We start from the raw sequence: 126,271 nt of genomic DNA, 5'->3' as shown, positions 1-126,271 counted from the left end.
GGTGCCACAAGTCCTCCTGGTCTTTTTGCCAACGAAGAGTAGTAATTAGCCCAAATGGCAAGGCTGCGGCGAGATGGAACTGAGTAATTCAGAAGGGAGAAAGGTTCAGGAAAGTTGAGCTCCTCGTTCAAACGCTGACTCGGGCTTCTGTGTTAGCTCCTCCCAGGCTATTCTTGCGTTCCACGCTGTCTCCCGTAAAGGGACCCTTCGGTTTCCGTCAGGGAAGCTACCTACACGTTCTAGAAAATGAGTGGGTAAAGTGCACAGAACGTTTACACATCAGACCAGCTGAAGATGACGATTTATCTTGAGGTGAATGTAAACAGGGATCAGAGTTTGTAAGGTAACGCTCTTAGCAAAATCCAGTGCGGAAGGATTCTCCTTTGCCTGCTTTATTAACTGGGATCACGTGAAATCAAAAGATCTGAAGGGATGTTTAAATAAATTCATTTCAGTGCAACTCGCCGAGCCCTCTGCAGGAAAATGATTGATGTCTGCCAAAGAGTGAAAGGGGGTGGTCAGCGGTTTGTGGGACGCAAAGCACAAGGGAGAAATATTTTAGGACTCTATAGCTGATAGGAAAAAAAGATGCACCGAGACTAATAAATAAAAAATAAAAAGGCTTCCCTTAACTCTGTGTGATCTGCAGACGAATGCAACACTTAAAGACTTGTGCTTGGTATTTATACCATAATGTTTGCACATAGAGTCCACGTGAATATTTCCTGGGTGGGAGTAAAGATTGGTTGAATTCTTACAAGGGGATTTCCCGCCGACTTTAACAGAATGTTTCATTCGTGGGAGTTTAAGTAGCAAGGAGAAGGAGGTGTCTGGGGCGGGGGCTGTCTGTGCGGGGGGTACTTTGTGTACTGCAAAGTGAAGGCACCTTTCCTTCCGTATGTCCAGCCCAGATGCAGATTGCATTGAAGACATTCCATTGCTTACGTTACCTGCAACAAACACACAGGGAGTCACGTTTCTAAGTAAGCTAAATTCCCAGGAAACTGCTCTATTGATTTAACAGGGCATTTAGTGTTAAATCACAGTTCAGTTCAGAGTGGGTTCGTAACCCCTTCATAAAGAGAGCAAATGAGCTCAGAGGAGCTGTTCCTTAGGGCTGGAGCAGGATCGGGCCCTCGCTCTGCGGTGCGGTGCGGGGGTCGCCCTGGAGTTGTGATTCTCGTGCTGATCGCAGAACGACAGGCTCACAAACCAGGTGCACTGTGAGCTCCTCACATTCACGACACACCCCCGATCATTGCACGGGGCGCGGAATTCAGTATAGCGAACAATCAAATGAGCGCTCATAAAAAAGTTTCTTCTGGCTCTGGATATAGGACCACTTGCTTCTATTAAAATAATTCTGGTGTATAACTTATAAATAAAAGCTTAGCTGTAGGGATTTATTATTGTTATTATTCCTTTGCTGCTGACCCGGACTGAGACTGGTTCTCAGAGCATCTTCATACTTCTGCTGAAACCCCACTCCCCCACCCCAATCCGTTAGCTCAAATCCAAAATATTATTCCAGTGTTAAATAATTCGACAGTTATACCCAACATTGGGAGAGCCCCTGTACTGACTCTGGAAATTTTTCTCTTCCCATTGGGTTGTGTTTAAAACTTTTAGTACTTCAATATCGTTCAATAAAGGACCGAAGAACTCCGTCCCCACCCCCCAAAAAAGGAAATTCTGATGCAAACATTAAGTGTTTCCTCATTGAAACAGCAATGGGAAACCCACAATACTAGTATGCGATGCTCACGAAAAAGTAAAGTATTCATGCCTGATTCTCCCAACTTTTTAATGCCTGGGCCATAAATCTGAGAGATACAAACTCCTTATAATTTAATTTAATTTAATTGTTGTGGAGAAAAAGTTCCTCAACCCGCACAAGGGCTTTTCTGACATGACTGTGATCACAGACCCACACACCACATGCTGACTACTGCCACTTTAATGCTATAACCACAAGCTAATAGAAAGGAAAATCGTGGTGAAGGCTGGCACACACCCTTACCTAGTTGTGCCCAAAATGTGCAGGGGTCGTGGCATGTGCGCGGCTTGACACAAGAAGTGAGGGCGAGATTTCCTTTCCAAAGACATTGGTGTCTGTCAGTGCCCTGACCTTAATATTGCTTACACAGCGTTTCCTCCTGCTCCTTAAATATAATTGTGTTTAAACAAGAGCTTCTGTCCAACATACGCAGACAGTTCTCCTGGGAAGAGAGCTTTGCCTATTGGTTAGATGCGAGCACAGCGCAGGGAATTTATTTAGCTCTGCCCTGGCTCGGATGTGAGACTTTAGCCACGTCACCTAACCGCTCTGTGTCTCCTTCCCTTAGCTGTGACATGAACTTTGAATGTTCTGAATAAATACTCCTGCTTGGGCAGGGCGAGCCAATGAGCCAGTGATCACAGGAACCCAGCACGTCCTAGGAGCACAGCAAGGAGACCAGCCTTAGGCGCCATGCTCACCGTGTCGTTCCTTCACTCAGCTTTAGAGCCAGCCCTGTCCAGCGCAGAGCTGGGGTTCTCTCACTCTGGATGGTTGTGTATTATTTAGAGGCGAAGTACTGAACTACGACATAATGTTACAGAAAATAGATTGAGCTAATCGAGCCAATCAAGATTTGTACTCATTTTATATTTTCCCTGTCGCCCCTCCCCATATACTCGCTAAGCGCTGAACAGTGGGAACCGAAATACTTCTTTCCAGCCCCCCCCCCCCCCCCCCCCAGGTCTTGCCAGCCTCTCCGCCTCTTAATGAACTGGTCCATACTGACTAACCTCAAATCTCATCTTCAGAAATAAATTTTAAAAAAAGATGTTTCTCAAACCAGACAAATTAATTTGCCACTTACTTGATTCTTTGGTGGCATACAGCTAAAGCGATACCGTATAATGAATGAGGGACATGATGGTAATGCATATGATTAGTGGGATTTTGCATGCTAGTATCATTTATCATCTAATGGCTCTCAGAGGACTCGCAGCACTTTAAGATATATAGCGGCCAGACAGTACACGCTTCATCGCAAGCTGGCTGATCGACACGACAGCATTATGGCTTAATGGGACAACTGGTGTCAGTAAAATGAGCAGGATTTAGCAGGAGATACCATGGCCCAGATCCGCAGAGGCATTCAGGCTCCTAACGTCGATTGATGTCAATGGAAGCTAGGAGCCTAAATACCGTTATGGATCTGGACCGATCTGCCTTTTCTTTATCATTCAAAATGCAATTGCTATGGCATGAGCAGATGGAGAATTATAAGTACGTGTGAGGGTGTATGTATGGTGATAGTAGTTTGGAGAGTAGCTAGTATGTCCTGACGACTCTGACCTAGAATCTGGTTTCTAGCCCTACTAACCAGTAGGTGGGATTCACAAAGATATTTATGGGCCTAACTCCCATTGACTTTGTGATGAAACGCAAAACACATAATAAGTCAATCCTCCTGCCAAGGCAGGAGTGTTCCCATAGTATATGGTCTAGTGTTTTAAAGGGCCATTTTCCACTTGACAGCTAGTCAATTAAAAGAGAGAGAGAGAATTTCAAGTAGTTTCAGGTACTACAGTTGATTTCACAGTCACATTTATTTAAAATGCTTTGCTCTCCCTTGCTACAGTGTGAGAGGCGAGGCCCGCCACACACAGCAGGGAAAAGTTGCCAGACTGTGTAGGGCAAAGTCTGAGCTGTCTATACAAAAAGTGTAGTCAAATGCACAAGGTAAACAATCAACATTAGGGACAAACAAATCTCTGTTCTCTTTCAGCTCTACTCTTCTTCGGGGGTTACTTTTACCCACAGGAACTAAAAATATGTCCAGGCAGAACTGTGATCTGTAGGTCTTAGGCTACGGTGCTGCCCATCCCTAGCCTTGGAGGAATATTCCACAGCCTAATGTCTGTGAAGAAGAACAGTTGGGTTTAGGCCGGGAGCCTGTCTCCGTTGAAATGGATGTCAGAATCCCCAGTGACTTCAGCGGCCCAGGCTAGAGTTTTTTTAGGGCTGGATCCAACTCCTGTTGAACTCAATGTGATCATTGAAAGGATTTTTCTTTTACAGTCTAGGTTCTAAGGTAAAGCTTTTGGAAAGTATTATCATTGTATTACTCTGAAATGCAATCTCTTAGATTCAGAATATCGGATTTAAGAAACCTAGCATGAGAAATTGGTAAAAAGATCCAACGTTTTACAAAATCAAAATAGTAAAGATATGGATCCCATGCTGGCCTTCACATAGCACCTCAGCCTTGATCTTACTCCATGCTTTGGGCAGATGCACTTTTCTGAGGATGCAGTGTCGCCGTTTTTCTTCTCAGTTCCATGTCCCTTGAGCTGATCCATTGAGTAAGTTTCAAAGAGTGCTTCTAAGCTCCTTGTTCTCGTCTCCACTACATCCATTAAAAGCTAATCAGAGAAAATAATATGCCTATACCCACCCCGCTCTTTAATAAGTTACATCCATATCACACCAGTACACGTCGTCGCAATCAAATACCATAAATTCCAGCCCCAGAAATGTAATGAGACTAAAATATGATGCAAAATGGAGCGAGCCAATATGCTGGAATGAGCTCAGATTTTTATATTTTAGTCTTTTCCAGAAACTCTGATATTCCAGCCAACTCACAAGCCCTACAAAAGGGCGTTCTGGGAAAATCTCACATCAACCTTTTGAAAATAGGGTCTGCTACTCGCCTTCCATTATTGCCAAGCTAAAATACCTACAACGATCCATTCGAAAGGAAGGAAAGAAAAAAGCCCAGACTATGTTACAGATGCCTGATCCAGCAGCCAGGAACGTTTTCCCATGATCATGCCAGGGAACTAGAGAGTCAATATTAGGAGTTTGTGGTCCCAGTGCCCATAAACATCAGCATGCCACCTTATAACGTGGGGCTGCCAATCAGCTCTGAGAGCTGCTGCTCTGTGGCCGCAGCTCGGGGCTCAGGTGGGTTGCGGAGTCCCACTACGGTGCGTGTGTGTTTGCTCGGCTCGTTGCACAACGGCCACTCGTTGGCTTAGAAAGGTTTCCAGAATCCAGACTAGCCCAGAGTCCTGCCTCCTCCCCTCCTCTCTTTGTGCTACCTTCCCTTCCACTGAGTCCATTCTCATCAGCCGCTGCAAGGGATTCCTTCCGCGGCACGGGCCCAGTAAGCATTCCTTGTAGCATAGCACCCCTGGATACATAAGACGTGCTGAGCTCGTGTGTTGCTTAACGGGGACTAATAAAAGTATCATCATTCCGAGCCCGCCTAATGAATGTCCGTGCAATCTCCAGGAGGGGGCTCACTGTGCAGGGGAGCTGTGGGGCTCATGGCACGGAAACTGACTGAGCAAGACTTTTCCGGGCAGCAACCAGGGAGTTTTTAATGGCAGAAGCTCGGTGATTTGCTGCATTCGGGGGAAATACCATTTCCCACTGTGCAATATGAACGCGACTCTCACGACCAGGGAAAACTGTCATGGGAAGACGGCGATTTATGTTCTTCGAGTAAAACAGCAGCTTCAGCCTTTGCCTGTGTGGAGTTTTATGGGAGAAGCACATATGAGCTACAGGACCGGCTCCTTTAGTCTTTACACAACCAAAACCCATACGGCGTCTGAGTGTCGGCTGCAGGATCAGGCCTGTAATTTAATCCGGAATGTCTGCGATTTTTGCCTTGTCTTCCCTGTTGATCATCTAGCCTAAAGTGGAGAGGTCGCTGCTGGAAGACTCCAATGAGGAACCCCCTCTCCTCTCACAAGGGGTGAAGGAGCCGCTACTGTTGGCCATGGAGTCAGGTGTTGACGTAAAACCTGGAGACTCGAGTCCATGATTTATCTGTAGCCCAAGTGAAGTAAAAGAAAGGCTGAGGGGGTGATCGGAGGCGTAGGAAAATCACAAGCAAGACGCATGGATGTAAAGGGGGAGGGGACGCTTCTAGGGTCCTCCTGTATCAAAAAAAAGGGTACTAACCACCAGCCTAAGGCGTGGAATGGAAAGGGGAGAGCAAGTGGGCAGGGAAACAGTTAAAAGCTTCTGGGGAAAGCAATAAAGTGTGTTTCATAAAGACAGGCGTGTGGAGCCCCCCACCACAGAGAGACAGAACGGTTTGGTGCAAATTATAACTCAAAGTGAAAACAACCCCACTGCCTTCCATCATGAACCCTTCCTCATAAATTTCAATTGTTCCCTTCTGTGGCTCCTTGCCAGGGGCTGCTGATGCCAGGAATCTGGATGGGTTTATAATGAAGTGCTTGTGGCAGCTTTCCCCTATACCACAGGATGAAAACCAGCCAGTTTCTTTGTCTCTCTCAGGCTAGGGATGTTCATCATTTCTATAACACGTGGTGAGGAGGGGGAGGGAGCGGAGAGGAAGGGCCGGGGTGTCCTCGATGGTCACTCGCTGGCTCAGAAGGAGTCTGTAAAGTGGATAATCTCAGCAGAACGTTGCAACATCCCGGACAACTGAACCGATTTCTGCACCTACTCCAGCCAAGTCTTACCCGTGCAATTTCTAGCGTCCAGTCGATCGTTCTAAACCCTTGTGTCTTGGGCCTTCCTTTCTGCCATACAGTACCTGGACAGAAGCGATAGCCTGTGTACAATTAATAAACATCGGCACTAGAACCCAGGCGTCCGGCGGGAGAAAGACCCTTTTAGTTCTTTGCACCCCCAGAGAAAATAAACCCTGGTGCTGTCAGGTAGTTGATGATTTGTTTTATTTGAAAATAAAAGCCCTACAGATATCTCACTCAAATTCCGAAAGCAAATTGACCGTCTGTCTAATCTATCTATCCACCCCTTCAGTTTTACTTGGCAGGATCTCGAGTATAAACGAACGTGCTCTCCTTACTAGGAGAAGGTACATTTGTCAGTTGTACTAAAGACCTCCATAAAAACTATCAAACTCAAAATAAGCGAGTGGCCTGGACTTTAGGAAGGTTTTACAGAGTCCCCACCCGCTCTATGAAACTATTACCAAGACAGAAACTATGAATAAATTGTTGCTTATTATGCTAGTATTAATTTTCCCCCCAGGAGCTAATTAAATTCCTTCCTGGAACCCAGGGCTGAACAACAACAACAAAAGCCTAAGATTTTAACTGTGTAGCAGCCAACCCCATATTAGATTGTCCTGGAGAAAGATCTTTTTATATTCAGTGCGTAGCCTGAGTTAATATTATTATATCCAAGATCTGCACCCTCTCATCACAGAATCAAACTGACGTGGATAGTCCTCCAGTCAAAAAAAGGTCCATTTGTTTATTACACTGGTTTATTTCACATTAGGTTTAGATACAATCAAAATCCTTTACGTACCTTTTTAATAAAAGTAGTATTCTCTTTGAGGACTGCAAAATTATAACATTTACATCTTTCAAAGACTGTAAACAAAATAATACTAGCAAATAAATAATACTAGCATCGAAGTATACATTGTTAGATTTTTAGACGGCTGTATAAAATGAGATTTGATTTATAGAATATAATACAGACAATGGTATAAACAATACAGATCTAAGATTCTGTGGGCGACTTCTCAGCGATAGCTGAGTTTGGTTTTCATTTTTCATCTTTGGGGTACTTAATCACTCGGGCGATCTGAACCACAGAGTTTAAATTGCGTTTGGTTGATGATGATCTGCTGAAATTAACTCTTTTAATACAATTTAAAATAGCGCATAACACATCGAGGATACAGCGCTAGAGGCGGGAAAAAAGGGGAAATTTTAACAAGCTTTAAAATTACATTTTGCTTCACTTATTGTCCAGATCATCACCATTACAAGTGTTTGAGCCTGCAGCTTCTTAAACTTTTTCTAAGTCTGAGAAGGGGCTAATAATTCCATTGAGAGAACTTATTTTCTGTTTAAGAATAATAAAAGCCCATTTAAACTTTATTGAATTAAAGCAAAAATTAATTTTCGATATTCACACATATATTACAGAATAAAAGTAAAAGTTCAATATAATTCCTGGAGTTTAGTTGGGCCACATTTTACAAGAGCTAGACAAGCATCAAAACATTTAGCAGCCTTAAATTCCACAATCACTCAGAATTACATAGAAATATTGAAATACTCTGGTCAGCCTCCACTGTGAATAGTTCTTCATGTATAAATTTCTCTCTTTTTTTTTAAACTTTTGTCAGCCAGTATACAGCGAGATTTGCAATTTATCTTTCATCATGGCAACTATGTACTCAAAAATACTTTTTTAAATGTTAAACTCAGATAAAGAGTCAAGAATAACACGTTTTAAAAACAAAACTACCAAATATGAAGAACAGTGTAAATACTGAAGGTAAAATAGTGTGATATGGGAACCACTGGGGAAATTATGGCAAATTACACCAGTGATACACAAATTTTAACTAATTTGGGGTGGAAGGTGGGGAATATAAATGGAGATATGATCAATTACAGTGTCTCCTATCTGTTGGCTGCAACAACAAAAATAATTCTTCAAAGCAGATGTACACAAACCTAAGCAGGATTTAGCTTCTTTAATATTTGAATGTAAAAAGTTTGCTGTCCAAGGCTTTTCATACCCAGCTACAATTTGGGAATTTGTAAGAAATTCTCTGACTTGCTGCTTTCTCTCTGTTCAGATGATAAGTTATTTAAAGAGGGAACACTAGAAATCCAGAGAATGTTGAATACTTCCAGCCTCCCATCAAGTTTCCTCTCTCCAGTTTTAGATAAACTCTGTCTCCTTTCTCCATTTGAATCAGGACTCCATTGCTGGCAGCTTCTCGGGTCACATCTTGGTCCCCTGCAAAGGCGGAAATCACTGGCCACCCATTTAGCATCAAACTCACCTAAAGAGCAAGATAAAACAAAGCCCTCTGTAAATTAACATCAGACAGGGATAACAGCCAGGGCTTTATAACTGCTCCCAGGCTCACCTAGCAGGCAAAACAGTCGCTCTATTATTTTTGTCACATGAAACTCTGGATATTTTTTGAAAAGAAATATAAATCTAATATCAGCTAGGGTACACACTCTAAAGAAAGGGGATCTTTTACTGCTGCTTTGGATTGACAGCCTACATCAAAACACACCATCCATATGAAATAGGACATTGATTCTGATTTGAACAATTTCAATAGGATGCTTTTGCTTGAAGGGTATGAAGAGGTCTGTCCCTACTTAGTGAAAGATGGCTTTATGTGAAACCTCAAAAGGGGAGGAAGAGAAGTGCCGCTGCAGCTACAGCCAATGCCTCTGGAGTATATTCAGAAGGTAGTTTTCCTTTGTTAGGCAGCAAAAACAATGTACCACCACAGAGTCAATAAGCACGGTACACCTCACATGAATAATGTACTACATGCCGAATCTGCTCCTGCATAAAAAATTACATGGTGTGAATACATATACACACACAATAATTTGCTCTGTACATATATAAACTGTAATTTGCCATTTAGATTATATTCAGCAGGTATTGTATAACAGTATAAATGTATAAACCATATACAATACACACACATTCAGCAACAGATCTGCTGTATCAAGATTAGATGCTTTAGTCCCCAGCCTTCTACATCATCGGTTAAACCTTGTACAATTACCAAATGTTAAAAAATCCCTGTTCCATACACCTTGTCAAACCGGAGAGAGAGAGACTGATTTTAACCTAATAATTATATCATTTTTCCACGTCTTTTTTTTTAAGAGTTTAATAATTTGGGTCAAAGATAAATTGCATTTACTCGCACAATGTTTAGGTTTTCTTGGAGATTAGTCGTTCGCGGGTAGGCCTTGCGTTACACGGCCAGCAGGAATAGGAAACGCAGGAATTGCTTGGACTAGTAAACGCTCATTTTGGGTGTTTCATTTGTCTCCGGTATATGCTCAGCCATCCTAGGACAAACAATGCGCCAGAGGGGGTCACGGCAAGGCCCGAGACGGGTTAGAGCAGATTTCACAATACTCTCCTATTTGAAAATATTGCTAGGGAAAGTTCACACTTTCTGTTTAAAACGCCTCCTCCCAACCTCATGATATAAAGCATCAATATATTACCACACAACAGGAGAGCTCCTAAATAGCCACCCCTGATTAAAGAAACGCTGTCTAGCCCCTTGATTTCCCCCTTCCCTCTGAATTTTCTTGGGTTACTGACATGAAACGCTCCACACCTGACGCTGCCAAGTCCCACAAGATAAATTCACCAGCTCTAGCTCAACCACGCCGAAAGAAGTTTGGGGCCCTTTCTGGAGCCGGGGACCAGTGCTCCTAACCCAAACCGAACCGCCCAGCGAGCAAAGGCAGAAAGGAGCGGAGTCTGACCTGGATGGTTTGCCTGTTGTACACCTTCACCACGTGAAAATTAAAACTGTAAATCCCTTTCCTGGGCGATATAAAAGTGCTTCTTTCCGAGTCGAAGTTGCTTCCGATATTCACTAGCACCTGCAATGGAAACGGGGACATCAGCATCACAGGGGGGGAGCGGAGGGACCCGCAGGGGCGTGTGCTAGGGCACCGGGCTGGGCTTCCCCGGCTCAGCATCCGGAGCTGTCCTGCCCACCCCCCGCAGCTGTGCACTGGCTCCCCCGGGACAGGGCTCGCAAGCTCCCTGCCCGCGCCTCGCTGGGTCGCAGCCCCCGCCGCTGCTGCCTGCCCCCCCCCTCTGTGCTGCGCTGGAAAGTTTCCGCGCCGGGGTGTTAACGGGCTTTTCCGCGGAGCGGCTCCCCTCGTGGGGAACAGCTGGATGCGGCCACTCGCCCGCCCGCCCGCCCGCCGGTTAACTCGGCCGCCGGGCTCTGGCGCAGGGCTGCGGGACGCGGCCAGGGCAGGACCGTGCCTTTCTCCTCAAGCCACCACTCCGCCATCTATCCCCTCCCGCAACCCAGCCAACGACTGCCCCACAGACCCCCCCCCTCCACCCCGCTCCGGCCACCGCCTCTCCCCGCTGCCCGCCTCTCCGACCCCCGGGCAGCCTCCGCCCGGGCGCTCCCCGCGCTACCTGGTCGAAGTAAATGAGCATGGTCCGGTTGCTCATCTCCGAGGGCTCGTGGTTGGTGCTGCGGATGGCGGAGAACGCCACCTTGGCGCTGCCCGAGCGCACCGAGATGCCCAGCGCCGTGCCCGTGGGGTCCGAGGTGGGGTTGGAGTCGCACACCACCAGGCACTTGCCCTCCAGCACGATGGGCTCCGTCTCGTTCTGCCCGCACGCCAGCCGGGCCAGCCACGCCACGCCGAGGAAGAGCTCCAGCCGCAGCATCGCGCCGCGCGCTACCCCGCAAAAAGACACGGAGGCTCGGCTGCAAGCCCAGGCGCCGCTCGCGGCTGCCGCGCCCCCCTTCTACCGCGCCAGCGGCAAATCCAGCGTCCCGGGTGGTTTGCGAACCCGGCTCCCTCCCGCTCGCCGCTCGGCGCCCCCCTGCGCTCGGGCCAGCCCTGCCCCGGGCGGCTCCCCTCGCCCTCTACGCCAGAGCCGGGGGGGAAGCCCCGCGGCGCGTGGGAAGCGGCCCCTGAGCAGGCACCCGAGCAGCCCGAGACATAGCGCGGCGCTCCCCGCCAGCCCCGCCGCTCGCAAGGACGGATGTGGCCAATCGCCCCGCCGCGGCCGGGGAACACAAAGGCGCCGCGCGCCGCTCCCCGCGCCGCCCCGCCGGCCCCGGCGTCAGCGCGCCCCGGCCCCGCCCCCTGGCCAACCCGCGGCGGGCGCTCGCCCGGCCCGCCAATGGGCGGCCAGTCCGTCTCTTGCCACCTGACGCCCGGGCTTTTGTTATTAGGTGCGAGAGGCAGGTGCGGAGCCGCAGCCGGGACTCGCCCAAGTCTGGAAGGGGAGCGCGGACCCGCCGCCGGCCCCCGGGACAGGTAGGGGCGGGAGGAGCCCGAGCGGCCGGCGCAGGGGCAGGACTTTGGGTCGCTGTGAGCTGAAGGCAGCGGGCGGCGAGGCCCGGGCCAGCGCCCGGGGAGCGGCAGGTGCGGGCGGGCGGGCTCCGGGCCAGGGAGCGGCTCCGCAGTCAGGCTCGCTCCCTGCGGTGCCCCGCTGGCCGCGTCCAGATGCGCCCCTCCGCCCCGGCCCCTTGCGCCTCGTGGCACGTGCGCCCCCGCCTGGGGGGGAGCCTGCGGCGGCGGCTCGGCTGGAGGCTGCTTGCAAAGGAGAGGGGGTGGCTCGGCTGCGGCCCGTGAGCCCAGAGCGCTGGGGGGTAGAGCAAGGGGTTGGGTGGGCAGGGGGAGGCTGTGTGCGCAGGTCGGCGGAAGTCAGGTGTAGCCTGGTGGTGCGCTCACTTGCAGCGGTGTAAATCCGGACGAAGCCACCGAAATCGGTGACGCTATTCCGGATTGTGCAGGGGCAGTGTGCACGGAGGAGGAGGCGCAGCTCAGCTGCAGGTTGTGTGGCCCATGTTCATCCTTAGTGGCATTCCCGGGTTCTGAGCGGGTTGCACCGGGGAGGAACGGGGCTGTGCGCGCCAAGGGGGAGGGCGCGGTGCGTGTGCCTGGGGCGAAGGCAAGGTACAGTCCAGGTCGAGCCTGGCGGTGCAGGCATGTACAGGCGTCCCTCTCTTTCATTTCCTGGAAAGCTGGCGGGGAGTGTTTCTGGGGTCCCTTGTGGGGTTGGTTGGTTTGGCTCTTTGCTCTCTTCAGCTCCTCCTTTGCCGCCGCACGTTCTGCCCCAGAGGGCAGCAGCTAGAAGCTCGGAGGCACTGGAAAAGTTGCAGCTACTTCCCCAGTAGCAGCGTCCTCCTAGCTGAGATTCCATCTGTATCCCCGGGCAGATGGCCCCTCGGCTGAGTGGCTTCTGCACTGGTGCTGTGTGGGGTTCAAGACTAGGTGCTTCAGTGACACACAAGTAGGTCCACCGACTTCTTTGTTACTACGGGTAAGTAAGGAAAGCAGGCGTTGGCCCAGGACATTGCGCTGGGAGCGGTAGGTGTAGTAGGGGAAGCTCAGACACCTCCCATAGGCTATAAGAGGTGGTTATAGTTGTGTTTAAAGTAAAATCTTTCCAAACCCAGCTCTAAGGAGCTGACCTTTTAATGCTATTTTAAAGGTTAGCTGTTCAGGTGTCAAAAGTTTTAGTAGGGCCCAGGTTCCTTCACACTCTCCGAAAGGCAGTGCAAGGATCAGCGCTGCCCCATGAAATCAGCTAAATGGATTTAAAAAAAACAGAACAGAAATAGCATCAACTTCAGTTTCCTGAACTGTGGTTGAAATTTGGCCTTTTTAAAAGTTCCTCTCTGTAGCAATCAGAGCAAAGGGCTGGGATCCCAGGAGACCCAGTTCCTAGCTCCTTTGATTTCTTAGTGTCAGCCCTGTAAAAAGTATGGGGGAGGAACAGGATTTTACTAACAACAGATGCAGTATCTCTGTTGAGCCTTACTGAACAAGAAACTTTAAAAGCATATTAAGGCTTTCAGGGTTTTCAATCTATTGTACTGCTCAGGAAATGGATCTTAAGGAGGCTTGCAGTGGCATCTATGTTGTTGCCTTTGGATGCTTCAATTCCCTACCCCTTGGGGTAGCACTAATGTGGAGCATATATTTAGTACTAATCAGTAAGATCAAATGTTTGTCTCTCTAGCTGGGCATGTTACCACTATCCATTTTGGATGGGGTAGCATAACACTGCAATCTGAAGCTGCAAAAGAAAAGCATTTACTGATGAAGTGCTGGAAGTGAATAATCAGACCAAGAGATTTCGTTACCTGTCTGACCGTGCTATCAGATTGGTTTTCAAAACTGATTCGATATTCCCAGGTAATTCCTTGAGTGGAATTTCATAGCAAGACTCACCTGTGCTCTTGTAATATTTGATGCCATTGTCCAAAAAAAATAAAAAAATAAAGCCCCCATGCAGGTCATTATGAGTTTCTGTAACTACTGATTTTAAATCACTTCATTTTTGAAGCCATAATTGTGAAGTCTTATGTTATATATAAAGATCAGATCCTGTAAAAACACACACACAATTTTACTCACATGACTAGCTCTGTTGATGCTAATGTCAGTACTTATATATGAATAACTGCTTACAGTATTGAAGCCTAAGGTTGGAATAGGGCTTGGTTTAAGGGCAAAGGGACATAGATGGCAACCTATGGCATCATACTGCAGGGGGCACCAAAGTACCCCAAACTCTTTTACAGAAAGTGGGAAGAGGAACAGCATGGCATCCTCCAAAGTGTTGGCTCAGGGGTATAAAACGGAAAGAGAAAACACACAGAAAGGAGGGGGGGGAATAATAAAATGGAGTGGAGACAAAAAACAAAACAACCTCCCCTCCCCCCCCAAACATACCACCTTGAAGACAGAAAATAGAATAAAAGAGCTAGAACAATGTTAAGTTTTACATGCCAGCCTATGCTTTTGGGGAAGCCTTCAAGTAAGAGATTTATAGGTTTATTTCTTTAATTTAAATATATTGCCAGTGTTGTTGACCCTCTTGACTGGGATTGGAAGTTGGGAAGCCAACTTTTTTCTCTAACGTGCCAGCATGCTTGAAGCTGTGACTCACCTATTGGCATCAACAGAAACCGAGGCAAGCACCATGCATTTCATAGGACACTCATGCCTTGTCCCACCTTCCTAGACTGCTGGTGAAATTAAGACTTGATGGATAACCTTAAGTTCCCAACTTTGTAACAAGAAAAGGAGTACTTGTGGCACCTTAGAGACTAACCAATTTATTTGAGCATGAGCTTTCGTGAGCTACAGCTCACTTCATTGGATGCATACCGTGGAAACTGCAGCAGACTTTATATACACACAGAGAATATGAAACAATACCTCCTCCCACCCCACTGTCCTGCTGGTAATAGCTTATCTAAAGTGATCATCAAGTTGGGCCATTTCCAGCACAAATCCAGGTTTTCTCACCCTCCACCCCCCCACACAAATTCACTCTCCTGCTGGTGATAGCCCATCCAAAGTATAACTCTCTACACAATGTGCATGATAATCAAGTTGGGCCATTTCCTGCACAAATCCAGGTTTTCTCACCCTCCACCCCCCCACACAAATTCACTCTCCTGCTGGTGATAGCCCATCCAAAGTATAACTCTCTACACAATGTGCATGATAATCAAGTTGGGCCATTTCCTGCACAAATCCAGGTTCTCTCACCCCCCCACCCCCATACACACACAAACTCACTCTCCTGCTGGTAATAGCTCATCCAAACTGACCACTCTCCAAGTTTAAATCCAAGTTAAACCAGAACATCTGGGGGGGGGGTAGGAAAAAACAAGGGGAAATAGGCTACCTTGCATAATGACTTAGCCACTCCCAGTCTCTATTTAAGCCTAAATTAATAGTATCCAATTTGCAAATGAATTCCAATTCAGCAGTTTCTTGCTGGAGTCTGGATTTGAAGTTTTTTTGTTTTAAGATAGCGACCTTCATGTCTGTGATTGCGTGACCAGAGCGATTGAAGTGTTCTCCGACTGGGTTATGAATGTTATAATTCTTGACATCTGATTTGTGTCCATTTATTGTTTTACGTAGAGACTGTCCAGTTTGACCAATGTAAATGGCAGAGGGGCATTGCTGGCACATGATGGCATATATCACATTGGTGGATGTGCAGGTGAACGAGCCTCTGATAGTGTGGCTGATGTTATTAGGCCCTGTGATGGTGTCCCCTGAATAGATATGTGGGCACAGTTGGCAACGGGCTTTGTTGCAAGGATAAGTTCCTGGGTTAGTGGTTCTGTTGTGTGGTATGTGGTTGTTGCGGGGCTGTCTGTAGGCAAGGACTGGCCTGTCTCCCAAGATTTGTGAGAGTGTTGGGTCATCCTTTAGAATAGGTTGTAGATCCTTAATAATGCGTTGGAGGGGTTTTAGTTGGGGGCTGAAGGTGACGGCTAGTGGCGTTCTGTTATTTTCTTTTAATGTAACACCTATCTATAGATCTCCCTCTTAATTTAGCACTTAGTGGGGGACTGGATGCCTCATTTGTAGCTCACCAATTTGAGTGCAGCCCAGATCAGAAGGGATTACAAGTTGTTTCCATCTAAAGGATGTCTGGTGGCTCTTATGAGATGAGCTGGTGGATCTCCATTCCTGGTCCCACATCACAAATTCACCATCAAGCTTTGCACTAATTAGCAGACTCAGCAGAGGGCCAAGAACTGCACAGGGCATGGAAAGTAAATGACCCCGTTACTCTTAGCTGAAATCCTTCCCTCCAAGTCGAGGTGAGGCAAGTGTGCGTGGGAAATTTGCCTTGGTGCTGCATCATTCACAGGTCTTTTGGTCTGATACCTTTCACAAGCACTATAGCAACACACTTTCTTAAGATGAAGCTTTGCTTATATGCAAATCAAATATGCAAATTAGTTCATGGCATAATTTGCATAACATGTTACATGGAGTTGCCCAAAACTTGGTAGCTATATTGAAAATCTGTGTGTGGACATAGGATTCCGGCTCTTACTGAATATGAAAGAGGTCAGCTCAGCAGGAAGACAGTAAGCAATGAGATGTAAATACATGTATTAATTAGTGTTCCCAGTTTGTGAATCTTACTCAACACTTGCAAATGCAGAAGTTTACAGAGGTTCAGGAAATAGATTAATTCATCTGTCTGCAAAACACCAATGGCCATTGCCCTCTTATGTCATTTGCAGATCTAACGGCACCAAAAGCTGTATCTGCGGGGGATGGTGTCAAGGTAGTGGCAAACCATTACTGACCTGAAGCTGAGGTATCCTTCAGAGAAATCACGTCTTTTAAAAATCATGCTTTTGAGAACAAAGTAAAAGCGTGGTGTGTTGTATGGTATCTGCTCAGGAACAGGTTTTGGAGGAAGAGCTGCTGGTTGCAAGTTTATAGAACATCTACAATTCCTCCCCCCCCCTTCCCCCGCAATTTTAAAACACTTTGAAAATCATTTGGAAAAATATATTTTGAAACTGACTGATCCTCTTTGAGTTTCTGAAGAACCACTTCAAGAGCGATTACTGTACCACTCACGCTCTGAGTGACTTGTTTACTTTATTCAATAAGAATACAAAAGGCCCCAAAATACCATGTTTGACTCTTTAGTAGTGAGTTTAATGCTCATTGAAGGTACTAGACTGATATCTCTAGAAACAAAAATTTGGTCTAGCTGCAAAGCAGGTTAATCATGAATAGCAGCAATGCAAGCTTCCCTTCATCACAGAGCCTAAATCCTGACCTAGAAAGATCAACTTCAGTGGCTGAGAAGGTAGTTCACTCTCCATAGATATTCAACTTAAGCTTCACCACAGACATGGCCTACAAGAGGCCAAATTTGGGGGGGGTTGTTTTTTGTTCCCCCTCCCCAACAAGTACAAATGTCCACCATGAATCCTTATTTTTGCCTTCAAACTTGAGTAATTTATCAACAGTTTAGCTATGAATGAAGCTGTCTTTTCAAAGAACATACACTTCCCAATTTGGTCTGTCTTGAGTAAGAACTGCAAAATTTTGTCCATAACTGGATAACTTGTATGAAATTCAGTTTGTTTGCTGCTGTGTTACAAAGGATATATAACCAAAAGCAATTCTTCTGTAAGGTTTGAGAAATCTCAGTCTGATTTGGGATCTGTAACTGTCCATATAAATAGTTTTTCACCCAGAGCATCTGTTGGGGTTTTTGTACAAAATTTTAGAAATATAAGAATTAAATTTAGAGCAAAATGCTCTTGCTGATCCACATTGCGAGCTGTCTATAAGCTTCCCTCATTTTTTGTTATCAGAGACATTTGCATGAAGCTATGATAATTTTGACGTCATGCTCACTTCCACAGTGAGCAATTATGAAATCTCAATGAACAGATTGACTTCGGCAGGAGAGTACACAGCAGGAGCAGATGAACTGTTCGGGTCCTATCAAGCAGAAATTATCTTCAGCATTCCACGCCCTGTAGAATATGTAAGGCCACAGATGCTCACTGTACAGCAAGTCAGCCTATCCAGGCTGGTGCATAGAGACTGGCACAGACGCCAAAAGGGATTTGCCTTAGGCCAGGCTGATAATTTGGCACAAAGGTGCAATAACTGGGCTTAGCATATGGCCAATAATATGCATAGCTCATGCATAGTGCATCCTTTCTTAGGTATGCACCTAAGGATCATGGACAAAGTTACCATCTATGTATGTTCAAAACCTGACTTTCAACATGTGATTTGGTCAAATCAAAACCAAATTTCCTCCAGAACACAGTCTTGCGCTGCTTCATGTTGAGGGATATTTCCACACTTGTTTTCAGACCTCAGCCAGTTTGGTTGAAAAACACTTCAAATTAAGTTAACGCTTAAAAAAAAAAGGGTACTTGTGGCACCTTAGAGACTAACCAATTTATTTGAGCATGAGCTTTTGTGAGCTACAGCTCACTTCATCGGATGCATGCCGTGGAAACTGTAGCAGACTTTATATATACACAGAGAATATGAAAAAATACCTCCTCCCACCCCACTGTCCAGTTGGTAATAGCTTATCTAAAGTGATCATCAGGTGGGCCATTTCCAGCACAAATCCAGGTTTTCTCACCCTCCACCCCCCCCCCCCACAGATTCACTCTCCTGCTGGTGATAGCCCATCCAAAGTGACAACTCTTTACACAATGTGCATGATAATAAAGTTGGGCCATTTCCTGCACAAATCCAGGTTCTCTCACCCCCTCACCCCCCTCCCAAAAACCACACACACAAACTCACTATCCTGCTGGTAATAGCTCATCCAAAGTGACCATTCTCCCTACAATGTGCGTAATTAAGGTGGGCCATTTCCAGCACAAATCCAGGTTTTCTCACATCCCCCCCACCCCCATACACACACAAACTCACTCTCCTGCTGGTAAAACCCCTTCAAAACTGACCACTCTCCAAGTTTAAATCCAAGTTAAACCAGAACATCTGGGGGGGGGGGGTAGGAAAAAACAAGAGGAAATAGGCTACCTTGCAGAATGACTTAGCCACTCCCAGTCTCTATTTAAGCCTAAATTAATAGTATCCAATTTGCAAATGAATTCCAATTCAGCAGTTTCTTGCTGGAGTCTGGATTTGAAGTTTTTTTGTTTTAAGATAGCGACCTTCATGTCTGTGATTGCGTGACCAGAGCGATTGAAGTGTTCTCCGACTGGTTTATGAATGTTATAATTCTTGACATCTGATTTGTGTCCATTTATTGTTTTACGTAGAGACTGTCCAGTTTGACCAATGTACATGGCAGAGGGGCATTGCTGGCACATGATGGCATATATCACATTGGTGGATGTGCAGGTATACGAGCCTCTGATAGTGTGGCTGATGTTATTAGGCCCTGTGATGGTGTCCCCTGAATAGATATGTGGGCACAATTGGCAACGGGCTTTGTTGCAAGGATAAGTTCCTGGGTTAGTGGTTCTGTTGTGTGGTTGTTGGTGAGTATTTGCTTCAGGTTGCGGGGCTGTCTGTAGGCAAGGACTGGCCTGTCTCCCAAGATTTGTGAGAGTGTTGGGTCATCCTTTAGGATAGGTTGTAGATCCTTAATAATGCGTTGGAGGGGTTTTAGTTGGGGGCTGAAGGTGACGGCTAGTGGCGTTCTGTTATTTTCTTTGTTAGGCCTGTCCTGTAGTAGGTAACTTCTGGGAACTCTTCTGGCTCTATCAATCTGTTTCTTTACTTCTGCAGGTGGGTATTGTAGTTAAAAAAAAATCATTCTTTTCATGTTCAGAAATGTCTGAACAACTTTTTGGTAAGACTTTGGAAGAAGAGTTCACCTTTATGCAAAATTCCAGCATGGAAAATTTCATTTTTAGAGGTGAAAGTTGCAGAAAGTTATGAGCAATTGGAAACAGGAGATTAGAAGTAAAAGTTTTGATGCAGTCATGATGAAAGTGGTGGCCACTATTATAAAACTACAGCGATATTTCAGTATAAAACTATCCAAGTGTAAGTGACATTGGGCTCAACTTTGGCTGTTTTTTTGTTTGTAAAAGTAATGCAATCCAAAAAGAATTGGAAGTAATGGCTGCTGCTACTTTTTATTGGCTGTGTAAAATATACCATGTTTCACTTCTAATCCCTTACTTATCACATTTCAGGGTGGATGTTAAACACTTTCATTTACTTCAATGGGAACAAAGTAGGTCATCTCTGAATGCTTTGAAAACTCTTTCCTTAACAAATAAGCCACCAAGCATAGCTAGTTATGTGGACTGATTTTGCCACCTGTGACAATTGTCTAGCTCTTAAGATATTTTCCAATATTGGGATGAAAGCTCACTTATCAGCTGGTCTGTCTCATGACGGGGTCTCTGCTGCTGGGTTTACTGATGACTTGAGACTTAATGCATGACTTGGCTGCAATGTTAGCATGTCACCCTTTAAGTACAACAAACAAGCAACTTCATAAGTCAATGATGACATTGAACCCGGTTGTTTAAACACGTTCCCATTGTCATAGTGCCTCTGTCAAAAGAGAAGTGCATTGTTACAAAAACTAACTCAAACAGAAAATTAGTAATAAATCAAACTTGTAATGAAATGATTTAATGATATAAAGAAACCAAGTTGCCAACAAATTGTGAGCTAAGAGCAGTGTGTTTTGCAATTCTTATGGCTACAGCTATCCAGGACAGGGTGTCACTCAAAAAATATTTTAAAAAAATACTGCACAAATTGCATTGAAATGTCTAGTGATAGAGAGGAGAGAAGGTGTTAGCTATTATTGGTTGGGTTTTTCTCTACTCACAATATTTAAGTGTTGTGTTTACATGCTAAATTAATGGCTTTATTTGAACAGATTTACTATCACATAAGTTTTTGTTTGTTTTCCCCATGTAGCTTAGACAGAGTGGGTTCTCTCCCCCTATTTTTGGCTGTGTTTCAAGGTACATCTCACACAAAGTGGATGCAATAATAATATAGTAACTTAGTGTGTTTTGTCTTGAAGGATCCCAAATTGGTTTACAAATGATGGGTTAAACCTTATAGTCACCCTCCGTGCTGAGAAGCCTGTCACACTGTGCCAAAGGTGGTGAGTGACATTTCCCTGTGCATCTTCCCTCCCCCAGGGGCTGCTGTTCTTGCTGAGGAGTGTTGCCACTTTACTATTCTTCTGCCTCACTCAGTGCAGAGAGGTGGGAGCAGGACTGAGTAAGGCTAGGTGGGAAGGAGACATGTCGGGTATTATGCATTTTGCACTGAGGCACTCAAATACTACTTTGGTGTGGGGGCCATGTAAGTACCTAGATGGATGCACTCACAAGAGCATGGTACAGAAACAACTAAACCAACAAAAAAGTAAGTGTGATAGTAACTGTGAATATTCAGATGCAGAGCTGGCTCCTCTGACCCGAGTTATACTTCAATCTCCAGTCTCTGATACCATCTGGTCTTTTTTCCAGTCCCATATTGCCACTGCCCAGCTGGACCCAGCAGCCTCACATACATCTGCAGTAGCTGGTCCACAACCCACCTCAACCTTGCAAATCTCCTCCTAACCCTTCCTTTCCCTTTCTCCGGCTCACCCCTCCCCCAATCTCCCCTCATCTCCCCTCAGCAGTGACAGATGATTCCCTCATGTGTTGATGATTCCCTCATTGAGCCTGGTGACTGTTAACACAATACTACTCCCAAGGTGATGTGCCACTTCACCACCACTGTTAGCAACACTGAGGGTGATTAAGGTACATACACAGCACCACAGAAATGCAGCCACCTGAGGGTGTAAAGCAGTAGGTAGACGTACAACCTGAACACAGAACACTCCATCTGTGAAAGGAGGGAGATTCTAGTCTTATGGGAGCTTTTCTCTTTTCCATGTGGAGCTGTGAGTGCCTGCACGTGGGAAACTGTATGGAACTCAGTTTATCTACCTGAGTCAGCCTTTCTGGGATTTGAAACTATAGCTCCAAGGAATCTGAATGTTTCACACCCAGGGAGTGAATTTTGTGGTGGGGGGGAAGCAGTGGGGGGAAATGATGGAACTGTATGCATGTACCACTCTCAATACCTGCTCACCTGGTGGCTTCCCCCACAATGGGGAAATCATGAGGGGCTGGGTTGGATCTTCTCATTTTATGGGTGCTTTATGCTAGCACAGCTACACACAGAACAGACTTGACAATCTGATCTTAATGGAATTATTCCTGCATTACATGGACGTGAGAGGAGAATCAGGTGCTAATCAAGGATAAAATTAAAAAAAAGCCATTGTAATTCAGTCTTCAGCTGATATTGATCCCTACAATTTCTGTAAATTCAACTTTTATTTTTTTAACTGTAGAGCAACTCGGCAGCAATTAAAATATTACCAGTAAATGTTCACTACAGAGCCATTCCAATAAACATCCTATTGGTTATTCAACAGTTTAAAAGCATCCCCAAACTTTTAAGAAGAATTGAAATGAAACTGTAATTAAAGTGCAATTCTTCTAGGCACCTCTTTTTTCGTAGTCCTTTAGGTTCCTGTTTAGGACGGATCTCGCTATATTTATTCCTCTCTATATTGGAGTGTGAAAATTATTGGTAATCTTGTATATTTTTGAAAAAAAAAACACCATGTTCCATCAAACACTGACTACAGCAGCTTTTTATTAAAGGAAACATTCTACAAATTCCCCACCAGCGAGCTCATTAACATAAATGATGGAAATCTCACCTCACATTCCAAGTCAGCATATTTTTCTAACATGCCAAGCAGATTTTCTCTCTCTCTCTAACAACGATGGAGGAATTCATTCCATAGAGTAGTCAAAATGCTCCCCTCTGCTCCTGCCAATATAGTAGAACCTCAGAGTTACGAACTGACCAGTCAACCACACACCTCATTCAGAACCAGACGTACACAATCAGGTAGCATCAGAGACAAAAAAACGCAAATCCAGTATCGTACTGTGTTAAACATCTATTACTTAAAAAAGGGGAAAGTTTTTTTTAAAAAATATTTGACAAGGTAAGGAAACTTTCTGCACTGGTTTCATTTAAGTTAAGATGGTTAAAAGCAACATTTTTCTTCTTCCTAGTAAAGTTTCAAAGCTGTATTAAGTTAATGTTCAGTTGTAAGCTTTTGAAAGAACAACCATAAGGTTTTGTTCAGAGTTACGAACAACTTCCATTCCTGAGGTGTTCATAACTCTGAGGTTCTACTGTAGAGAGGAGCACAGGGCAGCAGACCTCGGGCTGGGAAGAGAAGGCTCTGACTCTGTGGCATGCTTCTCTTACCTGCTAACTTTGTGGAAGTCTTCCACGAACATCAGCATCTGTGAAGGGAGTGGACATGTGGAGTGTGATGCAGAGCGTGTTTGAAGGGGCAGCTGTAATTGATCTGGACATTGTCGGGGCGGGGGGGAGGTAGCTTTAAATAAAAGGATAGGCAACTACCGACCACTCCCCCCCACCCCCATGATATGGCAGCATTATCTATTGTATATATTTGAACTGGGTTATTTAATCCATTCAGATAAAGTGTTAATATTGCTCAGTACGCGACTATGCCTCACTATGCTGGGGCCATGCAAACTGTCAAGTCACATTACAGTCCCAGTGCTGACTAGTGAACAAAAGCCTCAGGAAATGTCACCCTCCCCAGCAGCAGCAGAGAGAACATTAAGGGCCTGATCCTGTTCCTACTGAAGACAATGGCAAAACTCCCATTGCGTTTATTGGTAGAGGAACAAGCCCTAAGGGTACGTGTACACTTTGAACTGGGTATGAGTCCCAGCTCAAGGAGGCATGTTTGAGCTAGCTCTGAGTTAGTGCACTAAAAATAGAGTGTAGCTACTGCTGCAGGCTGTCCCAAGTACATGCCTGGCATCACTGATTCCCACATGCTGCTGTACCTACCCTCTGTGTTTAGCATGCTCGCTTGATGAAAACTAGCATGTCTCCCCTTGATCTGGGAATTGCACCCCCAAGTCCAAATGTAGACATACCCTGAGGTAGTGGGAGCCTAGTGTACTAGTTCTAAAAGCCTGATGAGTTAAACTGCTAGGGAACGACTAGGCTAAGCCATTATATTTGTAAGCCATTTTGAGATAAATTGTGCACTAAGATATTGCATAAAATAAACTTCTATTTGAATCTGTTCTATTCTATTTACTTGTGCTCCATTCTTATATATTGTGATATCCTGCTCTTGTCACTGTATATTAAAATAACACTAATTAATAAGGACAAAAACTTAGATTGGAAGAACCGAGACCATGTGGCATTCACTTTGTGTTTAGCTTTATCAGCATCGCACTAGCTGTTACCAGCATGACACAACTTGGATTATTTTTCTTTTAGCATCATAGGGGATGGTATTTCTCACATTTGAAACAAAGACGACTCCTACAAATTATGTTTGGACTTGATTTGTACATGACAAACTTCTAAAGGTTAAGCACATTTAGTATTTTACAAAATGATCTACAGCCCTAAAATAGAGCCTGGTCCGTCAGTCCTTAGGCAAAATACCTTGATTCCAGAGGGGAAAGAAGGGGCCGCTCACATTGACACTCCTCCAGCACTCCTGTTGGCATTATGCAGAGTGCTTCCTCACTACGTCTGTAAGAGATGCCACCAGGGTGAGGTGACTCTGCACTGACCCCTAATGCTGGCAATGGCTTAAAGCTGCAAACCAGCTCATTGTAGTGATAGTGTAATAGTAAAGATTCTTGCTACAGACTAAAGATCCTTTCTAATGGAATTGTATGAGTACTCCCCATTATTAGAAACTGCTAATGAATGTGAACATTTAGACTCTGTACATCCGAGAAACAAACTCTCTTTGTGCCCTACTTGAACATTAAAACACAAAGATAGTGTTTTGAGGGAAATCTTCCGTTTGTTGTTTATCCTCACTTTCAAGTGCAACATGCCTCGGTAGAAACATTAAATGCAAGTAAAATATCCTAATCTTCTTTATGCCAGAAAGAGACCATAATATTTTAACCTCATGAGAGAAAAAGTTTAAATATCATCATTTTATATTAAAACATGAAACTTAATTGCTTTATTATGTGATTATTGCATCCAACTCAGGGTGAAGCAACACATTTTTTTCCTCCACACACAATTCAAATCTTACAATGAGCTAGATGGGCATAGGCAAAACTCCCACTCAGATATTTTGAGTTTTGGTGGCAAATTGTATCAGCGCCAAAGTTCATCAAAGTCAATGGCATTTTTTTTTTCTATCAACTTCAGCAGGCTTTGAATCTAACTTGTAGTCTGCCGAATTGGGCCCTTTGTCAAACTACCGCAGGCTTATCTCCAGATTATTTTGAAAAAGAACTGGTGTTGCCTCCTTTGGAACCTGAATTTATAGCTTTGTGTTTCTTAAGGCTCACTGTGTATAGGAAAACACCTATATGTAGTAATAAGAACACTAACCCTCATTTTGGAGCATGGGGGAAAGAATATTTAACAACATTATAAACCTCCCAGATATTACAGTTAATACCCCAACATTGAAAAGAAAAATAGGGGGACAAATCTATGCTACAGGGTAGCTGAGAGAAGATGACAGTCTGCAACTGCCCCAAGGACTAGGGCTAATTGTTTTAAAAATTGTGGCTGCATGTGAACTTAAGATACTGTATTTTCTTAGGTTTCAGAGTAACAGCCGTGTTAGTCTGTATTCGCAAAAAGAAAAGGAGTACTTGTGGCACCTTAGAGACTAACCAATTTATTTGAGCATGAGTGAGCTGTAGCTCACGAAAGCTCATGCTCAAATAAATTGGTTAGTCTCTAAGGTGCCACAAGTCCTCCTTTTCTTTTTGTATTTTCTTATGATTGTATGGCCTGGTTTTCACATGAAGGTGTCTTTGCACTATTCAGTGTCAAAGGGTCTTGAAGTGGGTATAAGTTATACTGATACCAGAGAAGTGTAAAGGGGCCTTTGTGTATATGGGAATCGAACCCTACATGTGCTGTACCTATGGTTTTGCCAATCCCGTGCTCTAAAGGAGGGTTGGGGGTGGGAAATGGCAGGTTGGGGCCTTCACAAAATATCACAGTTGTTTAGCTGTTCCTATAAATATATTCAACATTGGATTGTGCAGTTATTGCCTCCAGCAATTTGCGGCAGAATGCTGTTTCAAATACTTACTCAAGGAATGTAATACTTTTATCACGAAAGCTTATGCTCTAATAAATTGGTTAGTCTCTAAGGTGCCACAAGTCCTCCTTTTCTTTTTGCGAATACAGACTAACACGGCTGTTACTCTGAAACCTTTTATAACACTGTTCATCTGAGGATCTCTAAGATAGAAAACTGGGTATTGTCATTCCTGTTTTACAGATGGGGGCTGAGACTGAGTAGGTCAATGACTTGTCCAGTGAGTCAGTTGCAACACTAGAAACAGATCATACATTTCCTGACTCCCTCTCCATTATAACCACAAGAGAATACTGTTTTCTGTCATTAGTTTCCTCTAACTCCATAATCCACAAATTCATAATAAGGAATTAGAATTATGTTTGGTTCTGCTTCTACCCATAGGTCAAAGGGCTCACTTTCTACATATTGTCATTTATACGAAACTTTACTAAATATAGCGCCTGACCCAAAACAACAACAAAATCTGTAAATGATATATTGATATCTGTATAGCTTAAATTATCTATACCAGGGGGTTCTCAAACTTCATCACACCACGACCCCTTCTAACAATAAAAATTACTACACAACACCAGGAGGGGGACCAAAGCTTGAGCCTGCCCAAGCTTCACCACCCCTGGTGGGGGGACACAGGCCAAAGCCTGAGCTCCATCATCCCAGGCAGAGGGACCAAAGCTGAAGCCCAAGGGATTCAGCCCCAGAAGAGGCCTGTAACCTGAGCCCCACCACCCAGGGCTGAAGCCAATGGAATTCGGATTCGGGCTTGGGTGGTGGGGCTTGGACTTCAGCTTCACCCCCAGGCCTCAGCAAGTCTAACGCTAGCCCTGGCAACCCCATTAAAATAGGGTTGCGACCCATTTGGGGTCCTGACCCACAGTTTGAGAACTGCTGATCTATACACTGTGCATTATACTTCTCAGACTTGGGTTTTGTTGATATGATATCTCATGATCTAATTGTACCAGTGTTCAGTGTGTCTGGAAGTAACAGGGATGCTACATAATATGGCAGTAGGCCAAGAAATTACATAAAATAGATGCTGGTTCTGTGGGGTGGGATGGGTTAAGCCTTTGCACTGCTAACAGGTTCTTTTAAAAATTATAACGGTGGATTATGCATCACTTGTGAGGAGATTTGGGCTGGATATTTATAGCAAAGATCATTTGAGGATCAAAAAGAGTGGGTTAGGGAAATATTGCCCTGTTGTGAGGCACTCGGCAATCTCACCTATGTTTTAAATAAAGCACTCTTTGCTAGCAGCATTTAGCCAGGTTTAGGGAATACAAACATTTATGTAAATTCTGGGATTTTAAAAAAAGTTTTGTACTTACTTTTGAATGAGTGAGTGTTCCTTTGTTATTCAAGTCATCAGGGATTTCTTTGTTGTTCAGATTGCAGGGAATATTTGCCAGTAGAGAATTGTAACAGTGTTCCGTGACACTACAGAATCCTACTTCTGTTCCCATAATACGATATTGTTTCTTGCTACTAGATGGCCTCTGCAAACGTGAAATGCCAGACTATGAAAATGATTGTTCTAGTAGTTCACAAGTGCACTTTTCTTCCATGGAAATCTACATTGGTGCCAAACCCATCCCCATTACAGAATGCATCATCCGTACGTACTAGCTTTTATTTACAAATTGAGAACAAAGTGTTGCAGTCGTCCGTTGTACAAGGAAATGGACACTGCCAGTCTGTTTGGGGCTCAATATGTATCTTTATTAAAGGATGGAAATCTTAAGATGCAAGCCAATTGGTGGTCTTGAATACTGAATATGTGTTTCACACGTTCAAAGGTATGACTTAATCATTGTGCTGAATTTGTAGACTTCCAGGTTAGGCAGCAATGTGGTCTTGTGTCTCTCTAATTCTTCCATTGACATGTTAGATTAACTTGGGCAAGTCACTGAGATACTCTGTGCCTTTGTTTTCCAACTTCAAAGTGGGGATACATTTTGCTTACTCACCTATATGAATCATTTGGAGTTCTGTGGATGAATTTCTAAGTTCTATTCACTGTTGTTGTTACTTTACTTTAATAAAATTATTCCAAGCAAGCATCGCTTTGGAGCGAGTCAAGTAAGTCTTGATTAAAATAGTAAAGCCGATCATGAACAAACTACCACATTTGATGTTCATTAATATGTTGAAACGTTACTTATGGGAGACTTCTTTTAGATCAGGTAACCTGCTAAAGATATGTTCTAAACAAATCCAAGAGTCCTCAGAGGCTCCTCTCACATTAGGCTTGCACGTTGCATAAACAGTGGCATGAGTCGTGGCCCCAAATCACAAAGGGAAATTCTTTATATATAAAGCATTTAAATGTCTTAATAAACACACACTCACATAACGCATACCACTGTGTTCACATTTAGCTCTTCCCTACCCCAATTTTCTCCCCCACACTTTACTGGTTTGAATTATACGTGACTTCTCGAAAATGAAAATTATCCACATATTACTGTAATTGAATCAAAGTGCTCTGTTTCCGGGGGGGGGGGGGGGGGAAGTATTCTTTATTTTCTGGCAGGCTCACTGCTAATGAGCTGCTTGCTCCACCTCACTGCTAACAAGCTGCTCAGAGCCTTAGCCAAAGCCCAAGCTCTGACATGCGATTTTTGTTAGGCAGGGGAACACCTCTCTCTCTCTTTCTCTCTCGGTATGCCCAATCCTGTAGCTTGATCTCAGCCTCTCTGAGCATGCCTAAAACCTGATTACCTGTCAAACTCTGCAGCAAGTAGGCTAGAGGGAAGCCGCCAGTAGGAGCAGCACAGCACCCACACATTAGACAGTCAGGGGCACAGGGAAACATAGGATGAACTTGAGAGAGAGATTGCGTGTTTTATTTGCTAGGGTATGAACTAGCTAAGCGACTGACCTGGCTTAAGTGCCTAACTGCAGGGGAGGGCCTGCAGCTGAGGATCACAAGCAGAGGTAGGCACCTGTCCCGGTCCCATCAGCCAGGTGCACTACTTTAATCACCTAAGCTCCTCTACTATCTCCACCTCTCTTCTTGGCATTCACTCTTGACTTGCTGAGGCAGTTTCTCCACTCAGCTAGCCAGCTTCTGAAAATCCCTTTCTTAGGTGCTTAGCTATCCCTGTGCACTCTACAGCATGGAGCCGCCTAACTCAGGGCTGAAAATTCTACTAGGTGGTGGGCTGACCAGCTTTTCTTAACAAAGCAACACCTAAATCCCTTTAAAAATCTGGCCCTATCATGCAGGTTCAGCCCCTAAATGAGAGGGCATTTTGCCTGAATAGGGAGAACAAAATCTGGCTCATTCTGATTTGTACCTAACCAAAGAAATGCAAATTGCTCTTAAATAACTATGTAATTTGCACTCTGAAGTTTCTTACTATGTTTGTTCTGAATTTGTTGTTTCCAGCATGCTTTAGTGTGCAGTAGAAAAATGTAGAGATAATAATTCTGCTGCTTTTACATGATATCCCTCAGAGCAACTTGTGTGTTTCACTTAATTAGCGATAATCGCATGTAAATCAAAGTGTAAATTAGGTCTCTTACTGGATCATAATCTACAGCTTTAACACCTTGTAAATGATACACTTATTTATGTTATGCTTCAATATCTACTTCTGGATCCTTCTAATTACTCTTTGGAGCTGTTAATTTGGCACAACATGCAAAAAAAGGATCAAATCTATACTCCACAATGTGATGGAAATACCATGTGTCAAGTTCTTATAAATTGAGAAGATGAACTAAAGCTACAGTTTTGTTGTTGTTAGAGCAGATGCTTTTGAAATGTTTGACTGTTTTTCCAAGGAGGCACTAAATCTTTTAAACAATTTTGTCTTTTGTTTAAAGTTTTTTTTAATAGCTTTAAAAATGTAGGTTATGTAAGTGTATAAACTAATGATAATGTCATGTGACACTTAGTAGCAAGGGAAATGTTATTGACACCACCATAATGGACCTCATTTTCATCTATATTATTTTGGGAAGTTGTATGAGCTGTGTTATGCAGGTGATCAGACTAAATGATTACCTTATTCCCTTTTGTCCTTAATCTATTAATCAAGTAGAGCTCCATAAACTAGTGCTGATGTCAGGTTTGTTTTAAGGTTTATCTGAGCGAGTGCATTGAAAGTTGAAATTATCTGTATAGGTTATATCAACTGGATACAATTATTTATGATCTGAGTTGTAACTATTAAGGCCCCAATCTTGCAATAAAATCCATATAGACAGATTCTTGCGCCTGTGAGGAGCCCCATGGACTTCAGTGGGACTCCACAGGGATGCAAGTGTCTGCCCATGTGGATTGGATTGCAGGATCAGGACCTGGAGTATGGGAATTTCATCATTGACATTAATGGCAGCTGAATTAGGCCCTAAGAAATTAGACCAAGGTAATAAAACTGTTTTTGTGTGGCATTTCTGATTTTGGAGCTATTTTGTTGCAAACATTTGGCCCATTCCTCACCCTCCAATCTACTAGCAGAGGGCTGTAAAAGCAGGAAAACTAGAACAGAGTGCATGGCAGGGCAGAACAGCCACTCATGCAGTTTCCTCTGCTCCCTATCCCCCTCTCTGCACACTTAAAATCCATAGAGCACTTTTCCAGCAACTCCAGGTAAATGGGGATCTGCAGATTTGGATGCTGTTGTAGGAACCACTCTGACTCTTCTCCTGCCCCCCCCCCCCGACCTGTTGGATTTTTCACTAGAAAACGTTTTTAAACTTCTCCCCATAAGCACCCATGTCTTCCATTCTTTCTCTTGACAGGTATCGTACAGCCATGGAGGATTCTACCATCAATCTGGTTCCTAAAGGAGTCAGGCTTCTGTGGGAAAAGAGAGGACCTTGCAACAAGCATGGGTGATTCCTGAGTTCATGCATTTGGCCCTTGTTTTCTATGGAGTTTGCAGGCTTAGCTTCTACTGCACATGGTAGACTATTCCACATCATCTCTCTGCTCTAGTGGGAGTAAACTCCATGAGCAGAACCTCAGAGTTTCCAGCTGTATTATTCACCTCATGTGGACTGTCCCACCCATCTGTGCCTATTCCCATAATACCTCCCTTAAAAATAAGCTAAGTCTTTCTACTCCAATTGAAAAACACTTATATTCTCTCCGCCATTTCTTTGTGAGCTGTGCTGTAGCAACTTTCCTTATCCCTAGTGCTGATTTTAGGACATATTGATACCCAACATACTCAGTTTTGTCTTTGGGAGGTTGCCCATCTTTCCAGGGAAGTCCTGAATTTGTGAGTGGGAGATAAAGATGGTGATTGCAGCGGCTTCAAGTGATGTTCTGTGTTAACACAACTTCACGTTGCACACTGCTGGTGGCAGACATCTATGATGCTGCAATTCATTTTGAATGCAAGGATTTAGTATGGATTTCATATTACATTTTAATTATATAAAGGAAAGTTATTCCTCTCTGACACTTTGATATAAAATATAACCATATGAAACTAAAGCATTCAGTTTAATGTGTTCTCAAGGCATGAAACAAAATTCATCGATTCCTTTCATGAATTACTGAAAGGCTTTATTTTGAAATCATACTTGTATTCTTTGTGTGGGTATCATCCTACCCTGTCATCTCATATCTGCTGCTACATATTCCCCCGATGTGATTCCCTTGTGAATGCACACAATCCCGTGTAGTTCAAATAACTGGCCCTTCTTGGACTCAGGTTTATTAAAAACACACAAGTATAAGCACTTGCCCTCGTTGGGCAGGAGTGGGGGTTCACATCTGCCCTTTGGAGCGGAGTCCTTTCTCTCTCCCTTTGAAGGGTCTCACAGCCTCCTCTGGGCTCTACAATCAGCTTTCTGCTTGGCTCAAATAGTCTCTTATCCCTTGATGCAGGCTTCTCTGAAGGCCTTCTCCTAGGGTTTTCAGTGGAGCCACCTACAGGCTCCATAGCCAGGCAGAGGGCTGATGGATTACAATGGAAAGACCCACACTAAGACTTCACCAATTACCAGACTAGCCACCTGACCTACATAGAGAGCTCTTCCTCCTCCCAGTTCATTCCCTGACTCTGGCTCTCTTCTGTGCCTCAAAGGCAGGAAGCCTAAGTTATAACTGGTTTCCCTATAGGTCACATGATTCTCCCAGACACATGGCCTGAGACTACAACTCCCAGTTTTAGAGGGCCCACAACACACAGTGGGCTGAGCCCACATGCCCAAAGACAATTTCTCTGTTACAATGGGCTTTATATTGCAAAGGACAGCACATATCGGGCAGTTATCATCCCTGGTTCACATAATATGGTTTTTGGCCTATATTAACTTGTTTTGATTTCTGGCTATATACATTATCTCTTGACATCAGTTATGTTTGTTTCTGATGAGTCACTCCACCAGCTCACAGTTGCAAAGCCGGACAAAGCAGGACAAACGTACTGTGCAGCTATATCAGGGAGTTTCTCCACTGTTATATGTACATTTTATTACCAAATCCTGCAGCAACATTTACAATTTAATGTTGCCTACCCTTGATCTTTTGTTGTGATATCTGGTGTTTTTCTTAAAGCTCCACTCTCCTGGAGTCAGGTGACTATGAAGTCTCACCTTTCATTTTAAAAACTAGTAAGTTTCTAGCCCTCGTAGTTAGAGGAAAATCTTGAAGAGTCACTCTAATATGGTTCAAAAATCCAAAGACAAATAAAAAGAACCTACCCCCAAAATTTTAAATAAACCTCATGATTTTAATCCTATTCATGATTTTTTAGGGGCCTGACTCATGAGGTTTGAATGCTTGGGTTTGCAATATTAGCACTTCAGGAGCGAGAAAGTCTAAACGTTTACCAAAAAACCAGCAATTTCCAACACTCACCAACTAAACTGTAAGGCAGGGGGTGGACAGTTTGCTATTAGACAGCTATGTTCAAAAAGATAAATGATCAGCGATTTCTCAGAAAACAAACATTCTGCCATCTGTTAGAGACAAGCATTCCCTCGCCAGTGTCCATATATTGTGCTGCCTGTATTCCATCACCCCCTGGTAATATTTCCATGGCAGGTGGGCAGAAAGGCCAATGCCTGAAGCGTTACAATGTGATAGCAAATGAAGAGAATAGCCTCGGGATAGGTACAACCTATGGTTTGGCTTCCCCTGCTGAAGCGAAACCTTTTTATACAAATAGCAAACGATGACAGTAAAAAAGAATAATCAATCTTTCCATTGCTCTAGCTTGTTCAATGTTCGTGAGTTCAATCAATAAATCTGCAAAGTCTCTCATTGTAATGTCCATTTTGCTAAGCCTGTCCAATAGGGAAGTCTACTTAGATTTTCAGCAGCCCAGAATGTAGAAGCAATAGGCTGAAAATATTCAGCCTTGTTTTTGCATATGAAATGTTTGTATTTCTCCCTGTGAGTTTTAACGGGGTAAATGACTTTTTCAATATGTCAGGTTTTTAGTGCCTGGGATGGTAATGCGTATGCTGTGTAATCACTGGCACCTGTGGTAGAATCTTTCGAGGTCACCAGTGAATTGACTGAAGAGCTTTGTAAAGCTTTTAGTGAAGTCATGCAGATATAGAACCACTTAAATGTCTACAAATTGTCCACAAGTTTGTAGGTGGGGATGGCCCAGCAGAATGTATTGTATTTCTATAAGCATTGCTTTCACAAGCTGCCTCTACAAACGTTATGCAAAAGTGAAAAGCCATCCTGTTTGCCCTTCCTGTTGCCAGCATAACATACCTGGGTAAAGGGATTGTGGCTGGAAGAAAAGGGCATGGCCAGAATGCCCGTGCTAATCCGTTTTTTGGTGGCTTTTTTTCCAGTCTCTCTCATGCGTTTGCAGCTTGGAAGAATAGAACAAACAAAGGTGGGCTGCTTTAATTTAACAGCTCAGAGCAAAGTGCAGCACCAGAATCAGGAAGTGCAGTGATGAGCTGGAAGCCGTGTGTGTGTGTGTGTGTGTGTGTGTGTACCCGTGCGTGTGCACACACCCTGGTTTAGCTGTGTCCCAGGATCTAGTGTATGAGATACAGAAAAGGATGCCAAACCTGACTCACAATGAGCTGGGGTTTTTTTCTCCCCCCCCCCACCCCCGAACTTTCTTCACATAGTCTTACAAGGTTAGGAGGAGGAGCTTCCCCAGATGTGTTTTCTGGACTGAATTATGGTTGTTTTTTCTTAACCTTTCAAAGGAGAGAACCTTTTTACTGAAAGACAGACAATCAGCCCCTGTCACAATGACATGTGGGTAGGGCCAGGAGTGCCCTGGGTCTAAAATAGGCTGGGCAACTGAACAGGCTTCTTCCTTGGAAATATTTGTATCTACAGAGTTAAATACTGAAAGTAGCTAAAAACAGAATATGCTCTAAGGGCCAAACACGGCTGCCCTTTCAAAGATTTAAAAAAAAAAAAAAAAAGCAGCATAAATTGAACACTTCTCCAGATCTCTGCATGTTACCAGATTGTGCTCTTTGATTTTCTCAGATGTGTGGAAGGGGTTAGCGCATCCCCTGATTCAGAAAGGCATTTAAAACACATCCTTAAGGCTTCAGTGGAATTTAGGCACATGCCTAAAACAGTGTTTTGCTGAACTGGGGCCCCTAGTCCTTTAAGAATTTATTGTTCCTAGAGAGTGCCTTGTCCTGAGGCTTCAGAACACAAAGCTGAGACATAGTACTTGTCATTAGCATGTTTAATTGTCAGTCAGGAATATAATCTAGACCTCTTGACATCAGTCCTATGTTTTAACCACAATACCTGATAATTGTCTGTTAGAATCTAGTCTCCAAAATCAAAAGGTGTGAGCAAAGGCAGGTCAGACAAGGCAGAAGAAATATATTTCAGGAACAATCCTCTCCCTCAAGGAGATGAATTAAATCACCAGGGACACCATTTAAAAATGGAATAGTTGCCAAGTCTCTGTCTAAGAAATAAGGACACTGCAAAGCCTGTTAAATTAATGGAATGACTCCTGTGGATCAAGTCCTACTGCAGAATTACAGATGTTACTATGTGGTAGTTCTGGGTAAATGTTAACATTTTATTGGTGATCAATTTAATACTGCAAATAGTTTCCTTATTTAGCTTCTGTAATCTTGTTCCTTTGTCCTGTCTTCCAAAGATCTGAATGCAGTCTAGTTTTCTAACCACCTTGTCATGTAATCTTCCCATCTGGAAGTTATCTCTTATGAAATATTGCTATGATGAAGCTAGTGGAATGGATTCCACCTCCTCCTTTGAGAGCCTATCATCAGCTGGACTTCCACAAATAGATTCAGATTGTATTTTTTATTTTTTTTTTTTACACCAGTGCGTGCCCAAAAGCTCAAGACACTGTATATAATAAAAAAACCACACCAGTCCTTGCCTTAAAGAGATTAGTCTGGATGACATAAATTATACTAATTTCTGAACCTGTTTATTTCAAATTTTGCTTTATAGATTAGAATATCGCTTCCATGCATTAGAAACATCCTCGCTATCCCCTAGTCGGGCCTGATGCTATGGCCATTGAAATCTATGGCAAGCCACATACCGACTTTAATGGTGCAGAATTAGACTCAGGAGGTGCTGTTTGAAGTCACTTTGTTCTACCTGGACAGAATCATTTAAATATTTTTCCTTGTATACTGTTTAAGAGGCAGACACTTATTTAGCACATAACAGTAGTCAAAGGCATTAGGAGAAACCCCCACAAACCCCTGATGGTTGCAGAGCTAAGAACCTCACCCCCCCCCCCGATGAAATCAATAGATTATTAAAGCTACTTCAAGGCTTCCACTGCTATCATATCAAAGTTTTATTATCAAATATGAAAAAATCATTACTGCAATATCAAAACATTCATAACAACAATATTAAAAACCACACACACTCTTCCTGAGGCATATTATCTAAGAATCCACAAGGAAAAAAAATAATTGCTGCAAGAATGGCAGTTAGCCAGTTCAATCACTCATGATCCCTGGTTTCGATAAATGTATAACAGTCAACATATTTCAGTGCCACAGTTTCAGATAGGAGAGCTTCAAAAGAACTGTAAAAAGAAGTGCTTGAGCAAACTAAAGTAAAATCAAACCCAAAAATATATAAAAAGAGATTGAGAAATTCTCAAAAGAGCTATTACCAGCTGATCTGCATGTGGCTTCAGGCCTTCTGAAACCTAGTATAATCAGCTATATTCAGAGCCTGCCTTAGAAGAGAACTTGTAAGCCAAAACATGGTACCAAATCAAATAATGTGAAGCCTATTCCTGCCTTCTGCTGCAGGGGTTCAATTCCCATTGACTTCAACTTTCACTATATTTATCTTCCCACAAAAGCAAGAGCCCCCAGTTAACAGTGCTCATCCACTCTGCCATCCATGGGAGTAATGCATAAGGAAATCAAAATACAGTGAATTGTGTTTGCATTTGAGACCAAACTATACATCTTCCATACATCTGTGTGTGTTATACCTTGGAATGTAGCCATTTTTAAAACCTTGTGATAGTGGTTACAGTTGACAGTGGCCCAGTATTTTGGGGATCATTCCTCTTCTACTCCAGTAACCTGAAAACAATGTTCAAAAGAATCATTTCCAGTCCTGTCTCTGAGACTGACTTGCTCTGTTTTTCATGTTAATTAAATAAAGCAAATGCTTTTAGACTTGAACCAGACTGCTAAGGTTTGGCCATAGGCTTGTTACCTGACTCATTTTGTTGGGTTTCAGTAGTACATTTAAGGATTTTCATAAGAACCACTGAAATGGTCTTGGTTAGTATGCATGGTGAATCATAGAAATAAATCAGGTTTCAGAGTAGCAGCCGTGTTAGTCTGTATCTGCAAAAAGAAAAGGAGTAGTTGTGGCACCTTAGAGACTAACAAATTTGAGCATAAGCTTTTGTGAGCTACAGCTCACTTCATCAGATGCATCCAATGAAGTGAACTGTAGCTCACGAAAGCTTCTGCTCAAATAAATTTTAGTCTCTAAGGTGCCACAAGTCCTCCTGTTCTTTTTGAGAAATAAGTCAGTAACAGACTAGTCTCACTCTTCACTGTGTCAGGATTACTAAATACCATCCTACCTTATTTTTGAATATGCTTATTAATTTATCCCCCCTCTTGAAAGGCTGAAGAAGCAGACAGCCCTTATGGAATTCCAAGATGACCCAGATTCAGGTGCTCTCAGACCCCGGCAACTAAGGCAAGAGTTTCAAATTCAAGGGTCTGACGTTGAAAACACTTGTCTCAAGCCCCATGTGATTAAACCAGAGTGCTGTCAAATTGAGCCCCTCAGGTGAACACACTCTCCATGGTACCACAGGAGGAGAGCAGTGATCTCTCATGTGGCCAGCTCCCAAATCATTGAGGACCTTGTAAAGATGAAAACCAACAACTTAAATTTGCAATCAGAAATGAACTGGCAGCCAGTGTAGATCTCAGAGCACAGGTGTAAAATCCTCTCTGTAGGTCCTTCTTCTGCTATATACAGACAGTCTGAAGTCACCCTCTGGCCCTTCAGGTGATGATATACTTCCAGACAATAACTAGCAAAAAAGTTATTACAAGTGACTCTGTGGCAATCTCATAGCAGCCTGTGGGCATGGTGCAGGGTCAGCCTACTGCTAGGTGTTTATTTTGGTTGACATTTTCCTTTGTCAAGATTCTGTTCCCTGTTATTCAGTATGTACTGCCCTGCACATCTCCTACCTATTTAACACAGTCTTTCGATAAAAGCGGGTATTTTCCCACATCAGTAAATGTTCTGGTGCGAAGCGGTGTGCTGGCCTCAGAGAGAACCATCCTTGCCATCGAGCTCGCTACTTCACTGAGTGCGAAAGGCGGCAGCTTTTTGTCTAGCAACAAAATAATAATTTTTCATGTGAGCACCGAAGTCTTGAAGTGCACAGAATCTTTTTGAATACACCTGTAAGTGGCCCTGAAGAGAAACGAACAACAGAACCAAGGAATTAGGTTTTTATTTTCTCCCTGGTTAGTTATTTCAAGAAAAAGAGGTCTAGTTTTACATTAAAAGGTATAGATTTTCCCTGACACGTTCATTCTGAAGACTACACTTGACCTTCAACTATGTCCTTTATTAGGAGGATTATACCTAAACACTCCTTCATTTTATTGCTAATAAAGGCAGATGCAATGTGTTTTCTATCTGATCCCTAGCATTGGGATTATCCCAAGAGTGGCATTTATGTTCTTGTAGCTCTTTGGTATAAATAAATATCAAAGTAGGAAGACCAATCTGTACTCCACTAGGAATAATAAACTAAAATGTGGCATCCATTTTGCTTGGGGTGTTTAAATGTGTTTTTATGATTGTAGAGGTGTACGGCTTTTCCATACAGCTGTCATGAATTCCAGGCCATTTAAAAAAAATTAATTCCAAGCATTTAAAAAGGGAGTCTGCCTTTCAAAATGATGATGTGTATTAAAAATAGTTTTCATTCTGGTATGACACGATTCTCCAAAGATAAATCTCACTTTCTCAAAAACTGAACAAATCTCTCTCCCTTGCTGCAAAAAACCAACCACCAAGCACAACAGAACAAAACAAAACACCTGCCCTCAAAACCTCTACAACTAATTAAACTATTCTCTTACAGGCTGGGCAGGAATAAAAGGGCATGAGAGATTATTTTGTTTAATATGTGGGAGATGCTCAGATAATATGGTGAAGGGGGGCCAGAGAAGTACCTGGATGAATGGCTGGACAGACAGGTAATATGCCTTAACATACCATAATAGAATTGAATTATTCTGATCATAAGTATATAGTAAAGATGAGAGGTAAAGGGGGGGAAAATAGTGTTTGTCTTTTTTGCTTCGTTGTGGTGTACGAAGGAGACCTGAACATGTTTGTGTGAGTGCATTCATTTCTGCTTATTTCTTACATTAAGAGTCAGGCCTTGTTTACCCTATTTTACCCTGAAAAACTCGACCAAAACAGAACTAATAGGATTTGACCTCACAAGTACTGCACCAAGAAAAGTGAAAATATGAGCAGTTGAGAAATGAAAATAGTTTGTCAGACAGTTTTTAAATGCTTGGCTTTTTTTTTTTTGGTTAACCCTTATTAAATTTAAATGTCTAAAACTGGTAGGAGAAAAAAAAATTGTTAAATCACTTCACTCTCTCAATTAGAAACAGAGAAAAAGCCAATTCCAGCTCTCTTTACCTTCAAGAAAACATGCAGCAAAATCAGGAAAACCCAGATTTATATTCCTAAGGCTTAAAAAAAAAACCACCACAGAAATATGAGGGATTAAATAATGGGGCTTCATTGTCAGTTAACTTTCTAAATTGAGGCTAGTAATACTGATGCTTATTGTCCATAACATTTGAATGGAAAGAAAATGAACTCTTGTATTTATCAGGCAGTTGTGTTGCAGTGGGTGACCTGGGGTGAGCCGACTGAGTTGATGAAAATTGGCACTGAAGTGAATACAGCTATGAAAATTTACCCCATCTGAGGATTGCTGGAAGAAATGGCTGGGGGCTATCCATGCTCTACCACTGATTCACTGCATGATCTGAAGTAAGTAACTTCTGTCTCAATGTACCCAAATAAAAATCCCTACATATTTACAGTCCCAGTTCCTCAGTATTCCTAGTATTTACAAAGGCTCCTTCCTGCAAAGAGCTGTGGATTCCAAATGAGCGGAGACACCTTTGCAGCCACACCATCTCACTGAAAAGGTCTGTCAACTCATTTGGATTTCCTGGATCAAGCAGGACCTAAGGCTTGTCTGTATATGGGACATTACAGACAAATTTTCAGAGCTGCTGAGGGGTGAGTTCATTAGTGGGTGCTCAGCATGTTCTGAAAATCAGACTGATGGTGTCTCCAATTAGCACACAAAAATTAACAAACCGCAGATCTGTGGCCACTTTTGACAATGTTGGCCTTCCTATTTTCTGTTGCAAAGCACATGTGAAAAGGAAGATGGTCAGCTGTACTGCTATAGCTGTTAGATCTAGATTGCTCTATGACATGAGTGTTTTCATGAGAATTTGCCAGATCTCTCTATAATTAACAAGTGAAAATCTAGCTAACATTACAATGTATGTTACATTTAATCAATTTGTTATTTGTATTCGTTATGTATAGTCTCCATTTTTAAGTCATGAAAAATTGAAAGGCAAAAATTATAAGAAGGAAGAGCATCATGGATAACAAATGATATAAGAAGAGCATAAGCTCTATTAATTGGTCAACTGTGCTTGTCAGTATGTTTAAAGTGATTAAGGCAGACGATTAGATAAAACAATTCTGTGTCTTTGAAGTAAAGCAGAATAATATCTGGGCAATCACTGGCTTGGTATCCTGGCTAGGACTAACAAACGCATCTACACATGAACTGTGTTAATATATGCTTTAAAAAACTTTTTAGCTACAGCTATTACTTAAAGTCAATGTAACTTTGAGTGAAATGTGTTATTTGCAGTGCCTGGTAGCCTCACCAAACTATAAATAAGTATGTCAGCATCTCTATTATAGCCCCCAATTGCCAGGGGCCCCTAACTCAGCTCTTCTACATTTGAATAGCCTCAAAGGCGGCAAACAAATCTGTAGAAAGAACGAGGCGTACTTGTGGCACCTTAGAGACTAACACATTTGAGCATAAACTTTCGTGGGCCAAAGCCCACTTCATCAGATGCATGCAGTGGAACTCCCTCCCTCACACACACACAATGAAAAAATGGGGGTTGCCATACCAACTCTTAACGAGACCAATCGCTTAAGGTGGGCTATTATCAGCAGGAGAAAAAAACAAATTTTTGTAGTGATAATCAGAGTTGGTATGGCAACCCCCATTTTTTCATGTTCTGTGTGGATAGAAGATAGATGGATAGATCTTCCTACTGTATTTTCCACTGCATGAATCTGATGAAGTGGGCTTTAGCCCACGAAAGCTTATGCTCAAATAAATTTGTTAGTCTAAGGTGCCACAAGTACTCCTCATTCTTTCTGCTGATACAGACTAACACGGTTACCACTCGGAAACAAATTAGTGGCTCAGATGTCTATTTCTGTATAGAAAAAAGGGAGAACAAATTATTTAAACTGTTTTTAAACAAGGGAATATCAGAATAACAAAGTTTTAGCAATTTCATCGGCGTGTTCTTCTGAAACATAGCTAAATGTAAGTATTAATTAAAAGTAATAAAATTTGTAAGAGACTGCAAAAGAAGAAGGAAGAAAGGAGGAAAATCTGGTGCCTTTTAGTATCTTGGGAAAAAAAAAAACAGTTTTGGAGCAGCCACACTCTCTTCATAACAAAAATATGTACTGAACATGTCTACCAGCTATTTTTACAAGTGTTTAAATTAATATCAGAACCTAATATTTTGCATATTTATATATATTTGCCTGGATTTCCGAGTTGCAATGTGTCAACCATTTCAAGCTGCACAAAATTAAGCCTGTGCAGATATGCATTCTCTCCACACCAATAGCTATCGATTAGTTAATCAAAGTCAGTATAACTTCATTTAGTTTCTTGGTGGCCATGTGGCGAGGGGTTGGCCAAATTCTAAGTTAAATGGTATAATTTTAAAATGTAATGGGCGTATTTTAAGAGGCAATGAACACCCACAGCTCTCATGGACTTTTCATGGTGTTTTGGCTGGTCAGCATTTTGAAAACTCAAGTCCTAAAATGTTAGGAGTAAGGGATTGTTGCTCAGACTAGCCAGTGCATGACTTTTGGTCAGTCACTTAGGGTGTGAATAGCCTAAATTTTCAAGAGTCACTAGTGATTTAGATGCCTCCATTTTTGATGCCCAACTTGAGTTACCCAAAGAACCTGATTTTCATGAGCTGGGTTCTCTGCACTTTCATGAAATCATCTGTAAGGTGTCTCAGGTTGGACACCCTAAATCTGAGGCACCCAAAATTGTTGCTTTTGAAAATGTAGGCCACTGAATTCAATGGGCTTTAGATCAGATCCTTAGCCTCTTTGTGCTTTAGTTTACCCAAATAGTGGAATGATTACAATAATATGTAGACACTTCAGAGGTCTATTGTGAAATTTAGTGTTTGAAAAGGTGCTTTGGGATCCTCAGATTAAACATGATATATAAATGCAATTATTTTCCCACTTTTTATAAGCAAGATCACAAAATTAAACTGTAATGTACAGACAATTGTACAACAGGCAGGAAACCATATCATACAAAAATCCATTGCCATCTAGGATTTCATGGTTGTGCCCCTTCTGCAAAGTAGCACTCCACAGCAGCAGTGGGGTTAGAACCCAGGTAAGTCATTGGAAGACTGAAAATATTCTCATAAAGGGAAAGTATCCATGCCTACTGCAGAAATTCTCAAAGCAGGAGCCATTCATATCACCAGACCATGGCCACATAGAATGCTGCTGACTAAGGGGTTGCTAGAATGGGTCACGGAGCAGCCTGCAAAACCACAGGGAAGCTTGGTTGAAGCATAGGATGTGCTTGAATAGGTATCTGCTCAGCAGATTGCTGTGAGCCTGCAATGGGCTGTCCTTCAGCTGATTTGGTGCTACGAGCCTCCACACTGAGGAGCAGAGGCAGGAAGCAAAGCTAGAAGAATGGGAAACATTCTGAGGACTCCTCTCCTCCATGGAGCAACAGGTTCACCATGATAGTCCTGAGGGAGGGGCACCAGAGCTGGAAGACTTACACATGCACAGAGGCCTGAGGGCAAATGACAACCCACTTCCTGTCCACATATTGGGTGGTATAATGGCCTCTTCCTTCTAAAAAATGGGGATTAAAAAACAGATCCATTGGCTGTGGGCTCTGATACTGGCCAGACCTCTGGAAAATGGGACAAGAGGAAGGATAGAGAAGCTCCCCAAGACACAAAAATGGAGAAACCACCACAGAAAGACAGCCAGTCCCCTTTCTTTTGCTGATCAAGCTCAATATAACTTTGGAGACGACATTGTTCACAGCAGCCCCTGTTTAAGGGTACAGGGTAAATCCATTGACCATATCCCCTCTTAGGAAATATCAGAAAAATAACAGCCCTCACTGTGGTGCACAAATCAGTGTTGACATTTTGGAAGAGGTCAGTATTTCTAAAAACTGTTTGAATTTTTTTAATGTATAAAATTCTTAATAAATATTACTTTAGCTACATTATAACCCCTCTAGTTATCCTTTAGGAAAAGCAGTGGTTGAGTGTTCTCACTCACCAGTGTCACATATGGAATCTTAGCCTCTGTCTCTGCTGGAGATGGTGGTTGTAGGGTTGAAACTGAGCAAAGATATTGTTCCTAGAGAAGGGCAACAAAGGTGTGATAAGATTATGATGCTCAACAGATGGCTCGGGCACTGGTGCTATAAGGAGAGCTTTGGGATGTATGGCCACTGGGAAGCATTCATGGACAGAGGACTGTTCTCTTGGGATGGACTTCACCTGAGTAAGGAGGGAAATAGACTTCTAGGATGGAGAATGGCACAACAGATCAAGAAAAGGAGTACTTGTGGCACCTTAGAGACTAACCAATTTATTTGAGCATAAGCTTTCGTGAGCTACAGCTCACTTCATCGGATGAAGTGAGCTGTAGCTCACGAAAGCTTATGCTCAAATAAATTGGTTAGTTTCTAAGGTGCCACAAGTACTCCTTTTCTTTTTGCAAATACAGACTAACACGGCTGTTATTCTGAAACAACAAATCAAGAGAGCTTTAAACTAGGAATCTGAGGGAGATGGTTGGGAGTTGTTCAGGTAATCTCCATGCCGGATTTTAACATTGAGAGGGAAGAAAACAAAAGAAAGAAAAGATACAGCCATGGGTAGGAGAATGGACATAAGGAGGAAGGGTAGTGTACATACCAGTCTAATAGGTGATACTGGCAGTAGGATGTCTGTGCCTAATTGGGTAAAGAATGTGAGCGAGGCCAAACAGCAAAAATTAAGATGTTTGTACACCAATGTGAGGAGCCTAGATAACAAAATGGAGGAACTAGAGTTACTGGTGCAGGAAGTGAAACCAGATATTACAGGGATAACTGAAACATGGTAGAATAGTAGTCATGACTGGACTACAGGTATTGAAGGGTATGTGCTGCTTAGGAAAGACAGAAATAAAGGCAAAGGTGGTAGAGTAGCATTGTCTATCAATGATGAGGTAGAGAGTGTAAAGAAATAAGTGATGGAATAGATAAGTGTCTGTCTGCAAAAATCACATTGGGGAAGAAAGCTACTAGAGCCTCTCCTGGAATAGTGCTTAGGGTGTTCTATGGACTGCCGGGACCCGATCTGGATATGGATAGAGACCTCTTTAATGTTTTTAATGAGGTAAATACAACTGGGAATTGTGTGATCATAGGAGACTTTAACTTCCCAGATATAGACTGGAGGACAAGTGCAAGTAATAATAATAGGGCTCAGATTTTCCTGGATGCGATAGCTGATGGATTCCTTCACCAAGTAGTTGCTGAACCGACAAGAGGTGATGTAATTTTAGATTTGGTTTTGGTGAGTGGTGAGGACCTCATAGAAGAAATGTTGTAGGGGACAACCTTGGTTCAAGTGATCATGAGCTAATTCAGTTCAAACTAAACAGAAGGATAAACAAAAATAGATCTGTGACTAGGATTTTTGATTTCAAAAGGGCTAACTTTAAAAAATGAAGGAAATTAGTTAGAAAAGTGGATTGGACTGAAGAACTTGTGGATCTAAAGGCAGAGGAGGCCTGAAATTACTTCCAGTCAAAGTTGCAGAAACTATCAGAAGCCTGCATCCCAAGAAAGGGGGAAAAAAATCAGAGGCAGGAGTTGTAGACCAAGCTGGATGAGCAAACATCTCAGAGAGGTGGTGATTAAGGAAAAGCAGAAAGCCTATAAGGAGTGGAAGATGGGAGGGATTAGCAAGGAAAGCTACCTTATTGAGATCAGAACATGTAGGGATAAAGTGAGAAATGCCAAAAGCCATGTAAAGTTGGACCTTGCAAAGGGAATTAAAAACCAATAGTAAAAGGTTCTAGAGACATATAAATAAGAAGAAAACAAAGAAAAAAAGAAGAGGGACCGCTAAACACTGAGGATGGAGTGGAGGTTAAAGATAATCTAGACATGGCCCAATATCTAAACAAATACTTTGCCTCAGTCGTTAATGAGGGGAGGTAGATATTACCACATCCAAGGTAGAAGCCAAACTTGAATAGTTTAATGGGACTAAATTGGGGGGCCCAGATAATCTTCATCCAAGAATATTAAAGGAACTGGCACATGAAATTGCAAGCCCATTAGCAAAATTTTTTAATGAATCTGTAAACTCAGGGGTTGTACCATATGACTGGAGAATTGCTAACATAGTTCCTATTTTTAAGAAAGGAAAAAAATGTGACCCAGGTAACTACAGGCCTGTTAGTTTGACATCTGTAGTATGCAAGGTCTTGGAAAAAAATTTGAAGGAGAAAGTAGTTAAGGACATTGAGGTCAATGGTAACTGGGACAAAATACAACATGGCTTTACAAAAGGTAGGTAGTCTCAAACCAATCCGATCTCCTTCTTTGAGAGGGTAATAGATTTTTTAGACAAAAGGAAATGCAGTGGATCTAATTTACCTCTATTTCAGTAAGGCATTTGATACGGTTCCACATGTGGAATCATTAGCTAAATTGAAAAAGACGGGGATCAATATGAAAATTGAAAGGCGGATAAGGAACTGGTTAAAGTGGAGACTTCAACGAGTCACACTGAAAAGGTGAACTGTCAGGCTGGAAGGAGGTTACTAGTGGAGTTCCTCAAGGATCAGTTTTGGGACCAATCTTTTTATTACTTACCTTGGCACAAAAAGCAGGAATGTGCTAATAAAGTTTGCAGATGACACAAAGCTGGGAGGTATTGCCAATACAGAGAAGGACCGGGATATCATATAGAAAGATCTGGATGACCTTGTAAACTGGAGTAAGAGGATGAAATTTAATAGTGAAAAGTGCAAGGTCATGCATTTAGGGATTAACAACAAGAATTTCTTATAAACTGGGGACACATCACTTGCGAGTAACAGAGGAGGAGAAGGATGCCAGAGTATTGGTTGATCACAGGATGACTATGAGCCGCCAATGTGATATGGCCGTGAAAAAAGCTAATGCAGTCTTGGGATGTATCAGGAGAGGTATTTCCAGTAGAGCTAAGGAGGTGTTAGTACCATTATACAAGGCACTGGTGAGACCTCATCTGGAATATTGTGTGCCGTTCTGGTCTCCCATGTTTAAGAAAGATGAATTCAAACTGGAACAGGTACAGAGAAGGGCTACTAGAATGATCCAAGGAATGGAAAATCTGTCTTATGAAAGGAGACTTAAAGAGCTTGGCCTGTTTAGCCTAACCAAAAGAAGGCTGAGAGGAGATATGATTGCTCTCTATAAATATATCAGAGGAATAAATACAATGGAGGAAGAAGAATTATTTAAGCTCAGTACTAGTGTGGACACAAGAACAAATGGATATAAACTGGCCATCAGGAAGTTTAGACTTGAAATTAGACGAAGGTTTCTAAACATCACAGGAGTGAAGTTCTGGAACAGCTTTCCAAGGGAAGCAGTGGGGGCAAAAGACATATCTGGCTTCAGGACTAAACTTGATAAGTTTATGGAGGGGTGGTATGATGGGATAGCCTAATTCTAGCAATTAATTGATCTTCAACTATTAGCGGTAGATATGCCCAATGGCCTTTGATGGGATGTTAGATGGGGTCGGATCTGAATTACTACAGAGAATTCTTTCCAGGGTGTCTGGCTGGTGAGTCTCACCCATGCTCAGGGTTTAGTTGATCACCATGTTTGGGGTCAGGAAGGAATTTTCCTCTACGGCAGATTGGCAGAGGCCCTGGGGGTTTTTCGCCTTCCTCTGCAGCATGGGGCACTGGTCACTTGCTGGAGGATTCTCTGCACCTTGAAGTCTTTAAACCACGATTTGAGGACTTCAATAGCTCAGACATAGGTTAGGGGTTTGTTACAGGAGTGGGTGGGTGAGATTGTGGCCTGCGGTGTGCAGGAGGTCAGACTGGACTATCTTAATGGTCCCTTCTGACCTAAAAGTCTATGATTCTGTAACTATAGAAAAATCCATGGCTGAGAATCACTAACTTGAAAGAGAGAACCATGGCGATAAGGAAAAACAGACAAAGGTCTGGAAGGAGGGGCTGACCTATCTGATATGACATCTGGGAAATATGGTTTGGCCATAAAGACAGCTGAGCATTAGTAATTATAGTGAGTTTCCTCTGCCTCGGCCCCTTAAGATTAGGAAGAGATTTGCTGATGTCCAGGCCTCAAAGGAAGCTGTTCCTTTTGTGAAGGTCTCTTATAAAGAGTCAGAATGAGGCAGAAATGTGTTTGGGAGATACTCAAAAAGAAGAATGAAAAAGCTACAAAAGGCATAATGGATTTACAATCCCTAAGTTGCCTGGATATTAAATGTAACTATCAAAATCAAGTGCAAATTACACCAGCTGTTTAAAGTCTCCCTCCTCCTGAAGGAAAGAAAAATTGCTAAAATAGTATATTAAAAAATGCAGTGAATAAAAGCAGTAGTAGCAGCAGAGTGATTGTCTGGCAAACACAATCCAGTAAAGCCCATGCACTTTTTCAAGTAGGGTTTGATATATGAATTTGACAGCAAAAGCTATTCAACAAGGCATCATGAAGTTTTCATTACCTACACTTTGGACATTTATCACATAAGTACCCTGCCATCTATATATAGAGATCTTATTTTCTGTCAACAATGGGGAAAGGATGTGAAGATTCTTGACTTGTTGAACTCGTTCTGCAAAATACTTGTTTATGTTTCAGTTTGCCGGAGAGTATTTTTTAAAAGAGAAGTAGCAGAAACATTCTTTGGGACAAGAATTTGACTTATTTTTCAGTCTCCTCTAATACAAAGGCTTGGGATTTTGTGTGAGGCCAGAGACCATGAGCTTTTTGAAGAGGAGATTGCCCATGCATTTTGGTATTAGGGTATCTTCTCTCAGGGCCCACTAAGATGGAGAGAACAAATATGAGCATGCCCATGGGAATGACATTGTTTTATTTGTGCAAACAAGACAAACATATTATTCATGATCATAAACCTAATAAAGGAGGGGGATGATGGCACAGAGCAACATTTTTCTCTCCTGCAAGAACAGGAGAGAAGAATTTTGGCAATAGTTGGGTATTAAAGCACATGTAATCAATCAATTCTCCTAGGCAGTCACAGCGTTATGAAACATTAGTCTTCCTGGGTCAAACAAATGTATATTACAAAACAAGGACCCCAGTCCTGCAACTTGTACATACTGCTGCCCTTATGTGGAACCCCACTGAAGTCAAGGCACAGCATTAACAAGTTGTGTGTAAGAAGTTGCAGGATTGGTGACTAAGAGTATAACTGAGCATATTTTATATGAGGATCTATAATAAAAAAAATTATCTATAATTAAATACTGTGTGATGAGTTATCTTTAACTTTAGGACTGTGCATGTGTACTACTAAATAGGCAGCCACATTGTAGGACTTGTGCTCATTTGGAAGAATATTAATATACAGGATATTCCAAGGACTTGCACATACTCAGCTTCTATTGTCTCATGGTTGATTGGGAGTAATTATGTGGTCTCTCAGGAAGTATCAGTGGTCAGCCATAAAGTTCAATTATTTTGACATGGGAGATCAATAACAGGAGTCTGAAGCAATTAAGACCCAGGATTCAAAAGTTGCTTGGCTAAAAATGACCATTTGATTAATCAGTCCTAGACTTCAACTATAATACGACCTCAAAGATCAATAACTGGTGCAATTCTTCACATCAAAGCACTATTTAATCAATTGGTTGTGCCACTAACCTAAGCTATGTTACTCTCTTCGTGTCTAGAGCACACATAATGCAATATGCCACAGTATGAAAGTGCTCAAATTGGTAGATTAAGATCCACTACCTACTGTATGGCATACTTTACTTTCTAGCAGTGTCAGAAGAATATTGTTAAATCTGTCATTATTAATTTCTGTAATAGAGTGCAGATACCACCACACATTGACTTCTGTTTTAGTTCAACAGAAGACAGAGTCCCTCAAAGTAAATATTAATCAAGATCAATAAATCTTGTCACTGATCTCAACAGAAGCCAATATCTGAGATCTGACACTCCACCCCAGCCCTGGCCTTCCCTATTACCTTTGCCGCCGCCACCGCCGCCCCCCCACTCCCCCCCCACACACACACACACACGGGGATTTTTCCTTTCTCCTTTCCCATATTAGATGTAGTCATCTACCTCTGACACCAGACAGGCTGATTTTTCTTCCTACCCATCCCATCTGGACATAGTGACTCTTTACTCTGTCCCCGGGACCCTGCTAGGATGGTCTTCCTCACTCGCCTCTGACTAGCCAGCATCATAGCACTTTTTATAACTCACTCTTCGGTGTAGGGGTGGTGATGCACCCCCTGCTTCTGCCCCTCTGCCTGACAGGCTCACACAGACCACACTCCCCTCTCTCCCCATGAAGGCAACATGTTCTGTATGATTGTCATGTGACTGAATCACTGACATGATTATTATCCAGTTATGCCAACTGGTTATCCACTCCTTGCTATCATGAAACAAACATTGATGTTACCAGGGGGGTCTTAGTAATGGGAAGGTATCCAACATGCATGGGACCTTTCCTCTTTCTGGCTCCTCTTGATTTTCTTTGCTGTAGCAAGCAGCTAATGGGCAGCAAGTAGCCATGAGGTTCTCCTGATATTTTTCTCTTTGGATACAATATGATCTGATTTAGGTGATATTTGACATAGTTGTGGATGGGGGTGGCTTCTGGCACACCTCTCATTCTTCATTTCACCGTGGTGGTGTAAAAGCAAACCCACAGCCAGGAACAATCGGCACACCTTTACTGCTCCTCTGCTTTCTAGTTTGATTGACTACCTCTGCTGCATCTGGCCAAATGCTGGACCTCCTTTGAATGGGCCCAGATCTCAAGGAGGTATTGTTCATTATCCACTAGGGACTTCTGACATTGCATTGCTGTTATTGTATCCCAAGACTGTGGGGAAAAGTTCTCTGATACGAGATTTGCTGTAATAGCAAGAAAGTAGAAGAATATTTAAAAAGCCAGATGTTCAGGGCCACATGTAATTGTTGCACCAAATTTGGGAGTGCAATTAGTGACCTACTGCATAGAAGGCTAACTATGTCTAACAATTTGACTAAACAAGCCATATGACTGTGCTAATCATATATATTACTTGTTTTCAGATAGTTAAAATAGGTAAAAAAAATGAATCTAGAAAGGACTTAATTAATTGAGGAAAGAGCTTCAAATGTTTTCCTTAAGGATAAAAACGTATGTCAATATTTTCCACTTTTTTCAATCAAAATTAAAAACTGATTTGTTTTCAATCAACATCGTGAAATTTGAAAAAATTTGAACAGCTCTGCTCAGCACAAAAAATGAGAAGCATGATAGTCCTATGGTATCTGAAGAGCTTTTTCACAGGGCATCCTTTAAATCAGTAAAGTCTTTTGGAGGGTTGACTGTCAACCATTAGAGAGCTCTTTAAACACAATCCTATAGAGGGCAAGACCTTCAAGAAAACTTTGAATGAGAAGTGTGTGAAAAGCATCAATTATAAGGAGGAAAAGAAAAGAAAACAAACATTTGCAATGGGACATCCTCCTCGGGGAAGCTATTTTAGAGTATAGTATCTAATAACCACTGTTCTGTGCTGTCAGCAAATAGATGTACAAATGGATATACAGATCCTGCATTTAATTGTTCAGGTGCACCACGCTGCAGGGATGTGCCTGATTTGAGTGTCTCAGTGCTGGCTTTAAGACACCTTTGTTTGAAAATGGGGTGCCCTGATGTCATTTTCAGACTGCCTCCATAAGGCCGTGCTTGTGCCTGCAAATCGCATTACAGCAGCAGCTATTCATCCTTCTCAGGAATTGCAGGAAGTACCTCTTTTAAGAAGGCCTTTTGGGGAATGTATTTGGGGGAAAAAAGAAGGCTCATTACAGGTAACATAAGCTAGAGGGCCAACTCGCTGGCTGATGTAGCAAGTAAAGTCCCCAACAGTGGTGGAATTTCAGTCCCTTTCTTCAAGGATTCTTCAAAACCAAAACAATTTGACATAAATCGAACAGATAAAACAAGTCATACTGCCTGGCTACTTTGCAGGTCTTTTTCCTGAGTCAGACTCCTGCATGTTCCCAACGGGGGTGTCTCCCCCACCTGAGTTCCTTGCTGGTCTTTTATCTGAAGACCAAGTGACCTGCAGGCTACCTTGCCCTTTTACATCATGATGCTGGTTTAGCATTGGCGGTAGCTGTGCCGATTCTAAGTTATTTGCTACAGTTGTCTGTATTTCAAAATGTTTTGGTTTGGCAGCTAGTCTGTAAGCATCTGCGCTGGGATTAATTTCTCTCAAGTTCAGGTGTAGGGAACCTTGTGTATGTTGTCAGTGCCTTTATGATGTAATGGTTATGAGTATCAAAAAAATAAATTCATCACTTAGGAGATAGCTAATTAGTCATAGGTGGAGTTAAGCCCAACTCCCTGAAAGGGCCATCCCACCTTGTGATAGGTAGGCCATGATGTAGGTCACACCAACCCCTCTGCCCCCCCCCCAAAAAAAACCACCCCCCACCAGCTCTGGCCATAGGTATCTGACCATCTTGTGTGTGGATAGAAAAGAATTTATCACTCCAATTCATTTTTGTGATAATAAAAGGACTTCAAATCCTCTCAGAAGGAAATTGTAACAATATAAAGAAATTCAACAATTTATATGTATAAGATATTCAGCTGCAAATGGTCTAAAGAAAAGAGCGATTTCAAAGGGAAGATTCTTCCCCAGTGCCATAAACATTCTTGAAGAAAGTCAGCTGCTGAGTGATGTGCAGTTATTTAATGAGTTAGTCTCTCTAAGCTATTTGAACTCTCAGAAGGGCTCCCACCCTGTTAGCTATGTGATATCTTTGAAATGAGCCTTTCAAATGATTATAAGAATATATTAAAAAACAGCTAATTTAAACTGAACTTTACCAGAATTCCCATCTGGATTAGGTTGTGAGTAATGAGAGGAGGGGCAGGGGGTTTGTTATTGTTGAGCTCTTCTGTAATTACTGCAGTCAAGTCTGAGATACCAGGAATACTTTATGTAGCCCAGTGGCTATCAGTGGCGCTACATGAAGGACGATTTGGATCTCTATTTCACAAGCTTGGTCTTACTGTTCTTTCCACACAGCAATTCAAAGATAGTTATTGGCTGCAGTGATTTACATCTGATCTAGCTGAACATTAGCTCACTCCCATATTTCCTTAACAGATAATGAAGGGCCAATAAACTGTGGCAAAAGTTTTCGCTGAATATCTAGTCACAGTCTAAAGCAAATTTCCATTTGATCATGTTCTCAACCTTTCTGACAAACATTCAAATGTACTAGTCTTGTGAAAAGCAAATATTGAGCCCAAATGCTTAAATGTTAATTGAAAGCAAATTTTAAATGATAATGCAGATTGTGAATTGCAACAATTACAATCTAGGCACCCTACTTTGTTGGTTAGTTTTGTGAGTCATTCACTCAAGGAACAAAAAAATACCAGCATGTGGCATCTCCATTTCTGTCTCCTTTCCTGTTCACCCCACCACGCCCTCCTCTGCACAAGTGGTGCCATCCATAATGCCCATTAACAGCCATCTCCTGCTTCCACCTACATTCTTCAATGCATTCCCCAGCTCATGATATGCCCTCCCCAAACAAGTTCACCTGGCCACTTCTCTTTATTAAAATTCCTCCTGGACATTAACTCCTGCCATATCTCCCACAAGTGAAAGAAAATTAAACTAATTTTAACATACCCATGCCTGGCTGAATAATCACATGATTCAATCATTGTCATCTTTGCCTTTCCTCTCATCTTTCCACCTTGTTGGCTTATGACTCTCACTTGTGGCCAGGGTGTGATCTTGCAAGGACACAATCACCTTGAACAGCATGGCTCCACAACACCTGCCTACTCCGTGCTGTTACTTAAAAGCCACAACCTGGCTTATGTATTTTCTTATGCATAAACGTACAACAATGGCCATATTTACAAGAGCACACTAGACAAGTCCACATAGAAAAAACTTCACCTGGTATGAATGAACACTGAACAACACTGTAGGAGAGAAACACCTGACATTTTCACTGTTGTCCCATCAGAACAGCCTTTATGCTATGGTGATGGACCTGGTATAAAACAGATTATAGAAATTATATAAACTCCTCATTGTAGATAATGCTTTTAATGGATAGTATTCCAGGGACAAAAGTGCTCTAAATTTATCACCGCTTCTAAAATACATTGCCTCTCATCCACCTTTGGACCTTTTCTAACCTGCTTTGTCTTAATATTCAATTAAGATCAAACCTGACAATCTCACTCAGATTCTGCTGGTAAATCCGCTACTGAGTTATTTTTTAGAAAATATACAGTATATTACTAGCACATTAGAAAGTAACTACAACTAATCAGCAATTGGATCCCAAAATGTACTCTGTTTATCATCATCATCAGTTTTAGTCATGTTTGTTCAGCCACTCTTTGAGCTGGTCAGTGGACAAGAGATCATATCTGTGAACATTTTCACAAAAATGTCATCCACACTGAAATTTTGATTGGAAAAAAAGAAGAAGATTTTCATCTATATTAGGAAACATTCAGAAATTTTCACCAGCTCTACCTAGCCTCTAGTTCCCCAAATTCATTCACAACCAATCTTCCAGTTATTAGTCAAAATTAGCAGTAAGGTTCTTCTGTTGTCTGTTAACTAGACACTGGTTGCATAAAAGTAGCCCATTAGTAGCTTCTGAGGACAAACCTGGCTGGACTGAAATACTTTGGGACAGGATCTGCCTCTTTGCGCCACAATCGTACAGCACCTCGCACAATGGGGTCCTGGTCCGTGACTGCAGCTTTTACCTGCTATTGCAATACAAAGTTATTATTTTTCCCTTCCCCTTTTTCTAACCTTGTATTAGGAGGCAATCTGCATTTCCAGAAACAGCCCGACCTATCACAGGTGTCAGCAAAGCAGTGAGAAGCAGTATTTGAACAGTAAATTGACACCTTTTGGATTTACAGTTTCCATGCACTCTGAGTCTAAGGAAGTCACTTACATTGTTTTCTGACAAACCATTTGCTGGGGTGACTCATCTTCATTGCACTTTTATCTCCAAGCCACAAGGCTAAAAATGACTATTCCATACTGCAACTTCCTTGGAAAGGCTCCAATACTGCCCCTTAGACAGCTCTTTATTTTCACTATTTAAACTATACACATGACAAATAATACAGAGTAATTGTTTTAAATTCCAATGCTTTGCCATGATAGTACAGTGGATAAATTATATTTTCCTCTAATAAAATTGGCTGTTTTCTGAACTCAGATCAGAATGGATGTTTTTGATCATATTACGCTAAATGCTATTTTAAAATGTCTGATTTATTAAAATTTATTGTAAACTGACTTCAGAGGAGGGTTATTGTTTTATAATTTGAAATACATCTGAGGGTCACCTTGTCCTAAAACCAGTGACCAAGATTTAGCAATGGTATCTCACAGTGGTGGTGTAATTTACTCGGTGGGTGAAAGCAGAGGGGAAGGGGTGTTACAACTGGTTATCACCCAAAAAAACAAAAAAACACCACACACCCCAAACCAATCCAACAGAATAGGGATGTTATTTAAACTGGAACAAATGCAACTGGATTCCACGTATCTACAACAATATATGAAGACTATATATAATAAGATTTGAACACATACATACACAATGACTATAAGTTACCACTAAGTGTATTTCACTAAATATTATCCCCTAAATAAAAAAAATCTGTATCTCTGTATGTATTATCTTACAGGTTATGATTATTAATTTTTAGTTCAAGGTTCCCCTTTTCCCAGCTCTCTGACTCGGATCTGTCTAGCATGCAAGTCAGTCTTTGAGCCTCAAGCACCCCTCATAACTTCCTGTAGAGATGGGCTTGTTTGCGGGTGTGCACATTAGACCAGACCCATGGGATCTTTAGTTCTTGTGTTCTGGGTTCTCAGGAGAACAACATGTATCAATGACAGGAGAGGATTGAATCCAATGCTCATGAACATAGAGGTACCTGCCTGCCTCTCTCCCTCAACTGTTGTCCTCTTCTCCTCCAGCTGTCACTTCCCCTTCATCTGAGAGGAGGGGCCACCTCCTCTCCATCACACAAGGACAGTGCAGTCACCTCGAACAGACCCTAAATCATATATCCCCATACAGGGGTGAGTTTCTTTACCATATTTACATTTACAAGAGGACCAGATCCTCAGATGGTGTAAATTGACACGGTGCCATTGACTTCAGTGAAGCAATACCAATTTACAGCACCTAAAGATCTGGGCCAATAATTTTTAAATATGTATTCTGAATTCAAATTTTATAGACATATTAATTTCCATAGAACTCCTCACATCAACAAAGGATTTGACCCCATATTATTAAATAAAAGTTACTAATATGAGAACTTGGAAAGTAACTTCCAGCAATAATTATGGTGTCTGGCCCCTATACTTTCTCTTCCATTGTCATAAAAATCGCAAGAAATCTGGAGACCTAACATCTGATTATTCTACCAAAGCGGTCAGAAAATGACCACCATTTTTAATTGCTAACATTTACTGGATAGTTTAAACAGCAGTGAAATGGAAGGTTCTTAAATTTTATACTGCTTTAAACAATAACTGTTTGTAATGTGTTTGAGAGGTTGGGAAAGATTATTAAAGTTCACTTCCATACTGCAGCTGCAGGAGTCTGAATAGGAGAGTGAAGAAACTCACATTGAAAAGGTCAGGAATGACATTCATCTACTCCAGCTGTCAAATCAAGGGAATGTTAACAAAACTAGTCCCTAGTATAGTAGCTAATTTTCTGCATGTATTTTGGTCTGATCCTATGTGTGTGTCCTAGATTAATGACTAAACCAGAGGAAGGACCACAGCTCTACAGTACACCATTTTCTGAGCCTGCCCTTTGTGAGCTGATGAATTCAAGTTCCGTAAACTAGCTAGCTTAATTGACAATGTAGCTAAAATATTCCACAGGAGGCTAAACATATGATTGGGTATTCAACAATCCTGAAAATTAGGGGCTTAAAAATTGCCCTCTATTTAAAATTCATGAGAGAGAGAGAGCGCGAGAGCACACGCGAGCATGAGTGCACGCGCATTTTTAAGTGATGGCATCAAAGCATCACTTTTTGTAACACCACAATAGAAAAATCTTTACCTTAGACAAATCCTTTGGAGATGGCCTGGTTCCAATACCACAGAGTCAAGGATCCACACTTCAAACTTCAACAGCCAATCCAACATTCAAGCAAGATAATACAGATGTAACAACTCTAAATACGGCTCATCTGTCAATGAGGACTGAATCTGGGATTTTCATCACCAAAAGCACAGGTCTCCAGCACTTGAGCTGAAAGAATAGCCTCCTATCTTCTAGGTACCCTAGCCAGTGTGCTAGAGAGAGGACCATCTTCTGGAGAAATACAGCAGACGCAGGAACCACTTTTGACCCACAGCACATTTATTTTCGTGGGAAGACTAATGCTCAGTCTTTTTAGACGATCTGATTGTAACTGTTGTTGGCCCTTTTAGAATTCCATTGGTGTAGGTTTTAAAGGTGTTCTATATTTTAAAGGTGTTCTAGAAGGGCTGAACATATAATGCAAATTATCATAGGTATCAAGGAATCAATGCTCAAAAGAGACATTTTGTTCATTTATTGCCCCATATCATACATCATATTCTGATTTGTTTTTTGTTATGTGAAAAGATGCATCAGTAACAAACTGAGATTATCTATGACAACATATTAAACCAGGATGTAGCTTTCTGGAGAATGTAGGCATCGTATAATATAGGTTTCAGAGTAGCAGCCGTGTTAGCCTGTATTCGCAAAAAGAAAAGGAGTACTTGTGGCACCTTAGAGACTAACCAATTTATTTGAGCATAAGCTTTCGTGAGCTACAGCTCACTGCATTGGATGCAAGTACTCCCTTTCTTTTTGCGTATAATATAGATTACTTTATTCTTTGACTTTTTAGTAGATAAATATTACAAAGCCAGAAACAATACTGAAAATTCATGAATTAAACACATGTACAATTGCAAGTCTTTAAAAAGCTGGAAGTGACTTTAAGAACAGACATACCAAAGATTAGGAAAACTTCTAAAGAGGTGGTTTATCACAAATCAATGACTCAGACAAATTATACTCCTCCCAGAAACAAATACAAAGAAGGCTTTTCAGAATTACTCCACTCTAGAAGTAAATCACAAAGCAAAACTACCAGGAAAAAAAAAAAAGCATAAATGGACACATATGTACACACGTGCCCACTCACCCACAGCCAAGAATGAAGGAAATTAGAGAAAGGAAAATATATATGCCCACCAATACCTGGGTCCAACTGAGGAATGTAAGAGCCATATTTTTACCCACCTGCTATGCCCAGATGTTAGAAGATACACAGTTAATGAAGAAATGTATGTCCTTGCTTTTGTCAGTATGTTTTTAACATTGCATGATTTTTCTTTCCGCAAACTCACAAATATCTTGTGCTGTGAATGGGTTGGTTGTTTCGGAGTTGATTAATTTCAACAGAATTCTATGAGAAATCAGCTCTATATTAATAACAAGCGGATCCAATTACAATGTAAATCTATAGAAAACAGATATATTAGCAACCAAGAAGTCTTCTTGTCATATACTTTTCTGGGAAAACCAATATCAGCCTCAAACTCTTAAAGTCCATCTGGATCTGAGCCAATTGATAGAATCAGAAATAATGCCAAAGCTACCTATACAATTGCCTGTGGAGATATCACTGTACAGAATCCAAAGAAAGTCAATAGATCTCAGCTCCTTTGTAGCCATGTGAAAGGAGACTCCACTCAGAGATAACAAGGGCTAAGCAAGGTCAAGGAGAGCAGCAATGTCTAAACACTGGTGTGGGGATGGGGTCAAGAAGAATTACAGAGAGGGGAGCCAAAAACTCATTCAAGTTTTAGTCTCATACCTTTGTTGGAGAAAAGGTTTGTTCAAAAGAGCTTCCAACAATTTAACATCATGCTTTCTTGAAAAGACATTTTCCTCTATCCTCACCAGGAAGCCTGAGAATACAATATAGGTCTTCCAGATGTCATTCAAATCTCCTACCACACTCCATCATCCAAAAGGAGAGCCGCAAAGATCCCTCTGGAATAGTGCTTCATTCTGCAAACCAAGCCAAAGGTTGAGACACAAATTGTTCCTTGTGCTGTAAGCATCACTTCTGCAGCACACCCAGCTGCTGCCGCCGGCCCATGGAGTAAGAAAAAGCTAACTTTGTGTCCGAGCTCTGATCCTCTGCATAGTAACAACCTACTACTGGGAAAATGTATCATTAAAAGGAAGGTTTTACATTGATTTTATAAATATTTATGCAGTGCTTGAATATGCAGAGACTTCTATTTACCTGTACCCACAATTTTAAGATTTTAATTTTTTTAATTGTTTGAGATCTGTAGAGATTAATAGCCGCTTGTAGAATTTGGGAACGACCATGCTTGATTTTCAAATATTCTATTAGTCAAGGGGTTCTTAAATCTTCTGTAGCATAGGCCACATTCTAAGAGAGGTTGGCTTGTGAACACTTACCTGCACATCTATGATTGCATAAGCTACGGTATCTGTCCTTCCTATCTGTTGGTATGTCTACACCGCAATCAGAGCTGTGACTGCAGCTCACAGGCATAGCCATGCTAGCTTTGATGTAGCTAGCATAGCTGAAAATAGCAGAGAAGATGTGGTGGCAGAGACCCCATCATGAGCTAGGAAGGCAAAGACATATCCAGGAGGCTCGGTGGGCTTGAATAGCCCTCCCTGCTATGTCTTCACTGCTATTTTTACCTGCATGCTAAAGAGGATACTTTAAATACATGCTGTTTTTAGCTGCAGTCACACCTCCAACTGCAGTGCAGACATACTCTGACTGTGAAGACCGCTTCTTCTCCTATTTGCAGTCTACTGACATCCCTTGGCCAACGGCAGCAACTGCTTACATGGAAAAGTGATATTAGGAATTGCTATAGCTAACATATTAACCACCATTGCCATAATATCTGACCCTGTCACCTGTGAATTCAAATTATAGCTTGGATCACAGGTGATACTTGCAAAAACACTTCACATTTGAATTAGGTTTTAGGGTATAATAGTTACATCTGTAAAGCACTGTAAATGTGCTTCATCCATGCTAAATGCTATGTATTATTATTTTGGTGCTTTGGCAGTCTATATAAGAAGAGCCTATTGACGAGAACAGGAATCTTGCCAGGCAATACTGAAGTGACACTGGCAGAGATGTCAGGAAGTTTGAACAATGCAAACCTATATTATACTTGGTTCAAGACAGTGCTATTGTTGTCCTCCACTTAATAAGTCCTTATAAGCACTAAACTCACTTACAATTTTCTGTTAAATTTATTGCCCTTGTAAGGGACAAGGAAAGGCAAATCTGTGGTTAACAAAGTAATAGGAGAGCAAAGAAAAGAAGAAAAATGAGGTAATGTAAATAATAAGAGAAAAAGAATCAATAGTAACTGTTAGTTGCAAAATGATAAGAGCGATTGGTCATTTGCTCAGCATTGTGTGAGCGGAATCACTAGTGGGCAATTTGTCTTCTCACGACTGTGGTGGGCCAATCAAAAAAGCAGGCAGAGCATTGTATTCTTAAGAGGTACAACTGATCCTGAATATACAATTCCTAGTTGATTGGGCAGGTCTCACTAATCAGTTATTTTGTAAGTGGGAGGACACCAAATGCATCAGTTAGAACCTTATTTTTCCATTCAATTTTTTAGAACAAGGCGGCTCATTGATCAGTTTCTACGTTACAATTCATTTCCACTGTTGTGCCACAGGAAATCTCAAGTACAATTATACTGCCAATTTGCCTCCCTCTTTTTATATATATTTTTAAAAGGGTTAAATTTTAACAGCAATGTTTCCTGACTGCATGCATTCAGTTCCCTACCATACAATTGATTATTTTACTTTAGAAAAACTGAATTTCTTTGTGCTTTAGGTCACTTACGTTGTGTAAATGCTTATGCTACATAAAAGGAGCCCTACTGTAGCACTGGTTAGTCTCTACATTGCCACAAGTACTCCTTTTCTTTTTGCGGATACAGACTAACACAGCTGCTACTCTGAAACTGGTAGATAGGAAGTTCATTCTTTGTAGCACACTCCCATTTGTCACACCTGAATGAATGGAAATGAGTGGGATTATCAGGAGTCAGAGTTCCTGAGTGAGAACCTGAAGCCAAATCTCTAGAGGTTTTGAGCATCTTCACCTCCCACAGTTACTGAGGACATTCTCAGGATTTGGCTTTCAGTCAGGAAGGATTTAAAGCAGGGAACTCTATTTCAAAACACAACAAAAAAAATCTCTCCAATTGATAGAAAGGAGAGCTAGGTTGGCAGCAGACCAGTTAATTCAAAAGCACTAAATAAGACAGACTTCCATAATGTGCTGGAAAGACTGATACCATTTTAGCCCAAGAAAGTCTTTGTGCAAAGCCCTTGGTTTTACCTGGAAGCCTATTTAACTGACGATTACGGACAATGTGATTTTGTTGAGAAAGCTCTCCCTGTGTCAAGCTCTGCTGCAGGAAGGTGCTGAGCAACTTTGCTATTATGCAGTGCATCTTGTTAATTGGGATAATTGTTATCCCATCTTGTTATCCATGGGATAATTGGGACCCATGGATATCCTTCGGTGTCACCCACATAACCAGAGGTGTTATATTAATTTAGATGGAATAAAGGGGCCCAAAGAGTCAGAGATGTTAACATGATCCTGTCACTGTCCTACATTAAACAGCCTTAAACAAGATTTAGGATACAGAGATCTCAGCCTGCTTATTACTCTGGCAAACACCATTAAACACTATTAACCATTTTTCCTTCTTCTGTATCTTCAATAAAAAGGTTAAAACTTTACATTTCAAATGCTTTAAGTAAGGCTTTCATTTTAATGTCTTGTTCCTTTTCCCTTTAGTTGAAGACAGACTAGAAGGGGGAAAAAACCCACCTTATCTGACAGTTTTTTAGATGGTGTTAAAGAGGGTGGTAATTGTTTTTTTTGAGGAGAAGAAAGGAGGTTAGTTGAGATGGATCGGGGTGTTATCGGGGTGTTGTGGTTGTTACAGTCTCATCCTGTTGCATAGAAAAACAAAACAAGACAAACACACCCACAAGGAGAAAGAAAAGCAAAGAGTTTCTTTAGTGTTGGCTCTCATTTGCAACTCTGTTGGAAAAAACACAAGCACAACATACCGTCTTATCAGTAACTCCAAGGCCTTCCAAATTTGTACCAGTACTGGGCTGTTTAGGGCATTGCATTTAGCTGTCTTTCAGAGGCAGCAGGTTTGTATAATTTTTGGTGGTGCCCAGAATGGGTCTGAGTCCTGACCCCCCGAACGCGCGCCCCCCCCCCACACCTAAGGCTCTGGGAGGGGGTTTGAGTGCAGTCTCTGGGCTGGGGTAGGGGTTGGGGTGCAGGAAGGGAGTTTGTGTGCAGGATGCAGGCTCTGGGCTGGGGCAGCGGGGCACAAGAGGGTGAGGGATGGGGCGCTTACCATGGGTGGCTCCCGAAAGCCACCAACACACCCCTCTGGCAGCAGTTCCTTGGTGGGGGAGGGGGCAAGGGGTCTCCACGCGCCGCTGCCCACAGGCACTGCCCCTGCAGCTCCCATTGGCCGCAGTTCCTGGCCAATGGGAGCTGTGGAGCTAGTGCTTGGGGCGGGGGCAGCGTATACACACACAGAGAGAGCTGCAGGGACATGCTGGCCGCTTCCGGGAGTGATGCAGAGCATGAGCGGGCAGGAAGCTGCCTTGGCCCCACTGTGCTGCCAGTGGTGGCGGCGGCAGCCGGGCCCCCCGGGCCCTTTTAAATAATCCGGGGGCGGCGGACAGGGCCGGGGGAGAGACCCAGCCCTGAACATTGGTGGAGCTGGGCCCCCAGGCCCTGAATATTCTAGAGCCCAGGCACCACGGGCCTATATAACTCGCCGCCCCTGCTGCCTTTCTGGTCACAGGTTTATAGCACTGTTACAAAACATGCAGTCTGAGCCAGACTTATATTAGACAGAAGGAAAAAGGAAAGAGTTAGGAAAGAAAAGAAATAGGTAGGGAAGGAAAAGACACACTCGGGAGTCAGAGGGGAGACAAAGTCTAACATCCCAGGTGGTATTCAGGATTTAGCTGAAGCTGGAGGTGTCATCTGGGTTCCTCTCTCTGCCCCAGTCTGGTCGTGACATCTCTCGGGATTAGGACGAACAAAGGTCGGGGTCCTAGGAGATGGTGGGTGTGGCAGCCATGATAATGAAGCTTGCTCCTTCCCCTTCTCTTCTCTTCCAGTTAGCCAGGGTTCCCCTTCACTTTGCCTCTGTCCATCCATATTTTCCATAGGAAGCCCCAGAAGAGAGTGATGGTTGGAATAGTCCATCCACTCATTTTGTTCAACAATTAGGCCTAATTTCTGACACACAAATTTTGGTTCATTAATTTCCAGTCCAAAAACACCTCTCTCATTGACCAGGCATGAGCCTGTGTTACATCAGTGGGCTTTTTTGTTTGGATTAATTCAGTCTGTTACCAGTTAGCATCTTTTCCTATCAAGAGTTACTGTTTTAGGTTATTGTGACGTTTTTATAAACTTTCACTCACTTTTCACAGTTTGAGCTCACAATTAAGGTAAATGTGTAGGCCCAGTTGCTACAACTAAGTTGGTGGCCCTTCACAGTTTGGCAGTAGATTATGTCAAAATACAGTTTTCCCATCAATTAGTGAACAAATGGAAATTGATGGAACCTTTCAATCCCTATCCAGATATGTTATTTTAGAAACTTAAAAGGCAAAGCTGGGCTGTCTAACTTTGCTTCAGCAAAAGCCAACAAAAAAATTCACAATTACTAGGCTGATGGTGTGCGGATATCACAGCCTATCATACTGGCCAATATTGTCTCATTGTTTCCTTGTATTCCCCCATTGGTCTATATCCGTCTGTTGTCTTATATTTAGATTGTAAGCTCCTTGAAGCAAGGACCATATTTTTGTTCTGTGTTTGTACAGTGCCTAACACAATGGGGACCTGGTCCACCACTGGGGTTCCTAGGTGCTATGATAATACAAATAATAAATAAATGCTTTACGTTGAGCACATGAACAATCCCATTAAAATTAATGGGAATTAAGCATGTGTTTGAAGTAAAGCATTTTAAACTAAGGTCTGGGGAAAAGCCAACACTTCTTTGAGTGGTTTCAGAGTAACAGCCGTGTTAGTCTGTATTCGCAAAAAGAAAAGGAGTACTTGTGGCACCTTAGAGACTAACCAATTTATTAGAGCATAAGCTTTCGTGAGCTACGGCATCTGAGGAAGTGAGCTGTAGCTCACGAAAGCTTATGCTCTAATAAATTGGTTAGTCTCTAAGGTGCCACAAGTACTCCTTTTCTTTTTACTTCTTTGAGTATTTCCCTGTATCATTTAAGTTCCTAAGTGAAAGCTGAGCTCTTCTGAAAACTTGACCTTAATTGTCAGACCTGAGCGTTTCTGGAAACGTGGCCTCAAGTGATTGTGCTTAGAAAGCATTGCTCGCTGGTACCTCTGTAGAAATGCAGTAGTACACGTACATGAAGCAGTGATAAGAAGGTATTTAACACTAGTCCTGAATCTGTGGATTAAAATAAATTCCAGAAGCCCTTAAAACATACACCATTAACTAGCGTCACTTTTGTTTTTGTTTTGCCTAATGAGCCTGACTGAGTAGAGGGTCATCTCAAAGTAGTATTTGTTATGACGATACACATTTTCCCTAACACAATAGTGTGTATCTGATAAAATAGCTGTATCTCTAGATGTGTGCTTCACTAATTGATGGTCATATTAGCATGAATGCGTGCAACCTTGACTGTTAGCAACTCATTCAATTTAATTTTGGTTTTCTTGTATAGCACAGGCATATTTTTGCTGCAAATTATACCCTTAATTGTAATGTAGCAATCATAGAAAATCTATCAGAGAAAGGTTCTATCACTAACTCTGTCCTTCCTATTTTTTTTAAGTTATAAAACATGAAGAAACAGAAGTAACTTTAGCACATACCTGCAAAGAAATGGGCTACACAAATAAGACACCACAGCAGCTTTCTATGAGTTAAGGCTGTGTTGGTCTTCAGCAATTAAATAATCAATGGGCTGTAATACTCAGCTTCAGGGAGGACTGGGAGCTCAGGAATTAAATTCAGTATTCATGAGTATCGACTGTCAAACGGATTCAGAAGTGGGAGTGCATGTACATGAGGCGGCCTTCAGGGGGCTCTTTAGAGTTCTGTGTGGCTGCTGGTACAAATACATCGTCCACCTCAAACGTGGTTTTAAAAGGTGGAATTTGGCATCATATTTCCTGCCAGCTACACTGCTGAGCATAGGTACTGCTGAAGCCCAGGAAATAAGAACCTTTAAAGACTAGATTCCCCAATGGGGTTTCGGGTACCTTCCTATGACACATATGGAAATGGAAAATATCAGAAACCGGATACTGGATGAGATGGTTCATTGCTTTTAATCAGACTGGCAGTTTTTATGAACCTACAATGCAATCTCTGGGGGTAGCAGATCAAGATGATGGGTTGGCTCCCTTTGGAAAAGTATCCCTGTTCAGAACAGCACTTGCACCTGCATGTAGACTCAAATTCAGGAAAGCATTCATGTCAGCATTCAAAAGCGTTGTGATAAAAGATAGGGCTCTTTATAAGAGGCTCTGAAGTCTTTAAGCAACTAACAAAGGTGGAAGCATTTGTAGAATATCAGGCTGGTTGAAACTGACGTATTAGCAAATGAGGCCTGAATGGTCAGGCATGATTGTTAAAATGAGGCTTTGTGTTAAAGCACAGATGCAACACAGTATAATGTGGAGGCTCCGTTGTGACTTGACCTAATCCACTCCTCCATGTAGGACTCTATCCTAGAGTTGTTCCCACACCAGTTGGGACCTAACGGGGGATAAAAACAATTAGGTATGGAGTGAAGTGTCTGAAGCTGTGATGGTGGAGAGAGATTCCGGGGAAAGTGTGGCAAATACTAGGCCTTCTGAGTCCCAGCCTCGGTTTGAGATACTACAGGTGCTTGGAGAATTTCATGACACAACCTGCTATTCCTGTGTGGACAGTGAATAATTGTCAGGTCAACTAGACCTGTGGATGGGCTTTTTTTTCCTTCCCTATTTAAATCAGAAAAGAAGCCTTGATATTTCTGTACTGGGTAAGCCTGATGTTAGGCAATATTGGAGAAACATCACCCTGGAGCACATGAAATACCAGACCAAAAAAAAAAATCCATAAACAAAATTCTGACTTATTGGAAACACTGGGCCAGATTTTGGTTTGTTACACATCCATGCAAATTCAGGTTTATCAAATATCAGAATGTGGCCTACTGATACTATGGTATAAAATCATATTTATTAAATCTCAGTAGGAGGGATGTGCTATGAAAACACCAATTTTTTCATGAAACATTTTCCAGGGTACTGTCTGCTACCTAGCTTGTCATGTTTATTTGTCAGGGAATTTCCATTACTCACTGTCATAGATTAAGAACACCAGTGTCTATTTCCATTGCCCATCCTGACATTGCTTTATTGTACAGACTAATACAGTCCTTTATTTTAACTTTAGAATGTATTGTACCCACAGAGAAAAGTATATTTCTACCATCTGAGAAACAGAAGGGACAGTTTAATCTAATAAATTAATCTAGACTTCTATAAAGAAGATTAAATTTTCACATAAAGGCAAACTCTGACAGCTAAGGCATAAATCTTTTATTTAAAATAGAAAATAAACCCATTCAAATACAATCAGAGAAGACGTAGATAAAAACAAGTAGTGATCAAATATATGGTGCATAAATTTGTTATCTCTGTAAGATAAATCAAAAACAGTGACCTTAAAAATGTTCCTTAGACATCAGCAAAATTGGGCAATTTGCATATATTTAAATATTGCTTTGTTAGTCTAAGATGGACAGGAGAAAACCTTAACACTAAAAGTAAACACAGACAGATGGAGAAAGTAAAAATGAAAGGTCACTTTAGCTATCAAGATGTCCAAAAAAATAAATATTTATCAAGTCTGTAGATGGCAGCAAATCCTACAAAAGATAAATTTTCCCTTTCACAGTTTTCAGTATTTCCCGTCTGAGTGAAATATGTTGCTGATAAAGTCCCCAATTCAGGAAAGTGCTTAAGCATCCACACTAGGTCAGACCAATGATCAGTCTAGCCCAATGATCTTGTCTTCTGACAGGGGCCAGTCCCATATATTTTAGAGGGAATGAACAGAATAGAGCAATTTTGAGTGACCCATCCCATCATCCAGTCCCAGCTTCTTGCACTTTGAGGTTTAGTGGTACTGTGGACATGGGGATGTGTCCTTGACCGTCTTGGCTCACAGCCATTAATGAACCTATACTCCATGAATTTATCGTATTCTTTTTTGAAGCCTGTTATACTTTTGGCCTTCACAACATCCACTTGCAAGGAGTTCTATAGGTTGACTGTGCCTTGTGTGAAAAAGTACTCCCTTTTGTTTGTTTTAAATCGGATGCCTAGTTCTTGTATTATGTGAAGGGGTAAATAACACTTCCCTATTCACATTCTCCACACTAGTCACAATTTTATAGACCTCGCTCATATTTCCCCTTAGTTGTCTCTTTTCTAAGATGAACAATCCCAGTCTCTTTACTCTCCCCTCACATGGAAGCTGTACCACACCCCTCATAATTTTTGTTGTTCTCTGCATCTTTTCCAATTCTAATATAGCTTTTTTGAGATGGAGTGACCAGAGTGGCATGCAGTATTCCAGATATGGGCATATCATGGATTTATGTAGTGGCAGCATATTTTCTGTTTTATTATCTATCCCTTTTCTAATGGTTCCTAACATTGTTAGCGCTTTTGTCTGGTGCTGCACACTGAACAGATGTTTTCAGAGAACTGTCCACAAATGACTCCAAGATCTCCTTGAGTGGTGATAGCTAATTTAGACCCCATCATATTGTATGCATAGTGGGGATTATTTTTTCCCATGTGCATTATTTTGCATTTAATCAACACTGAATTTCATCTTCTATTTTGTTGCCCAGTCACCCAGTTTAGTGAGATCCCTTTGAAACTCTTTCCAATTAACTTTGGACATAACTATCTTGTGTAAATTTGTATCATCTGCAAATTGTTACCTCACTGTTCACCCCCTTTTCCAGATCATTAATGAATATGTTGAACAGCACTAGTCCCACTGAAGATCCTTGGGGGGACCCTGCTGTTTCTCCTTCTTCATTGTGAAAACTGAAGATTTATTCCTACAGTTTAATTCCTGTATTTTAACCAGTTCCTGATCCATGAGAAGTTGATAAGTTCTTTTGAAAATCTTGCAACCTGGCTATACAAACACACATGTACATGAATTACACATGCTAATTTGTGTGCTACTTTTGATATCCAGAAGTAGCTTGTGACTTCTGGCAAAATAGCTGCCCGGGCCAGAAAGTTAAATTATGAGATGGCCAGTTGAAATTCTCCTTTATTTCTGGAATAAATATTCCAACAACATGATGTGGAGAATGAGGAGTTCTATATAGTGTATTTTATAAATATATGTCTCCAGATTATCTGTGTGATCTTTTCCTGCTTTACGGTATAGCGTTAAATCAAAAGGGTTGTTAAAGGAACCCCAGGAAAGGCAGAACAATGGTACAGATAAGAGGCTTTGAGAAAACAACAAGGAAGCAATGTATTGGGGAATACCCCACACCTGGCTGCAGTCAGGCTATGAATAGTTTACTCTGACTAAGGCCAAGCCTAGGTTCAAGGAGGATGCTAAATCATTACAGGACCTGGGGGACCTACAGAAAAAGGAGGATGGGTTGGATGAACTAAGGGGTCTGCCCAGGGAAGGTCAGTGAGAGCTGACAGGCATGCAAGGAGACAGAGAGAGTGTGTGCGCATGTTCACGCTGTGAGCAGGACAGTATGCTTCTCCCAGTCACAGATGGAGGTCACTGGGCTAGATGAAATGTACCAAAACTTGCAAGGAAAGATTAGGGGTTGTGAGGTTAGGCATGTAGGACTCGGTTTCTTTTAACTCTTTGCTCTATGTGCTTTGTGCCTTGGGGTGAAAGAATAAATAACGCTTTGTTTGGAAGAAGCAGTATGAGATCACTAATCCGCTTCTATCACAAGGTCCCAGAGGAAAAGGCTTACAGTTGCCAAACTCAGTTAGGCCTGTCAGGTTACCAAGGTTGATAAACAGGGTGCTACAGCTCATACATCCAGTCTAGGTGTGGTTGGACCATGTAGTTCCAACCAAAGTGAGGTGCAGGAAGCCAGACCTATCAGATGAGGGAGGAGTGCACACGAGACAAAAGAGGTCTGAGGCATGGCTTACCCAGTAACTATGACACATGCTAACATGAATATTTACAGTCAAAGACAAAGTCATCCAAAAGAAGGTGTAAAAATTTTGATATTAAATAAGAGTATCAGAGGTGAACCCTAAGCAAAAGTTTAAAGCAAAAAGGTACCAACAGAGGAATGCCATAGGACTAAGTTTGGCTCTCAGTGACACTGGTGTAAATACATACTTAACTGTATTGGTATAGATAATGAGCTGCAATGGACTTATATAGAGTGTTACTGGAGAACACTAGAATCTAGCCTGTTTCTATCCAAAATAGGTATTGTCAAGTGTAAGAATTTGGACCCAAGTCATTCACCATGTAATTCCATTGAAACTGTGAAAAGAATTTGGCCCTGTGTGTTTGATGATCTAGAAAGACCTCATTATCTGCACCCCTTGGAATCTGTGCCCATTGTGTATATAGGTATCCAAAGAATCACAGAAAGTTGTTTTCTTCTAACACTGATAGGAACTTTATTAGAAATAAAGTGTTGCCCTTAAAGCTCATGCATCCCCCCCTCCTCCAAGATCTGCAGCAACATCATCATACAAATACCTCCTGCCCTGCCTGTTCAGTGAGGAAGGTAATGTGTTTGTGGACACTGAAATAAATGCCAGGTTCTCTAGGACATTGTGTAAAACTATTAGAATCACCTGCATGCTAGACAACTGAATGTAGGAAGAACAGAGGAACTTCTCCACTAAATGCTGTGTAAACCTCTTCTTTAATCCAAATGAATATTAAACTGGTAAAGGGGAGTTATAGTAATTAAAAGTATGCTTCGATCCTAAGCCTTCAAGTGAATCTCAGTAATACTTTTTAGTTAGAGAGTGCACTTGTGTTTGTATAAAATACATATTGTGATATTGGTAGATCTTAGTGTTTTGTCCTTTTTTCCCAAACTGCTTATTAATTTACAGTAACCAGAGAGCTTCTTCTCTTGCTGGTGTGGTCATTTTTTGCATTTAAGTGAGATGCCATTGCTTTTGCCTCTCTCCCTTTGTTAATCAATATTATTTTCAATCTTTAAAGTAGTTAAACTCACATATTTCCATATTTGCTCAGTAATAACTGAAGGATTTGCACCAAACATATTAATTAGTCAGCTGGCTTTCTAGGAAAGGACTATTTGTTTCTGGGCGCAGTGGGAAAAGACTCAGTTGTTCTTGTAGTACTATCGCCATCTACTGTCTAACTATGGCATAGCATCCACAAGAGGAAAAAAATTTTGTGCAAACAATATTTCCTTGTAGCTCTGTGCAGCAGGGCTCTCAATAACTTTACATTAGACTTTATCCAGGACCTCTGATGCCATTTTTCCCCTGAAATCTGAAGTCTGGTCAAAGAGTTTTATCTGGCAGTACTCCCACTGATTTCAAGTAGAAATAACATTTACATGGAGTTTTCCAGCATAAAAATTGTTCCAAGAGTTAGACTCCCTCTGCATTGCCAAAAGTATCAGTAACTGATTTGATTACCTATAAGTTTAGTCTTTAATGTCAACACACAGTTATAGACATCATAAAAACAGATTAGATAAAATTATGGTGAAGGATGGACTTACTGTTGGAGTACCCCGTCGAATGATAAAGCCAGTTGTCCACATCTAGCACCCCCACCGAGGTCGATCGAGGCCAGCTGTGGTCCACCTCTTCTCGTGACTCAGCCCTCAGGCAAGGTCAGGTTACCAGTTACACAACTAAACATTGCTAATTCTTTTGCAACGCAACCACGTCTACAAAGCTACAAACAGTTCCACACTTGCTAGGATAACAGAAAGTCTAACGAAAACAAATGCCCAATCCTGCTGCTCTCAATTCTGGACCCAGTGGTCCTACCCCGTTTTCTCAGGGTTTCCAGTAGTCCATATCCCCTTCTTGGCTTCACACCACCAGTCACTAGTAGTGAAACTCAGGCCCACCCTCTCCACTGGGCTCCGGTTCAGGGACTGTAGGACATGCAGTCAAGGTATACTCTACCTGACACCTTGATGCCACCCCCCAGATTTCACCCTACCAAGCCTGCTGGCAGACCTTTCCCACAGCATCTCCAAGTTCACCCTTCTTTCAGGGCCAGGGAACCCTCCTGCAATCCCATAACAAACTCAGGAGATGAACCCAGCCCCAGGGCTTCCTCTCTGACCGGTTGGGTCGGGGTGGGTGTCCCCTTCCACTGACTGACTACAAAATTTCTCTCAGCAGCCCCCTTCTTCCTCAGGCTGTCTGCCTTTATAGCAATCACCCAGCTCCTCTTCCAGCTGGGCCACATCTTTAATTAGGGATGTCCCACTCCCCAAGTGCAGCCAGGTGGGCTAATTGGCCTCTCATATCCATATTAACCCTTTTAAAGCTGGGAAGGGGTATACACCCCATCACATGTGGGCTAAAATGACTTGAGAGTTGCCATTTTGAGAGACTCACCCATCTTCCCCTGTAATTCTGATCAGTGGAGGAACTGCAGCCTCTTCTGTGTAAAGGGTGGGGTGATACTAGCAGGGTGTTTCTACCCGAGCGCTGTGCTGTTGGAATGCGTCCCGCCCCTGGCTGCAAAACAGGTCAGATGTGTTGAGCTCCAAAGCCCACTGTCAAGTCCATCTAGCTGTGGAACTTTTGGAGGGAGCTGAGGTGCTGGGGACAATGGGGTTGGGATCTCTGGAGATGGGTGGGGGAGGGGGAATATATCTTTTGTCTGCAGGTTGATTAGTCTGACTTGGGTTGTTATGTGCTACTGGCACTGTTAATTTTTTGTATAGCTTGGAGCTTTAATAGCTGTGAAAGAGCCTGGAGTCGGTGATAGGTACTTTTATGTATATAAATCAAACTCCATAAACATGTCCATAGAATCGTGTCCTACACATGGACAACAAAAGCTTTGACTTGCTGATGTGGTATGTGTGTCAAACTAGCTATAATTATTTTAGGTGGTGATGTACTTTATCAAAGCTCTAAGATTGTCAACAAAGTGTAGAGTGTCAGCTGTTTGCAATGAACTGAAATATATTAACATATTAATATGGAAAATAATTATTCCTCTGTACCCATTAAACTGCTACATGTTCTGAATTCTGGAATTACCCCGGCTTTCTACAGCGGATTAACTTCTAGTGCTGGGATGTGTGTGTGTTGGGCTCAGTTCTGCAGAAGTTGCACAAGCAAAACACCAGTGGATGGCAATGTGAGCTTTGTCTGAGTGAAGCCTGTAAGACCTGGAGCACTGTTCGAGTGTGGAGATAAAATTTGTAATCTGGCTTTATCTGACCACAGGGTCGTGAGATCTGTTCGTTGAACCAAGTAGGATCAAGTTCAGCATTGAACTAAAGAGGGACCCTCAGTAAAACTGAAGACAGTGGCCCAATTCTCATTTGCACTATGGGCCCCATATACCAGTCTGGTAGAGGAAAGGGGCCTCACAGGTGTCTGAACTGCATGACACTTTAAGGCTCCTTGACACTGTCGGACCGTGTGAAGGGGCCATAATGTAAATAAGAATCAGGCCCCATGAAATTTGCAGGTGTTAGTCACCGCACAAGTTTGCCTTTAGATAAAGCTCTGATGTTCATTGCTGCCAGGGGGTTGGACTTCTAATCGTCTTTCAAAATATGCTACAAGCAGCTCCAACAAACACGTGAACATTGTACCCAGTTACACACCTAAACATTGCTGATTCTTTTGCAATGCAAACACTTCTGCAAAGCTACAAACAGTGCTGTGTAGACTGCGAGCCCACCACCCCAGCACACACATAAAAGTCTTCCATTTTTTACTCAGATGGTCTGTGCCCTAAAACAGCAGACTGGAAGTCCGATCTTTTTATTTATACAGCAGATGTAATGTTTCATAACCAATAAATAGTTCATGGCATATTTCATTCTGTGTAGAAGATGGGCCTGTTGATTTTCAGAAGTTTAGGTGTGCAAATGTGCACACACGTGCACAACTAAATTGCACATGCAGTTACTAGAACAGCACAACAATTATAGCAATTGTATGTATAAATAACCTGTTAGACTAGTCATCTGCACAGAGAATTTCAATGCATGGACACAGGCACCTTTGCATGCCTTCACTTCTGAAAATAATAATAATGTATATACTCAGTATCCACAGGTCTTCCCTTTATTTTGTTGGAGACCTAGACAAACGAATGCAGATACTCTTAATTTTTGTTCTCTGACACACTTGCCAACAGCCTCATTTGGGTCATGACCGTCCCAATTTTCTTCCCTCTGTTCTGGGAGTGGCCAGTGGTTTCATTGATTTTCTTCCTCCTGCCTGATTAGAGCCCCTACTGCCAACCACCTCTCACCAGGAGCAGAGGCAAAAAAAGGGAAGCAGCAGTAGCATCTGACAAAGGGGTGGGCAATAATTTTCACAGGGGGGCCACTCCACAAATTTTGGTAAGTTGTCACGGGCCGCACATTGCTACTATATTAATGGAGGGAGTGCAGGGTCTGGGAGGGAATTTGGGTGCAGGAGGGAGCTCCAGGCTGGTGCAGAGTGTTCGAGTGCAGGAGAGGGTGAGGGGGCTGGGAGTTAGGTGCAGGAGAGGGTGCCGGGCTGGGGCAGGGCATTGGGGTATAGGAGGGGGTGCAGAGTCTGGGAGGGAATTTGGGTGCAGGAGGGGGTTCTGACCTGGGGCAGGGGGTTGGGGTGCAGGAGGGGGTGCGAGGTGCAGGCTCTAGGTGGGAGGTGCTTACCACAGGCGGCTCCCGGCTGGCGGCGCAGCGGGGCATGCAGGCAGGCTGCCTGTCTGCCGTGGCCCCACACCACGCCAGGAAGCGGCTGGCTGCTGGCACCATGACACATCTCTGCATGCCCTTTGACTGAAAACCAGCCGATGGGAGCTGTGAGGACAGTGGTAGGGGCGGGGGCAGTGTGCGGAGATGCTTCCCCCCCGCCAGAGGTGCGCAGAGACATGCCAGTAGCAGCCGGCTGCTTCTGGAAGCAGCATCAGGCCACGGCAGGCAGGCGGGACTTTGAGCGGCATAGAGATCACGAGGGGGCAGCCAAAGAGCTTAGTGGGCCAAACAGAAATGTTAGATGGGCTGGATCCAGCCTGTGGGCCGTATTTTGCCCAATCCTGATTTCTGACAGGAGATAGGACAAGTTAACAGCACCAGCCTTAGCAAGCTCCTTATCCACAGAAGTGACGGGAAGATAAGAGAGTAAACACCAAGGGGATTCACCACTGGAGATGGGGAAGAGAGAAGCCCCAGGGGGAAAGAGGGAAGAGGAAAAGAGCCTAGGGGCAGTAAGAGAGGAACTCAGGGAAGACAGACAATAGGGGAGAAAGGAGATTGGGGGAATCTACAGGAGAGATGCCCCCCTTAGACATTCATGGAGCAGCTGGCTTGCCAACTTCCCTCCTGAATGGGCTAGAAACAAGAGTGGGCCTCATGGCCTCTCTTAATCACAGCAGATAAGAGAAACAGACCTGCAGTCTTCTGCCACATAACAACAACAACAGAAGGATCTTTTCAGGGAGGGGCACTTCCCTGAAGCAGCCCCAAATGCAGCACTATGGAGCTCCTGTTTCACTGGTGATTTTGCGTATTTGTTGCCTTGCTGGTGATGAGGCTTGATGGTGTTCTGTGCATTTCTAACAGCACATCGCCATGACGGAAAAGCAGCATGGATTGATGGGACATCCTGGGAGGGAGGGGATAGGGTCTCATGATTGCCCTCTTGCCCTAGCAGGAATGCTCATCTTTAAGAGCAAATGGCACAGCATATCAGCACTGAGGCTCTGCACATGAAGAGCTTCATATAAAAACAAAGCTAAATATCACCAGGCTGGTCACATCACCCTCTTGAAGAATTGCCAGTCATGACAGCATTCTACGGGTGCTGGCAACCATGTACCCATGCTTGCCTATCATTCTTTATCTAAAGGGAGAACTGCTGCCTTGACTGCCATATTCAATACAAAGAACATTTTAAGCTACAAGCCCACGTTGCCTGGGTACGTTTGCAGGGTTTGCTCAGTGCACAGCCAAGCTCAACCATCAGAGGACAGCAAAGAGATTCCCTCCCTTTTCTTGACCAAACAAGAAAACTGCTCAAGTGGTGTAATGATCTGTGAAGTTCTACTGTATTTGGCAACAAAGAAACTGGTCAGGTTTCAGGAGAACTGCCTCAAACTATTCTATTCAAGCTGACGCTGTCACTTCTGGATCTCTTAATGCTAGGGCACGCACATTATCTTGCGTGTGCCATTCCCAGGTAATGAAACAACTGGCACAATCTGAGTCTTCAGCAGCCAAGATGCGGGAAATGGATGCCAGGGCACAAACAACAGAATTACTAGCATAGAAGTCACAAAGCAACACTAGTTGGTCCACTAGACGTTGTGTTGCCCTGGAGCCAGGGAAATCCAGAACCCAGAATTGAGGTCCTGTGTTATAACCTCATGGACATAAGGAAATTCAGAACTAAACAAGCAGGATTTTTCTCACACTGGCCACAGATATCTTGTTTTGGAAAGAGAAAAGTGAGATATTCAGGAAAACATGAGAGCAGTGTCATTGCCTAGCACAGCCAGGCTCCAGTGCACCTGGCTCTGTGAGACGGGGTAAGTCCTACAGTGAATTCGCCACAGCACAATTACATTCCTCGGTGCCCTCCCTTGTACCCGCTAGCAAACATGTGCAGCTGGAACACCACAGGAGCAGGAGTGACATGGGGCATTTTCAGAAATGGTCCAATTTTGCTTGCAAATATTCATGCAACTTGCTTGCCTGGGCCACCGCTGTCCCTCTTTCCACAGTCTCCACCACATTTTTTGGCTTCACTGCATATGCTAAGAGCTTTACTCTCCATTCATGCATGTTCTCCCTCATAAATATATAAATAGTATCAAGACCTAATGCAGTTTTATATTATGATTATCAGCAGAGAGAAACTATCCTTAATATAGTGGAGACCACCAACAAATGAGACAGCACAGCGACCTCAGAAGAAATAATACTATCCAGTGCACTATTAACTGTGTATTGTTAAATATTTGTGTCACAGCAGTGCCTAGTGCTAGGCACTGTACAAACACAACCCAATTTCAAAAAAGCACAATGGCTCCAGGGGAGCCAAAGGGTGAGGCCATGAGTTCCCCTCCAGTAGGACCTGGTGTTAATTTCTTCTATGTGGCAGAGCTTTGTGCCAGAGCTTCGCCCCAGCCCTTTGTGTTTCTCCCATTCCTTCTATGGAGCCTAGTGCAGGCACTGGGCCTACTTCGCATAGTCCAAAGCTGGAGTGGAATAGACAACTTGAGCCATCTCCCTCCCACACTTTCACACCAACAAGGGGCCAGGTGAAAGGAAGCACTAATGTTTCAGGCACTGATATGTTCACAAAGAACTGGCTCTTGACCATTCAGTTTTATTAGCGCCCCAGATCTCAAAGTGTTTTACAGCAGAAGGAAGTGTCATTATCCCCATTTTACAGAGGAGGACACTAAGGCACAGAAAGACAAAGTGACTTGCCACACACCAAGTCAGTGGCAGAGCCAGAAATTGAACCAGCTCTCCTAAGTCCCCAGTCGAATGCCCTATTCACTGGAATACACTGCCTTATTTTGCCTACCGTTTTGAATACATGTGCAGCCGTGGAGAAATCTATCTGTTGAAATGAAACCTCGCTACGGCGTCTGCTAAGTGAGATCACCAGCTCCACACAATCATTCTGGCAAATGCCTTAGGACTTGGAGCTGTTCAGCCTGGAACGGAAAACACATTTTTGTCGCCCCCATCCCCAGGTATAAGTCTTCCCTGTCTCTTTGTTGTGCCAGCAGAGGCGAATTCCAGAACTGGAAACTGAACCGATTTACAAATATGTTGATGGATTGAGACAGTTTCATAGAAGAAACTGATTAAATGTATGTAGATAAAATGTGTTGTCATGTAAACAGCTGCTGCACGAACACAGAAGCTATGTGGACTTAATTTTATTTGTGCACTTTAAAGATTGTGCGGGTGCCCTGCTAAAAAGGAAACAAAGTCGACATTACTCCTGAAAGTAATAAATTAAAGAAATACCAGAAACTATTAATCCTCAGAAAATGTGCAATCCTGTCTCTCCTCCCGGTTGTCAGGAAGATATATATGTAAAATTGAACTGGCACAGCTCTTGAACACGTTCACGTGTCTCACTCGATAGATCTGGTCAGCACCTTCCTTTGAGACTGTCTCAGTTTCTGACTTGAACAGGTCATTATACGTATGCCTCCATCCATCACTTCTGAAGTATTCTGTGAAGACACCGCCATTAGAAGCCAGTGCAGTGAAACCAACTGTCTTTTGTCTGAAAGCAAGCCGTGCGTTTTCACATCACAGGTCTTGGTTTCTTTATTCCAAACATATGGAGGTTTACCTCCTTGTAGAAACAGAGGTTTAGACTGTACCTGCTTTCTTCTTCACCACTTCTTGCTATTTCTGCTATGTAGAATTTGCCTCCTAAAATTACTGTTTTCACAAATTAACCTCCTTAGCTGGATGCTCCTGCTGCTGATCCCAGAGCAATGTCTCTGGGATGTTGTAAGTATAGAAAAAAGAATTCACAACTGATTTAATTTCTGTTTGCAGTCACCTCACTGCACTGACAATACGTGTAGTGCTTTGCTTCCCACATGTTTTAATTGCACCAGTAAAGTAGGCTGAGGTTAGAAGTACAGGATCCTCAGGTCTAATTGTGGGTCTATCACTGATTCACAGTACAAGTGGGCAAATCACTTCACTGCCTCAGTTTCCCCACCTTGAAAATGGGGATAATAATATTTACTTATATCCCCTGCAGAGGTGTTGTACAGCGCTTTGAAGATGTATTGTAAAATGCTATATAAATGCTGAATTTCATCATAGACAACTTGTAGCATAGACAACTTGTAGCTTAACATTCCCACTTCCCCTTGTTTGAGATATTCCGTGCCTTGATCTGACGATACCCCAACCAAGTTTTCAAAGCACTGCAGAGAAACAGTAACTTAAAATGGGGAAGTAACTCTTTCTTCATTCTCCCTAAACGTTTTTTGTTCTATTTGACCCTACAGCTACATTTACACTGCGGCTGTGATTTGCAGCTTGCAGAGATTTACCCATGCTAACTTTAATTGAGCTCGCTCACGAAATATAGCAGTGAGAAGGTGGCATGTGTGCTGTCTGAGCCCACCTCCCCACCCTCCCTTGTGTGTATTCACGTTGCTAGCTTGTGCTGAAGCCCGCACTGCTGTGTCCCCACTGCTGTTTTTAGCGAGCTAACTAGATTACAGCTAGCATGTCTCTGTGAGCTGCAAACTACACCCTCATTTGCAGGGTAGTCATAGCCTTATACTACGATACACACGGAAAAATCTAGGGGGTCTTCACTTTAGCAGAAACTTCAAGTACAATGCTTTCAGCAACAACAAAGAAAAGCTGTTCTGCATAATCAAAGACATGCTGCATTTGAAATAGCCGCAGCATCGCCCAGTTCGTGAATCCCATGGAAAGATAAGTGCATTGTAAGTATTTACTGACTCCTTTCTGGGCACAGCCAGGGTGCAGAGGAGAATATTCAAAAACACTGCCATGCTGAACTGGACCCTGGTCTTCAGACAATCAACACTGTGGGACTTCTTTAGCCTTTCCAATGTGGAAAGCCACGTACTGCACAGCATGTGGTAGCAAACAATTCAGGGGTGAAGGGATTAAGCTGGTCCAAGAGCAAATCTCATGATGATGTCCATTGAGCATGATGATGTTGTCTGAAGTGGTGCTGAGATTTTTATAGAGTGAGCTGCCAGGGAGAAAAACTGATGACAAAAAATAATCTATAAATGCCCTATTCAAATGGACAAGACGCATGTTATTGCTTGTCGCTCTCCATGCTTTTCTGTTGTCACATTGGACTTCGCAAGTGATGAAATAAAATATCTGCATTGTTTCATAATGACAGGGCACAGCTAGTTTAGGGCTGTTGATGAATAAGAGGGCCTTGAGCATGACTAGGACTGTCTGTTGTTCACCACATCAGAAAACAAATGCCAAGTCATTTTATTTAGGGTCTTCTATTCATCAATTCCTTTCCCAACAGGAGCTGAAAGGTGGGTGTAGGAATAAATCAACGGGGAGCAACATTCCCGGGATCAGAAACTGCTCTTTCGGAGGTGGAGGCGGCGCTGGGGCCCAGAAAGACGGAGCCTTGAATTAAGGAAGCGTGGAGCCATAGCAACCCAGGATGGCCTCCGGGAGGGGTTCTGCGTCCTAGAGGTATAACCCTCCCGCCGGGGCACTCCTAGCCAGCTCTGCTGCCACTGATGGGGAAGGGCGGGTAGGAGCGAAGGTCAACACAACACTAGTGTACATATTGGGCCAAAACATCACAGGGGCAACTCCACCTCGTTCTATTGATTTCAATGGTGGTAACCAGAGATGTATCTAGCCAATATTTCCTTTTTCCTTGAAAGATTTGAAAGCACTGATTTGTCTACTCTGATCTCCACAGGAACTGATCACACACTAAACTTTAGCCAGAGATCTGTTTCTATTTTTGTTTTGAGACTGCAGTTTTGGAAGTGATTTAGTAACAAGAATTTGCATTCTTTAAGGGCAGGAGTTTTTCCTTTGATTTCCGTCGGCTTTTTGGATCAGGCTCTAAGGGACCACAGAAAGCTCAGTCTGCACAAGGAGACCCCAAAAAAATATGGCGCATTACAGCAAAGGAGAAGAAACAGAATAACTCATAATAATCTCTCTGGAAAACCTGTGAGGGCATTAGGGGTTACATGATTCAAGTTAGAATGTGTGTGTTTGACTCAGTAGCAATTAAAATTGTCAACCTATGTATTATGGGTCAGATTTTACCCTCTGGCCCTGCGTTCATTTGTGGAAAATCCCAGAAAGAGAAATTAATCTTTCATCATGTTGTAAGAGTTTCAAAATGAGTTGAACACACAAAGCTTTCAGACCAACAAAGAGAACTGTTTTTGCCACTCTATGTAAAAATACTAAGAGAATGCATTTACCATGACATTTCTCAATAATTAACTGTATTCTAATCTCATGCAGAAGCTCACCCTGGTGCTAATTAAGATGAATTGTTTCAGGGGTTTTGAGAAAAATATCACCTTCACTTGTAAAACCTGATGACAACATCTGATGTGTTAGACAGAGCCCTGATTACTTTAACGCACTGTAATGCTTGATAGATAGGTTATACGAAAAACTGTGAGCCTATGAAGTCAACACAGTGCAGATATGGAAGAAAACCAAAGGTAGGGTTCGTATAATTCACATCACAATAGAATGAATTAAAATATAAAGCTGTTTTCTTTGTTTTCAAAAACAAAAGTTAGTATTTCTTGCAATAACCTTGCTTTGACATTGTTACCAATCAATTATACCACAAATAATTCAGTCTTTAATTAGTCCATCTGTTAATTGTTTAAATTCACAACTTAGCTTTATAAATCTGAATAATAACATAAATGCTCCATGGTCTTCGTAGCTGGTTTCTTGTTTAAAAAAGCAAAGTGCCTAAGGGACATTCTTGGGCCGATCACCATATTCTTGAAGTTTGTAAATGGCTTTGACTAGCAGTTTGCAGTCTCCTTCATACTCCCATTGGAATGTTTTGTAGATCTCAACGGACTCTGGGTCTGCTACATGTGGCATGGGAGAGGATTTCAGCATCTCTGATTTCTTTTCACTCGTCTTGCTTGCAGGAAAATTTGAAAGCACTGTAACCACCATCTCCAATTCTTTGCTGCCAGACTGAGGGCTTTGTTGGTCAAAACTTATGCCTTAAACTCAACCAGAAGCTATTCAGGAGCAAATACAGATGACAGAACACCAGGGAAGTGCTTTGTCTGTGAAGCACAACTTAACGAATGAACAGCCTTTGAAATGCCATGGGGCAGCAAAGTGAGTGCCTCCGCTATTGCCAACTTTCACAATTTGAGCCCCCACTGAGGGATGCGGAAGGTTTCATTCACTCCATTTGTGCCAAGATTTAGCTTTCTCCTGACACTGTGTAAGAAGAGTGAGACATACATGGTCTAGTCTCTTACCAGCACTTATTTCCTGATCCTCCCTACATAAGGATCAGGGTTACAAATGGTGATACTCTTGTCACAGCAATGGTCAATCTCCATAGACTCCACTAGCTACTGGTTACACCCAATCACTATCAACTGCCCCCCTCTTCCATTTGTTATACGTATATTTTTATAGCTGCTTTCACTTCCCCTCTAAACCAGGCCACTATTTTACTCAGTACGACCTTCTTCCTCAATTGTAGGATTGTGGCTTCTTTTGGGCTTCTAGTCAAGTGTTCTTAAGCAATTCCCAATTGTCATTCACATTTTTCTGATTAAATTCTTGCTCCCAGCTGATTTGGCTCCTAATTGTTTTCAGCTTTGTACAATTGGCGCTTTTTAAAGCACCAAGTATATACATGACTGGTCTAGACTTTCTTCTTTATTCAGTTGTGCATCTGTAACTCCCCTTCACGCCTTCAAACACTGCACTCAGAGCTCACCACTTACAGCCACGTTTCTTAACAGCAGAGATGTTATTGCTGTACACACAAAATGTAGGTACATCAAACACGCATTTGTATCTCTGCATTTGTTAGCTGTGCAGATGCACAGAAAGGGTTGGGGCCTTGGTCCTGTCTGGGCTTTGTCACTTTGTATATAATTTCATGGGAGAATCCCCAAAATAAAGATCCATATAATATAAAATAACATTTTGTGACAAGTGATGCAATTAGAGTGGTGGCATTTTGTATATGACCAGGAAGAGTAACAGGAACGGTCTACTTTTATTTAATTAAAGCTCAATGATTTCACATCTAGAGCCTCCTCAATCCAGGATCTCCAGCCTTCAGCCTCGGGTCTTTATCAGGCCCTGAAGCTGGCTTGGGATTTCAGGCCCAGCTACTCTACAACATATGGCTGCAGTCCCCAAGCCATACATCTAGAATTCATTTCCTTCCAGCCCTCATTAATGCCAATTCGATAATGCCCTCTCCAAATGTACACATGCTCGCAGGCTAGGGAGTGTATTTCCTTAGTGCTGCTTGGATGTCACAGCAAAGTGCTTGCTGAGATGTGAAGGCAAAACCAAACAATACAATTACAAAATGTATCAATCATTCTCTAGTTTGCAAAATGCAGATCAGACACAAGGCCAAGTGAATTACAACCACTTCAGGTAGTAAAACTGATGGTTGCTAGAGCAGCAGTGAGTCAACCATCTCTAGCAACTAGACTCATGTGGCCAAGCTTGCAAACTCACGGAGTGCTGTCCTGGAGCCATACATTTTGGGGGCCACATAGAGGGTTTATCTTAGTTGTATGTGTGTATATATACACATTAACACTAGGGGTTGTATGATTTTCCATTGTCCTAAACATTGCACAGTCATTTACACCAGCGTAAAGTGGGTATAAAATGCTATCAGGTCAGAAGGGTAGGCTTATATACCCACTTTGCACTGCTGGGAAGGACTACAAGAGGTGCAGGACAATAGTAAATCAGGCTCATAGTATCTATATCTGTCTGTCTGCTGGGCAAAGGGTACAAACAAATTATTTGTCAAATATATTTGAAAAATATCATGAAGCTCCTGAAATAAATTAGTTGATGATGATTTGAACATCTCTACTTTTTATTAGAGAAAGCTTCGATGAAACTCTGCTACAGTTCCACAGGAGCCTGAGTACCTGTGCCTTAATTTTCTCATCATCCGATGAAACAGGGAAATGATCTCACCAAAGACCTCTTTTCTTGTACTGTTTTTCATGGTCTGCTTCTGTGTGCAACCTTCTTGACTCCCCTCATTCATTCTGCATAGAAATAAAGAACCCAAAGGACTGTTTTAAATGAATGGGCAAAATACATAATGCCTGGTCCAACATGTCAACAATATTTCATCATCAGAGCACAAAAATTCACCTAAGTGCCTTCAACAACAAGCACCAAAACCTGCCATGCCATTAACAATCTTGGACAGTGCAGCAAAGCAGAAACTGTATGGGCAGGCGCGCCCTGTGCAAAGAGAGTCCTGATGGTCCAGGGCGGACTTCCACAGGGCAAGCTAGGGATGAGCACTGTGGAACATCATCTGCTGCTTCTCTGAACAGAAGCAACATGTACAGCCACCATCTGCTGGCTAGCACTCAGTGAGGACATCAGCTTGCATGGCTAGGCATAATGCCCTAGAGATATGGTGTGTTGACCAGGTCTCTCTCCCAGCAGCCTCTCAATTATTATGAGATTATTTGGCCTGGCCTCCAAAAACTCTCACACTGCTGTTGACACAGGGTTTTGTGGCTGCCCGCACCCTTTATTTCCCCATGCATCAGCTGAAAGGTAAGATAGAGCCCTCTATAACTTAACTGGATCTATGTACAAGGCACATCATAATGAATGTCCCATGGATTCATAACATTGCTGGGAGGAATACGGCATGGTGAGCGTGCTGCTTAACTGGACACACTAATGTACAATAAGTGGGCAAAATGTGTTGTGTTCATCCCAAATTTCAAGGAAGAACTTTAAAAGCTGATTGTTAGCAACATATTTTTACTGCACTAAAACATCAGTTTGATTTCTTTGGATATTCCATGCTGGGCGAAGTGATGCCTACCATATTTACTATCATGGTAGCTTGCAATTCTGTAAAGCAAGTAACACAAGAAATAGTAACTCAGTCCCAGAAAGTCAGCCCCGACCCAATCCATGTGTACAACCTCCCCGATCACATCTCACCTTGCCTGCTTAGGAAAATATTTGGGGCCATCTGCCTGAAAAGTGGTGCAGAAATGCAAATTATCATTAGTATTCTTCATAAGAAATGATTCACAGTTCACTGACTCTGAGAGCACTCAATGGTATCAAATAGAGCCTGGGAAAGCGCTCTCCCTTCATTTTATGTCCTGATGTGCACTGACTGGAAACTGCCCGTATGATCTAAGGGTAAATCTCAGCAGCATCCTGGAACTGTGTTAGGCAACAAGCAGTTGGAAATGAAACCTCTGCGTATCAGCATATGAACTGCAATGGAAAGTAGAGGAGGCATTAAACAAATACACAGTGAGATGACACAAACCCTTCATTGCCTTGGCCCATTTTTGATTGTGTGAACCTCACCAGAACTGAGCAACCCAGTCGAAAATAACCTTCACCCAAAATAATAACAACCCCACACCTCTCTGACTACCCGCATCAGTCCACCCAGCACCTCAACAAATGGCCCGGGAAACAGATGAGCTTTGCAGTGGGGCCCTCTAAATAACAAAGCCAAGCTCTGCCCAAACAATAAAGGAGTATGCTTCAGAGCCAACGACCATGCACAGGCAACGGCCTGCCACCAGCCCTGTCCCTGTTAACACAGGGGCAGTTTGCTCTAGTACCTCTGCATGGCAGTGGTACTAAATGGAGAGACCCTCTCTCTCTGGCAGGTAGGTCCTAAACGTGGTAGAGCTTTGTAGGTCAAAACTTATGCCTGAATCTCAACCAGAAGCTATTCAGAAGCAAATACAGATGACAGAGCATCAGGGAAGGTGCTTTCTGTGTGAAGCACAACTTAACAAGCGAACAGCCTCTGCAATGCCATGGGGCAGCAAAGTGGAGGGCCCCCACTGTGGCCTATTTTCCCAATCTGAGCCCAAGTTTCATGATATGGTACTTTTTGAATGCTCCAGAGGCATGTAATTAGGGGAGAATCTAAGCTTCCATTTTTAAAGTAAGTTTCTAGCCCTCTTGGTTGAGGAGGAAAACTTGAAAAACGTGGCCCTTGAAAGCTACAACACCAAAAGAGAAAATACCCCCAAAAGTTACTTGTAAGTTAATCTCATGATTTTGGGGGCCTAACTCATTATTTTTGAACATTTAAACTTTGCAATACTAAACCCAGATCTGCTGAATATGCTGGACTCATTACTTTACACCTGAAAGTCCATCAGAGAGTAGATGTTTTTCAGGTATCCACCGAGTAGCTAAAGGAACAGGTGCAAGGAGGAGTGCCACTCATCCTAAATGTCATGAGAACAACCTCAAACTGGGTGACTGATCCTAACCAACTACTTGGAGATCAGCATTTTCATCAGATCCCAGTGCTTAACAGGATTAAGCCATCGCTTGCTACACAATAAAAAGTCCTAAACTCAAAATATCTTTCAGAGTCACCATCACTTCACCGTTAGAATTGCACACAGGGATCAAGAGCAGTGGATGGAATTTAGAGTCAGAGTGGATATTTCATTTAATCATAAGTCCTGGTGATTGAGCCATTGAGCTAAATAGCCTTGCAGGGGCACATTTTCTAACATCAGTGGCTATGTTGCACTGCAAATTCAACATCCATCTGTGCACAAACCCCTGGCTTAGCATGTGCAAATGCATAGTTAATAGGTAACTGTTAGTGCAAGCACTTATTTGGCAGCCACAAACTAACCTCTTGATTTGGAAAAGTTGTCCCCATCATTGAAAGTGGATATTATTTTTCCTACATCCTAGAGGAAGCTGGTAGAGTCAGGAAAATATGGATACTTAGTCTCTTTCCAGCAAGTCAGTTCCTTACAAACTGACTAATGCAGTATTCATTGAGAGTATTCAATATTGAACCAAGTCTAACAGGGCTACATTGTGACAGGTGATTCAGCAGGTTTGCAGGCGGAGAACATTCCACTCTGTTGTACAGTCCAAGCATGACCTGTCAGATTGCAGTCTCTTGGTGCACCGCAGGGGGAGGCAGGGAAAAAGCATCCCGACCCCAAACTTTGACCTGAAAAGTCCTCATGGGAAGCAGGTCCCTTGGGAAGGAATCGTGTCCCCCCACAGGCACTTTCTTTCCCTCGAGTCCCCATGTTGCACTGCAGCTCTGAACATACTGATCTCTGAATAGTTGGTCAGGATCAGGCACCCAGTTTGGGGGACTGCCCTTCTGAAGTTGGGATGATCCCATGACATTCAGGGCAGTGCCTAATGCCATAATCTGACCTACAATAATCTTCCTGGAGACCTGTAGGGCAGATGCCCAGAAATCCTTAAAATGGAGGAACAAACCCTAGGTTATATTCACAGTGCAGTATCAGACTCAGGGCAAGCTCTTCAGAAGTGAACATTAAGAGCGAGTAGTAGTATGTTCAAACCGGAATTTTGTATGTAGTAGTAGTATGTTCAAACCGGAATTAAGCTATCAGCTCACATACAGTGGCCTGAGAGCATGTCATTGCAAACCTGGAAAATACCTGATATACTTCATTGCATTCAACCACACAGAAAGAACTTGAGAAGAACACTTACCAGAAGGCAGAGGAAAATTGGTGCTTCAGTTACAGTTGCTAAACATCAACACAAACCATGTCAAGTCAACATCTACTTATCACACCTCCTTTAGTGTATAAATATAAACAGTAATGTACGGTAGAGCCTTCCACCTCTTGTGAATTGTGCATACACCACAACCATCCCTTCTTCTAAAGGGCTGTCTGCCGTGAGTTGCTTTAGCAGAGATGTCTCTGAAATCTCACAAAGATTAAAGCACTTCCAAATACGAGGTGCACGCTGACCCAGGAATAAGCTAGGTTTGTAGTCTGCTTCCACTGTCACTGCTTGCCAGGGGAGTAGCACCATGTCCCCTGCCACATCAAATCCCATTTCTCAAAGCACCAGCTCCTTCAAAAAGGGGCTTCTGGAAATGTTTTTTCAAGGCTAATTTTAGAGTGCTCAAGCATCCTCTGTGGAAACACAGCCTTTCTGCTGCAGTTCTGTGTTCCTAATGCAGACATTTTACGGCAGGTCGCGTCTCTTACAGAGTTATATTACTGCTCCCCATATCTATTTATTAGCGGACAGGTCACTGGATTGGGTCACAGAAGACTTGTGCGCTGTTCAGAACTCACTCTGCCACCCACCTGCTTTGTGACTGAGCAATCAAATGCTCTCTCTGCTTCCCCTCCCATCCTTTATCAGTCTTGTCTAATGAGCTTGCAAGCTGTTCTGGGCAAGGCTGTCTCATTCTATATGACTGGACAGTGCCTTGCACCAGAGGGCCTGGATTACAGCTGGGATATCTAGGCACTACTGAAATACAAACAACAAAATAAAAATGTACCCATCATATATCTGTAAAGGAGAGTGCAATAGGCCCAGTGGGTTGGCAGCAAGGACTCCACTTGACACAGCACTGACCTCATGGGTTCCAGAGTAACCTGAAATCTTTGCTCCCTAGGGCAGCTCCAGGACATCACCTCCAGGCTGGGCTTGTACTCAAGGGGGCAAGAGAAGTGAGAGCTCACTGGGTGTTCACTGCATGGTCACGTTGCATCACATAGTCTGTACAGTAGTCTGCTCAAGCAAATTCCTGGTCAAAGATGGAGGGCCACATTTCCAGCGGCCTAGAATAAAACCGGGAAAAGCTATTGTCAGTGAATGAAGATGTAGCGCTCCACAGGCCCCACCCTAAAAGATGGCCCTGAAGCCAATGACCAAGCACTCACACAATCCTGGACAAGGGAGGCCCCACCCCGAAAACACTGTGAATACATTCAAAGAGTTAATGCCTGTGTGCTAGAACAACAACGAAGAATGATTTCTCTTCCAGATCCAGAGAGGCCGATGCACTTGTTTTGGTCTCAGAAATGAATCACCATGTACAGAAAAAAATTCCTCAACACTTGTATGAATCATGCTCTCATCAATAAAATAGGAGAGAAAAGGAGTATTTTGCATTTCTGAAGACTTAAATGCTTGAGATACATAGGTGTTTGTGCACGCACAAAGGTCCATTCAAGAAGCTAAACAACAGATGATGAAATCAACCAGTGGGAAGGTGCACTGACGCATCCATTTGCTCATACACAAATTAACGAAAAGCAGGTGAACAATGAGCCACCACTTTTCTTCCCTGTACATTTTTGCTGAAAAATAATAATAGCCAGAGTCAGTTCAGCAATTGCCTGCACACAGCTCAGCATGTAGTTCAGTGAATTATTTGGCACATTGCACATTCAGTAAGATCCAACCTGTTTTAGGCTAGGATTTTCAAAACAGCCTTAGGGAACTAGGCACCCAAAATCCATTGAATTTCCAGTATGAATTTTCCTTAGGATGTTCTGAAAACCCCAGCCTTAACTAATAGAAGGAATATTTTCACAATGAATGGTACCCTAAGTACCTGCCTTATCAAATGGGAAGAGTCAGGTTCTACATAGCTGTGGTATCCTTTACATGCAGCTGATGCTGTATTTTGCAAAAACACACATCTGGCTTGTTCATACCACTTTCTCCTTCAGTTGATACTAAATATTTTTGGTCAAGTTCTGTGCCTCAGTTACACCTGAACAACACAGTGAAGCTGAGGCTGTATGAGAATTTAATCCTTTGTGTTGCTTTAGTACTAAATAAAAAAATTAAACCTATTTTATTTTTTCATTTTACAGTATACTAAATTCTGTCAGCATATTAAAAGGACAAACACTGAGGTGGTGATAGCAAAAATAAAAGTTTTAATTGTTATTTATTTTGGTGCAACAGAAAACTAAAAAGTGTGTGCTACTCTGAAGCTGAAGAGAACAAGCCTGCTGTTTTTGAGGCACTTCCCTTGCTTTCATTTCCTAAATTTATTTTAAAAGATTTGTTATTCATTTCAAATGTTCCTGGTATTGTGCAGCAATAACAAGGCGAAAACCATTTTTGCCAAATGTAGACCCTTGTTATGGAGAAAAATCCCAGCTACTCAGTTTTTTCTAGTCTGATTTTATACCAAACTCACCCTCATAAAAGCTACTCTTAGCACCCGAAAACGGTTGTCAATTGGGTTAAACAAGCGGAAAGAAAGGACATGGCAGTTTCCATAAGGATGGAATGAAGGATTTTCCAGCATTTTTTCCATTCAGTTTTGCTCCTAAATTTTTTTGGGGAAGACTACAGACAGAGAAGAGCACCATGCACAAATACACCTTACACAATAGGTACTTAAGAAAATAGCCCACTGTGTTTGGGAGAGTAAATCAGAAATAAAAATATTTAAATAATGTGCAAACAGAAAGTTAGAGATTGGCTCAATCCATAAAGTTCAGATCATGATCCAGACTTTCCCAAAGTTCAAGGATGTTCAGATCCATGTGATCTGGACTTGGGTATATCTCTAGGAAAAAGAAAGAATAAACGATCTCATTACATAGATCCAATACACTGAAACTCTCTTCAACACATAACGTGAACACATTTTATGTTTAGAAATCTATAAACCAGATCCAGTGTCCGTTGAAGGTAACAGAAACGCCCCCACTGACTTCAATGGGCTTTGGTTTCAGAGCATGGGTTTTAATTCTCCCCCCACCCCTTCCCGCAACTAACAGAGAGAGGGAGACAGAAAAGTGTAAGAGTTTGCTCCTCCTTCTTTGCAATATTCCTCTCCAGGCTACAGACCTCAGCAGTATCCACAAAAGTCTCCTTCCATCTTCTCCCATGTTCTTCTCTGATGGGCGTTCCATTGAACCCTCCTTGTTGTTACTGTACATTGTGGGCTCAGATGGATTTGATTTTTATTGTGTATGATTATCAACAGTTAATAACAGTGTTTACTTTCAAGCACTTCTTTCCATTTTTCTGATATTTTTTATTTGTATGAGGAAGTACCAAAAAAGGCTTGGATGTTCTTTTTTAATATAAAATCTAAAAAAGGCAGCTGTCACAATTCATAACAGATTTGAAGTAAAACCATAATATTGAATGACATATCTCATGATATCAATTTCATAATTGAGCATTAGATAGAACTGAGCACAAACGAATGCAACGGTTTTCCTGCATTCATCATAATAAAGACGATAAAAACATAGATGTTGCACTTACATTTTTGAAAGTTTCAGTAAACAGTGGAAGAAACTGATGACTGCAGCATGGGCCAATTAAAAGCTAATCCTTCCCAAACCTATCTGTGTGATGCTGTGGGAGAAATGGGCACACAGGGAACCATTTTGAGGCATGAGGACAAAACATTTGTGATTTAATGTACGACCCTGGGAGAAGTTTTCAATGCAGACTTCCTATGGTACCATGGATTCATTTTGTTCCATCAAATCCATAGCATGATGTCTAAACATGGTCCTCTAATGTATACAATTGCCAGGCAGGGTGGATGAAAACGAGAAGTGATGTTTATTAGGAACAGGGAGTAGAAAGATCATTTATAGGTTTTAAATGCAATGGATGGATGGCCAGTGAAATTATCCATTGCCAAGGCAATTTTCCTCTGCAAGGCTTTGTCCCTTTGAATAAAGACAACCAGTAAAAATGGAGGCAGTCATCCATGATGATACAGTGGCCATTCTTCTCTTTCAAACACTTGGGCATTTCCAGAATTGTAAATTGGTAGAGGCCAAAGTTTATCACGCTGTCATATTTGTATAGAGGAAGCAGAGTAACTGCTTTTTGTTTTCCTGCTGCCAGAAAGTTTAGTATGATTAAAATATAAAATGGTGTCTGGAATAGCCCTATAAACATGTCCACTCCCATCAGCATTAGAAATGTTCAGATCAAATTTATTTAACACAGTCCTGGAACAACAGCTTCAGACCGGGCTTTCACTGCTCTTTTCTCATCATCGTGGGAGTTACCACTAGCTCCATTTCCATGCTTTGACCAATTTTGAAACACTTTAGCCAACCCTCTGTTGCTTGAAATACCTCCCTTCCCAACTGCTCAACCAAATGCTCCATTCTCTCTCTCTTGCACTGTTCCACCTGCAAGTGCATCCAGCCCTTTTCTTTTGTTCAGGACTGCTACCACAGCTGCTAACTTATTTAAGGAGCGTTGTCTCTGCATTCTGCAGGAGAAAAGAGAGTGCAGAATCTTCAGATATTATTGAGTAACTTTTGGTTGGTTTCTTAAGAGACTGTGTAGTGTTATTTCCTTTACAGGCAGCCCCTTACCACTAGAATTTCTAAACAGGGAGGCAAATACAGACAGCATGTGAATTTGTAAAAAGGGACGCTTTTTCTGGTAAACAGATATACCAGGCAGATAGTTCAAGGATATATAGCTTAAGCAGCTGGATGGAGCAGGAGGGCCTTGATGATACTTTATTGGAGGACTTCACACAATTTAAAAAATAAATCTGCTTTGAAAATTGCGGAATGTCATGCAGAATTTCTCTTATTTCCATCCATACTGCACTATTTACAATGACACATTTCAATAAACTCAAATCTTTGCAATTCTTCAGCATTTGAGAAACCTGGCTCTTCACTGAAGTCAATGGGAGGCTTTCCATTAACTTCAATGTGCATTATTGGATCAGGCCCTAAAGGATTAGTTGGATTTTTATATGGGGAGTGGGGAGGCCGCAAGAAAGAAAAATTCTGCTCTCGGTTACACTGATGTGAATGGAGCTACTCTCCATTTACCCTGCAGTATAACCAAAAAGAGAATTTAGCTCCCATTTAGAAAGTAATTACAGAATGGAGTTAAAGATATTTTTTTGAAGTGTGTGCTAACCAGTAAGAACTGCGCCACAAACAGAGCTGGGCTGGAATCGGTTCTCTCCTCTCACGAAACTATGAAATTTCAAAAACTGTCCCGTTCTGCATCAGGATGAACTCAAGACCTTTCCAGGATGAACTCAAGACCTTTAACAAAAACGGAGAGAGCCCAAGACCTACCTCACAACTGGTTATGGGAGCCCTGGTCAAATCCCTCTTTGGCCTGATTTAGAACAGGACTTGAACCGGGGACTCCAATGTTCAAGGAAAACGCCATAACCACCACATTACTGGGTAATCTGGGGGGTGGAGAGGGAAGGTGTCTCTTTTTCTCTTCCATCCTCTGCACATTCCCAAGGAACATTTCCTCTAAACTGACCTTTTGTGAGAAAAGTTTCCGTTTCAATAAGTCAGCATTTTCTAACCAAAGAAAAAACAAAAACATTTTGACTAGCCTCCAAGAACTGGTCATTTGACCCAAAAATTGCTGGGTAAAATTCCTGGTATATCCAATGAGAGGTCTTTGTGATAGAAGCAGCTAGAAAAGGACTGAAGCTTTTCTCCTTAGAACCTACAGCTACAGTGTACTAATAAAGGGCCTGATTCTTACTGGCCTTACTCACACTGTGTTTGACATCAGTGGGACTCCTTGAAGAGGAAAGTACTAACCGTTAGGTGCATGGCAGAATGAAGCAAATGGAATTGTGACCCAAAATACAGTATTGCCAAACCAATAATAACCTTAGTAACCTCCCACTGGTTACACAACAGGATACAGATTTCCTGCAAAGAAATAGAATATGCTCAAATAATCACCCTGTGTTTAGATTTCAGTCTGAGAGACAGACAGGTTGATCATTTGCATTTGTGTATTAGTCTCCACTAAAACAACCAAAACAGGAAAAATAGTAAATGGGAAGTTCTTGATTAGAACTCTTCATCTGCTCTTACAGCTGTTACACTAGCAGTTCCTGGTGGCTTTAATAGGACTATTCGTGTGAGGTAAAATTACTGGTATGACAAAGAGGTTGCAAGATCAAGCATTATATTTTTAATATTTTAAAACCAGGAAAATACATTCTGTTGACCTAAAGACCTTCAGGTCTGGATTGGGATTTATAGGTATAGGGCTTGCTTTGGAAAGAATAGGAGAACTTTAGACTGAGTGAAAAGCACTTGTGGACAGGAGTAATTTGCAAAATTATGCAACACTTAATAAAATTGCCAGGATTCTGTCCCATTTCCTCTGGGGAAATGTGCAGAAAACTGCACTGAATGGACCAAAAATTGTTCTCTTGTTGCCAATAATTTCCTAACAGACTATTTTATTATTAGATATGTCACATTCATTGAACATCTCTGCAATTTTTACATTTGCCCTTTTCACACATGAAGCCCAGGACTGCACTAACATGAAGACTGAACCATGCTTTCTCCTTTCAAATCACCACTAAGCTCAGGCACAAGGCAAGCACAGATACAATTTGCTCTGTATTTGACTTGCTTGTATGGTACCTGGCGGTGTGGGTTAACAAAACTGACATATCCTAGCATTTCTCAGCTAAAACACTGCATTTACTGCCACCTAAGGGAACTAAGTAAGAATAGGATTGGAAAATAAGAGATCGTACAAAGCCAGTGACAATCTTGTCTCTTTTTCTCTGACTGCACAGTCTGTGATTTGAACAGTGTTTGTAGAGGTGGTCAAAAATTTTCCAACAGAACATTTTTCTTACAGAAAATGCTCATTAATTGATATGAAAACATTCTACAGGAACACGTGTGTTTTGTCAACATTTCATTTTGGAAAAAAAATTGAATAGAAGCATTTTCATAAAGCGAACACTTGAATGAAAGATTTCCATTTGTCATTTTGAATGACTTGTTTTGAAATTTATTTTATTTTATATCATTTTATAAAAGATAAAATCAAAAATCAAAATAAAATAGATAAAAAGTTAAAATCAGAACAAAACATTCATTTATTTGACCTAACAAGAATTTTATTTATTTTTGGAAATGTCATTTAATAGGAAATCTCACAATTTTTTAAAATGTCAAAATTGCCCCAGAATGGAAATTCCCAGTGTTGACCAGCTCTAATTATATGAAATAAACCTTCTTTGGTATCTCTTGAGGAGATACAGCACAGCGGGCTCACATTCTTCTATACAGCTCAGATCAGTTTCAGTAACTTTATCAGCATGGCACATGTTGCTAAAGCTCATACATCATGGATGTACATGATTAAGCCTGCTCTCACAATTTTAAAAGTTTGGGACCAGATACTCCCATGTTAGGACAGCTTTACACAACTCTGCTGGCCCAAAGCTATATTAAAGCTAGCTGAAGCTGCCCATAAGAGGATTATCTCACAGCAGTTCCTACACCAGTAGGGTTGCCAGTTTTGGTTGGATGTATTCCTGGAGGTTTCATCACATGACAATAATTAATTAAAGATTAATCTTTAATTCCTGGAGACTCCAGGACAATCCTGGAAGGTTGGCAATCGTATACACCACCAGTCCTTCTTCCTGTAGCCAGTAAAGGGCAAAGCTGTGGGGGAAATGGGTGTAGCCAGGTCATCCTGTAGTGGCTTTGGTGTTTGAAGGCTTTGCTGGGGTGGCTTCTTGGGGCTTCCTTTGACTATGTGCTTCAACCCTTCTTCTCTCTCTCCCGACCCCACCTCCACACACAGACACTTTAAAAACAATGGTTGAAAGCCCTGCTTTTCCAGAGGAATAAGCTGTTTTAGTCACTCTCAATCCGAAATTTGGTGATACCACCTTTGCATTTCCACATTATGATGTCAGCTGTTCCCATGACATTGTTTTGTTTGTGCAGCACGTTGATGGTGCTGGTGGGGAGAGCTCAGATGTTAAATTATCCTGTCGCCGTAGTCTCAGACTACAGTCATCAGGCTTTCAGGGCTCCTAAAGCATTCCATTCTTGTAGGAAATACTTGAATAGCCATTGGGCCAGACACAGAGTTAGAACGACTCTGGAGCCCAGTGGTTAGGGAACTCGCCTGGGTTTCTATCCAAGGTCCACTGAATGCTGAAGTATTTATACAAAGGGGAACAGCTTCAACAGGAGAGATTCAGAGAGCCCCACCCCAGAATATCCTATAGCTTGGTGATTAGGGCACTTAGCTGGGCAAAGGGAACCCTTGGTTTGAGTCCCTGCTCTGGAGCAGGGATTTGAACTTAGATGTCCCACACCCCAGGAATGTGCCCCAACCACTGGGCTAAAGTTATAAGAGGGCACCACACCACCACCACCACCTCCATTGTGTAAGTCTTGCCCAACAAATAAAAACAAGACAGTTCGTTAATGAGTAAATGAACAGTTCTGACAGTTCCAAAATTTTCTTTTTTTCATTTCATATGAAATAATTGGCCAAAAATTAACATAAATTGGTGACATGTTTCAGTTGACTGGAATCTAAATTTTATGGCCAAAAAAAAAAAAGTTTCAGCTGAAAAATTTCAAGCAGCCCAAGTCCAGGACACTTCTAACTAATCATGCCAAAACCCTGGCTCTGCTCCTCATGGTCTACATCTGTTTTACAGGCTCTGAGAAACGGGCTACTGGGTCTTATGTACTTCACTTTCATTTGGCATGAAAGGAAAGGAGATTTAAATCTGTAGAATTCTTAGGCCATGTCTACAGTACCCACCGGATCGATTTATCGCATCTCATGTAGACGCGATACATCGATCCCCGATCGCTCTGCTGTCGACTCCAGAACTCCACCAGGGCGAGAGGCAGAAGCGGAGTCGACGGGGGAGCAGCTGCCGTCGATCCTGCACCGCAAGAACGCGAAGGGATTCTAATTCGATCTAAGATACGTCGACTTCAGCTACGCTATTCTCGTAGCTGAAGTTACGTATCTTAGATCGATTCCCCCCCCTCCCGCCCCAGTGTAGACCAGGCCTTAGTCTATGAAAAAATACCTCCTCCCACCCCACTGTCCAGCTGGTAATAGCTTATCTAAAGTGATCATCAGGTGGGCCATTTCCAGCACAAATCCAGGTTTTCTCACCCTCCACCCCCACCCCTCCACATGCTATTACCAGATGGACAGTGGGGTGGGAGGAGGTATTTTTTCATATTCTCTGTGTATATATAAAGTCTGCTACAGTTTCCACGGCATGCATCCGATGAAGTGAGCTGTAGCTCACGAAAGCTCATGCTCAAATAAATTGGTTAGTCTCTAAGATGCCACAAGTACTCCTTTTCTTTTTGCAAATACAGACTAACACGGCTGTTACTCTGAAACCTGTCTAAATCATTTGACTCGCACTGGCGTAAAACAGATATTTAGTCAGGAGGAGAATAAGAATCATGCTCATTGTATATGGTCACTGATGCTAATGGATCCAGATTAAACAGACTTTCTACCAGGTGTCTAGACTTCCCCTCCCACCCCAGCATTTTTTTCAGTCTCCTGTAATTTTACTCATTTTGCAGGTAAAAATCTAAATACAGTACATCGCCATTAGAAGAAAAATGCACAGAAAGGAGTATTCAGATTCAGCTGAATCACAGCTGCTCAAGTCTGCAAGCCACACATAGATGCTGCAAAGATCAGATACAACATAATATTAGCTGTCAAAGATAATTAAATCTCATGTGCAGGTTAATGCATGCAAGTCAAAGCCTCAATTGAAAAGAGAGCCTGAAGTTGCAACAGAGAGAGAGGAGCATACAAAGGTCTGTGAATGAAGGTATCAGTCATCTACGGAGAAAGTTCTTGAAACTTTTTGGCACATAGTTAAAAGAAGAGAAAAGTTTAATAAAGACATGTAACCATTAGGGCCTACGTTTCAAAAAAATCCAAACTCCAGGCCATGAACAGAAATGTAATATACAGTTTTCATCCACAATCATGGTACCTGCCAGCTCAAAGTACTTCATAGTAAGTACCTGCACTGTGAGTGAAATTTACAGTTTCTGTGCCAGGTATATAATCTCTTAAATCCTAGTATTCTGAGATCATAAGCGGGACATATGCCTCTTATGGGATGAATTCACACTGGAGTGAATTTCACACTTCGTATGTCTGGATCTGTACATCAGATTTTAAAATTCAGGCCCTTCTAATATACATGAAGAGCCATTACTAGTATTAAAACTGTATGCTCTTTCAGAGGTAGGAATGGTATTCTGTAGAGGCATTGGGATATTTTGTGTTTTTTCCCTGATGGAATAAGCATGAGGGAGAATTTATATCTAGTTAATGCCCACACCTGCCAAACCTCATTCAATTCAGGTTGTAACTGTTTATCACAGATGTGATCTTAACAGGGAGTTTTGCTTTACTAAGGACCACAGAATCAGGCCCTTAGCTGAGTTCCAAACAGAATTAATCAAAAACTTACTTACCCACTTCTAGTCAGGAAAAAAGCCACTCACTTCTACAAATACCTTATTAAAGTTTCTCCACATTCAACAGGCTCTCCTCTTTCCCAGACTCTTGGAGACCATTTAACAAATTGATTGCTAGAGAACAGCACCTTTCACAAGCATCAGAGTAAAAAAAAATAGAGAAGTAAACCCCATATAACAAGCAGATACCCTAAAACAATGGAGGGTCACAATTCCACAAGCGCAAGACACAAGGATACTATCCGCACAGATTGAGGACCAAGGCGTATTAACATTTAAAAAAAAAACTTACACTGCTCAAAAATATTGTTAAATAATTTTAAGCTAAACATATTGAGTTTGGATTTTTAAAGAGCTAAGAGAGTCTGTTGGAGGAGAATTCAAGCCATGTGGTAAAACGTACAGCTGAAGTGCAATTTAAGGTTGATATTCCCTCCCTACCCTCTGCTCCATCAGAGTGGCTTTTCTTTTAAGCTGTCCCCGACACTCGCCTCTGAAATGCTTTTGAAGAAAGGAAAAAAAAAAAGTACTTGACAGTGCTACTAAGGAGCACAGCTCATGCTCAACTCCCTCCTCTTTGTGTCTGAATAACCTGGCTTGGCAATCCACACATACACACATATTTACTAGGAGCAAGGTTTCTCCTCATAGTAGGTACTTCCTACAGCCCCCATTACTGTAACACCTGTGTGCCTTACAGTCGTTAATGCAGCTATCTTCACAATACCCCTCTGAGGTAGGGAAATGCTATGACACTAGCTGCTAGGTGGGTGAGGTGATGGCAGAAGGAATGGAGTGAGGATGAAGAAAAAATGCGGGTCGTCGTCTCTTGCCTTAGATTTAGATTGTAAGCCCTTGGGGAAAGGACCTTCTTTTTGTTCTGTGTTGTACAGCGCCTAGCACAATGGGGACTGGTCAAATGACTGGGGTGCTACCATCATGCAAATAATAATAATAATAATGAAGCAAATAAAAATAATTGATAAGAAGTGTCGATGTTTCAGACTGGAACTGGTCTAGAAAGATTTTAACAGCTCAAAATATAAGAAGTTAAAGGGGCATTGTCCAGAATAAAAATGAATGGAGACAGAAATTTACTGAATATCCCTCACATAACCAGAAGTGCTATTGTCCAAATAATTGTCACATCATTGTGCACCCTTGTTAAGACTAAAATGGATTTTTTTCCAACCAACTCAGAGGTTTTTTCCTTTAGTTCCATGTGTAATTCCTTAAATAATTACACATGTAATAAATTAGTGAAAATCAAAGAAACTGCCCGTCCTTAGAAAACCAGCTTAATTTGGCATGCTCTGCTGCATGCTTCTAAATGCTCCAATTCTTTCAGGCCCCGCTTCAACCAGCAGCCGCCTCTTTGTGCAAGTGATCTTTATAAATAACAGCAAATTGAATTTGGCATTAAGTGAGGTGTGAAATTCTTAAGCAGGCTCCTAAAAAAAGGAGACATCAGGGTCATACAGGGGCTGCCATCATGTTTCCTTCAAGCACATGAGCTGTATTTGACAAAGAAATCAATTACAAATTACCAAGAACACAGCACAGTGCAAATCCCTGATCTCTGTACAGGCCTCAATATGTTTTTTAACTGTTGTTTTGAAATCAATTCATTATGTAGATTGCACTGGTCCTATTTAGCTATTTCAGTTCACCATCTTCACATGGCAGACCCAATCCTCAGCAAGGTGCCAAAGCAGCTATGCTGATTTACACCAGCTGAGGATCTGGCCCAGTGATTTGCTTACCATTGCATGGCAGATCATTTTACAATGCTCTCAAGGTGTCAATTCTGGAAACAGAAAACGTTTTCCATTCTGAACGCTCCACCGGCTTACTTTCAGTAAACATCTCCCACATATTCACATCACCCTCCTCCAATTCTACAGCAGTTGTGATTAACACAAGACACTCAGGGAGACTCCTCGAGTATGGAATTTCCACCCCCTTGGTCAATCACCTGCGTTTTACTGACATACAGGGCATGCTGCGTAACCACTATGCTGACTCAGGCTTTTCCAGGCAAGAAGGTAGACGCTGAATGGGATTCCTTTGGCATTTATCCTGACCACTAGGAGTCAGTTGGCAAACATTACATTTGTTTAATATTTTGCTAATGTTCTAGGATATGATTCATTAGTATCTTTTAATTTCTTTAATTTTTTCAGAGCCTGTTGGTTCTTAAAGTATTTCCTGCCTAAACTGCAGCAATGTAGGAATGTACATGGAATGTAGGAATGTAGGAAAATGATGTTTTCGTATGCTAAAAGCCTAATGAAATATTGCAATTGTAGTTAAAAGCTGTATTTTAAAAATATATATCTCTATAGCTCTATAATGAAATATATAAATGAGACAGATTAGCTAGCCAAATCTTCTGAAGTGCTATCTTTTCCCTAAATATGATTGTACCTCTCTGAGACGTTTGGACCATAGTGACTGACATTTCAAATCAAGATGAATATCTCCTTGGAGCCTGGAATCAGCACTCTGTCTGCACAGAGTTGATTTTTTGTTTCTTTGCTTACAGTAGTTAAGTATATGAACACCAGTGCCTGGGTCAGCATGTCCACTTCATTTCTGAAGTAGTCTGACAGTGGAGTATCACTTAAATAATGGAACACACATCTGGCAGGCAATTGCTGAGGTTGGCTAAGTTTATACAAGGTCAATTCAACCTCTACATTTCTTTTTTATTTTAAAAATTAAGTAATAAGATGACATGGCTAACTGAATCCCCCGGATAGGCCTCCAGGGGGTCGTTTGAAACAGAGTGACCTTTTTTGGAGTTTTCTATTATTAAAAAAGTAAGCACTTTTTTATGGTATGAATCTGAGATACTTCCTCTTCAGAACATTGCAGTAGCTAGCTTGTGCTTACTGCAGAATACTATGACATTTCTTTTATAAAGAGGGTGGACAAACCGTAAGGTAACATATAATGTGAAGCATAAAGTACATGTCCCCTCCTTTAAACGAGGTAATATATCTAATCCAGTTCTGTATCTTGCAAATTAAGGCCTGATTATGCAAGTCTTCTATGTGGAAGATTCCCTAATAGGAATAATGTAGGATCAGGCTCAAGAATATATATGGTTTGTGTTTTTTTACTTAGTTCCTTCCTTTCACTTGTTTTTATGGAAGGACAATACTTTACAACGTTGAAAACACTGTCCAGCCCCTTAGTGTTCCATTATCTTCTTCCTCAAAACAATTGCTTTTAAAAGGATTAAAATCCAGTGTCTTACTTATAGGTACAGCTACATATGTTAAAAGAATTGCTTTAAGATATTTTTATAAGCAGCCAACCCGAGAAATGTCATGACAAATCAGAAAGATTTAGTGAAAACTTCATTTGTGGAGTGCTAAAATCAGCTTAATCCATACTATAAAAAGGTAGCAGCAGGGAAAAATCCAAAAATCCTAAATCTGCTTTATTCAAACGAGATGAACCTTTATCAGTTTTCATACATCTGTCCAAAGTAGATTGTTTGTGGCAGAGTTGGAAATCAACACCAGATATCCCTAGTCCCAGTTCAGTGCTTTCAGTACAAGACAATTTTCTGTCCTTTGAGTCTTCAGAATTTAAAAGAGAAACTCAAATACTTTTTACAGTTTATTTTATTCTCCATTGTTAGAAGATTTAAACTATAAACATCCTTTTGCTGCTACTTGGGTAGTTTTCACTTTCTCCATTTGGCAAACATTGATTTTCTATTCGTGTTTCTTTCAGAACACAAGCCAGCTGCTATATCTGATGAAGTAGGAAAAGAAAAGAAAAGAAAAGAAAAGAAAGAAAGAAAGGAAGAAAAAGGCTGCACTCTAAAGGATGGAAAGCAAACATACAACTACAAAAGTTTTTTTTCTCCTGCTGATAATAGCTCATCTTAATTAATTAGCCTCTTACTCCACCTTTTCATGTCCTCTGTATTATGTATACATATATCTTCTTACTTTATGTTCCATTCTATGCATCCGATGATGTGGGCTGTAGCCCATGAAAGCTTATGCTCAAATAAATTTGTTAGTCTCTAAGGTGCCACAAGTCCTCCTGTTCTTTCTGTCAGCAGGAACAACAGCCCACTTTCAAACCCTCAGATCCTGCTAGTTCATCCCACTTTGGACTACACCAAATAGCTATTAACTAAAAGGGTCAGACACAACACCATCACAGCTCTGTTGTGTTTTAGTTCCATCTTTGGGAATTAGCTTCATCAATGATCATGTGAGCAGAGATCAAATAAAGAACAAGTTTTGTTCGTTAAGTTGTGCTCTTTTGGCCAGCTGGATGGCTCCTTCCTCAGCAGAGCACTAAATATTTTCGTTACCACAGACAGTATCTTCTGTTCTCATTATTTCTTGGCATCAAAGCGGTGGAAGCTTTTTGTGGTGCAGTGTTGTTTTGTGTTTTTTAAAGAGACTTAAAATTCAGAGGACAATCCCAATAGATATCAACATTAAGGCACAAAATCCAAGCTGAGATCAACCAAAACGTTACTTGACAGTATCCCTTATTTGGCTCTCCCCAAGTCTAAAGTGCATCTCCTCAGCCAATTTATGGTACTACCTTAGAAGAAGATCAGTCTCCTTTGTGCCAATATCATAATGAGGAAGCTAGCTCCTCCCTTTCTCCGTTTCCCACAATAACTGTTGCTTTCTGCACCAGCCAGCAACTGCCCAGATTACTGCCTCCAATCCAGCCCTTTTGTCCTCTGATTTTAATGACTCTTTAACAAATGTAAAGACCAAAGTAAACATGCCTTTGTAGACCCTGTGGAAAACAGTGCGAGACTTGCACTAAGCTTTACTTACAAAGTATTGAAATACAACCTGGATGCTCACGCAGCCAAGAAAACCATTCTCTCACATATAATCTAAAGCGACCTCTCTCATTAGCTGTGTTGAGTAACACATCCCCAGTTATGCATGGGGAGTCAGGTAAGACCCTCCTTTCACGTGGGAATGTGAGAGTATTTGATACATCTTGTAACAAAAAGTTTTCTGTTATTCAAACCATATGTTGCCATGCAGAACAATCACCTTCAGGCATTGCTCACATTATGCTTCCTCCATTTGTCCGAGTGGCCTTGAGGCACAGACAGTGCCATCTTCTGCATTTGGAAAGCACCTAGAACATTCATTTAGGAGTATCACTTTTCACTACCTCTATTCTATTCCATATGTAAGAGAATGATCTCCAGCAGTGCTAACCAGTTCACCCCATTTGCACCAACACCCAATTCCCTTCTAACTCAGCCACTCAGTGAGTCCAGAACTTTCAATTTGCTACCTTAAACAGGCAGATAAGTCCTTATTAACAATTTACTTGGACACTCCTTCCCAGCTGACTCCTCCTTCCCAACAGCAAAAAGTTATTTGGATGTGGAATTGCAGTCAGAAATTTATATAATGTTGCTCCTTTGCCAAGCAACAGCAGAATTTGGGGCCTTGTAAAGTATTACATTCATAGTAATAATTCAGGGGAGTTAGATTAAACACAGAAAATACTCTGTAAGGAAGGTTGCAACAAAACACTACCTTATTTCTTAAAATCCAGACTTTAAAACACAAGAACCGAGAGAGAGAGAGACAAAGCAGACTGCTCCCTAAGGCAGAGAGGCACAACTCACCCCACCTTGCTCTATGCTGGCTCTTTGTAGACTAACTGCTGCTAGGCCCAGGATGCAGGCTTCCCTATAGAGTTCTCCAGCCTACAAGCAGAACCAGGAAAAAAACCCATTGATTTTAAAGTGACAGCTCACAATTTTAACACAGTTTTCAATACACAACAAAAGGCCGATTGGAACAGCAATTGGTAACATGGAATCAGACATTTTCTTAGTGTAATTTGTTAATTTACAACATGTACATGAGTCCTGGAAATAAACCAAGGTGGCAACAGACACGCAACTCCCTTCGGTGGAAACCTCAAGTGAGGCACAACTGCCCTGTACCCAGAAACAGCTGTCTTGCTCCTCACTCTCTCTCCCAGGGCTCTCAACAAATCCCACCACCAAACCTTCTTGCTTAATGCACAGCCTCTTCTTCCTGCCCCAGGCCCTGCATTTTTCACCTGAGAAACTCCTAATCCAAGTCTGTTTATTGAGATCACATGGCCTGGAAAAGAGAGCCTGGGCAGCTACCCTCTTTTTGTGTAGCGGCTTTGCTGTACAAAGCAAGCTGAAAGCCTTCACTGCAAGGGCATTTAACTCACACAATATCCTTAACAACCCTCTGGCTGCCGATGGCACGTGACTATTTACGAAGAGTTTATTTCTTTGTGCCCACAAATCAGTGACCCCCTAGCGGAAAAGCTGTAACAATAAGAAATATGGCAAGTAGAATTAGAACCTGAACAACTGGACCTTTTTGTCACAGGCCCTTTAATGAGAATTATTTTAAAAACAAAATTCATATTTCAGTCTGGGGTAGCTCTTGAAATACAACTTTTATATACTTATAAAGAGATTGAGGTGAGCATACCTGTAGTTATCAAAGTGTGGTCAAAAGGATGAAAATTAAAAAATAACCCAAGGGACAATGTATACACTGAGTTGATTAAAAACTTACCTGAAGTTCAGTCTAACTAGCTGTTTGAAGCAGCAGTTACTCAATAAATACTCCGGCTGACATGTAAGTCAAGAGCAAGGGACGAAAAGCGGAAGATCCTAGTCTAGTTTCTGATCTGCGTTATGCCAATGTAAGTCCTTTCAGTGGCAGAACCTGGCACTTTGTGCGTGTGCCTGCAGGCACGTATCTGAGGGCATGTGCACAAAGGAAATATAACAGTAGCACAACAATCTTCATCCTGGAATGCTCATGCAGACAAAAATTCTCATGGTAATCAATAGGAACTTTGCCTGGATTGGGGCCACCCGGGCAAACCTAGGCACACCACAGTCCTAGGGCCATTGTGGTTCAGCCTTCATGACCTCATCCCTATGTCATGGCCCTGCTCCCACTTGGAGGGGCAATGGCTCCCTCTCTTGCCCATGAAGCAGTGGCAGTGCCATGGGGTCCCATAGGAGTGACAGTAAGGACCCTGTACTGGGCCCCTCTCTCTCAAGGCTCTTCCTTGGAAATACTTCCATGTTTTTAGTTTCATCAAGTAAATGCACCCTGGATGCAAGAGCAAGATGGGACCCTTCCCCTTTGGAGAGGTATGGGTAGCAGGGGGCTATTACTGACATTCATGGGCACCAGGTTTGTATAATTTTTGTTGGCACCCAGAACAGGTCCAAGCAGAGCTGTCCTGCCCATAGGATAGACCGGAACAATCGCCCCCGGCCCCATGCTTCAGAGGGACACGGGGGCCAGGGCAGCCTGAGGGGCTAGCGGGGGGGTCTGATGCTGGCAGCAGAGAGCAACCCAGCCCGAGCCTGCCTCGCTGGCTCCCCTCATCACTTGCAGGAGGGGGTGGAAGCCAGAAAGAGGTGGGGAGGGGGCTTGGGAAAAAGGGTGGAATAGGGGCGGGGAGGGGACGGAGCAGGGGCAGGAAGAGGCAGGGCAGGAAGAGGCGGGGCGGGGGATTGGGGTGGGGTGGGGGCAGAGCAGGGGTGGGAAGAGGTTGGGTGGAGCAGGGTGGGCTGGGGCCAGGTCACTCACTGCTTCTGGTGCTAGGCCCCCTCTAATGCCCCAGAATGCTTTGGACCTCACGTTCCCCTGAAACGTGGGGTCCAGGATGGTTGTCCCAGTTTGTCCTATGGACGGGACAGCTCTGATTAAATATAAGCCCAAACATTAGTGGAGCTGGGCTCACGTTCCTGCATATTGGAGGATCACGGGGCCCATATTACTCACTGCCTATGCTTACATCCTAGCTGCAGGGGTTTCTGGGAGGGTGGAGAGGCTGGACCTGCTTCATTCTTCTTGTCCTGTCACACACAGTTTTCAGGGGTGGTGGTGATGGTGCGGTCCCCAGAGCAGTGCATGTTGGAGTACACCATTGAGATACATGGCGCAGTTCGCCCCACTCAGAGTTATTATTCCAGGCTGTCTTCAGACTCAGGCAGACATTACTGTTACACTCCACTCAGATTTTCAGGCTTTTCCTCGCAACTCTGAGGGCTAGAAACTTACTTTGTGCCTTTTTTTTTTTTTTTTTTAATGTGGAAGCTGAATTTCTGGTATATTTACAAGACTTCAGGAGCCCTTGGCATAGGCCTGTAATGCCCATGTCTTGATCCAGCCCTGTGTATAAAAATTGCAGGATTGGGCTCTATATCTCCCTACTCTAACTTGTTGGAAAGCAGTGTAGCTCACCCCACTGTATTAATGATCACACTGTAAGAGTCAAGGAACAGTCTTGAGCGAGAAAAGCTCTGGGTATAGCTCCCACTGGCAGTATGCCCAGAGAGCAGCTTCACTTTCGCTCCCTTAGAACGACAGTGACCACAAGAAACAAGACATTTTGCTTTACTCACCGAGCAGAGCTGCAGGACAGCCACCAAAAGCATCTCAGGTGCTATCTAAGCTGCACAGGGCCACCCACCACACCCAGTGGGTGGCACCAGGACGCTGCAGGGTCTAGTTACAGTGCTGGGACCACCAGGTGGCAGGCACAACAGAACAAACTTAATTCTGTCTCCAGCAGATTCCGTAAATTACACTAATGACAGACACAACGAATAAACCCCCCAACCACAGTAGGAAGTGCTATTGTTGGTGGATTGTACCTATTTTGGACAGATACCTAAAGAGACGGGACCGTTATTTAACACCTGTATCTTACATTGCTTCTCATACCAATATTGAACTGTGGCCAAATGGAATTGATTATCCAGCTGGTCACATGTTAAGTATGGAATGTGACACTGCAGTTAGACGGCATTGCTGCTCTGTCCCTGTGTAGGCCATTTCGGAGTGACATTGGCTGGAACTGGAAGAGAGTTGCTTTTCAATTTTATCTATCGGCCTGTAGCAAAGCAAGAAGGAGTAGAGCAGTGGTTCTCAACCTATGGCCAATCAGCACACAGCTGCAGCTCATGCGGCATCCTCAGGGCCATACAGGTAGTATATATATTGTGTGGATGCAAGCCCACATAACACAGAGTGCTGTATAGGCAGCCCACAATGGTAAATAGGTTGAGAACCACTGGAGTAGAGGAACAAAGGGAAGTGGAGGGGATTATCAAGAGTTGATGAAGGTGGTATCACACTGCTATGTAGGGAAGCATGCAGAATGCAGGCTACCACCATGCAGACTTTATCCAGTGCTGCAGTTCTCTCTTTCAGCAGCACATTCATATTTCTCTCTCTTCCTTCCAGGAAAGCGCTGCTTAACAAAAAGCTAATTTTACACTGAGAGGCAGTATCGGCAGCCCAGCTGGCCATAAGAATAGGGACAAAGCAGGTATTAGATGCTATTGTCTCCTAAACTAGACTTGCCTATCTGCAGGGAAGAAAATTTTAAAATGTAGCAAAAGAATAAGTATCGTAGCCTGTATCTGGAGGTTTGATTTAGAATGACAGCCTGCTCCATCCAAGGATCTCAAAGTGCTTTAACCAACATTAGTTAATTATCCCTTAACAAACATCCCTAACAAGAAGGTGTTATTCCCTGTATCAGATCGGGAAATTGAGGAACAAAGGTTCAGTAACTTTAATTCCCAAGGCTGTACAGTAAATGACTGGCAGAGCCAAGAACACCACCCAGATTTCTTGACTGCCAATCATGTACTCTAACAGCTAGCGGAGACTTTGGTTGAGGCTGGATAATTACCACTACAGTGGACTGATTAGCTCTAGAACAGGCCAATGTTTTTGCTGCTTTTTAATTGAAATTCAACTTTTCACTGTTGCATTAACAGAACTCTGGAACATTTTTCCAAAAGCAAATGACACTTTCTCCCTTTCTTCCGACCAACTCTGAATATGTGGATTGCATCCATACCTCTTGGGTGGAAATCTGATAAGAATAGCGCCCCCCCCCCCCAAATGATCTGCCTCCAAGTAGGATGGAAATGCCACAAGACTAGCCTTTTCCATCATATTTTGTCAATATTCTTCCAGACCCAACCAGGACTAAAAATATACATCTTTGCATTTCAGTTAGTATTGAATTGAATTACAGTAGAACCTGCAGGTCACGGCCTTGTTGTGCTAGATGCTGTATAGACATTTAACCAAAAAGACAGATGGTTCTGGTTCAAAGAAGTTGTGTGTCATGACACAATAGAACAAAACAAATGGAATGTGGGCGGGGGCGGGGAGAAGGTATGCATGAAATAAGCAGGTGTTGTGCCATCAGTAGTAGCCATTTCTTACCACCAGACTAGCAGTGTGGGAAATTGAAACACAGAGATGTAGGGAGTCAAAAATAATCAACGTTAGCCAAACAAGGTGGGTGAGGTAATACCTTTTATTGGACCGACTTCTGTTGGTGAGAGAGACAAACTTTCAAGCCACACTGAGCTCTTTTTCAGGTCTGGGAATGGTACTCCCAGCATCACAGAAGAGCTCTGTGTGGCTCTAAATATTCTCTCTCTCACCAACAGAAGTTGGTCCAATAAAAGATATTACCTCACCTACCTGGTCTCTCTAATATCCTGGGACTGACAAGGCTACCATTACACTGCAAACAATGTTAGCCAAGCATTTTCAATTTCAACTCCAAACTAAGGTTCAAGCCAGTTATTTAACTGAATGAGTTAATCCTTTCCACAGCATTTATCTGAAAGAGAAGGATTCTGCAATTCCATTACAAAGAAGGGAAGCATAGTGCATTGGTTAAAGCCCAAGACTGAGAAATGGAAGACTCTACTACGCCATAGACTCCCAATATGCATTTAAGCAAGTAATTTAACCTGTCTGTCTTAATTTACTCATGGGCACAATGGAAACACTTGCACAACTCATTTGTGAAGCTTAATTAAATGTCTGCAAAGTGCTTTGAAATCCTTGGAAGGAACGTTTTGCAGAAGAGCTATGGCTTGTCATTCTAAAGGACAAACATTGTGGCATTTATGGCTCATATAGTCATTGACTAAGCTCATCCTTCCCATTTTTAAAGTTTTAACTAAGCAATGTTTAATGAAATTTGCTAGACTAACTGCTTGTGTTGTCTCTGCTGGTAATGCAAAAGCAAACTGCTGTAAGTACGGTACCCTGAAGGCAGACATTAGGAGTTTCTCTGTTGAATCCAGCAGAGAAGTTTCTTGCATCTCTGTTGAATGCCATCATGCTGTGATTAGTTAATCATTAAGTACATGGTGCTTTTAATTAACTGCCAACTCTGCTTGGGCATCTGTTCTAAAAATCACATCCGATCATGCTTTTCCCACTCTGTGGTTATGGAGCTCTTCAATAATACAATTGTTGCTCCGTTCTTCAGCTCTCCCTGCTGCAAGAGATCTCGTGCCCAGAAAACACTGCAAGGAATTAAAATGTAAATTAGTAGTGGATGGGTTTCTTTGAAGGGAAAAGTAGTAAATAAAAATTTTAAAAAATTCTTCAGTAACTGGTAAGAGAAAAATAATTTTTAAAAGCCAGTTTTGATTTTGGAGAGGTTCAAATTTTTGCTGGTGGAAAATGTGTGAAACAAGATTTTTATATTTTACTCTCATTACACAATTTTTGTAAATACTATACAATTTTTTTAAATTAGGGAAAATTTTCTCTGTTTTTCAAAGAAGACTGATCACAAATATAACAACCTCTGAGCCATTTCACTACACTCAAAGAAAGGAACAAATGTATGGGTCACATGCACACATCCACCCAGTTTACTCCACATTCAGCAAACACACTTCTCCAGCAGCTTCAGCTACATCTTTGCACACTTCACTGTTTTAAAAAAGGCACGTTTTGAGGATATATTTAAAAATGAGTTGATCACACACAACACAACAAACCTGGTGTAAACACCTCGGGGAATGATATGAATAGAAGAGGGTTTTTTTTTAAAGAAAGTACATATTGGTTTCAAGGAAACATGAAAACTGCAAAACTTGGAGAATGAAAAAGGTTTGGGAAAGATAACGAGATATGGAGACTTTCACTGCTGCTGTAGGTCTGGTTCAAATCTGACCCCAACTAGTAGCGTAAAAGCTGGCTGTGGCTATTTGACGGCATTTCTGAAATGGGAGAGGGGGTCAGTCCATTTTCTTGTGGGCATGCATCCAGATTACAACTGGTTCTTAATGGAAGTCTCAAGGAACCAAGAATTTGTGGGTACCTAAACCAAACTCCACCTCTCTCCCCTAGAAATGGTGGGCCAGATTCAGGTGGTGCAAAGTCAGCAGAAACTGCCGCCATCTCCCTTGCTGAGGGATTCCCGCAGTGTGGTGTTATGGCTAGTGTAGAACCAGCCAGAGAATCAGGGCATTGTAGCTGCCTATCTGCTGTCACTGGACCCCTCCCCATGCAGTCCTACTCCCTCCAGCTCAGGATTGGTACACACCAGCTCCGAATTTGGTCTGATAAGCGGTATAATTCCATTAAGCACCCACTTTCTCCAGCGCTGAGCTTGGCCCATGGAAAAGGCTCACAAGTGAAGTGGCCATTGCTGCTTCTCCCCATATTGTACATATTCCATGGTTTATCAGAAGGCAAGAGAACACATCAGTATGGCATCCCCAGTACTAAGAACAGGAGGAAGAGGAAACGTTATGAAGCTTTAAGAGATTTTGAAGGAGTGGAGTTTTGCTAGGTACATCTATTGTAACGTATAGTAAAACACCTATAGCGCATCAATAGCCAGTGTATAGCAAGTAGGCATGAGACCATTTTGGTTACTGTGACTTAAATGACTGTATCTAGAGCTATTTTTACATAAATAACGCCATTAGAACAGAAGGTATTCTCTCTCTTCTTTAAAATTATTTTTAAAATGTGTGAAGGGGTTGCATTTTACAGAGAAAAGAAATGTTTAGGAATTACATAGCAAACATGGTTTTCTAATTGTTTCCTGTCTGAACTATATCAGGACGCAGCACTTACTGAGTTCAAGGTGTTTATTGGAAGAGACTGTTTTCTGATGACATCTTAAGAACACTGTCACTTAGGCAACTGAAAGTGTTACTATAGTAACTACATCTTTTACAGCTCTGCTATTGAAGGACACTGACCGAGACGTTGAAAACGTGAGCTGGAGATTTGCTAGTTAAATGTTTGCTGATACTGAGCAAGCAGAAGGAATAAAGCCTATTTCAGACACACGCGATAGCAAACCACTTTAGACCTTCCTGAGAGTTTGAAAATGGGCATTCTTGTATGGGTAATGCAGCTTTGCCTTCAAAAACTGTAATGTTCTTAGAATATTCCAGGATTTCCAGCAATGACATTAAACATTACCTCAACTTGAGATAGGCCTAAGCCCTGACCTTTCCCCTAGTGCAAGGCTGTTAGGATCTGGGGGATTGCTTTAGAAAAAGCAAACAGCTGCTACATGTGCAGGTTATGAGATCTGGAATTTAGATTCTCTCATAGCTAGGGAGAGCCCATTGGTATGTGAGGACAGCAATTTGCATTCAGCTTGGTTCCATTCCGGGGTAGTGCTCTGAAAAAGAAGGGAGTTTGATGTCAGCTGGCTGTGAAGAGTTGTGGAGATGTAAAAGGGGGCATAGGAGTGAAGCTTCTGTTTTTGTCATCAGCAGTGCTGTCCAGATTAGGATTGGGTTAAACCCTCCAGTTCCACACTGCTTATAGTTTAATTAAGAAGTGCCAGGTTTGAGGCAAATGGGTTTACACTTCTTACTAGGTCCAGTCAAACCTTGAAACTTAAAAAAACCCTGAGAATGAAGCCACTGAGTTTCACCATCTCCTTCCCCCTGCAGGACCACCAAATCATTTGCTATTCTAATTATGCTGGTTAGCTGTGTAAACCGTATGGTATTGTTTCTGTTACCTGTCTGACTTATGCAACTAGCCAACAAAGCATGAATCACAAAGTTTTTACAATCAAGTACACAGTCAGTCAGTTCTCCTTTGGTAAGCATCCAAGCTTAAAATTTGCCATTTGTGGATATTTGTGCTAATAAAGCTTGAACACTAAAATATTAGAGGGAAATATACAGGAAAGGGTCATGAACACAGTCAGATGAAAATTCACTCTTTAATCTGAGTGAACGTTGGCAGACTATTTCTCTTTAAAATGCAACACTATAAGCTAGTGTTGTGGGTGGTCTACTGGTCACAGCATATGGCTATTAAGAATTGGGGGGAACTATGCACAGTAGTTCATGGAATTCTTGCTAATGGCAATGTGGTAGGGTTATTCTGAGGCCAGTTGAATTAAATTGTATAGTAAAAATAGAATGTGAGTGTGAATGTAAAAGGTGAAGGATAAAATTCTTCACAGTGAATCTACTGCCACATTTTGCACTAATTAGCCTACTTGCTGGCCGTCTCAGTAGAGAGGTTAGAACCAAATTACACACTTACCTCTGGAGGTGGTCTCTCAACAACAGGACAATGAGATGCAATGGCAAGCAGCAATGTTATAATAAGCCTGTGTTGTACCTTCCCGGGGAGAATGAAAAACTTCCATTTCCAGGGCTGTAAATCCACCACCTTGCCAAAGCACCCATTTAGCTACATTGATCTGAAAGAACTTCTTTTTTAAAAAGAACAGGAGGACTTGTGGCACCTTAGAGACTAACAAATTTATTAGAGCATAAGTTTTCGTGGGCTACAGCCCACTTCATCGGATGCATAGAATGGAACATATAGTTATACACACACACACACACAGATACGTTGGAAGTTACCATAGGTGTTTCACAGGGCTCAGGCAGTTTTCTTTTTATTGCCCCTCAAAAAGAAAAAAAAAAAGAGAGATTCAGGCCAATGCTACTATTCATTTCCCTGTATTACACTGTGTATCTATTTCCTATTGGCAGTGCAGTGCCTTCCTCAGCAGAAACGTACAACTACCCCATCATCTGTAAGAACAGGGATGTAGAAAAGGCCAATTACCTTTTGAAGACAAGGAAATTACTTGCTTATAATTGAGTTCTCTGAATACGGTGTCCGCTATTAGAGCTACACACATCCTCCCACCACCCCTTGAGAGCTGGGGTTTTATTCCTATTTAAGTTATAATTATAATAATTAGTCTGAAAAGGATCTGGGAGTTGGGGGCTATGATATACCATGTAGACCCCTCAAGGCATATTTTTGTACTAACTCATTATGACCAGGTCCAAACTTTACCATTTAATCTAGTTATTCAATATCCAAGGTCACACCAGCTGACCCACGAGCATGAATCCTTAGAGGCTCTCACCTTCAGAGAACTACAATTAAAAGGTAAATAATTCCCTAGCCACCCTCTCTGGGAAGCAATGAGATAAGTCAGGGAATGGGATCCAACCACATTCTCATTATTACTCTAGTAACTTACCTAATTGCAATGGTTACAATTTACCAAAACAAAAATGCAGGAGAAGTTACAGTTAATTTAGAATTGGACTGGGCAAGACTCAGCCATCAGTTAACTGAGGGTTGGGTCCAACTGTGTGTGGGGGGTGTCACTCAGACTCCAAGCAAATCTAAAGGGCTAAACCCTGAGAAATCAAATTAATTACCACTTCAAGGTTTGTACAATTCATGCACTGAAACTAGGTCACAGCCTTCTCCATAATAGAGCCGATTTGTTTGGATATTTCATAATACGTTGTATTGATTCAATAATGATTTTAAGTTTCAAAGTATTTGAAACAAAGCTTAAGTTAAAGGGGTTTTAGACAATTTTAGAGTCCGTTACCAGTTATCTAAACTGCAGTTCCTACATTAAAATGTTCTTTAAAATGACATCACGATCTGGGACAATAGATTCCAAGAAATTTTCCCCCACCTGAATTTCCAGAATAGGATCAGCCTCAAGCTTTGCAAACCATTGGAACAATAACTTTCAAGTGCATAGTAAGGGAGCCTGTGTGATGGGGTCAGAGCTAAAAATAGTTCACTAGAGTACTAAGGTAGTTAGGTTTCAGAGTAGCAGCCGTGTTAGTCTGTATTCGCAAAAAGAATGTTAGTCTCTAAGGTGCCACAAGTACTCCTGTTCTTTCTAAGGTAGTTAGAGCATCACTCTTAGTGGCAGTAAAATAGCGTTGCTCAAATTTCAAAAATATTCACTTTGTGACTGGAATTTTACAGCAGAAATTAATTTCACCTGCAAATCAGAGACCTCCACCAATATTTGTGTCAACAAAATCAAATCCATCATGCCATGTGTCAGCAATACATTCCATTGATTACAAGGACAAAATTAGAGGCTGGATAAAGGCCTTTTAGAACAGGTGGCTTTTCGAATCTAGGTTAGAAGACGTAAGGCAGAAGAAGATTCTATTTTCTAGGTACAGAATATATTTTATGTCTTCTAGAAAACCAGAGTTTGGTACATGTTGGCTTAGGGTCATTATGATGCAATATGTCAAATTTCTATGAGGACATCGTAGTACACATTGACATTGTGCTTCCAGATATCTCAAGAATTGTAATTCTAGGACTAACTGAGCACAGTGAATGTCATGCAGCACATAACACACAAACACCTAGAAACAAAGCTATAGGAGTCTTTTTGTTTTGCCTAGAAAACGACAAATGCTGATACTTTATGCTGAAGGTAACCTGAAGTCCTGGGAGCAGCAGGTCTGGCAGCCTCAGCTTGGTTCCCGACTGCACCCAGGCCTTCTACCCACAGGACACAATTAAGTACAATAGGTAATCTTTGCTCTGAAGCAGGTCCGCAAAATGAATTCTTTTATTCCCAGCCAGGGTTAATATCACATGAGGGAGCAATAGGGAGAAGTCTGCACTGTTATTGTCTGAGCTATATGTTTGCTGGAGATAAATAGACTTCAATTTCTAATGTTGCTGGTTCTGAAACATCCCACTGTTTTTCTAAATTAAATTATAGGGGCACTACCATACTAACAGCCAGGCACATTAACCACAGAAGCAACATTTCAGACCATTTTTAAGTCCTTGTGCTGTGGAATTTGAGGGTCAGGAGAAGCAATAATTTCAGACATTGGTATCTTAATTTGGACACTTAAGTGCTGATATGAATGTACAGTCTTGAATTTGGGTATGTGATAGGCTTTCAGGGACTCACACCCTGTGCAGAGATGCAGAGCTATTCTGAGGACTTACCCTGGTAGCCAGATCAGGTGAGTCTGTCAACTTTAATGTCTGAAACTCAGCTCTTGCCCAGGGCCATTAAGCTTTTCCCACAGGTCCATTGACCCATGGCCCTGTGGGTGACACCATTTATGGGAGAAGACTCCTTCGTCTTTACCCTTTTGACGGAATCCTAAGGGTGCAGGCTCAACACACTGTTCCTTCACTGCCTATGAGAGGGTAAAGGTTGTTTCATTACCAGATAGTCTAAAACTCAAGTGGTCTAATTAATTAACAGGCAAATTTATTAAGGTGCCAAGTACTTGATTTGTGCTCTTGCCAGCAAATTGTCAATAACATGTCTAAATGGACATTTGAGAGTAATAGTATGGTACTTGTGTGTAAAATTATAACTGCATCTTCAGGAGTTCTCAAACGTGACTCTTATAGCAGATTTTTATAAATCAAAAAACATTCCAGGAGAACATATTCATACTAAAGTTTCCCTATGGTAAGTTTCCCCAGGATGATCTATTCTTGTATTTAAATGTTACCTCAGTCAAAGCTACAGAAATTCATTTCCAGATCCTCTCACTCATACTGCCTAGAAAAACCTATACCAGCAGATATTATGAAATACTGAGCGTCTCAGACAATGTGATTAAATTCTCATTCAATAACAAATACATTACCCAATCTCTTGGTCTGGTATCTAGCACATCCTATAATGGTAAAAGACCACAAGTCTCTCCATTAAGCCTGCTTTCAGTACACTGCATCACCAACCATTAGTTAATTTCCTCATCCAATAGTGTTAATGTAGGCCGGTTGCTATCGATATCCACCTCCCAGTGGAAACACTTTCCTTTGAGTACCCTGTTTCATCAAGCTATTAGATGTCCTAAAATCCCTTGGAGTCCTAGATTAGTGAATTTGAACTTTTTTTGTATTTTCGTTTTGACTTTCACCTTTCTGAGAGATGTTGGTAGGTGAATGATTTCTCTGCAGTTTCCAAAGATATATTGGTTTAATTTAATGCAGCTCTGAAAACAGACAAAGACTTCTTCCTTTCCTAGAACAGTTACCATTTGTGAACACTACCAAAGCTCCTACTTTTCCCTTGTTACCTACAATCCCTCATCTCTCGCCTTTCACCTTCCCCCCCGCATAAAAACCAAAACCCCACACTTGTTATAATCAATCTGTAGCTATGAATTCTACATTGCAAGGTAGAAGCTTAGAAGTTTGTAGGACTAGCAAAGGAGATATCTTTCCTGTACTTCTTCATTACAATCACAAAAGAGACTAAGCTCTAGTGGTTAGAGCAGGTGATTGGGTTCTCTTCCAGGATCCATCACTGCCTCACTCTGTGGCATTTCACAAATCACTTAACCTCTCAGTCTACCCTTCTGGAGTACTACTTGTCTAGCTCCCAGGGATATTTTGGAACAAATTAGAGTTTATGAAGCTCCATAGCAAACACAGTGAGCATCACACATTGGAACCTAGACATGGGCCCAGGCCGGATCTTGATTAGTCTGGGGGTGTTTAGATCGGAGGTTTTGGTTCAGGCCCATTTCCACAGAAAACAACCTCTCCCCTCCCCCACAGCACACACACACACCTTTTTCAAGGAATATATTATGCAGTTAGGCTAATTTCTCTATACTTGCCAATGAGAGTTCATTTCTGATGCAGCACCTTCTCAAGCTTGGGTTTTGGTCCCAACATCAACATTTGAAATCTGCACCTGGAAACTTGGCATTCATACCCAACTGTGTATGTTCAGCTGATCTGTCCATGTAAGTGCCTAGATGTGCAATTTTTAAAACCTCTCTGAAAACTGGCCCCTAAAAATGCAGAAAGTTGCCTATTTATCACAGCCAATGGGCAAATTTATCTTGTAACTTTATTGACACAAGCTATAGGAAAGAAAGCATATATGTGATATCCCCATGGTCGAAGGTGATATTCTTATGCCAAAATGGTGATTTACGGTAATTCAGCTACATGGAAGGAGAAAATGCTTCTAACGTTGTGCATATATTAGGGAAAAATGTTTTCCAGACTGGCAATGGTTCAGCAAGAGAAGAGAGGTAAGAGAAAGGACCCACAGTATTATTTTGAAAAAGCTTTTACGATCACATAAACACACTGAGGTCTTTTATAGTGCCTCAAGTTTGCAGTCTGTAAAACACACATTAGTACCCTTTATTAAACAATAGAGTCAGTGTTGTTCTATAAAATATTCCCTTGTTTAAAATACTCTATTTTTAAATTGCCTTCAGTTTTTATATCAGTACCAATCAGATGAACAAGAGTACATTACAAAATTCCAATTGGGTAAGCTAGCTTTGCTCTTTTATTGAGGTCATTGTCCACGTAATGTTTTCATTCTGGTTGCCAGGACACCATTCAAAGGCATTATGCAAGAAAACCCACATTATTACCTCACAGTTCTGTATCCACATTCTGCATCCTCATTAACATAGGCCAGCAGTAGGTGTCTTTACATAGAATTGCTGAGTTTATTATAAAATGTAGGGCAATAACGTGAGCCATTTGCAGTTAATCTCTTTGCAGTGGCAGGCTCAATTACTTCTGAAAGCACACTAGGGGGCTCCCCCACAGCCCACAAGATAAAAAATGGCTGAAACAAGCTGGAAGGCCATGGATAGTGGTGTAATGGACTGGCTGGACAACAAAAGAGCTAAGACCTTGAGGGTCTCCAATGACAGGGAGTCATTTCAGGTATGGAGAAAGAAAATTAGATATTTATTTCCCTTAAACATCCAGGCAGTTCGTGGTACAAATCTGTAAGAAAAAAAAACGTTTCTTACAAATCTGTAAGAAAAAAAAAACATGTGAAAATGGCAGCAGTTCAACAACAATATTCTTATTCTCCTAGACACCTAAGAAAGCCGCTGTGGATTTCTTACCTCTATGAAATAAGATAAAAGATTTAACCTCTCCAGTGAGTCATATAATTTTGCAATGGTTCAACTCTTCTCCCTAAATGTACATAGACTGCTGACATAATTGTAGAAAACGAACTTGTTAAGGGTAGTGCAATTTCTCTCTTGTCATTCAGCTGAAAAAGATTCGGCGATCACTTGAGACTATGAAGAGCATGAACGATAATCTGATGAAGCAGGAAGAAAGAAAAGTGAAAAGATGGCTAGCAAAACAAGCTGAATTATCACCATCATCGTCGTTGTCATATAAGAACTTATACAAGGTAATGAACTTATTTTCCAAGGGACATCATGCAATACATAAAAACTATATAATAAAAACAAGAGTTGTGATTTCTAAATCAGTGGCTCTGCATGCTGCAGATGTAAGCAGACCATGCTGGTAAGGCAGGCCAGAGGTTGAGAGGGGAGTTCATGGCTGGGGAAAGCGGGACAAGTTAGGTTTTGCTTCATCCTCCAAAAATTCTATCCCACACAGCAACTTGAGCAGCCACCAATAATCCTTTGGGCCAGACCCTCGGTCACTGTAAATTGTCATAGCTCCACTGACGTAACTTGTTTCAATAGCCCCATGACAATTGGCTCCAGCTGAGCATCTGCCCCTCCTCATATGACCACACTTGAGGATTTCACCAATTTCCAAATAAATGGAAATTACATGAGCATGCCTCCAAATTCATGGATGCTAAAACACTGCAAAAACAACAATGCTTGGAGAAAGCAAACACTAGTGAATTTTGGCTTCCCATAAGCTTGGCTTGGACACGAATTTCTAGCAGCTGTCTCTGGTTTTGGCATTACACAGCAACAGAGGAATGTTTCTCAAGTTTTACTGTATTAACACTACCACTTGGCAGAAAAAGAAAGACCTGGACCCAGAAGATATTTGCAAATGTTAAAAAGAAAAGCAAAACACACCCCTTGTACTTGTGGGTATTACTCATTCATCAGTGACTGAGGGGGCAACTGCGGCTGCACTGGGTCAAGAAGGTTTATAAGGTATTTTGTTGTTTTGTGGAGGGGGTTTGGGGGAGTTATGTGTGTCTACAGTTTACTGGCTGAAAGAAAAGGAGTACTTGTGGCACCTTAGAGACTAACCAATTTATTTGAGCATAAGCTTTCGTGAGCTATAGCTCACTTCATCGGATGCATACTGTATACAGTATGCATCCGATGAAGTGAGCTGTAGCTCACGAAAGCTTATGCTCAAATAAATTGGTTAGTACAGTATGCATCCGATGAAGTGAGCTGTAGCTCACGAAAGCTTATGCTCAAATAAATTGGTTAGTCTCTAAGGTGCCACAAGTACTCCTTTTCTTTTTGCGAATACAGACTACCACGGCTGTTACTCTGAAACCCGTTTATTTGCTGAAATTCGGTAGCATTTTTAATGTGAATAAGGCACCTGGAGGATAAGACAGGTGCATGAAAACTGGATATAAATTAACAAACCCCTCAGACATTTGGAGATTTGCATGAGAAGAAAGGTTGGAGAAGATTTTAAAAGCAAAACCTATCATTATCCTAGCTTCCCCATCAACCAATAGTGGGGGTATGGAAGGTTATTAAAATATACCAATTAAAATAAATTGACACTTCCTTCTCCTCCATACCCCTAACATTCCACCCCCAACTGTAAATGAGTCCATCCTTCTTGGGGAAGAGTTAAAGAAACAGCTAATTTTTCCCCTTTTTGGCCACTTCATTCCAATTTGTGGGTTGGATTTCATCTGGCTCTAAAGTTTCTAACACTTCAGATCCTGGTATCCTTAAGTAGTAGCTCAGCATCCCTTGGGAACTGTTTCTGGCATCTGTCTTCTACACTCTCTTGTGAACACAGAGGCAAAGAACTTTGTTGTTGTTGTTAAGCAATATGTCTACCCACTTTCTGTTAATGAAAGGAAGAACATGCCAAGAAGTTACATAGCTTTTAAGGGCCTATTTTTCTGCTATTCAATTTAAAATGCATACTAATAAGGATTATACATCTGTTACACTTATGTTTATCTTAGTTGATATTGGCAAGTTTAAGCGGTCACTGTACCAGATTGTATATATTAAAGATACTCACTGTATGCATTATAGGACATCTAAACCAGCACCATTTGCTAGCTGTGTCTACCTGGGATGAGTTTTCATTGAGAATAAAATAAGTAGCCTATTCTGGAGCAGTCTACCCCCAGTCCTGAAAAACTAAACCACCAACTGGATATTGCATAAATCTACTGCGGGACTGTCCAACCTTTGCCACACACAAGGCAGCACTCATCATTATAAACATGCTGCCAGATAACACTACATTAAATTGGAGTTCAGGTTGAGTACGTATCAGCAATTTAAGAGTAAAAGCTATAGGGATGTTGTCATTATCTAACAAACCAAGCATACAAAACCCAGGTAAGGTTAAACTTACAACAAAAAAATCCAAACATCTTACAGTTCGGAAATGTACAGTGTAGGCTCTCAACCAACCTTATTTCTGCCCTGTAGTTACACTATGCAATAACCATACAATTATGATTAGCACATAATAGGATCAGCATAGGGGATGATCCAGCTTTTCTTCACTGGCAGTAGCAATGGTGGGAGGGGCTGACCATTCAAAAAGAAGGCATCTTTGCTGGTCACCAGCCATTGTCCTCCCTCCCACTAAGAAAATAGGAGATGGCAGACATTTTGAAAGAGGGGAATTCCTCATGGAAATCCATGTGGAAGAAAATTATTTGTCACCCTCTGCAGAAATTTTTTTTGTCATTAAGAATTATGGCAAAATGCTTTTTTTTTTTTTAAAGAACACCTTAAAATGTTTCCTGTGCACAAGATCTTAGTGAGTTTTAACTATGGGAGCTTTGAAGGTTCTACATTCGACTACTATTAAGACCATTAGAAACAAAAAATGGTCTGACATATGGTGCTAAATTTCTTAAAGGAACCATTTTAAGTTAATTTTAAATTATAAACTAAATTCACTCTATGCTCATGAGAAAGTGCTGTAATTTGTGGTAGGAAAGACTGTAAGTGCAGAATTCAACCACCCTTAACTAAGGACTAGGTCTTCTGTAATATAATTTTTAAAAGTAGATTATACCCCTCTAAAACTTGCTTCTACTTGAGATTTCTCCTTGATAGGTGAATGTGAACTGGTTTTTTGTTTGAGTTCACCAGTAATTAGAATGTGCTTATCACTCAGATACCACTGTTATGAAGATACATATATTGAAGATAACATATATTGCACCCCTGCTTTGTCCTGAACCTACAGCTAAAGAGAGGCCAATAATTTGGCCAGTCATTCAGCGTCTCTGACCTACACCCGTGTGCTTGACAGAATTCAAAACCTGTTCCCAATTTATTTTTTAATTCCTTTGAACCGCAGTGTCCAAAGTGCCCTGTGTTGCATTTATAGCTCCACGCTCTGCAGAAGCACAAGCACCATTTTTTTTAAAAAAAAAAAAGACGACTACTTGCACCAGCAATTAATATGAATAATAAATATTTATTTTACAAGATACCATCCAGTGAAGCGAACCAAGAGGCAAACCAAGAAGTGAAACAAGTCTCCGAGAGAGGCTCCACTGAAACTCCTTGGAACCAGTTTGGTGACCATTTGCCCAACTTTGTCAGCTTTCTGCGCCTACCAACAAAAAGACCAGGTTGTGGTAGGGAAGATAACATTCAAGTCTTTATGAGGCTTGATTGTCTTTCCAGGTTTTAAGCAGCATAATCAGTTTTTCTTATTGCAATAATTAGAGTTTCTCTGACTCTGCTCAGAACAGTACTCCCTCTCTACTTTATTGGTGTAGCCCTGTGAATGGTTCTTTTAGAAATGCATCCCTGAACAGTAAAGTATTAGTTCTTCTTCTTCCTGTCATTTAAGTATAATTAAGAGATAATGTCAATGGAACAGAGCCTGGTCACAGGATGATTTCCTGCTGATAGGCAAATGGCAAGGTGAGGAGGCATTTAGTGAAAATTATATTTTATATATCCATATTCTGTGACTTAAATTACTATTATAACTACTGATTATCATCCAAACCATAACAGACAGGTGCAGCAAAGCCAAAGCTGCTGCGGGTAAGTCCTCATCAAAGAGAAAAACAATATTTTCATTGTCTTTGAAAATTAGCTTCCTTGATGCCCTAATCAATGAGAAATCTTTTCCCCTAAATGTAGTGCTTTACTATTACGAATAAAGAGGTTAATGGATTTAAATTGCAGTAGTTAAGAGTCTAAACATCAAGCAACTGATGTGGCAAATCCCAATTGTGTGTGTTCTAAAATCTGAAAGGAGAGACAGACATCAAGACTACAGGTGCCCGAGGCCTTGTCTACATGGGGAAGTAGATGTATCACAGACTGAATGACTAACCTATTAACTATATTTTCAGGATCACAATCTTTATACAACATTCAAAAGTAACTGAAGCAGCATGGACCTGAACTCTTCTCAAATCCATTTTTTCCTTCTAAGTTTGTATCTATTTTTTTGCCCTGGAGTTTTACTGAAAATTATGAGGTCTTCTTTTCACATATTGTTTGGATGCCCCTTTTATTATTCAATACACTTAAGCATCTCTGACAGCTAATTTTGTCACAAACTCATTTTATTCACCACTCCAATTGCTCTCTTCTTGCTAAATCCACCTTGTAAAGAACCTTCCGTATTCTTATAAAAAGCTGTTCAGTATACAGCCAGTTTATCTACAAATAGATCCCTATATGAACACATTGTGTTCTCTCTCTTTTACTGGATGTACCCACCTATGAGTACAGTACAAAATGCTTCAGGTCCCTTTATGAAACCTGCCACTCAAACCCAATAAAGGAACTCCTAGTCTATTGCTCACCATCACTTAAACCAGTTCTCTCATAGGGTCTGATCCTGCAAGGTGATAAGTGCTCTCAATTCTCATGGACTTCAAACACCAATTTTGTGTGTTCCAATATCTGAATGGCGAAAAGGATATTACAGTGATCGTACCTTGCAGGATTGAGCCCTTAGTGCACATATTCAAATCCCAATCACAATGGAACCAACTGGATTCAAAAAAGATTTACAAGCAAGCCTCACCCTCTTCATCTGACCTTCTTTTGTGCACTTGTAACTTTGCTCATGCTTATATCTGCACATACGCTTTTCAAGCAGTAACACTAGTGAGTGCAGTAGAAATACTTAACACCTTCCTGCTGGGTTTGTAGGTGCAGGTTTTCACGCCTGTATTTTTCAGCTGCTTGTGGGTGATTGCACCAACAACACAGGTCATTTTTGAAAACTGGCCCAGAGTGTCCAGCCTATAGCTAAAGGGAACTGAGTTATCTTCGACGGACTGCATTTTTATTGGGCAATATTCTTTTATGTTTTCATCAACCCCCCAGGAGGTGATGCATAGTCAGCCATGGTCAAGCTGGCCGAGGATGTCTAAATCTGAGGGATAGGCAAGTCACAGGAAGAGCATACCAAACAGCAACGGGACCTGTTAAGATGGGAACTGTATGCTGTAAGCAACAGGCTGAAACTCTATTTAAAATGACAGTTTCAGTGCCACAAGTACTCCTTTTCTAGTTAAAATATGCATTACAGCTTTAAGGAGTGGAACTAAACAGAACTTGTGCAGGGGTGGGAGGTGCTGATAAAAGGCAACAATCAACATCTAATGATTGATGGTAGGTGGCAAATTGAGAGCTTACAGCATAATATCGGGGTGGGGGGGTTAGTGCAGATCTTGGATGAATATATAGGAGGACTGAGTAATGTACAATAGGGTGATAACAGTGCTTCTCAGTGCTCCAGCATGTAGACCCTGTATTTGGTTCAGATAGTTAGAGTTTAGGAATGGTGTTTAAAATATTAGAGAAAATACAAAGAAGGGCAACAAAAATGATAGAAGAATTATAGAATAAGAGATATGAGGAGAGACTGCAGGAACTAAACTTATATGGTCTCAAAAAGAGAAGACTCATGGGAGCGTGATCACAGTCTATAAATACCTCCAAGATAGTAATATAAATGAAGGAAGGGAATTCTTCAGTCTCAGAAGATAGCAGGACAAGGAGCAATGGCCTGAAGCTAAGGAAGGAAAAGTGTAAAACAGATTATAGCCTCAGCCTCAGTGGATGAATTCACTGTGGTAGGGAGCAATTGTTCTCTATCGACAGAAATGCACCTCCGCCTCCCCACTCCACTCAATTTGTCAAGGGAGGGAATAATCACTGCAAAGTCCTCTCAGACTTTACCCCTGTTGCCAGAGTGAACAGCCCCACCGTGTGGGTGTGATATGTTGACTAATTTTTCTCCAGATGTGCAATCAAATATCTGATTTTTAATAAGAACTACATGAAGAATAAAGACATTGTACACGGTAGGACTGCCATATGGAAATGTGTTAACACAGCATCATGAATTCTAGCAGAGAGGTAGCATTGTCTCCAAATAGAGGTACACCCTGTTTTCACACACACACACAATTAGATTTCTCTCCTCCTTCTAACGGTATTATTTCAAAAGATATTTTTGCACCTTCTGCAAACAGTGAATAAGATCCAACCCACATACTTACCCAGTGCACTTGGTGGTTTGCCTTCCATACATCTGCTTGACTCAACAGGGAATAAAAACTAAGGGGAGCTGCTCCAAATGAAAATCCTGTCACATGAGCACTCATTTGCTATCTATTTCAGAAGGCTCATCTACTAATCCAGGGATAGGAACAATGAGAATATGTCCCATCTCCTTACATTAGTGATAATTTTACAAGGGAAAGTTCTTTGACATTCAACCAGCCCTTTGTCCTGGGAAAAGCCTAGATGAGAAGGATTCTTTTTATGCTGCACTATAGACCAAATATCACATTTCAGGCGCTTGTGCCATCTTCTTGTCTTTCACCCTCTCTGACATTTGCAATGGTGGCAGCCTGCAAGTCCTGTGCATTTAGGAGGAAATATCTACAGACTTAGAGAGGCATATGCGTCTATCAGAGACAGAATGAGACCTGCAGGATAGATGAGAGATGACTGCAGAGACCATGATGGTGACCTGAAATGGTGTGGCTGTCTACTGAAGACGGGGCTGGAGGCAGATTAACACATCAATCCAGAGAGGTGGAGCTGAGATACAGAAAGCCACAATGAGGCAGTGGATCACTATTGATATTCTGCAAAGTCTTCAAATCACTAAGAGTAAAGCAAATGTACGTTAAACCCTTAGACCCCCAAAGAAGTCCCAAGGGTTCAAAGTTGCAGGATGGTAGACAAACAAACGCAGCTTCTCTCTCTCTCTCTCTGCCATCAGAAAAGCACCCTCCCTTTTTCTAATGAGACCCTTCTAGCTTGTCTATATAGACACTTTAAAAGCCCATCATCACATTCCCTGCTTGTCTCACCTCAGTCCCTAGCCCAAACTCCGCATTCTGCTCAGGTTGCAAGGTGCTGTTCCTTTTCAGTTATCCTGCCGACACTATTGGTGGGAGGCGGGTGGGATTTTAAGTAGACAAACTGGAATTTGATCCAGATATTGGGGGTGCACTACCCAGGCCCGATCCTGCTCAAATTGAGGATTGGCTAGATCACAGCTGAAAGTAGTTTTGTTGCAGGCCGTCATTTGCTCTGCTCTAGATTTGCACTTTGTCTGAAGTCTGATTTCTTGCTTTATGTTCGGAACTTTGGTACAAAAAATTCCACTTTAAGGCCTCAACCAAGAAAATCGTTGTAATTGTTAAACAATTATTATTTTTTTAAAAATACCATCCAAACTGGTTAAGTTATAATAGTCTAAAATTAAAAAAATATGGCCAGACATTTCATGTTTGGGTGCTCAGCACCTCTGAAAATCAGCCCTCTTATTGAGGTGCCTGCACATGGATGCTGGTGTCCAAGTTTATAGGCAGCCACGTTTGAAATTGTCGACCTATTTGTTTAAGACTCACTGCCTTGTAAAACAAACAGCTAAACATTCCATGTAGTAAGCAATTAATCTACAGAATGATTCAATTCAGTTTCTTTTTAAAAAGATCCTAAACCACTGAGATGATGCAGTAAAAAAAGAAAGATTTACACAATATATTTTGTCTACCCAGTTTTAAAAGGTGTTTTTATGGTTAGGATGCCCCCTCAATAAATTATTGCATGATAGAGCTGAACCTCTGTAAGACAGCAGTGGTTTATTTTTTAAATGTTCTCTAATCACATATTTACCAAACAGAGCACCATTGTCCCAAATGGGGCTCTTGGCTAATATGCTAATAAGATATGGCTCAAATCTGGAGCCAACATATATTTGATTGAGAGGCCAGACATCTTTGTATTTACACTTTTTTTTTTTAAACCAAACACCTTATTTGTGTGTTGCCTATAGACTGGAATATCTTCTGGGCAAATAAGATGCATTTTTAAAATCTCCCTGTGTTCAGTATTTAACCAGAAATATGTAGCCATTTTGGTCCCTTAGGGAAACAACATACATGTTTCATAACTTTAAAATAATGTTGTCTAATGAAATATTATGAAATAGGACAACATTAAAAAATTATACAGTCCCACTCTGAGACAGGTTTCAACTAAGTCTCGCATTTGCACTGCAAAGGCTCTTGCAAATTAGGTAACTGCTCATTTAACTCCCTGATTTGCTTACAGAATGTTCACAGCTGGTAGGAAAATATGGCCCCAATGTTTTTCCCAAAGCTAACTTCTATGCTCCCCTTAACTTTATGAACCATGGGCCTTATCCTGAAGACCTCCCTCAGGCAAAGAGTTCCACTAATGTCAATGAGACTACTTGTGTGACTAAAGTCTTCTTGCATAACTAACTTTTACAAGATGAGCTCCTATGAGAGTTCAGATGGCAATATTACTCTTAGCACTGAATTTGCTTCTGTAGCTTTCATTGTTTTCCTACCACAAAGGATATTTTAGAAGGCAGAGCTTTGTATTTAATGTACTCTATATGAATCGGAGAAAAATCTCCCAGTTTATGTTCAACTTTATATAATATTACAATTTAGAAAAACATACTGTTCTTATTTACAAACTAACAGGTAATAGTGGTTACCACTAAAATCTCAGCATTTGCTATCAGATACCACAGCTTGTCAAACTTAGAACAGTAAATAAACAGTGATAATTCTGATATTTTTAACAGCAACCAATGTACATGGTTCTCTCTGAAATAGCAACAACAAAAAGCAGATTTTTTTTTTTAAAGGAAAACATTTACTTGTCATTAGAGTTCTTTGGAGGCTTCATCCTTAAGCAGCTCCATTCCCAAGTAGTACAGATCCAGAAGACCAGGTCCAAAACTGGTGCAAAACTAGATTCACTGAGGGCTTGTCTACACTTACCAGGGCTTTGACACATGGCAATTGATGCATCCACGGTCGATTTTGCAGGTCTAGTGAAGACCCGCTAAATCGACCGCTGATCGCTCTCTCATCAACTCCTGTACTCCACCTGAACAAAAAGAGCAAGGGGAGCCGACGGGAGAGTGTCTCCAATAGACATAGCGTAGTGTGGACCCCAGGGAAAGTAGATCTAAGTATGTTGACTTCAGCTATGTTATTCATGTATCTGAAGTTGAGCAACTTAGATCGATCTCCCCTCCATAGTGTAGACAAGGCCTTAGCCAATTTCATCCTGGAGATGGCACGCTTTAAACATCCAGACTTGTATTTTATTTTCAAAATATTTTATAATAGTCAACAGGCATCTATTGCCAAGAAATCTATAATCTACTTCTACAGCTCTACACAGCAATTACAATATAACAATGGTCTCAAAATGGAAAATATGTGTTAAGCAATAGAAGAGAAAGGGTGGGCCA

The 126,271-nt window shown here is 41.9% G+C and overlaps 1 protein-coding gene and 1 long non-coding RNA gene across 4 annotated transcripts; one reads left to right on the top strand and one right to left on the bottom strand.

The window, feature by feature from the left end:
* Positions 1 to 7,253: 7,253 nt before the first annotated feature.
* CBLN1 (cerebellin 1 precursor) lies at positions 7,254 to 11,583 on the bottom strand. Its single transcript, XM_073307702.1, has 3 exons — positions 10,967 to 11,583; positions 10,291 to 10,410; positions 7,254 to 8,816 (listed from the first exon to the last, which is right to left on the bottom strand). Exons 1-3 carry the CDS (start codon positions 11,222 to 11,224, stop codon positions 8,619 to 8,621), a joined length of 576 nt encoding a protein of 191 aa, XP_073163803.1. The 5' UTR covers positions 11,225 to 11,583; the 3' UTR covers positions 7,254 to 8,618.
* Positions 11,584 to 11,672: 89 nt separating this feature from the next.
* Positions 11,673 to 100,457, top strand: LOC140896234 (uncharacterized). Of its 3 annotated transcripts, none has more exons than XR_012154473.1 (5): positions 11,673 to 11,823; positions 30,767 to 30,859; positions 39,337 to 39,497; positions 78,611 to 78,786; positions 80,241 to 87,247. It is a non-coding gene; the product is annotated as an uncharacterized lncRNA (long non-coding RNA). The 3 variants fall into 3 exon arrangements; XR_012154472.1 differs by lacking the exon at positions 80,241 to 87,247 and adding an exon at positions 100,152 to 100,457 and having other exon boundaries at positions 11,676 to 11,823; XR_012154471.1 differs by having other exon boundaries at positions 11,686 to 11,823; positions 78,611 to 87,247.
* Positions 100,458 to 126,271: the final 25,814 nt, after the last annotated feature.

This window comes from Lepidochelys kempii, chromosome 12 (assembly GCF_965140265.1).
Source record: "Lepidochelys kempii isolate rLepKem1 chromosome 12, rLepKem1.hap2, whole genome shotgun sequence".
Classification (NCBI taxonomy): domain Eukaryota; kingdom Metazoa; phylum Chordata; order Testudines; family Cheloniidae; genus Lepidochelys; species Lepidochelys kempii.
This window is presented reverse-complemented; position numbering and strand designations above follow the sequence as displayed.

Excerpts from the sequence above, each read along its gene's own strand:
- CBLN1 (XM_073307702.1), bottom strand. The coding sequence starts at position 11,224 with ATGCTGCGGCTGGAGCTCTTCCTCGGCGTGGCGTGGCTGGCCCGGCTG. Across the intron at positions 10,411-10,966 it reads TGCTCATTTACTTCGACCAG|GTGCTAGTGAATATCGGAAG; the intron begins GTAGCGCGGGGA and ends TTTCCATTGCAG. Across the intron at positions 8,817-10,290 it reads ACAACAGGCAAACCATCCAG|GTGAGTTTGATGCTAAATGG; the intron begins GTCAGACTCCGC and ends CTTGCTCTTTAG.